At 41.5% G+C, this 119,954-nt stretch overlaps 2 protein-coding genes and 1 long non-coding RNA gene across 3 annotated transcripts; all 3 read left to right on the forward strand.

The window, feature by feature from the left end:
• The first annotated feature begins 660 nt into the window (after positions 1–660).
• Positions 661–67,003, forward strand: IL13RA1 (interleukin 13 receptor subunit alpha 1). Its single transcript, XM_061178927.1, has 11 exons — positions 661–885; positions 7,060–7,199; positions 12,779–12,917; positions 14,762–14,882; positions 35,856–36,043; positions 38,551–38,702; positions 44,456–44,503; positions 44,790–44,922; positions 48,349–48,445; positions 51,268–51,352; positions 64,533–67,003. The coding sequence occupies exons 1-11, from the start codon at positions 807–809 to the stop codon at positions 64,623–64,625; spliced, it is 1,275 nt and encodes a 424-aa protein (XP_061034910.1). The 5' UTR covers positions 661–806; the 3' UTR covers positions 64,626–67,003.
• Positions 67,004–88,931: 21,928 nt separating this feature from the next.
• Positions 88,932–89,840, forward strand: LOC133082318 (uncharacterized). The gene is made up of 3 exons (XR_009698939.1): positions 88,932–88,966; positions 89,214–89,359; positions 89,786–89,840. It is a non-coding gene; the product is annotated as an uncharacterized LOC133082318 (long non-coding RNA).
• ZCCHC12 (zinc finger CCHC-type containing 12) lies at positions 89,839–91,362 on the forward strand. The gene has a single exon (XM_061178863.1). The coding sequence runs from the start codon at positions 89,895–89,897 to the stop codon at positions 91,104–91,106; it is 1,212 nt and encodes a 403-aa protein (XP_061034846.1). The 5' UTR covers positions 89,839–89,894; the 3' UTR covers positions 91,107–91,362.
• The last annotated feature ends 28,592 nt before the right edge of the window (positions 91,363–119,954 follow it).

Here is a 119,954-nt window from a genome sequence, read left to right on the forward strand (position 1 = left end):
ATCCTCATAGCCACCCACTTTCAACGTATTCAATGCGCATCCTTCCCGCTCACCTTCCGTCTCTCAATATATATCTATCAAAAAGAAAGATGAAGAAAGTTCTTGGTGAGCTTTGAAAAATCGAAGTACATAGTATGGCACTGTCCCTCATATTTAGAATTTTTCTTTCTTTCTTTTTTTTCTTCGACTCAACATTATGTCTCACCAGCTTTCAAATATACCTTTCGTCCCGTTGACAAAGCACACTCCCGCCAAGTCCCCTCCTTGGTCTTCCAAGTCCTCCCTGTGAGGTCAGGCCTGGGTTTACTAACCCCAGAGTCAGAATTTAGGAAACAAGGGCTCAGAGGCCAACGATTGGAAGCCTCGTCTCCAGACTCCCAGGCCAAGGCTCCTTCCCCGAGCCCGCCCTGCCCCGGTGCCCGGCAGGGCACAGCCCGGGGCCTGTCCGAGGCTCCGCCAGGCTGCACAGTCCGCACCGGGCCAGGCGGCGCGGGGGCCGCGCCGCAACACGGTTGGGGAAGTTCTGTCTGGCCCGCGATCGGACTCCGGGGGCGCGGTGGCGGCTCGGCTGCCGCGGGGCCAGGTGTCGCGCCGCGGAAGCCGCCGCGGGAGCCGCGGGCGCCGCGCCCCGCCCCTCTGCCCTCGCTGGCCGCCTGGGGTTACCTGCGGCCTGTGGGCTGGGCGGCCCTTCCGGTCTGCGCCGGCCCCCGGCCTCCAGGGCGGCGGAGCCGGGAAGTGGGAGAGGGGGCGAAGGAGGCGGAGACTGCCGCGGCTGCAGCCCGGCCGGGCTCCGAGCGAGGGACTGCATGGAGCGGCCGGCGCGGCTTTGCGGGCTGTGGGCGCTGCTGCTCTGCGCCGGCGGCGGCGGGGTGGCCGCGCCCGCGGGTGAGTGCGGCCCCCGGGGCCCGGGGCGGTGGGGGTCGCGGCCGAGAGGCCAGCAGGGCCGCTCCGGGGCCACCGCGGCGGGGGTGGGCGCCGGGGGCCCCCACGACGCCCCGCGCCCGCGGCCGCCGCCGCCTCCCTCGCCCGGCTAGAGGTGGGGGAACCGGAGCGGCCGGGCTTTCCCGGATCCCGGGCGGCGGGGGCGGCGGGGGCGGCGGCGGGGCCGGAGGACGACGACTTGTCGCCGCACTTCCCTCGGCCGTCGGGAAGCGCCGAGGAGCCTAGCGCCGGGGCCCAGGGCCGAAACGAGTCCGTGGCATCGGAGGGCAGCGGGGTCGGGAGCCAGAATGTCGCTGGTGCCCCCGGGAGGGGATGAGGGGCCGGGAGGCCGCGGGGACGGCGAGCGAGGTCCGGGCGAGGTGGGACGCGCCGGGGCTTCTTGCGCGGCCGGTCCAGCGAGGGGGTGGGAGTCGAAGGGAACCTCTAAAGCTCCTAGTCCCTGTAGGAAAAGGACGTGAGGGTCGCGGCCACCTCTGGCGTCCAAGAAATCCAGTGGGAATCCCGGAGCAGCATCCACGTGGATGCCTTTTTTTCCTTTTCCTTTATTAACCTTTATATTTTGGAATAATTTTCAATTGACAGAAAAGTTGCAAAGATAGTATAGAGAGTTCTCGTATACCCCTCACCCTGGTGCGGCAAGTTAAATTAATCAGCCAGAGTTACTGTGAAAAGTTGAGGGCTAATGAATTCCTCACGGCCAGCTTTTGCCATGAGTGGCCTTCTGGACATTTTTGGTGACGATAGTAGCTCCAAATTCTAGCCCCAAATTCGATAGGTTTTATTGTCACATTGACACAAACACCCACAATTTGTTTATTGCATTTTCAACCAGTGTGTTGTGCTTTGAAACCCAAGTTGAAATGTTGATTAGGAAACCTCGATGGCCTCTATTGATTCAGTCAACAAAACGTATGCACAGTCTCCTCTGTGCCAGGCAGCGTTCTAGGGGCAGAGAGTGGAGCCGTGAGCAAAACAGGTCAAGTCCCTGCCCTTTGGAGTTTATATGCTGTTGGCAGTCAGAGGAAGGGGCCGGGGGGAGTAAAATATAAGGTATGTCAGATGGCGATAAGTACTATGGAGAAAAACACAGCAGGGAAGGGGTTTGCCATTGTAAATAGGGTGGAGTAGGAAGACCTCCACTGAAAACGTGGCATTTGAGTAGAGACTTGAGGGAGGTTTGAAGTTTGACAGTCAATGATTCAAGTGCCTGCCGTGTTTAGTACTGAGCCAGGCTCTGTAGGTTGGCTTAGAACCTTAGAGTATACTACGTAATCGTTGCCCCCAGTTCACTTGGGGGGATCTGATTCCCATAATCATATGGGGCAGCTGCAGTCCAGAGAAGGGAGGGGGTCACCCATCTCATTAGTCTCCTGATTTTCACAGTGCTACTCTAACCCCCTCCCTCCTACAGACTTCCTCCCCCCACGCACCTGGAACAACAAACAGCTGGCCCTCTAGTAATACTGGCAACCCCCAACTTAATCAGTTTTGTCACAGAAGTTCATTAGTAACTTGGTTACTTAGAAATAGAAAAACTTTTTTCCCATTGGAAATATTGATAGAATTGCATGGTGAAATAAAAAAGAAGAAAAACAGTCAGGGGACTTGAGTTTTAGTGGTCTGACATTTCCCAGGTGTGGGACTTCAGGGCTTGTCATTTCCCCTCCCTTGTACAGCAGCTTTCTCATCTGTGACAGGATGTTGAACTCCATAAGTTTTAAGGGCTCTTCCAGCTCTAATCTTTTGAGTGTTTATAAAAGATTAGGTTACCAGCTTAGTTTAGTCTATTTAGATTGGTAGCCCACATTGTGGCATGTCTTAATAACAACTAGCATTTATATAGTGTTTACTCTGCCGGGCAGCGTTCTAAGTTTTCCACTTGAACTATTGCATTTAATTTTTACACAATACCCTCCTGTAGGTGCTGTTATTAGTCCTGTTTTGTATGTGAGGAAGCTGAGGCACAGCAAGGCCCAGAGCTCTCGTAGGTGATAGAGTGAAGGAGCTAAGCTTCCAACCCTGGCAGCCTGGTTCCAGAGGCCATGCCCCTAACCACTGTACTCAGTGCCTCTCTCTGCAGAAGTGAAGGGAGTCCTTGGCTGGGAGAGGAGCTGGGCCCCTCCCAGAGTAGCAGGGCAGGACTGGTGGGCACCCATGCAAGTATGTACAGGCCATTGGTATGAAGTGAATGATCATGTATTGGAGACTTGCTTTATAATTGCCAGACTGTGTAGTCCAAACAATAAGTACTGTAGGCGTTCAGAAGAGGGGAAACTGAGGGCTGGGAGTGTCGTGGAAGAGCTAAAATTTGAGCTAGACTTTTAGGGTGGGTGACATTTGAGTAGGTGGAGGAGCAGTTATTCCCAGTTGGGGGGAATAGCAGCTACAGAGGCCCAGAAGTAAGGGTGAGGGTGCCCTTTTGTGCTCAGCGAGGAGCCCAGCTTGGCAGGAGGGTGCATTGGCAAAATCAGTCCAGGCAGAAGGGCTTCATTTGCCCTTGAAGCTGAGTGGGGCGCAGCGTGAGGGAAATGACACTGGAGGAGAAGCCAGCAGGGAGACTTGACTGAGTGTGGGGAATCACTGGCATACGAAGCTACGCAGGGATCTAGGGTTGGAGGTGGCCACGAGAAAGATGTGTTGTGCACGCCTTCTGTCCAGGCCCGTGCCTTACTGCTGTATGTCTGCCTGGTTCACGGGGCCCAGCAGAGCACATTAGTGTGATTGGGATGATTAAGAGAGGTGTTGCAGGGCTTCCCTGGTGGCGCAGTGGTTAAGAATCCACCTGCCAATGCAGGGAACATGGGTTCGAGCCCTGGTCCGGAAAGATCCCACGTGCCGTGGAGCAACTAAGCCCATGCACCACAACTACTGAGCCTGCACTCTAGAGCCCACGAGCCACAGCTACTGAGCCCATGTGCCACAACTACTGAAGCCCGTGCGCCTAGAGCCTGTGCTCCGCAACAAGAGAAGCCCCCACTCGCTGCAACTAGAGAAAGCCCATGAGCAGCAATGAAGACCCAACGCAGCCAAAAATAAATAAATAAGTAAATAAATTTATTTAAAAAAAGTGTTGCAAAAAACTCTGAAAGAGGTTGATGACTGAGTAGATGTAAAGGAAGGAGATGGATGACTCATGTATAACTCTTGTGATTTCCTTGACTTTTCCCGCAATATGCATGCTTCTGCCAGCTCCTGTGATTGAACAAGAGAGAGCAAAAACTTTTAGTTAAGTAACATGCCTTATTGTTAGAAACAGCATTGATCATGTTAATTCATAATTAGAATGGGATCTTGTGCTAGATTACCACACAGACTCACTTGAGGTTTGAAGTTTAGTTGAGGGAGCTACTTGAGTCCCTCTCTCCTTCCCGCTCCCCTTTCTGGTCAGTGATCAACCCCTAAGAAATGGTTAGAACTAGATGCCTAAGGAAAGCTTATCAGGCAGAGAAGCTTGTTGTGTCTCTAAGGCCATGGACACATATCAATTCCAGAGAAAACCAAAGCAACTGTTTAGACCTATTTCGTCTCTTCAGAAAGAAAGAAAGCAGACAGCACACATTTACATAGCACTTGTTCTGTGCCAGGCATTGTTCTGAGCTTTTTTATCTGTATTAACTCATTTAATCCTCATAATAACCCTTTTTCATTAGTTTACTATTATCATCCTCATGTTATAGATGCAAACACCGATGCAGAGAGAGGTTAAGTAACGTGCCAGCTAGTATGTAGCAGAGCTGACATATGAGCTCAGGCAGTCTGGCTCCAGAGTCCGTGCTCTTAATCACTACACTACGCTGAAATGATGTGTCTTACAGATGAGGAGTTGTTACGGACTTTTACAAGAAGCACAGTCCCCACTTATTTATGCATGTGTCTGGATGTATTATACCCACATACGTACATTCAGATATATTTACACATTTGGAGATTGTATCGCAAGAGGGAGGAGGTATGGGGATATATGTATATGTATAGCTGATTCACTTTGTTATACAGCAGAAACTAACACACCACTGTAAAGCAATTCTACTCCAATAAAGATGTTAAAAAAGTAAAAATTTAAAAAAAAAGTTTCTGTGAGTGTGTGTGCTTTTTAAAGTATAGGAAGTAGAAAAATCTTAAGAGAAATGGAAGGAACCATTAGGGGGGGAAAAAAAAGGATGGCAGATAGCCACAAGTAGCCTAAAATGCAAACCTGTTAGAAGATCTGACTAAGGGATACTTCAGAACAGATGGGGGAAAATGAAATCTGTTTGAGAGATTGGAAATAGGGCCGGCTATTGTTCTATTAAAATACTGAGGTTAAAAAATAGATTTAAAAAGGTCTTAGACTACCTTGAAAATTGGGTATGATTTAAGCAAACCATAAATAGGTAATATTTTTATTGTTAGGGCTTTAATTTTTGTGTGGGAGTGGGAGGTTTGTGGGAAGGCAGAGTGTCAGGAAGTGCTAAGCCAGCTATCCTGGACTTTTGCTGCAGTGTGTTTCTGGAAACTGCACAGTAAGGGAGATAATCCTAAAGTAAATTGTAATTTTCAGTAGGAACAAAGTTTTCATTAGAGACTCTATACCTGATAAACGATTTGTCTTCAAAAATATCATTGACGTGATGTTCGAAAGGCCAAATTGGAATAGCTATACACTCCTGTAATCACTTAAAATCCTAACTTAAAATCACTGTCGCCTGAGCCATTGGTGCTCCTGGCACAGGCTGGGTTTTAATGCAATGCCATAGGAACTCCCTGCTTCCACAAGGACTTGGCCTGCTGTGGGCTGCTCCTCCCCACGGTTGGGCCTTTGGTCTACCTTTCAGAAAGGCTAATGGTAGTTGAGTTAGGAAAGGCGGAATGAATATTGAGAGTTCAGGGCCTGTGCAGGCTGCTGTGTATAAACCTGACTTAGGGGGGAATCCCAACTCTGTAGTGCCTGTGGGGTTGATGTTTTGGGACAAATGGTATTTTTTGTTCAGTTAAAGAGGAAGGTAATGGCATAAATACTGCAGATTATGTAAGAGGCCCAGAGCACTCCAAAGTGTTGGCATAGAGTATAAAATAGAACTACTGATTGATAAATTAATAAAACTGTAGTCCTTAAGTAATTAATAATGATTAAGTTTGCCACTTTAGACAATTTGGGGGGATTTTTTAAAAAATTAGTTTAATAAACTTTATTTTGGAATAAATTTCGACTTACAGAAAAGTTGCAAAGATAGGACAGAGGAGCCCTCATCCAGTTTCCGGAGGACGATTTTGGTAGTCCTGGCCTCAGGAGAAGTTCTCGGGAAAGTTTGAAATGATGTTTCCTTTCCCTCCTCTATATGTACTTCCCTGCATTTGGCAGAAGCATGAAAACTCCTATCCCCAATCCTAAGCTGGGTCCAAGATAATAGAGCCAGTAAATATTTGGTGGAGACAGTGGTGGGTTTTCTCAAAATGAAACACATTTTTTAAGACACTGGTTCACAGTTTCTCCTCTTTTCGTCCCTCTTCAGATTTGTCAAAGCTACAGTTCCAGCTGTTTAGTGTCAGACCTCAGGGGAGCAACAGGGTTGTTAGATCTCTTTCTCAGTACTTCTTTGGAAAAGTTATAAGAACAATTGCCAGGTCACGTTAGCAAGCACGATTAAAGATGAGCCGCTTAAACTCACTCGCAGAACTGCTGGGGTTGAACTGTCTGTATTGAGTGCGCCTGGGCGCGCAGTGTAGGGGACCCCAAATACCCACCGGAGGAAAACTTGGACATTTAAGAATATACTGTCCTCTGTGTTCACACTATAGCAAGTGGTTAAGAATGCGGCCTGGGAGCCACACTTTCTGGGTTTGCATCTCAGCTCTGCCATTGACTGGCCGTGGGATATGGGGCCAGTGACTCAATGTCCCTGTGCCTCAGTCGCCTCATCTTTGCATGAGGCTGAGGGTCCCTGTCTCATAAGGTTGTGAGGATTGAGATTAACATGTGGAGAGTACTTAGAATGCTGCCTGGCTCAATAAATGTGAGCTCTTGATAACTCAGTTTTATGATTCTTGGTCTCTAGGACTTGGAGGAATGGATTAAATTAACCACTGAAAACACTGGCTGCTGTGGATAAATGTATTTCTTGTGCTTGATTTGAACAGAAACTCAGCCACCTGTGACGAATTTGAGCGTGTCTGTTGAAAACCTCTGCACAGTCACATGGACATGGAATCCTCCTGAGGGAGCCAACCCGAATTGTAGTCTAAAGTATTTCAGTCATTTTGGCAACAAACAGGATAAGGTAAGTTTTCTGGAACATATTGCATTGATAAGGTAAAGTGAACACTGTGAGTTGGAGCTAAGAATAAGCCAAATTCTAATCTTACTTCAAAGTGGGATTTTTATTTTTGAGTTGTGTCCAAATTTTTTAACTGGGAAAATTATGGAAACAACTGTTGACAAAATTGAACATTAGAAAATATTTGCCAATCAAATACAATTGAGATTATTACTCTTTTAGGAAATACTAGGCACTCAATAAATAATTAATTATGTTAAAGTTGGTTCCTGTAGGCACCCAGTGAATAATTAATTATGTTAACATTGGTTTCTGTGTTGCTGCCTGAAGCCTTGTATTTATATAACACTTTCCATTTCTCAGGGAATTTTCACATTTACCATCTCACTAATCACATGCACAGACAGATATGCAAGAACTATGTGATGCAAAAGTAAATGGCCATATGGAAAATGAAAAAATAAGATGTCAGTGGCAGGTGGGGTTGACCAGACAGTTCCCTGATGCTTGAGAAAAAATGAGAGAAACTTTCAGCCTTTCCAGTCGGATGTGCGACCAATTTAAGTGAATTTTTGTTAACAAGTTTGGATAATTTCGGATTCTTTATGATAGTCTTATTCAATGGAAGTTCCTTTTGAGCCTTATTGGTTTGTAGCCCTTACTAATTGACAGGTTCCTCAAAGCATCATATCGTCTGTTCAGAACTGTTTTATATCTTTATACAGTCCTTGGGTTCCGCATCTGTGGATTCAGCCAACTGCAGATGGAAAATATTAGGGGAAAAAAATTCCAGAAAATTCCAAAAAGCAAAACTTGAATGCCTCATACTGGCAACTATTTACATATCATTTACGTTGCACTAGGTATTATAAGTAATTTAGAGATGATGTAAAGTATAGGAGAGGATGTGCCTAGGTCATATGCAGACACTACACCATTTTAAATAAAGACTTGAGCATCCATGCATTTTGGTGTCCGTGGTGGGTCCTGGAACCAATGCCCCTCGGGTGTAAGAGGGATGACTGTATCTTCTTTCAGTGTGTGGGTGGGGGAGGTGGAGGATGTTTGGGGTTGAATTTGTCCCGGATTTTGAGAAGGCCAATGAGAAGTTGTTATTAATGACAGTACTTTGGCTCAGTGAACTGTGGAATCACCATGTTCAAGCAGTTTGGTGGCAGGAAGAGTCTGGAGAACTAGTTAGTGCACCATTCAGCTAGCTCAGTGGCCTGGGGTAAATTCCTTAACCTCTCTGAGCCTTCATTTCCTCGTGTGTAAAGTGTGGCTCTACTCACGTCTCTGGCTTGCTGGTCCACCAAAAATAATGTATGGGAAACTTAATGAAGTGAGGATGGAATGGGCTCTTCCTCTAGAGGGAAACTTGCTAATCTGCCTTCCTGCTTTCCTGCAGAGGTGTTAATTATAGTTTAGGTGTTGATTGATAAGGAATTGAGGCTGGTCAGAAATATTTGTGTTTTAAAAGAGGTCCTCCAAATGCAGAAGCCTGTGAAACTCTGGTAGGCCAGTTTCCCTTTTCACACTGTTGGCTTCCTCTTGTTCCTAAGGAGGGGCCTTAGATAGTTGGAGTCTTAGTGGCAACTTTTGGTAGTTCAGCCTTGAGAAATTCCAGGAAAGACCCTTTAGTGCGTCACCTAAGTATCTAACTGAAACCCCCAGGAGAGGTCACCATCTTTCTAACATGTCCTTATTCATTAGCCCGTCAACCACGCTCAAGGATCAGTCAGGTAGACATGCTGATATGCTAGTCTAGAAATGGGGCTAATTCCTCAGTATAGTTACAGAAATTTAGACTTGAAAGTAACTTTAGGAGGCAGTGGAATCAGATTGAATTGGGTTTGAAATTTTGTCTCTTTCCCTTTCAAGTTTTGTGGCCTTAGGCAAGTCATTTAACCTATCTGAGCCTGAGCCTCCATTTCCTTTTTTGTAGAATGCTGGGGGGAAAGGCTAGTAAAAGTACCTACTTCATATGAATGGTGTGTGTTTGTTAAAGGAGATAATGTTTGTGATACAACAAACACCTGGCACAGAGTTAGTGTTCAGTAATTGTTAGCTTTTATTATTAGCTTTATTATTAGCTTTTATTGTTAGCTTTTATTATTATTACTGTTGTTAGATTCAACCATATGAAATTGTTGCCTTTATAGGTCATATTATATGGTTCAACCTAATATTATCGTTTAATCTTGGTCCCTCCGTTTTGCCCCTGAAGAGACCAGATGGAGACCATAAAGGGTGGCCTCTGCCTAAGGCCTGCTCATTTATTCCAGACATTTGACAGCTTTGAAGGCTGCCAATGCAGCAGTTGTGATAAACACAGATTATTCTTTCCAGTCAGTGATGGGGGATTTCCTGTCTGGACCTTTTTGAAGTTTACAATCCTGAGACTGAGAATCAATGGGAGGAGTGGTTTTCCTTCCCTCTTTCTGTCCTTTGGACACAGCATTAATGTCATCAGACCACACCGGGGTGTATATATGCTTTGAAGCATGTTGAAGCAGTGGCATTATGATAGTTTGTACGTGTTACAGGGCTTTTATGACCGTCTAACGGTCCCAAATTGCTAAATGAGGTAAATCCTTGAGGTCATTTTCAATCTTCAGATTGGAGGACCATTAAGATGAGAGATATGGAATCATAGATGATTTTTTTAAAAAAAATATTCAATACAAGACTAGCTTAAGTGGCTGCCCTTCACCATTGTTTTAGCAATGTCTAATCTGGCAATTAGAAGAAGGATCTGGCATCAGATTTTAGATCTCTTTCATCACCAAGAGATAGGCAAGTCTTACTAGGTGAATAAATTAAAAGGATGTTCTGTCTAGGCATCCAAAGAGACTGAAGCTGAAGCTGACTCCCCTTTCCTTCTGAGAAAGGATTAGCAATTGGGAAAGCTGCAATCTAGCCAAATGAACTTTGGACTTGAGGGGGAGGGATCGGTTCAGGACTCTGGCCTTGATTTTTGATAAATTTTCAAAGGAGCCCAGATTCTCTGACAGGTGGAGCATAATGTCATAACAGCAGCTACCAGTGGAATGAGTCACCACAGCCGAAAGTCACGTGGGAGCTATCACATATACTTCATCAAGATCTTCTGGGAGGGATTTAGTTCCTTGTCTGTTACAGAGAGGTGCACTTGACTTGGCGATCATTGACAGTTGGGGTTCCTACTTTATTCATGCCAATTTAATATTATTTGCCTTGAGCTTTGAAAGAGATTTTTTAAAAGTATTTTATCTTTCCCCCTACCATGTCTTTTCTAAGTTATTTTTTTATTCATATGCCCAAAACAAAAGGTTCAGGTTTAGGGCTTCCCTGATGGCACAGTGGTTAAGAGTCCGCCTGCCAGTGCAGGGGCCACGGGTTCAAGCCCTGATCCAGGAAGATCCTACATGCCGCGGAGCAACTAAGCCCCGTGAGCCACAACTACTGAGCCTGCATGCCACAACTACTGAAGCTCGCGTGCCTAGAGCCTGTGCTCCGCAACAAGAGAAGCCACCACAATGAGAAGCCCATGCACCGCAACGAAGACTAGCCCCCGTTTGCCGCAACTAGAGAAAGCCCGCGTGCAGCAATGAAGACCCAACGCAGCCAAAAATAAATAAATTAATAAAGGGTCTGAATCAATAACTGATTAACTTTGAAAATGAAGTTTTTTTTTTTAAAAAAGGTTCAGATTTAGGTGCTAAAGTATGTTTTTACTTTAAGAAATTCCATTTATTAAAAATACTTGTGTAATAAAACTCCTCAGCCCTCTCACTGGAACAATATCTAATATAATAAGAGAACTGGAATTTTTCCATAATGATTCTAATTTATGGCATTTGACCGTACATTTTCCCCCGGGTGTCCTCAGAGGGCAAACGCAGCTTCCACACAAGAATTATCAAGGATTCTTGGGTCAGGGTGGCTCCTTCAGGGGTATATGGGACTTTTGCTTAGTAAAATTGTGTGGTTGGTGAAATTTGCATTCGGAGCTTTCCTGCCACCATTACCAACAATCCTTGTTTCCTCAGCACACATTCATCAATTAAGGGCCAGTTTCCTTACTTCGCCATGAGAGCTATAATGGTGAAACATTCTCGAGAGCCTTCTCTTGGCACAATTGGTATGTTCCATTTCTGTAGGCAGCAACTATATGGAAAGCCAAATGACAAGTAGGTTTCTTGGCAAGGAATCAGGAATTTGTTGTGAAAATGTACTTGACTCAGAATAGCTGGAGGCCCCACTGAGCATAGGCAGGGCTTTGCTGCTGGGACAAAAATAATCAACGTCCATGGAGCTGAATCACCCTCTCTTTTCTCCCTGTCAGAATTTTGTTTGCAGACATTTCTTTTTCTCTTCTTCCAGGGCTGACCAGCTAACTCCTTTTTTAGAGTGCTGTCTTGCCTGGGCCTAAGAGCTGTTCGGTCTGTACAAAGTGTTGTTTTCTTCCCCGTGTCTTTGCTATGGTTCGTTAATTGATGATTTGCTGGCTACCTCGCAGAGGACATCCTTGTGTCCTGGTTTTGAGAGTCTCTCACAGTTGCCCTCATGCTCAGTTGGCAGCAGGCATGTGAAATGGCAGAGTACCCCTTAGGGTGGTAGATAGAGGTAACTCTGACAAAATTTCCCTTCATGGCTATCAGCACGTATATAAAAGGAAATGCTGTCTCCACCTTGATTGAGAAACTATTGCAAAACAGGAAGCTCCTTGGAGCTCTGATTAAAAGCAGCTCCGTTCTTAATTATCCCAACTCTGTCACCTTGGAAAATGTTAATTTCCTCAAGAGCCTTTAATCTCATTATTCTAAATCATAGTAACCAGGCTTGTGATTATTATCCGTAAGCTGTGTATAAGTTGGCTTTCTGTGGTTCCACAAAGCTTATCTACCTTTCAGAATAAGAGCGTGCTATACTCAGTGCATATAATATCAACCCTTATAATTCATATGTGTATGTGAGATAGTCAAAATTGTCAAACAGTGCAGAAAGGTGTTTCCTGAAAAGTCTCTCCTCAGCCCTCAGGCTCCCCTTCTTTACTTCCTCTCCTCAGAGGTGACCAGGATTGCCAGATTCTTAAAGCAGTCCTTTTTACCTTGATCTTGATGTTATACTGCATCTACTTGGAATTGAATTTTGATAAGCTTATTGTGTTTCCTTTGAAATTGCTCTTAGACAGGTGTGTTAGCATGGTAGGCTTGTAGTAAATGTCATGATGTTTATACATTGAAAATGCGGGAAACTCTTTTATCTATACCACGGTTCCTCAATGGTGGCACTACGGACATTTGATGCGGGATAATTTTTTGTTGTTGTGGGAGGGAAGGCTGTCTTGTGCATTATAGGATGTTTGGCAGCATCCTTGGCCTCTACCCAGTATATGCCAGTAGCAGCCCCCTCCCGAGTTATGACAACTAAAAATGTTCTTAGACATTAACAAATGTCCCCCAGGGATGGGAAAACAGAATCACCCGAAGCTGAGAATCACTGAACTGTATACCATTTGATAACTTTCCATTTTCTTTACACAAATGTATTTCTGTGTGTTTGCTACTGCAATGCCTTTTTAAATTTCCTTGTCCTAGAAAATTGCTCCAGAAACTTATCGTTCAAAAGAAGTGCCCCTGAATGAGAGGATTTGTCTGCAAGTGGGGTCCCAGTGTAGCACCAACGAAAGTGAGAAGCCTAGCATTTTGGTGGAAAAGTGCATCTCGCCCCCTGAAGGTAACAGCTAAAAGCATTGTCTCTTGGCATTTAGGGAATAAATCCAAATTATCCATATGCTTATGTTCAGTGTTCATTAATTCATTTAATTTTCAAACATTTGTTGAGTCTAATAAGTGTCAGGCACTGGTACTAGATGCTGACAACACACCAATAACTGTCAGGATATCTCTGCCTTCGAGGTGCTCACAGACAACTTGAATAACAATGCCTGATAGTTATAGAGCACTTAATAATTTGGAAAGTGACACACACACACACACACACACACACACACACACACACACACACGCACACACATACGCCTCTCCCCTAAATTGAGCTTCTCAAGCTTATTCGGTGAAATGAGCAAGGCGTGTATTATTACCCTGATCTATTTTGTGAGGAAGAAGGGAACTGAGTGAGTTGCTGTAGATCTTCAGGTCCCAGGCCAGTGCCTTAAACAAATGAAAATATTGATAGTGTCTTACTCATTATATATAGAGATTAGATTGATATACAGGATATATTTGGGGAAAGATGTTAACAGAGGAAAGTGGGCATGCTGGCCCAGCTCTGACTCAAGACTAGCCCTAGAAAAAGCTGTCAAGTAGTCAGGTTGATCATTCTCCCCCAGCTCCCTTCCCACCCATCACCCAGTGTCCTTCTGGCTCTTATGTTACATGCAGGGAGAAGCATATACGCAGGAAGGGCAGGGCTACCAGAGCCCAGATGTCCAAGTTTAAATCTCAGCTCTGCCAGCTTCTAGTTGTGTGACCTTAGGCAGATCACTTAGCCCCTTCTCTCTTCAGTTTCCTCACCTGTAAAAAGGGATGATGATAGTACCTACCTCCCAGGGATGTTGAAAGGACTACATCAATCAGTACATATGAGGTGCTGAGAATAGTGCCTGGCAGACAGTAAATGCTAGATACATATTATCTATTCATACCATGTTGCCCTTTGGTTGGGCAAGGTCCCATCTCCTACCTCCAAACCTTAGCACTACATGACTTGTTTTCTAGACCATTCTCTCTACCTGTATGCACGGATCAAAAGTATATGAAGTAATATTTGTAAAGTTATAAAATTTAGTACTGCTAGGAGGCTGGGAGCATGGTTTACAGCAAGTTACCTCCCCTATACTCATTTCTTGAGGAGTTTAATAATCTGAAAGAAACTAAATTGTATTATGACGAAAAGGTGGGTGGTGATGGCTCAGCACAGTACGCCTTTAAGGAGCACGAGGGATAACAGGTTTGAATTTTAAACATAGGCATTTAACTTAGAGACGTGATGTCTTAACTTAAAAGGCTTTATCAAGGTAGAGATTTCAGATCATCAAGATTTTAGGGCTCCTAAGGCCATAATCCCCAATAGACAACTACTAAGAGTTACGTTTTACTTACCTTTCCCCAAATTGCCTCAGGAGGAAGGTTTGTTTAATTTTTAAAACAAGGTGTGTCAGTATTGCTCAAAAGACAAGGTAAATTATAACTCAGAACACTTGTTTTTTTTAAAAAGACAGGTAGATATAATGGTTGTTTATGTTTTCACATTCATTTGGGAAATTCCATAGTCATTTCCTATGACTGAAATATTATTTGACCTTCAGACTCTCTCTCCAGTTAGGAATACAGGAGTTAGGGTCTCTCAGTGATAGTAAAGAGAGAAAGTTGTGAACAAATTAGATTTGGGTTTTCTTCCACCTGGGTGCCTTCTGGGTCAAATGGGGTGAGAGGTTAGGGATTAGCTTTCCGGAGAAGCAGCCGGAAGCACGCTTGCCATCCCCCAGCCCCTAGAGTGACTGGCCAGCTCGCAGGGCAAGGAGACAAGGGTCCTAAACTCTTGGCTGCATATTCCAGGCGATCCTGAGTCCGCTGTTACTGAGCTACAATGCATTTGGTATAACCTGAGCTACATGAAGTGCGCTTGGCTCCCTGGAAGGAATACAAATCCTGACACTAACTATACTCTCTACTATTGGTGAGTATGCACAGGAGACTTACTGGAGAGGGACTGACTGTGATTGCGTTGGGAGCCTTTGCACCTAACCTAGTTAAAACAAACCCAAAAACGGAACAGCCTATTCTTTTCTACACATTGCTTCATTGGAAAATGCCATCTGCTTTTGGTGTCTCATTTAAAAAAAAAACAAACTCTTAAAAAATAATTATAGATTCCATATATATATGTGTCAGCATACGGTATTTGTTTTTCTCTTTCTGACTTACTTCACTCTGTATGACAGACTCTAGGTCCATCCACCTCACTACAAATAGCTCAGTTTCGTTTCTTTTTATGGCTCAGTAATATTCCATTGTATGCTAACACATATATATGGAATCTAAAAAAAAAATGGTCATGAAGAACCTAGGGGCAAGACGGGAATAAAGACGCAGACCTACTAGAGAATGGACTTGAGGACACGGGGAGGGGGAGGGGTAAGCTGGGACAAAGTGAGAGAGTGGTAGTGTGTATATGGACATATATACACTACCAGATGTAAAATAGCTAGCTAGTGGGAAGCAGTCGCATAGCACAGGGAGATCAGCTCGGTGCTTTGTGACCACCTAGAGGGGTGGAATAAGGAGGGTGGGAGGGAGATGCAAGAGGGAGGGGATATGGGGATATATGTATACATATAGCTGATTCACTTTGTTGTAAAGCAGAAACTAACCCACCATTGTAAAGCAATTATACTCCAACAAAAATGTTAAAAAAAATTATAGATCCGCAAAATTAGATTGCAAAAATATATACAAAGAGATCTCATCTACCCTTCACCCAGTTTCTTCCAATGGTAACATCTCGTATAACCAGAGTGCAATATCAAAACCAGAAAATTGACATTGGTACAGTCCACTGACCTTATTCAAATTTCACCGGTGTTCTGTCCAGTTATTTGGGGGTGTGTGTGTGTCTGTGTGTGTAGGTCTATGCAGTTTTATCATATGCGTAGATACAGAATAGCTCCATTACCACAAGGATCCCTTGAGTTGCCCTTTTATAGCTACACCCACCTCCCTCCTGCACACCCTCTCCCCACACTCCTCTCCCCCAAGTCTCTAACCTCTGTCATTTCAAGAATGTAACTGGAGGGCTTCCCTGGTGGCGCAGTGGTTGAGAATCTGCCTGCTAATGCAGGGGACACGGGTTCGAGCCCTGGTCTGGGAAGATCCCACACGCCGCGGAGCAGCTAGGCCCGTGAGCCACAACTGCTGAGCCTGCGCGTCTGGAGCCTGTGCTCCGCAACAAGAGAGGCCGCGATAGTGAGAGGCCCGCGCACCGTGATGAAGAGTGGCCCCCGCTTGCTGCAACTAGAGAAAGCCCTCGCACAGAAACGAAGACCCAACACAGCCAAAAATAAGTTAAAAAAAAAAAAAAGAATGTAACTGGAATGTAATCATACAGCATATAACTGTCTGAGGCTGACTTTATCTTTTTTAGCCTCTGCATAATACCCTGGAGATCCATCCAAGCTGTTGTGTGTATCAGTAGTTCATTCCCTTTTCTTGCTGAGTAGTGTTCCATGATATGGATGTATTGGTTTGTTTAACCTTTTATTCATTGAAGGATATCTCGAGTGTTTCCATTTTTTTGCAAGTTTGAATAAAACTACTATAAATATTCATATTCAGGTTTTTATGTGAACATCACTTTTCAGTTCCCTGGAATAAATGCCTTAGAGTGTAATTGCTGGATCATATGGTAATTGCATATCTAGTTTTATAAAAAAAACCTGCCAAACTATTTTCTAGAGTGGCTGTACCGTTTTACATTCCCATCAAAAATGTCTGAGTGATTGGTATCTACCTCTCAAAAGGAAACTTAAATCATTCCCAGGGTTCGAAAGTAGTTTAGTTCCCCACAAAATAACTTACATTTCATGTTTGTGACTATATCTACAAAATTTGTTAAAATTTTCTTTCTTTTCTAAATTAATCTTTCATCATTTCCTTTCTTTAGAGCCTAGAATTATTTTTTTTTAATTTTTGAATTTTATTTTGTTTTTTTAAACAGCAAGTTCTTATTAGTCATCGATTTTATACATATTAGTGTATACATGTCAATCCCAATTGCCCAATTCATCACACCACCACTCCCCACCCCCCGCCGCTTTCCCCCCTTGGTGTCCATACGTTTGCTCCCTACATCTGTGTCTCTATTTCTGCCCTGCAAACCGGTTCATCTGTACCATTTTTCTAGGTTCCACATGTATGCATTAATATACGATATTTGTTTTTCTTTTTCTGGCTTACTTCACTCTGTATGACAGTCTCTAGATCCATCCACGTCTCAACAAATGACCCAATTTCATTCCTTTTTAGGGCTGAGTAATATTCCGTTGTATATATGTACCACATCTTCTTTATCCATTCGTCTGTCGATGGGCATTTAGGTTGCTTCCATGACCTGGCTATTGTAAATAGTGCTGCAATGAACATTGGGGTGAATGTGTATTTTTGAATTATGGTTTTCTCAGGGTATATGCCCAGGAGTGGGATTGCTAGGTCGTATGGTAGTTCGATTTTTAGTTTTTTGAGGAACCTCCATACTATTCTCCATAGTGGCTGTATCAATTTACATTCCCACCAACAGTGCAAGAGGGTTCCCTTTTCTCCACACCCTCTCCAGCATTTGTTGTTTGTAGATTTTCTGATGATGCCCATTCTAATTGGTGTGAGGTGATACCTCATTGTAGTTTTGATTTGCATTTCTCTAATAATTAGTGATGTTGAGCATCTTTTCATGTGCTTCTTGGCCGTCTGTATGTCTTCTTTGGAGAAATGTCTATTTAGGTCTTCTGCCCATTTTTGGATTGGGGTGTTTGTTTCTTTAATATTGAGTTGAATGAGCTGTTTATATATTTTGGAGATTAATCCTTTGTCCGTTGATTCGTTTGCAAATATTTTCTCCCATTCTGAGGGTTGTCTTTTTGTCATGTTTATGGTTTCCTTTGCTGTGCAAAAGCTTTGAAGTTTCATTAGGTCCCATTTGTTTATTTTTGTTTTTATTTCCATTACTCTAGGAGGTGGATCAAAAAAGATCTTGCTGTGATTTATGTCAAAGAGTGTTCTTCCTATGTTTTCCTCTAAGAGTTTTATAGTGTCCAGTCTTACATTTAGGTCTGTAATCCATTTGGAGTTTATTTTTGTGTATGGTGTTAGGGAGTATTCTAATTTCATTCTTTTACATGTAGCTGTCCAGTTTTCCCAGCACCACTTATTGAAGAGACTGTCTTTTCTCCATTGTATATCCTTGCCTCCTTTGTCATAGATTAGTTGACCATAGGTGCATGGGTTTATCTCTGAGCTTTCTATCCTGTTCCATTGATCTATGTTTCTGTTTTTGTGCCAGTACCATATTGTCTTGATTACTGTAGCTTTATAGTATAGTCTGAAGTCAGGGAGTCTGATTGCTCCAGCTCCGTTCTTTTCCCTCAAGACTGCTTTGGCTATTCGGGGTCTTTTGTGTCTCCATACAAATTTTAAGATTTTTTTGTTCTAGTTCCGTAAAAAATGCCATTGGTAATTTGATAGGGATTGCATTGAATCTGTAGATTGCTTTGGGTAGTAGAGTCATTTTCACAATATTGATTCTTCCAATCCAAGAACATGGTATATCTCTCCATCTGTTGGTATCATCTTTAATTTCTTTCATCAGCGTCTTATAGTTTTCTGCATACAGGTCTTTTGTCTCCCTAGGTAGGTTTATTCCTAGATATTTTATTCTTTTTGTTGCAGTGGTAAATGGGAGTGTTTCCTTAATTTCTCTTTCAGATGTTTCATCATTAGTGTATAGGAATGCAAGAGATTTCTGTGCATTAATTTTGTATCCTGCAACTTTACCAAATTCATTGATTAGCTCTAGTAGTTTTCTGGTGGCATTTTTAGGATTCTCTATGTATAGTATCATGTCATCTGCAAACAGTGACAGTTTTACTTCTTCTTTTCCAATTTGTATTCCTTTTATTTCTTTTTCTTCTCTGATTGCCGTGCCTAGGACTTCCAAAACTATGTTGAATAATAGTGGCGAGAGTGGACAACCTTGTCTTGTTCCTGATCTTAGAGGAAATGCTTTCAGTTTTTCACCATTGAGAATTATGTTTGCTGTGGGTTTGTCGTATATGGCCTTTATTATGTTGAGGTAGGTTCCCTCTATGCCCACTTTCTGGAGAGTTTTTATCATAAATGGGTGTTGAATTTTGTCAAAAGCTTTTTCTGTATCTATTGAGATGATCATATGGATTTTATTCCTCAATTTGTTAATATGGTGTATCACATTGATTGATTTGCGTATATTTAAGAATCCTTGCATCCCTGGGATAAATCCCACTTGATCATGGTGTATGATCCTTTTAATGTGTTGTTGGATTCTGCTTGCTAGTATTTTGTTGAGGATTTTTGCGTCTATATTCATCAGTGATATTGGTCTGTAATTTTCTTTTTCTGTAGTATCTTTGTCTGGTTATGGTATCAGGGTGATGGTGGCCTCGTAGAATGAGTTTGGGAGTGTTCCTTCCTCTGCAATTGTTTGGAAGAGTTTGACAAGGATGGGTGTTAGCTCTTCTCTAAATGTTTGATAGAATTCACCTGTGAAGCCATCTGGTCCTGGACTTTTGTTTGTTGGAAGATTTTTAATCACAGTTTCAATTTCATTACTTGTGATTGGTCTGTTCATATTTTCTATTTCTTCCTGGTTCAGTCTTGGAAGGTTATACCTTCCAAGAATTTGTCCATTTCTAAGAATTTGTCCATTTCTTCCAGGTTGTCCATTTTACTGGCATAGAGTTGCTTGTAGTAGTCTCTTAGGATGCTTTGTATTTCTGCGGTGTCTGTTGTAACTTCTCCTTTTTCATTTCCAATTTTATTGATTTGAGTCCTCTCCCTCTTTTTCTTGATGAGTCTTGCTAATGGTTTATCAATTTTGTTTATCCTCTCAAAGCACCAGCTTTTAGTTTTATTGATCTTTGCTATTGTTTTCTTTGTTTCTATTTCATTTATTTCTGCTCTGATCTTGATGATTTCTTTCCTTCTGCTAACTTTGGGTTTTGTTTGTTCTTCTTTCTCTAGTTCCTTTAGGTGTAACGTTAGATTGTTTATTTGAGATTTTTCTTGTTTCTTGAGGTAGGCTTGTATAGCTATAAACTTCCCTCTTAGAACTGCTTTTGCTGCATCCCATAGGTTTTGGATTGTCGTGTTTTCATTGTCATTTGTCTCTAGGTATTTTTTGATTTCCTCTTTGATTTCTTCAGTGATCTCTTGGTTATTTAGTAACGTATTGTTTAACCTCCATGTGTTTGTTTCTTTTACGTTTTTTTCCCTGTAATTCATTTCTTATCTCAGAGCGTTGTGATCAGAAAAGATGCTTGATATGATTTCAGTTTTCTTAAGTTTACTGAGGCTTGATTTGTGACCCAAGATGTGATCTATCCTGGAGAATGTTCCATGCGCACTTGAGAAGAAAGTGTAATCTGCTGGTTTTGGATGGCATGTCCTATAAATATCAATTAAATCTATCTGGTCTATTGTGTCATTTAAAGCTTCTGTTTCCTTTTTTATTTTCATTTTGGATGATCTGTCCATTGGTGTAAGTGAGGTGTTAAAGTCCCCCACTATTATTGTGTTACTGTCGATTTCCTCTTTTATAGCTATTAGCAGTTGCCTTATGTATTGAGGTGCTCCTATGTTGGGTGCATATATATTTATAATTGTTATATCTTCTTCTTGGATTGATCCCTTGATCATTATGTAGTGTCCTTCCTTGTCTCTTGGAACATTCTTTTTTTTAAAGTCTATTATATCTGATATGAGTATTGCTAGTCCAGCTTTCTTTTGATTTCCATTTGCATGGAATATCTTTTTCCATCCCGTCACTTTCAGTCTGTATGTGTCCCTAGGTCTGAAGTGCGTGTCTTGTAGACAGCATACATATGGGTCTTGTTTTTGTATCCATTCAGCAAGCCTGTGTCTTTTGGTTGGAGCATTTAATCCATTCACGTTTAAGGTAATTATCGATATGTATGTTCCTATGACCATTTTCTTAATTGTTTTGGGTTTGTTTTCGTAGGTCCTTTTCTTATCTTGTGTTTCCCACTTAGAGAAGTTCCTTTAGCATTTGTTGTAGAGCTGGTTTGTTGGTGCTGAATTCTCTTAGCTTTTGCTTGTCTGTAAAGCTTTTGATTTCTCCATCAAATCTGAATGAGATCCTTGCCGGGTAGAGTAATGTTGGTTGTAGGTTCTTCCCTTTCATCACTTTAAGTATATCATGCCACTCCCTTCTGGCTTGTAGAGTTTCTGTTGAGAAATCAGCTGTTAACCTTATGGGAGTTCCCTTGTATGTTATTTGTCATTTTTCCCTTGCTGCTTTCAATAATTTTTCTTTGTCTTTAATTTTTACCAAGTTGATTACTATGTGTCTTGGTGTGTTTCTCCTTGGATTTATCCTGTATGGGACTGTCTGCACTTCCTGGACTTGGGTGGCTATTTCCTTTCCCATGTTAGGGAAGTTTTCAACTATAATCTCTTCAAATATTTTCTCGGGTCCTTTCTCTCTCTCTTCTCCTTCTGGGACCCCTATAATGCAAATGTTGTTGTGTTTAATGTTGTCCCAGAGGTCTCTTAGGCTGTCTTCATTTCTTTTCATTCTTTTTTCTTTATTTTGTTCCGCAGCAGTGAGTTCCACCATTCTGTCTTCCAGGTCACTTATCCGTTCTTCTGCCTCAGTTATTCTGCTCTTGATTCCTTCTAGTGTAGTTTTCATTTCAGTTATTGTTCATCTCTACTTGTTTGTTCATCTCTACTTGTTTGTTCTTTAATTCTTCTAGGTCTTTGTTAAACATTTCTTGCATCTTCTCAATCTTTGCCTCTATTCTTTTTCCGAGGTCCTGGATCATCTTCATTATCATTATTCTGAATTCTTTTTCTGGAAGGTTGCCTATCTCCACTTCATTTAGTTGTTTTTCTGGGGTTTTATCTTGTTCCTTCATCTGGTACATAGCCCTCTGCCTTTTCATCTTGTCTATCTTTCTGTGAATGTGGTTTTTGTTCCACAGGCTGCAGGATTGTAGTTCTTCTTGCTTCTGCTGTCTGCCCTCTCTAGAGCCTAGAATTATTAACAACAGAACAAGGAGGAAAGGACCAGGCTAATCAATTCAATTCAGTAAAACTTTAGCACACATTGTGGGTAAAGCACTGAATGGGCAGCAGAGATAAGAAACATGTCTCTTCACTCCTAAAGCTTCAAATGTGGAGGAGACAGCACTGGGCACAATTGGCTATATAGAAATAAGAGTGCATGATGGAGGCTTCCAGAAGTGTAGGCAGACTCTGTGGGAAGCGACGGTGGAGCTTGGGGTGGGACAGTGGAGCTTGGGGTGGTGGCAGAGTGAAGCTGAGAGGCTTTGATGAAGGGGGTGGACTGCCTGGATGGGGAGGAGTCTCCGAGGCTGGAGGTGGCACTGGGCAAGAGTGGTCTGAGGACGGGGGGCATTTAGTCTGTGTGATTCCATGTGGGGAAGCAGGAGATCTAGTGTTGGCAGTCTGCCCTGCACGTGCCCTTGTCCCCCTGTTTATCGCTCCTTCAGACTGTTTCTGAGAGAGTGGGGGGTGGAAGGCCTCGTCCAGGACTTCTGAAGCTATAGGATAAACATGGCCTTTATCCTGGAATGTCCATTTTGCCTGATGACTTGCTGTAAAGTATTTTTGGTATATGAAAACACTCATGGCTATATCATGCAATAGAACGCAAAACAACCACATGAATTTTTCTTTTCAGGATTGAGAAACATTTATTGAATCAAAATCAAATACTTTATTATCTACAAGCCAACATTGAACTTACTTTATTCAAGAATGAACACTCTGTACAAAAAAAGTATGCTTATAGTATAAAAATATCACATGAATTTTTTAACAAAAACCTCCCAAGTTGCCAGGGGGTTAGCATTCACTCTCCTCCCCTGTCCCCAGAGGTGCTCCCAGCCAAATTGAGAAGCACTGGAGGCGAAGCCAGACTGAGATTGTGCAGTTCAATCCCCCCCACCCCTCAGGACAGATCATTCTCACTTGAGGTTTTGTAGTTTCACTTGCCCGCTTATGGTACCTGTTGCTTCTCCTTTACTTAAAGCCCTTCAGTGGCTCCCTGGTGGCTGCAGGATAAAGTCCAAACTCACCAGCGTGACTGACAAAGCCTTTTGTGCTCCAGCTCCTGCCCATCTCTGTAGCGTCAGTCTCGTCTCCCCCATGTACCCCCACCCCTCTTGCACCTACCTCCCAGCCCACACTGAACTTCTTCCAGTTCCTCAAACTCGCTCTTCAAACACTCAAACAGAAGAGTGGCAGCCAAACCGAACGTTCAGCCAGAATAGCGGAAGCACTCTGCGTTCCCTCACAGCCCAAGCCTTGCCCTTTCACCTGGATGCCCCTTATTTGTCCTTCTTAGCTCAGACATCACTTCCCTTCCAGAAAGCCTTCCTTGACCTCTCAAGCCTAGATATGTGCCCAGTCATCATGTACCACGGTACCCTGCACCTTCCTGTGTCATAATACTCAGCACATTGTGTTGCATTTCCTGTTTACTTAGTAGTCACCCTCCCCAGACTGCCATCTCCCTTGAGAGCAAGGGCTGTGTCTTGTTTCCCCCTGTGCCTGATACATGGTAGGTGCTCCATAAATAGGTTTTGAATGTTTGGTAGGATCCAAAGTTAGACAACATTCAGGACTGGGGTGAGGACTTAGAAGGGAGGGATAAACAACTCAAGAGCATTATAGTTCATGAATAAAAACAGAGGAGGATTGAGTACATCTGCCTCCCGAAAGAACTGCTAGTGAAAGGGACCGAGAACTAAGCCTTAAAAGGAGTAGCCTGGCCCTGATTATGTTGTGGTGAAATCTGGAGAAAGCTGTTACTATAGGCTTTTTTTTTTTTTTTTTTTTTACATCTTTATTGGAGTATAATTGCTTTACAATGGTGTGTTAGTTTCTGCTTTATAACAAAGTGAATCAGCTATATGTATACATATATCCCCATATCTCCTCCCTCTTGCGTCTCCCTCCCACCCTCCCTGTCCCCCCCCTCTAGGTTGTCACAGAGCACCGAGCTGATCTCCCTGTGCTATGTGGCTGCTTCCCACTAGCTATCTATTTTACATTTGGTAGTATATATAAGTCCATGCCACTCTCTCACTTCGTCCCAGCTTACTCTTCCCCCTCCCCGTGTTCTCAAGTCCATTCTCTACATCTGCGTCTTTATTCCTGTCTTGCCCCTAGGTTCTTCAGAACCTTTTTTTTTTTAAGATTCCATATATATGTGTTAGCATACGGTATTTGTTTTTCTCTTTCTGCTTACTTCACTCTGTATGACAGTCTCGAGGTCCATCCACCTCACTACAAATAACTCAATTTCGTTTATTTTTATGGCTGAGTAATATTCCATTGTATATATGTGCCACATCTTCTTTATCCATTCATCTATCGATGGACACTTAAGTTGCTTCCATGTCCTGGCTATGGTAAATAGAGCTGCAATGAACATTGTGGTACATGACTCTTTTTGAATTATGGTTTTCTCAGGGTATATGCCCAGTAGTGGGATTGCTGGGTCATATATTAGTTCTATTTTTCATTTTTTGAGGAACCTCCATACTGTTCTCCATAGTGGCTGTATCAATTTACATTCCCACCAACAGTGCAAGAGGGTTCCCTTTTCTCCACACGCTCTCCAGCATTTATTTTCTGTAGACTTTTTGATGATGGCCATTCTGACTGGTGTGAGGTGATACCTCATTGTGGTTTTGATTTGCATTTCTCTAATGATTAGTGACGTTGAGCATTCTTTCATGTGTTTGTTGGCAATCTGTATATCTTCTTTGGAGAAATGTCTGTTTAGGTCTTCTGCCCATTTTTGGATTGGGTTGTTTGTTTTTTTAATATGGAGCTGCATGAGTTGCTTGGAAATTTTGGAGATTAATCCTTTGTCAGTTACTTCATTTGCAAATATTTTCTCCCATTCTGAAGGTTGTCTTTTCATCTTGTTTATGGTTTCCTTTGCTGTGCAAAAGCTTTTAAGCTTCATTAAGTCCCATTTGTTTATTTTTGTTTTTATTTCCATTTCTCTAGGAGGTGGGTCAAAAAGGATCTTGCTGTGATTTATGTCATAGAGTATTCTGCCTATGTTTTCCTCTAAGAGTTTTATACTGTCTGGCCTTACATTTAGGTCTTTAATCCATTTTGAGTTTATTTTTTGTGTATGGTGTTAGGGAGTGTTCTAATTTCATTCTTTTACATGTAGCTGTCCAGTTTTCCCAGCACCACTTATTGAAGAGGCTGTCTTTTCTCCGTTATATATTCTTGCCTCCTTTATCCAAGATAAGGTGACCCTATGTGTGTGCATTTATCTCTGGACTTTCTATCCTGTTCCATTGATCTATTATTTCTGTTTTTGTGCCAATACCATACTGTCTTGATGACTGTAGCTTTGTAGTATAGTCTGAAGTCAGGGAGCCTGATTCCTCCAGCTCCGTCTTTCTCCCTCAAGATTGCTTTGGCTATTCAGGGTCCTTTGTGTTTCCATACAAATTGTAAAATTTTTTGTTCTAGTTCTGTGAAAAATGCCATTGGTAGTTTGATAGGGATTGCATTGAATCTGTAGATTGCTTTGGGCAGTATAGTCATTTTCACAGTGTTGATTCTTCTAATCCAAGAACATGGTATATCTCTGAATCTGTTTGTATCATGTTTAATTTCTTTCATCAGTGTCTTATAGTTTTCTGCATACAGGTCTTTTGTCTCCTTAGGTAGGTTTAGTCCTAGGTATTTTATTCTTTTTGTTGCCGTGGTAAATGGGAGTGTTTCCATAATTTCTCTTTCAGATTTTTCATCATTAGTGTATAGGAATGCAAGAGATTTCTGTGCATTAATTTTATATCCTGCTACTTTACCAAATTCATTGATTAGCTCTAGTAGTTTTCTGGTAGCATCTTTGGGATTCTCTATGTATAGTATCTGTCATCTGCAAACAGTGACAGTTTTACTTCTTCTTTTCTGATTTGGAGTCCTTTTATTTTTTTTTCTTCTCTGGTTGCTGTGACTAAAACTTCCAAAACTATGTTGAATAATAGTGGTGAGAGTGGGCAACCTTGTCTTGTTCCTGATCTTAGTGGAAATGGTTTCAGTTTTTCACCATTGAGTACGATGTTGCCTGTAGGTTTGTCATATATGGCCTTTATTATGTTGAGGTAAGTTCCCTCTATGTCTACTTTCTGGAGAGTTTTTATCATAAATGGGTGTTGAATTTTGTCAAAAGCTTTTTCTGCATCTATTGAGATGATCATATGGTTTTTCTCCTTCAGTTTGTTAATATGGTATATCACGTTGATTGATTTGCGTATATTGAAGAATCCTTGCATTCCTGGGATAAACCCCACTTGATCATGGTGTATGATCCTTTTAATGTGCTGTTGGATTCTGCTTGCTAGTATTTTGTTGAGGATTTTTGCATCTATGTTCATCAGTGATATTGGCCTGTAGTTTTCTTTCTTTGTGACATCTTTGTCTGATTTTGGTATCAGGGTAATGGTGGCCTTGTAGAATGAGTTTGGGAGTGTTCCTCCCTCTGCTATATTTTGGAAGATTTTGAAAAGGATAGGTGTTAGCTCTTCTCTAAATGCTTGTTAGAATTCGCCTGTGAAGCCATCTGGTCCTGGGCTTTTGTTTCTTGGAAGATTTTTAATCACAGGTTCAATTTCAGTGCTTGTGATTGGTCTGTTTATATTTTCTATTTCTTCCTGGTTCAGTCTCGGGAGGTTGTGCTTTTCTAAGAATTTGTCCATTTCTTCCAGGTTGTGCATTTTATTGGCATAGAGTTGCTTGCAGTAATCTCTCATGAACCTTTGTATTTCTGCAGTGTCAGTTGTTACTTCTCCTTTTTCATTTCTAATTCTATTGATTTGAGTCCTCTCCCTTTTTTCTTGATGAGTCTGGCTAATGGTTTATCAATTTTGTTTATCTTCTCAAAGAACCAGCTTTTAGTTTTATTGATCTTTGCTATCGTTTCCTTCATTTCTTTTTCATTTATTTCTGATCTGATCTTTATGGTTTCTTTCCTTCTGCTAACTTGGGGGTTTTTTGTTCTTCTTTCTCTAATTGCTTTAGGTCTAACGTTAGGTTGTTCATTTGAGATATTTCTTGTTTCTTGAGGTAGGATTGTATTGTTATAAACGTCCCTCTTAGAACTGCTTTTGCTGTATCCCATAGGTTTTGGGTCGTCGTGTTTTCATTGTCATTTGTTTCTAGGTATTTTTTGATTTCCTCTTTGATTTCTTCAGTGATCTCTTGGTTATTTAGTAGTGTATTGTTTAGCATTCATGTGTTTGTATTTTTCACAGATTTTTTTCCTGTAGTTGATATCTAGTCTCATAGCACTGTGGTCAGAAAAGATACTTGATACAATTTCAGTTGTCTTAAATTTACCAAGGCTTGATTTGTGACCCAAGATATGATCTATCCTGGAGAATGTTCCATGAGCACTTGAGAAGAAAGTGTATTCTGTTGTTTTTGGATGGAATGTCCTATAAATGTCAATTAAGTCCATCTTGTTTAATGTATCATTTAAAGCTTGTGTTTCCTTATTTATTTTCATTTTGGATGATCTGTCCATTGGTGAAAGTGGGGTGTTAAAGTCCCCTACTATGATTGTGTTACTGTCGATTTCCCCTTTTATGTCTGTTAGCAGTTGCCTTATGTATTGAGGTGCTCCTATGTTGGGTGCATAAATATTTACAATTGTTATATGTTCTTCTTGGATTGATCTCTTGATCATTATGTAATGTCCTTCTTTGTCTCTTATAGTTGTATTTGTTTTAAAGTCTATTTTGTCTGATATGAGAATTGCTACTCCAGCTTTCTTTTGATTTCCATTTGCATGGAATATCTTTTTCCATCCCCTCACTTTCAGTCTGTATGTGTCCCTAGGTCTGAAGTGGGTCTCCTGTAGACAGCATATGTACAGGTCTTGTTTTTGTATCCATTCAGGTAGTCTGTGTCTTTTGGTTGGGTCATTTAATCCATTTAATTTTAAGGTAGTTATCGATATGTGTGTTCCTATTACCATTTTCTTAAATGTTTTGGGTTTGTTTTTGTAGGTCTTTTCCTTCTCTTGTGTTTCCTGCCTAGAGAAGTTCCTTTAGCATTTGTTGTAAAGCTGGTTTGTTGGTGCTGAATTCTCTTAGCTTTTGCTTGTCCGTAAAGGTTTTAATTTCTCCATCGAATCTGAATGAGATCCTTGCCGGGTAGAGTAATGTTGGTTGTAGGTTTTTCTCTTTCATCACTTTAAATATGTCCTGCCACTCCCTTCTGGCTTGCAGAGTTTCTGCTGAAAGATCAGCTGTTAACCTTATGGGGATTCCCTTGTATGTTATTCGTTGTTTTTCCTTTGCTGCTTTTAATATTTTTTCTTTGTATTTAATTTTTGATAGTTTGATTAATATGTGTCTTGGCGTGTTTCTCCTTAGATTTATCCTGTATGGGACTCTCTGTGCTTCCTGAACTTGACTGAGTATTTCCTTTCCCATATTAGGGAAGTTTTCAACTATAATCTCTTCAAATATTGTCTCAGTCCCTTTTTTTTTTCTCTTGTTCTTCTGGGACCCCTATAATTCTAATGTTGGTGTGCTTAATGTTGTCCCAGAAGTCTCTGAGACTGTCCTCAATTCTTTTCATTCTTTTTTCTTTATTCTGCTCTGCGGTAGTTATTTCCACTATTTTATCTTCCAGGTCACTTATCTGTTCTTCTGCCTCAGTTATTCTGCTATTGATTCCTTCTAGAGAATTTTTAATTTCATTTATTGTGTTGTTCATCATTGTTTGTTTGCTCTTTAGTTCTTCTAGGTCCTTGTTAAATGCTTCTTGTATTTTCTCCATTCTATTTCCAAGATTTTGGATCATCTTTACTATCATTACTCTGAATTGTTTTTCAGGTAGACTGCCTATTTCCTCTTCATTTGTTTGGTCTGGTGGATTTTTACCTTGCTCCTTCATCTGCTGTGTATTTCTCTGTCTTCTCATTTTGCTTAACTTACTGTGTTTGGGGTCTCCTTTTCACAGGCTGCAGGTTCGTAGTTCCCGTTGTTTTTGGTGTCTGCCCGCAGTGGGTGAGGTTGGTTCAGTGGGTTGTGTAGGCTTCCTGGTGGAGGGGACTGGTGCCTGTGTTCTGGTGGATGAGGCTGGATCTTGTCTTTCTGGTGAGAGCAGGACCGCATCCGGTGGTGTGTTTTGGGATGTCTGTGACCTTATTATGATTTTAGGCAGCCTCTGTGCTAATGGGTGTGGCTGTGTTCCTGTCTTGCTAGTTGTTTGGCATAGGGTGTCCAGCACTGTAGTTAGCTGGTCGTTGGGTGGAGCTGGGTCTTAGCGTTGAGATGGAGATCTCTGGGAGAGCTTTCGCCATTTGATACAACGTGGGGCCAGGAGGTCTCTGGGGGACCAATGTCCTGGACTTGGCTCTCCCACCTCAGAGGCACAGGCCTGATACCCGGCCGGAGCACCAAGACCCTGTCAGCCACACAGCTCAGAAGAAAAGGGAGAGAAAGAAAGAAAGAAAGAAAGAAAAATAAAATAAAATAAAGTTATTGAAATAAAAAATTTTAAATATATTATTAAAAATATACAAGTAATAAAAAGAAGAAAGAAAGAGAGAAGAGAGCAACCAAACCAAGAAACAAATCCACCAATGATAAGAAGCTTGAAAAACTATACAAAAAAAAAAAAATGGACAGACAGAACCCTAGGACAAATGGTAAAAGCAAAGCTATACAGACAAAATCACACAAAGAAGCATACACACAGACACCCACAAAAGGAGAAAAAGGAAAAAAATATATATATATATTAAAAAGGAAGAGAGCAACCAAATCAATAAACAAATCTACCAATGATAATAAGCTCTAAATACTAAAGTAAGATAAACATAAAACCTGAAACAAATTAGATGCAGATAGCAAACCCCAAGTCTACAGTTGCTCCCAGAGTCCACTGCCTCGATTTGGGATGATTCGTTGTCTATTTAGGTATTCCACAGATGCAGGGTGCATCAAGTTGATTGTGGAGATTTAATCCACTGCTCCTGAGGCTGCTGGGAGAGACTTCCCTTTCTCTTCTTTGTTCGTACAGCTCCTGGGGTTCAGCTTTGGATTTGGACCCGCCTCTGCATGTAGGTCGCCTGAGGGCGTCTATTCTTCGCTCACACAGGATGGGGTTAAAGGAGCAGCTGATTCGGGGGCTCTGGCTCACTCAGGCCGGGGAGAGGGAGGGGTACGGATGCGGGGCGTGCCTGCAGCGGCAGAGGCCGGCGTGACGTTGCACCAGCCTGGGGTATGCCATGTGATCTCACAGGGAAGTTGTCCCTGGATCAAGGGACCCTGGCAGTGGCGGGCTGCACAGGCTTCCGGGAGGGGAGGTGTGGCTAGTGACCTGGGCTTGCACACAGGCTTCTTGGTGGCTGCAGCAGCAGCCTTAGCATCTCATGCCCGTCTCTGGGGTCCGCGCTGATAGCCGCGGCTCGCGCTGTCTCTGGAGCGCATTTAGGCGGTGCTCTGAATCCCCTCTCCTCGCACACCCCAAAACAATGGTCTCTTGCCTCTTAGGCAGTTCCAGAATTTTTCCCGGACTCCCTCCCGGCTAGCTGTGGTGCACTAGCCCCCTTCAGGCTGTGTTCACGCAGCCAACCCCAGTCCTCTCCCTGTGGTCTGACCTCCGAAGCCCGAGCCTCAGTTCCCAGCCCCCGCCCGCCCCGGCGGGTGAGCAGACAAGCCTCTCGGGCTGGTGAGTGCTGGTCGGCACCCATCCTCTGTGCGGGAACCTCTCCGCTTTGCCCTCCGCACCCCTGTTGCTGCGCTCTCCTCCGTGGCTCCGAAGCTTCCCCCCCGCCCACCCGCCATCTCCACCAGTGAAGGGGCTTCCTAGTGTGTGGAAACCTTTCCTCCTTCACAGCTCCCTCCCAGAGGTGCAGGTCCCGTCCCTATTCTTTTGTCTCTCTTTTTTCTTTTGCCCTACCCAGGTACGTGGGGAGTTTCTTGCCTTTTGGGAAGTCTGAGGTCTTCTGCCAGTGTTCAGTAGGTGTTCTGTAGGAGTTGTTCCACATGTAGATGTACTTCTGATGTATTTGTGGGGAGGAAGGTGATCTCCACGGCTTACTCCTCCGCCTTCTTGAAGCTTTCTCTCCAGTATCCCCTCTTGATGAATAAATTACAAAAAACTGGCCCGACCAAGTAGAAAGGCATTCTTCTTCCTCTGGGCTGAAGCGTTCTGGGCTGATGCAGCGTCTTGCCAAAGCTGACAGCAGATGGTGCTCGGGCTGGCTTTCAGCCCTTAGTTCATGCCTTGGTGCAGGGGATAATCTACAACCATGGGAGGTGGCGCAAGAAGCCATCCTCAGAGAGTGGGGGTTCGCTGGCACCTGGGGTGGGGGGGGGGCAGGCATCGGTAATACCACTTCTTGTCATACATGTTCCCAGAGTTGGTCATCAGCGTGGATGGACTCTTACTGTAACATAGACCTGTGCTGGCCAATACAAGGGCCACTAGTCACACATGACTGTTTACGTTTTAATTTAAATTAATTAAAATTAAATCGAATTAAAACTTCAGTTGCTCAGTCTTAGTAGCCAATTTCACATATGGCTAGTGGCTCCTGTATCAGACAGCACAGATCTCAGACGTTTCCATAATCCCAGAAAACGTTGTTGGACAGTACTGGTATAAATTCTGTATCTTTTGCCCTTACTACCCCGCAGCTTATTTGTTTCTGGAGCCACACTGCCCGGGTTCAAATCCTGGCTCTCTTTCTTACTAGCAATGTGATTTGGGGCAAGTCACTTCTCTCTGAGCCTCAGTTTTGTAATCTGTAAAATGGGGGTAGTAATAATAGTGCTACTTCTTAAGGATGTGAGGGCTGTTATATGAAGAGTGTTGGGAGTTGTGCCTAACTGCTAATATTTATAGAGTAAGCACGCAATACATGGTGGCTATATTGTTTTTTATTATTCATCCCCACTTCGTTGCAGATGTAGCCAGTACACATAGCTGGCCTCTTGCCCAACCTCGCATAATTAGCCCCTAGCCCATACCTCTTCCTCCCTGCTCTCCCCTAGAGAGATCCTTTCCAATCAAAACAACAAAAGAAAGACACGTGGCTCATTCATAATCAAGCACTCAGAATTGGTTTAGGTACCAGTTTAAATCTTGTCAAACAAACTGCCGGAGACTGTTTCCCTAATCACCAGTCAGAAAACGCGGAGTCATTTTGAAGCCCCGGGGCAATGACTTGCAGTCCTGCAGGGGTAGTCTGGCACTGAAGGGAGCCTGACCTTAATAGCTACAGACTAGCCATGCCAATGAATTTTCGGGAATTTCTTACCATATTAATCATCTTCAGAGTGGGGAAATAGTCTTTAATTTGTCCATTTCCTCCTTATGTCTACAGTATGATTCTGTGGATTCCAGTGTTTGATTTTTAACAGGAAGCACTTGAATGCCTCCTATCTTAGGTTATCATCTAATCTTTCACAAAATTTCGAAAGTTGTCCATTCAAAACCAATAGGTTTCCTTTCGCTATTTTTTTTCTAAAGAACAACAAAATTTTTTTTTAATTTCATATCTGGGGTTCATGAGCATATATGAAATACTCAGGGTACAAAAATGAAAAAGGAATCTCAAAGGTTACCCATTAGAGGAGTTCCTTTCATTATTGAAAAAAATTTTACTTCCTACATAGTTTTCTTCAGTTATGTAAAAATAATGTCATAAGTTTCTTCAGTTTTTTGTTTTTGGCTGTGGGTGGAAAACATTTCAGACCTGTCTGATCTAAAAACTAGTCATGGCTGTAACTAAGCTTTCAAAAAACTGTTTCATTCATGAACCACAGGGGCCTACAACCACAAGAAAAATCTTATGTACTATCTCTTAAGGGACAAGGTCACTTTCTATATTGAAGCATTTCTTTGCACAGCTTTTGAAGAACTAAATACATTAGATCTGAATTTTTGTTTTCTTTTTCAAAAACGACATTATTTAGAACAGTTCTAGGTTTACAACAAAAGTGAGAGGAAGGTACAGAGATTTTCCATATACCCACTGCCCCCACAATTAATAGCCTCCCCCGTTATCAACATTCCCCACCAATAGTACATTTGTTACAATTGATGAAGCTACACTGATACATCATAATCACCCAAAGTCCATAGTTTACATTAGGGCTCACTCTTGGTGTTCTACATTCATGGGTTTGGACAAATGTATGACATATATCCATCATTATAATATCATACAGAGTATTTTCATTGCCCTAAAAATCTTCTGTGTTCCACCAATTCATCTCTCCCCTACCCCAACCCCTGGCAACCACTGATTTTTTTATTCTCCATGGTTTCACTTTTTCCAGGATGTTGTATAGTTGGAATCATACAGTATGTAGCATTTTCAGATTGGCTTCTTTCACTTAGTAATATGCATTTAAGGTTCCTCTATGTCTTTTCAGAGCTTGATAGCTCATTTCTTTTTAAGGCTAAATAATATTTTGTTGTCTGGATATACCACAGTTTATTTATCCATTTGCCTACTGAAGGACATCTTGGTTGCTTCCAAGCTTTGGCAATGATGAATAAAGCTGCTTTAAACATTTGTATGCAGGTTTTCATGTGCACATAAATTTTCAACTCCTTTAGGTAAATACCAAAGAGCACGATTGCTGATCATATGGTAAGAATATGTTTAGTTTTGTAAGAAACTGCCAAACTGCCTTCCAAAGTGGCTGTACCATTTTGTATTCCCACCAGCAGTGAATGAGAGTTCCTGTTGCTCCACATCCTCGTCAGCATTTGGTGTTGTTGGTGTTCTGGATTATGGGCATTCTAATTGGTGTGTAGTGGTATCTTGTTGCTTTAATTTGCATTTCTCTGATGACATATGATGTGGAACATCTTTTCATATGCTTATTTACCATCCATATATCTTCTTTGGTGGAGTGTCTATGAAGATCTTTGGCCCATTTTTTAGTTGGGTTGTTTGTTTTATTGTTGAGTTTTAAGAGTTCTTTGTATATTTTGGATAACAGTCCTTTATCAGATGTGTCTTTTGCAAATATCTTCTCCCAGTGTGTGCCTTGTTTTCTTATTCTCTTGGTATTATCTTTTGCAGAAGTTTTTAATTTTAATGGAATTTAGCTTATCAATTATTTCTTTTAAAGATCATGCCTTTGATGTTATATTTAAAAAGTCATCACCATACCCAAGGTTGTCTAGCTTTTCTCCTGTGTTATCTCCTAGGAGGTTTATAGTTTTGCATTTTACGTTTAGGTCTGTGATCCATTGTGAGTTTAGTTTTGTGAATAGTGTAAGGTCTGTGACTGGATTCATTTTTTTTGCATGTGGATGTCCAGTTGTTCCAGCACCATTTGTTGAAGAGACTATCTTTGCTCCAATGTCTTGCCTTTGCTCCTTTGTCAAAGATCAATTGACTGTATTTATGGGAAAGATCTGAGTTTTATAAGACTGGATTTTGCAGCACAATCCCCTGGAGAATTGCTGTCAAAATGCTTATTCCTAGGCCCTGGACAAAACCTTCTAAGTAGGGTTCTCTGGGAGAGGGTTTGAGGAATCTGAATTTTTAAAATGAGCACAGATGATTCTGAAGTAAACAGGTGAAGGGTTTGGGACTCTTTACTCTTAGTTCATTTTCTAAATTGTCTTCCTTTTCTGCAGAACCTTTGCACAACCCCCCTTGTGACTGATAATGTAAGGCTTGACTCTGTGTCTTCTGCTGGTTACTATAAAACAGAGTCCTTTGATAGCCTAGACAAAAAAGTGTAATGAGCACATTGTCTGCCTGTGCTGTGCTAGATGATCATTGGGGAAAGGTATATGTAGAGGTTTTTTGAAATGGGAAAGAAGATACCAGCATTTAGAGCCACACAGTGGAGTAAGACACTGAGAAAGCTATTGTGTTCTGGAACATTGATCTGGCACTGGTTGGAGGACACTAATAAAGTCAGAGAGGTCAGTCTGGAGAAGCCATGAAGCCTCAAGTGATTAGGACATGAAACAGGGTGAGGGGAATATCATAGGAGAGAATCCCAGAAGCTTTGCAAAGGAAGAAGTAACAAGATTTGGTGATAGAATATAGGGAAAGTGAGGAGAGGTGATTTCAAAGGCTCTAATCGAGGAGCCCAGAGAAACTGAGTTCTGACTGATGGAAACTGGGATGGTTAGAAGAAAAGGCAGTTTGGCAGGGAAGAGGGGGCATCTGTTTTGGCTGTTGAATTTGAGGTGAATGGAACACTCAAGCGGAGCAGTTAGAAATCTGGGACTAGTGCCAAGGCGAGGAGTCAGGATTAGGAATCCTCGGTGCAGAAATTCTAGTCAAGGGGTGGAAGTGATAAACGGGTGAGTGGATGAGGGAGTAAGAAATAGAGAGGGATATAAGCGGGATGAGGGAGTAAGAAATAGAGAGGGATATAAGCGGGCTGAGGACCGGATGTGAATCCTCTGAGAATAGGAGAAAGGAGAGGAGCAAGCCAAGAAAACAAGGAAGGAGCAGGCAGAGGGACCAGAGGAGAACCATGGGATTGAGCAGATGAGGCATTTTCAGGAAGCATAAAGTTCCTCATCCTGGCCTCATACCATCTCCCACACAGAAGAGGAAAGAGTCAGGACCCTTCTAGTTTCTATAACTATTGAAAGTACCAATTCATGAAAAAGGATCATTCACTTCTTCCTAGAGTATGAAATGGAGCCACATTATAAAATAGCGCTTTAAAAAAATGCTACCCTGCCAGTTTGCAAATATGGCTTTTCATGGACATCTTCAGTCATTTAAAAACAACCAAACAAATAAACTTCTACCTTTGTTTCTTGAATATCTGGTTAAAAATAATGCAGAAGGTTGTCTTATTTTATCTTGCAGGCACAGCAGCCTAGGAAAAATTCTTCAGTGTGAAGACATCTATAGAGAAGGTCAACACATTGGTTGTTCCTTTGCTCTGACTAAGGTGAAGGATTCCAGTTTTGAACAACACAGTGTCCAAGTAATGGTCAAGGACAATGCAGGAAAAATCAGGCCATCCTTCAATATAGTGCCTTTAACTTCTCATGGTACGTTTTAGAAGTCCTCTAAGACAGTGTGGATAAAAGTGTTATTTTTTTTGAACATCAATAGAAATAATAAAAAATGATGATTTTTGGTTTGAAGATCTTCCCAGAAAAAAAGGGACTATATTTATGTATATATTTCTTTGCTCCTTTTTAAAGAAGCAAGCTTGGAAATTCTCATATTTATTGAGCACACATGCCACATGCTTTATCCTTGTTTACTTATGAGTACACTGAGCCTTAGAGCAAGTAGTCAATTGCAGAACCGAGATTAGAACTTGGGCTCTCTGACTCAAGATCTGTTCTCTTTTACTTACACTCCAGAGGATGATGCTGCAGAATAAATGTGACTTAATATGGTTCCTGGATAATCTGCCTCTTAGTTAAAAAAAAGCTTAGACTGGAGGCGGAGTGATCAGGGGTGATATTCAAACTGTCTAACATTCTGGGTTTCAGCCCACTAGAAAGAGTCCTCAACTTAAAAACTTAAGAGACCTGCTTAAGGTCCTAGCTTCTTCACTTTGGACAAGGCATATATACTCTAAGTGCTTCCTCATCTGTAAAAGGGGGTACACAGTTCCTCTTGACCTCAAAGGATTGTTGTAAGGTCCAAATGATGTGAGCTGTATAAAAGCATTTTGTAAATCTCTATAGCAGAGTAGTATAAGCATCATGTTCATTTATTTGTTGTGATATCCCAACAGAGAGCTCAGATTCTGGCTAAGTGGTACACAGAAAATTTATAGGCAAATAATCATGAATTGACAGAGGTTTCCAAGTCTGTGAGTAGAACACTGTTTACCGCCGCTTCAGGCAGCCATGGAAATGAATTCTAGTAGTGCACGCAGGGCAGCTTAGATTGTAGGCCGGGGCAGGGGGTTGGGATGCGGGGGGTGTGCGGAAACTTACCAAATAGGATCATCTGAAGCAAAGCCCTTCTCTGCGCCCCCCCCCCCCGCCGCCCCCTGGCTTGGCAGATTGTCCTCGTTGGACCTTTTAAAGCTCGTTTTGCTGCTCTTCTTCCTAGAGATTAGTGGTGATATAAAGGGAGATCCTGGGCTTCCCTGGTGGCTCAGTGGTTAAGAATCCGCCTGCCAATGCAGGGGACACGGGTTCGAGCCCTGGTCCGGGAAGATCCCACATGCCGCGGGGCAACTAAGCCCGTGAGCCACAACTACCGAGACTGCGCTCTAGAGCCCGCAAGCCACAACTACTGAGCCTGCGTGCCACAACTACTGAAGCCCGCACGCCTAGAGCCTGTACTCTGCAACAAGAGAAGCCACCGCAATGAGAAGCCCGCGCACCGCAACGAAGAGTAGCCCCCGCTCGCCGCAACTAGAGAAAGCCCGTGCGCAGCAAGGAAGACCCAACGCAGCCAAAAATAAATAAATAAATTAATTAATTAATTAAAAAAATAAAATAAAGGGAGATCCTTCTCAGCTAGAAGATGACGTTGTCAAGTTGTTTTCTGTTAATTATCCATTCTCTTTTGTTGCTCGGTCTTAAGCATAGTTGACTCCTGAAAAACTAAATTGCTTAGGCTAATTTTTTTTTTTTTACTTTCTTTTAAATTGTGGTTATAATTATACAACATTAAATATACCATCTTAACCATTTTCAAGTGTACAGTTCAGTAGTGTTAAGTATATTCACATTGTTGTGCAACAGATCTCTAGAACTTTCTCATCTTGTTATACTGAAACTCCATGTCCATGAAACACTAATTCCCCTTCCCCCCGTCCCCCTCCTCCCTCCCCCAGCCCCTGGTAATCACCTTCCTACTTTCTGTTTCCATGACTGACTACTTTAGGTACCTCATATGACTGGAATCATACAGTATTGGTCCTTTTGTGATGGACTTATTTCATTTAGCATAATGTCCTCAAGTTTTATCCATGTTGTAGCATATGACAAAATTATGCTGTTTTTTAATTTTTAATATTTATTTATTTATTGGCTGCGTTGGGTCTTAGTTGCGGCACATGGGCTCATTTGTTGTGACACTCGGGCTCCAGAGCGCGTGGGCTCTGTAGTCGCAGCGTGCAGGCTTAGTTGTCCCACGGAAAACTATGCTAATGTTTTAATTGTGGTCTTTGATTGGCATAAGTGAGTGTCGCCTGGGGAAACCGCTTGTACCTGATGTTCCTCGGTACTCATCACGTAGAGGCATATCTGGACCTAAGCACTTCTCTTCTTTACCCTCCTTGTTGCAGCTAGATGTCCTGATTATACCCCAGCCATGTCCTAACCAGATGCAGATCAGAGTTCGTGTCATCTGGCAGACACCCCAAAGATGTTCCGTAGATACATTTACTAGGCAGTTTAAAATAAGCTCCCTATATTAATCGTGGCTAATCAGAAATTCTAGAACTGTATGTCTGATCATATAAGGCCATTAAAAGCATCAGCCCTATTTTGATTTACTTTGTGACCTTCGTTGTCTCTACCCATATGTGTATCTCATCAAAATAAACTCTGGAAGCTAATTTGTATTCTTCTATTTCTATCAGTGAAACCTGATCCTCCACATATTAAAAATCTCTCCTTCCAAAATGGTGACTTATACGTGCAATGGAAGAATCCACAGAATTTTTATAGCAGATGCTTATCTTATGAAGTAGAAGTCAATAACAGCCAAGCTGAGACACATGATATTTTCTACGTAAGTTTTTTTTTGATAGTTGTTGTTATTTGGATATTTTTCTTTCACTTGAATTTCTTACAGTGTAATAAATTGAAATATCAATGAAATGTAGCTTTTAGATTTGTCATCTGATGATGATGGTGATCATGATGATGATGATGATGATGATGAAACTTCTCTGAAATAGAGTATGGTGAAAGGTTTGACAGTTTATGGTAGCATTGGCTGCAAGATTCCAGCCATTCATTAATTCATTTGTTCAGACATTTTTTATTACGTGCCTACCATGTGCCAGGCACTATTTTATGTGCACATGACACCTGACGAAAAGAATTTTTTCCCACGAAGCTTACCTACTAGAAAACAAGTGTGTAAATGAGCAAGCTAATTTTAGAGAATGAATGTTATGCAGAAAATTAAATGGGGGTGATGGGAAGTCCTGAGGGAATATTAGGTAGGGTAGTCATCCGTAGTGATGACACTTGAGATGAGACCAGAACGATGCGTAGGAGCTAGCCATTTGACGATCTGGGGGCGGAGGGGACAGCATGTACAAAGACTCTGAGGCAGGAATGAACTTGGCATGTGTGAGAAAAAGGAGACTGGTGTGACCAAAATATAGTAGGAAGAGATGTCTGAGCATGAGGCTGGGGTCAGATTATGTAGATACTTGGAGGCTCCAGTACAGCCATTCAGTTTTCTTGGAGTTTGTGGCAACTAAAGTAGTCAGTACTGAGTAGTCAGTATTTTTTGGATTATGTACATTTACGCTATTTGTAATCTAATACAAAACATGCTAATTAGAGGTCACTGTGGGGCACTGGGCATAACAGGATGTGGCATAACCTCAGGGCCTCAGTCGCATTGTTACGCCTTACAGCAGAGGACATGAACTCGGGCCTCAAACATTTTTGTTTGGACCACAAACAAAGTGGGGTTTTGTTTGCTTGTATATTAAATTTGAATTTTTTACCCAGATTTAAAACTGTGGTACCTGACAGTGTAGTTGCCATAATGTGGCGCCTTAGGACCATGGGGACTGCCCCACTCATTTGTGTGCCACCTGCCTGGGCCCTGTGTGCATTTGAGTTTTAGAGGTTAGAAACCAAGTGTATTATATTGGTTTTTAAAGGAGTCCTGAATCTCACATGTGGGCAGATTCCTTGGTCCACTTGCTTTAGCTCATCATGGGAGTTTCAAAAACTAAATTATTTTATTTACTAAAATAAGCCAGTATTAACAGGCTGTAACTCCAAGAGGGAGTGACCAGGTCCACAGCTGAGCAGACCTCTTCTGGACATTTGCAAATGAAGGCGTTTGCTGAAATAGAATAATCATTATTCGTACCAGAAACCGGAGTCCCCAAATAATGCCACAAAGGAAAAGGCAAAGGGCTTCCAAGTGGGGAGGGGGTGAGGCTTGAATTTACAACCAAGTGAGTTATCAGAAAGCCGAATATGCTTGACTATTCCAGCCTTTACTGTTCTCTTCTGTCTGAAATCCTGAGACACGTGCTGCTTGCATTACTCACTTGGTACTGAATTATGTCCTGCTAGTTACCCATGATCTCTACCAAAAAATATAAGCTCCTGTAGGGAGGAGTTACGTGGTGTTTACTTTGTGCTGCTCCTGCTACTAATACCAGCTAACATATATTAAGCAATTACTATGTATTAGCTATTTTAAAAAGCACTTTATTTGAATTGTCTCATTTGGTCCTCACAATAACCCCAAGGATCTAGGTCCTGTTTTTTTTTTTTTTAATAAATTTATTTATTTACTTATTTATTTTTGGCTGCGTTGGGTCTTCGTTGCTGTGCACAGGCTTTCCCTAGTTGCGGCGAGCGGGGGCTACTCTTCATTGCGGTGCATGGGCTTCTCATTGTGGTGGCTTCTCTTGTTGCGGAGCACGGGCTCTAGGCGCGCGGCCTTCAGTAGTTGTGGCACACGGGCTCAGTAGTTGTGGCTTGCGGGTTCTAGAGCGCAGGCCCAGTAGTTGTGGCGCACGGGCTTAGTTGCTCTGTGGCATGTGGGATCTTCCCGGACCAGGGCTCGAACCCGTGTCCCCTGCATTGGCAGGCGGAGTCTTAACCACTGCACCACCAGGGAAGTCCCAAGGTCCTGTTGTTTTGTCTCCATTTTACAGATGAGAAAACTCAGTCTCAGAGGTTACTCGTAAGGTCACATTTCTAATAAGTGATAGAGTCAAGATTTCCGTAAAAGTCTGACCCCCGGGACCACCTCAATACTTCCTGTTAATAGTAACAGCCATCACTTACTGTTTATGATGTGTTACAAATATACTCTTCTATGTACTTCTTATACAGTAGCTCATAACTATCGATGAAATAGGTTCTCTTTTAACCTATATTTTATTGAGCAGCTAAGGCTCAGAGAGGTTAAGTAACTTGCTACAGGCCACATAGCTCATAAGTATGACTTCAGAGGTTGGTCTCCATGTATTAAGCTTTGACCAAGAACACTTGGTATAAGACCATGTGCATAGTCACCACTTGATAAATTCTTGTTGAATTGAGTTACCTTTTTTTTTTTTTGCAAACTTCTGAACTGAAGAGAGCACACTATACTGTGGAATTTATCCATCAAAACCAGAACTATAGTTGATTTGGAGTTAACTCTGTTTATACGCTTGAGTTTAATGTTCTCTCTCTTAGCAGATGTTCACCAGCTGTTTCTTCCCCTAGAATGTCATCAGCTTTTTGTGTGCTCGCTGATTTTGAGCTCTGCTGGTTAGACCCTTTTTGTTTCTTTTTGCAAGACGTTTTTGAGGAATTCTTTTGCCTGGTGTTCTAGTTAAGAGGGGGAAGTAGGCTGGAACATGAACTGGTGCCATCACATGGCGCTGGGTCAGAGGTAGCTCATGACAGGATCATAAAGTAAGAAGTGACTTGTCTTTGACCACCTCCATCCCCGCCAGCTATCTACTTGGTGATCTGTGTCCTTGTTTTCCTTTTCTCACGGAAATATCTGAGCAGTTGGTAAACTACACAAGGAGATTTACATTTGAACAAGAGCCCAGAACTATCAATTTACACAATGATTTGCTGACTTTGGAATATATATATCTGGGAGATGGTCCAGGGGAGGGGAGACATCAGTCTGCAACCTGGTCCCTCAAGTGGTAGCTGGCACTTGTGATTCCCCAGCAGGCCTCTGATTCCGAATGGCCAGCATGGTGTACAGTAGCCCCCGAGTGGCCTTTTCTCTGCCCCTATATGAAATATTGATAAGCTGGCTCTTCATCATTCAGTTGGCCTTTCACTCTTCACAAATGCTGGTAGGAACCATTTAGTGAATGACATTGAATGCCAAAGATCATAGCGTGTGTTCTGGTCTTTGTCCCATGTTTAAACATCTCTTTGATAGAAGTTGACTATTTTTTCCATCTTTATTGAGGTATGATTTACAAGTAAAAATTGTATATATTTAGGTTGTACAATGTGATTATTTTAAGGTGTACAACATGATTTAATATACATATACATTGTGAGATGATTATCACAAACAAGTTAACACATCCGTCACCTCACAAACTGACCTTTTTTGTGTGTGTGATGAGAACACTTAAGATCTCTCTTAGCAAACTTCAGGTATACAATACAGTATTTTTTTATTAATTTTTATTGGAGTATAGTAGATTTACAATGTTGTGTTAGCTTCTGTACAATACAGTATTATTAACTGTAATCATCATGCTGTACATTAGATCCCCAGAATACATAACTGAAAATTTGCACCCTTGACCAACATCTTCCCATTTTCCTCACTCCCCAGCCTCTGGCAATTACCATTCTACTCTCCGCTTCAGTGAATTCGACTTTTTTGGATTCTACATACAAGTGAGATCATACAGTATTTGTCTTTCTCTCTCTGACTTATTTCACTCAGCATAATGCCCTCAAGTTTCATCCATGTTGTCACAAATGGCAGGATTTCCTTGGGGCTGCTAGATTGTATGGTAGTTCTATTTTTAATTTTTTGAGGAACCTCCATACTGTTTTCCAAAGTGATTGCACCAGTTTACATTCCCACCAACAGTGCACGAGGGTTTCCTTTTATCTACACCCTCTCCAGCACTTGTTGTCTCTTATCTTTTTGATGATAGCCATTTAACAAGTATGAGATAATATCTCATTGTGGTTTTGATTTGCATTTCGCTAATGATTAGTGATGTTGAACATCTTTTCATGGACCTGTTGGCCAGAAGTAGACTATTTAACTAAGCAACAGATTTTCATGCGTTGATTTGGAAATATTTACATTTTAAGAACTGGTTATTCTCTTTACATCAGACAGCACGTGACTTAAATTGTGTAGAGGAGAAAATTGCATTTTACTTTCTTTTCTCTAACCCAGTCATTTTTGGTATATTATACTCTCAACAATGGAGCATAATAGTTTTCTTTTTTTAACATTTTATTATATATAGTATACTATAGAAAAATTGCAGAAGTCATTATGTACAGCTCAATGATTTTTCGCAAATGATTTTTCACTTACATAACCAGTACCCTAGAAGCTCAATCATGACTCCTTTTGGTCACTACTTTCCCAAAGAACAATTATTATCCTGACTTCTAATCCCATAGATTAATTTTGTTGCCTCTTTTTAAACTTTATATAAACGTATTATACAGAACTTTTTTGTGTGTCTGTCTTCTCTTGTTCAATGTTATGTTTATGAGATTCACTGATATTGTTGCCTGTGGTTGAAGATGCATCTCATTGCATTCATTCCATCATGTCAATATACCACATTTGATTTATCCATTCTCCCACTGATAGACATTTGAATAGTTTCCAGTTTGGAATTTTATGAATAGAGTTTTTATGAACATTTGCACACTTATTTCTTGGTGCACATGTGTGTACATTTCTGTTGCGCATATATGGGCCATAGGGTTACATATGATTGTCTCTAGTAGATAATAAGTTTTCCCAAATGGTTGTGCCGATTTACACTACTAAAAGCAGAAATTGAGAGTGCTAGATGCTTTACATCGTCACCAACACTTGGTATTGTCCAGTACGTGTGTGTATCGTTATCTTGTGGATTTAATATGCATTTTCCTGATAAGCAATGAAGTTGAGCACTTTTTCCTATGTTTATTGGCAATTTGAATATCCTCTTGTGAAATGTCTGTTCAAGTCTTTTGCCATTTTTCTATTGGGTTGTCTTATCTTTTTCTTATTAATTTATGAGGTATATGTATGTGTGTGTATTATATATAAATATATATTTTATATATATATGCAAGTCCTTTGTCAGAAACTGCAAATATCTTTTCTCACTCTATGCATTACCTTTTAATTTCCTTAATAGGATATCTTTTGATAAACAGAAGCTTTTAATTTTAATATAGATGATTTTATAAAAATTTTTCCTTTATGGTTAATATTTTTTTGGTCCTATTTAAGATATCTTCCTACTTTAAGGTCATGAGGATGTTCTATGTTTTCATCTAAAAGCTTGCTGTATTTATGTATTTATTTATTAATTTATTTTAACTTTCACATTTAGATCTGCAATCCATATGGAATTGACTTTGTAAATAGTGTGAGGTAGGGGTCAAGATTCTTTTTTTTCACATATGGATATGTAATTGACCACTTATTTTTAAAAACCTGCCTTTTTTCACTGCACCTGGTCCTCTGATAATGGCATAAAAGAAAACTTGTTAAGACGGTTAAGTGATATAAAGTGTGGTCTTTAAAACTTTTTGAATTTATTCATTTTTTATATTTTCAAGGTTGAAGAGGCCAAATGTCAGAATTCAGAATTTGAAGGAAACCTAGAGGTCAGTAAATTCAATTTTAGCTATTTGGGCTTAAACTCATAGAGTAATTGGGGGTGGGGCAGGGTGAGCATATCCTAAATTTGAACTGCTTTGAGAAAAACAAACTACTTTGTTCTGTGGATTATTGCCAATTTTCTTTCTCAGGAGTTAAAGTCAGATAATTTGTATTGCAATACAAAGTCTTAATCATATACAAAATTTGGCAGATAATTATATTTAGGATTCAGCAGCAGAGAAAGAGAATAAGCTGGTAATATTCCTTGTGTGCTTTTATTTTATATCTAAGGGTACAATTTGTTTCATGGTCCCTGGTGTTCTTCCTGATACTTTGAACACAGTCAGAATAAGAGTCAAAACAAACAAGTTATGCTATGAGGATGACAAACTCTGGAGTAATTGGAGTCAAGCAATGAGTATAGGTAAGAGAATGGGATTTTATTAAAAGTTAAACCATTGATGCATGGAAACTAAGTTGAAGCAGAAAATTGATTGTGGGAAAGGGCTGTTCTTCATTCTTTCTTTTTTTAAAATTTTATTTATGTTTGGCTGCGTTGGGTCTTCATTGCTGCACGCGGGCTTTCTCTAGTTGTGGCGAGCGGGGCTACTCTTCATTGTGGTGCGCGGGCTTCTCATTGCGGTGGCTTCTTTTGTTGCAGAGCACGGGCTCTAGGCGTGCAGGCTTCAGTAGTTGTGGCACGCGGGCTCAGTAGTTGTGGCTCGTGGGCTCTAGAGCGCAGGCTCAGTAGTTGTGGCGCACGGGCTTAGTTGCTCCGCGGCATGTGGGATCTTCCCGGACCAGGGCTCGAACCCGTGTCCCCTGCATTGGCAGGCAGATTCTTAACCACTGCGCCACCAGGGAAGTCCCTGTTCTTCATTCTTGACGTCAGCCAGAGAATACTTACAATTGAAATGTATTTTCTGTTTAATTATTGTCAAATCACTCAGGGTTAATTTACAATATGCAACTCTTTGAAAATTTGCAGTCCCAATGGTGTTATCCTCTCTTCTGTCCTGTCTGTATCTTTGTTAACAACCTGAACAAAAATATAGAAGGCAGGCATGATTAAATCTGCAGATTGTGCAATGCTCGAGTACTATCCTATGTGCTGGTAACAGAATCAATAGTAGGACAATGACCTTGATGGCATTTTATAGAGATAAACATATATCTAGGTTTGAAGAAAATCAGTTTCATTTATTATTTGAGAGGCTGAGCAAGCTATGTACCAGGGTCAAGTACAGGATTGGAAAGACATGTCCCTTATGGATGTGTGTGCTGTGGGGTGAGGGATAGGGTTTTATTTGACTGTAAGCTCAAAGTGAGTCAACAGTGGTCCCTTAAATATCCCCCAAAGGCATATTGCAGTCATAGGCAGCAGTGATAGTGCAGCATCCAGAACAAGGGAATGCTGCAGGGTGGGGCACAGTGTCCTGGCCACATCAGAAGTATACAGTATTCCATCCTGGGCACCACATTGTAAGAGGTACATTGGCAGACTGGAATCTTTCCTTGAAAGGGTAATCAGGATGTTGAAAAATCTCAAAATTTGGGGAAGAACAGTTAACGAAGTAAGCTTAGGGAGTCATAATTGCTGAATTCTAATATTTGAGGTATCATCAGGTAGAAGAGGGAATAGGCTATCTTTTTTGTGGCTCCATGGGCCAAAACAGGACCAACTTAAGAACTTTCTAACAGCTATCTAACAGTCAGAGAGACAGATTATTGAAGTAGTCAATTCCCTATTAATTGAAAGACTGAACAAGCTATGTGACAGGCAAGGTTGTATTAGTTATCTATTATTGCATAACAAATTACCTCCAAAATTAGTGGCTTACAAAACACATATTTGGACACATTGTAAAGCAACTATACTCCAATAAAAATTAATTAAAAAAAAAAAACAAAAAACAAGAAAACACAACATTGTAAAGCAACCATACTCCAATAGAAATTAATTTTAAAAAACACATATTTGGGACTTCCCTGGTGGTCCAGTGGTTAAGACTCCATGCTTCCAGTGCAGGGAGCGTGGGTTCGATCCCTGGTTGGGGAACTAAGATCCCACATGCTGTGCAGTGCAGCCAAAAAATTTTAAAAAATAATTAAAAACACATATTTACTATCTCACAGTTTCCATGGCTCAAAAATCTGGGCATAGCTTAGCTAGGTACCTCTGGCTCAAGTTCTCATAAGGTTCCAGTCAAGCTGTTGACTGGGACTTCAGTCTCATCTGAAGGCTTGACTGGGGCTGGAGAATCCACTTCCAAAATCACTCATATGGTCATTGGAAAGCCTCATTTCCACTCTGGATGCTGGATGGAGGCTGTAGGAGGTTGCATCATGTGCCCCAAAAAGATATGTTCAAGTTCCAACTCCTGGTACCTGTGAATGTGACCTTATTTGGAAATAGAGTTTTTGCAGATGTAATCAAGTTAAGATGAGGTCATACCAGCTTAGAGCAGGCCCTAAATCCAATGACTAGTATCCTTTTCAGAAGAAGAGAGGATACACAGAAACACAGAGAAGAAGGCCATGTGAAGATGAAGGCAGAGATTGGAGTGATGCAGCTACAATCCAAGGAACACCAAGGATTCCTGGGAGCCACCAGAAGCTAGGAAGAGGCAAGGAGAGAGTCTACTCTAGAGCCTTCAGAGGGAGCATGTCCCTGCTGATACCTTGATTTGGGATTTCTAGCTTCCAGAGCTGTGAGAGAATATATTTCTCCTGTTTTAAGCCAACCAGTGTGTGGTGATTTGTTACAACAGCTCTAGGAAACTAATACAGAGGCCTCTCTCAGTTCCTTACCATTTGGATCTCCGCACAGGGCTACCTCATGACATGGCAGTTGGCTTCCCCAAGTGCGTGGTCCAAACAAGAAAGAGCATATGAGAAAACACCCAATATGAGAACTGCAGCCCTTTATAACCTTATCTCAGAAGTGACATCCCATCACTGTTGCTATTCACACATTTAGTCCAGCCCACCCTTAAGGGGAGAGAATTATACAAGGGTGTGAATATCAGGAGGCAGGGATGATTTAGAGTCATCTTAGAGGCTGCCTAACACAACGTTAGGCCCTGAGATGCTTTCCAGATTTTCATGCCCTGGTGGAAAAGATGAGCATATATTGGGTTGGCCAAAAAGTTTGTTTGGGTTTTCTGTAAGATGTTGTGGAAAAACCTGAACAAACTTTTTGGCCAACCCAATAAATAGACATGCCATTCTAAGTGTTAGGTGTAGCAAGGCAGTTAATGAAAGTCTTTGGAATTGGACAGTGCTGGGTTTGAGGCTTGACTCCATCACTTACTAAACCCTCTGGACAAGCCACTAAACCTCTCTGAGCCTTACACTTCTCATCTGTATAAGTGGGAAATAATATTATCTATCTCTTTAGCATAGATATAAGCATGCAAAATTACCTAGTATGATATCAGACATACAGTAGTTGCTCAATTAAGAATAGTAGTGGTAGTTGTTGTTAGGATTATTTTAGGTGTTCTAATAGTGCTAAGTAACCAATAAGAAAAGATAGTCACTGTTAATGAGATGACATATTTAACAAATATAACATCTTTGTTAATAGTGTCCGAAACCAGTTAGGATATCCTGGTTTCAGATAACCCTTAAGGTGCTTTTTCATCCGTGGAATTTTAGGCACCAGAACAGGACTTTTTTTTTCACTATTAAGATAACAAAAGATAAGAGAATTGAAGAGTTTTGGGAAATATGTTGGTGTAGAGGGCAGAAATATCTGTAATCTCATTAGTCTAACACAACTGTTGCTTGGTTTATTTCTAAAAGGGTTTTATTTCTCATGCGTTTCTCTTTGTTTTTCATTTTCCAGGTCAGAAGGCCAATCCAACATTTTACATAACCACGTTACTCATCATTCCGATCTTCGTTGCGGCTGCAATCATAGTCCTTCTGCTGTACCTGAAAAGGTAAGGCAGCTGCCCAGGCAGGCTTGACAGTTTCTGCTACCCTGGTTGCTATGGTTATTCTTCTTTGTGGGTGTGTTTGATGTTTCCCCAGTGTGTTGGAAGCATTTTGGCTATACCTGGCTTTTTGGTAGTATGGCATGGCAAAGAAATATTATTGTGCCCATTTTCTGGTGAGAAAAGTGTTGGATCCCAGGGCTCTGCTCAGGCAGTGCTCTCTTTGTATATTTTTAGAATTGTTGATAAGACCTATGTTCACTCTACTCTTTCAAATGCCTAATTTGTCAACAGTTGGTTGGTAGCTCATAAGTTTTAGAAATGGAGACCATTACCAATTAAATGACTTGTCTAGTGTGAATGCAAAACAGGTTGCTACTTAATGCTATAGGAAAGAGAACTTCAAGCTGTCTCTAAGTTACAGCACTCATTCCTTGAGAATGTTTTACTTTCTCGATTTCATCATAGGGACTAGTCTGGTGCTATTATTTGCTCTTTCAGTAAATACCTAAAGTTGGAATAAGGTTATTAAGCTGGTTCTAGAATCAACATTTTATCATTATTTCAGTATTCTTTAAAAATACATTTGTTGAGTGCCTATTTCTGTGCCAGGCACTGTTGTTATTGCTGGGGTTGTGGCAATGAACAGAACAAAGTCCCTATCTATGGTTTCACGTAGTGAGTAGTAAAGTTGTGGTGTTGGGCTGGGGAGAAAGGCTAGGAAGTGATATGAGGCTCATCTTACATAGGATGCCAGGGAAGGCCTCTCTGAGAAAGTGACATTTGAGGACAGAATTAAAGGAGCAAACCAGTCAGATATTCAAAGAAAGAGTATTCTAGGCCAAAGGAACAGCAAGTGCAAAGGTCCTGAGGCTGGAATGAACTCCGTGTGTCTTGTTAGAGGAGAGCATGCAAGGGGGAGAACAACGGGAGATGAGGCTGGAGAGGCTGGCAGGGCCAGATCATGTAGGCTGTGGCAAGGAATTGAAATGTTATCCTAAGCATGATGGGGAAACATGAGAGTTTTAATCAGTGGAGGGATGTGATTGGATTTACTGTCGTAAAAGATCATTGTATTGCTGAGTGAAGACTTGACTTGGACAAGAGTGGAGGCCGGTAGACTAGTTAGGAGGTAGTAAGAGGTAGTCTGATGTGGAATATATTTTGAAGGTGGAATTAATAGTGCTTGCTGATGGCTGCTTGTCTTCGAAGGTGTGAGGGAAATTGAGGATTCAAGGGTAACTCTTAGATTTTTGGCTTCAGCAACTGAGTGAATGCTAGAGCCATTTACTGAGATGGAGAAGATTGGGAGGAGAGCTGGCTTTAGGGAAAAGGTGAGGACTTCAGTTTTGAACATGAGAAGTTTGAGATACCTATTAGATATCTAAGTAGAGATGCTAAATAGGTACTTGTATACATGAATCTGGAGTTTAAAGGAGAGGTTTGGGCTGGAGATAGAATTTTGGGAGTCCTTGGCATGTAAATGGATTTAAAGCCTTAAGACTGGAAGAGAGCACTAATAAAGTGAGGGAGATAAAGAGGACAAAAGAGAATGCTGGGACACATCAACATTTAGAGACCTAGGAGATGAGGTAGGTCCACCAAAGGGTACTACTATCAGATGCAAAAATAGAGAGTCCAGACAAAACTTTAATTCTAAAAGATACGTGCACCCCTATGTTCATAGCAGCACTATTCACAATAGCCAAGACATGGAAGCAACCTAAATGTCCATTGACAGATGAATGGATAAAGAAGATGTGGTACATATATACAACGGAATACTACTCAACTATAAAAAAGAATGAAATAATGCCATTTGCAGCAACATGGATGCAACTAGAGATTATCATACTAAGTAAAGTAAGTCAGAGAGAGAAAGACAAATACCATATGATATCACTTATAAGTGGAATCTAAAACGTGACCCAAATGAACATATCTATGAAACAGAAACAGAATCACAGACATAGAGAATAGACTGGAGTGGTTGCCAAGGGGGAGGGAGGTGGGGGAGGGATGGTATGGGAGTTTGGGATTATAAGATGCAAACTATTATATATAGAATGGATAAACAACAAGGTCTTACTGTATAGCACAGGGAACTATATTCAATGTCCTGTGATAAACCATAATGGAAAAGAATGTGAAAAAGAATGTATATATATGTATAACTGAGTCACTTTGCTGTACAGAAGTAATTAACACAACATTGTAAATCAACTATACTTCAATTAAAAATTTTTTTTAATTTAAAAAAAAACAGAGAGGAGACAAGTAAGAAAAAGGAAGAAAAATTAAAGAGAATGCCCCCTGTTCTCAGAAGATTATTTTTTTCAAAATTATAAACAGCAAGCTCCCATCTGATCTGTGATAAGTAAAGCACCATTATTATTTAAATGATAGAGGATAACACACACAGAGCCACACACACAATTATAACTATGTGAGGTGATGGATGTGTTAATTAGCTTGATTGTGATGATCACTTCACAATGTACACATATATTAAAATGTCACTTTGTACACCTCAAATTTATACAATTTTTGTTTGTCAAGTATATCTCAATAAAGCTGGAAAAATTTTTTTTCATTGAAAGGGTATAAGTAGTCTGCTACTGATGGGCCCTCTGCTTTATCCACACTTGATACTTTTAAGAGGTCGATTTCTCAGCTTGTTTTAGAAATTTTTTCACAACTACATTATCACTAAAGATGACTTGTGTACCATGTCTTTTGTCCAAGCCTTCTTTTAATATGGCTGTATTTAAGTGGGACATTTCTATGGAATGGAAGGTTTGATCAAAAATGTCTCTGTTTTCTTAAAGGCTCAAGATTATTATATTCCCTCCAATTCCTGATCCTGGCAAGATTTTTAAAGAAATGTTTGGAGACCAGAATGATGATACCCTGGTAAGTACTGACCCTGTGAAGTTTGAAATTGATTTTTTTGGGGGGGAGGCTATGGGATTTAAAAAAAATTTGGTAAAACATAACATAAAATTTACCATTTTAACCAGTTTTAAGTATACAGTTCAATGGCATTAAGTACATTTACAGTGTTGTGCAACCATCTTCAATATTTCCAGAACTTTTTCATCATCCCAAACAGAAACTGTACCCATTAAGCAATAACTCTCCATTCCCCTCAACCCCTGATAACCTCTATTCTGCTTTCTGTCTCTCTGAATTTGCCTAATCTGGGTACCTCATATATAAATGGAATCCTACAATAGTTGTCCTTTTGTGGCTAGCTTCTTTCACTTAGCATAACATTTTCAAGGTTCATCCATGTTGTAGCATGTGTCAGAATTTCATTTCAAAACTGGTTATTTTAAACTACATTTTATCTAAAAGGTTAAAGAAGAGCTGATTTAAAATGTTGTATCTCAGGCCATGCATACCATTTAAGAAGTTCCCAGAATACTTCGCCTGTCTTGTATCACGGGCCTTCATTCTCTCTCTGGGGTAGGGAACATATTTGATCTAAACCTGCAGGGGGAGGAGCCTCCTTTATGAAACTAAGCCAATAGGCAGGTCTTCTGACTGGAGCAATTTTTAAAACTTAATTTAGGGAAATATAAAGATAAGGTAAACAATTGAAATAGATTGTGTTCATGCTATTGCCTGGAAAGCTGGCCTCCGAAGACATGGAGCTAGAGCAAACCCACCCGAACTGTTCGAGTTAGTTGGCTGCAGACTCTCACGCTAGAATTTGTGGCTGGAAAAGCTAAGACCTTATGGGAACAAAAGAGTTTGAGGCTTCTCTGATAAATACATTCACCCAAATAAAATAATAAAGACACTAAATGAAATAAATATCAATATTATTGTATATATCTTAAATTAGTAATTTCAGGCATAGGGCAGTTAATTCAGGGAAATAGTACAGCATAGTAGATAATAGCCTGCGCTCTGGAGTCAGATTGTCTGTATTCAAATCTCTGCTGTGTCATTTACCATCTATTTGACCTTAGGTAACTTCCTTAACCTTCCTGTTAAAAAGTGTAAAAAGTGGAGGTAATGATAGCACCTGCCTCAGTGTTGTTATGTGGATTAAATTAATTTAATACATAGAAACCACTTAGTATGCCTGGCACATTATAGGTGCTTAGTAAATGTTAGTGCTTAGTATTACTATTGATAATACTTTCCATTTATCTTTAACGCCCAAACGATTCTTGTAATAACGGGTGATACACAGTGGCTAGGGAAGGAAGGCAGGGAGGCTCCCATGCAGTCAGAGGAAGAGTCATCTGGATCACTTTTTCACCAAGTCATGGGCATGGGCAGTGGGTAACTGTGCCAGATAGGGCACCACTAGCCAGGGAGGTCCAGAAGTCAGGTACCTGATGAAGGGCTGGTATACTGTAACTGAGGTGACAGTGTTTCTTCAGCTTTGAGTCACAGTCAACTGCAATGCTTGTAGGAATATAGAATCCTGGGCCCTACCTTCAGAAGTTCGGATTCACCGGCTCTGGGATGGGTCCCAGGAATCTGCATATTTAAAAGGAGCCCAAAGATGATTCCTATCCTGGTAAGATCATTCACGGAGCGCACTTTGAAAATCACTGTTATAGATATTTTCCTTAGGATCACCCGTGTGTCTTCATTTTGCCAGCTACTGAGACAGATGCTGGAGGTTGAGAATTGTGCAAGTATTCTAACAACTCCTCTAACCAGTGATTGGAAGTCTACCACGTGGTACACAGTGTATTAAATGCTCCATCTTCATAACCACCCTGTGGTGTAAGTGCTGTTAGTACCATTTCACAGATGAGGAAATGGAGCCTCAGTGAGATTAAATAACTTTACTGCAGCCACACAGCTAGTAGATAATAAGGTGAGATTTGACCCAGGACTGTCTGATTCTAGACTTTTCTCTTTCTTTCCACTATGCTGCATTGCCTTTTGTAAGATAGAATGTTTGTCCTCAGGAACCTCACTACCTCCTTAGAGTTCTGTGTGATCGAAGTACCGGGTTGGGATAGGGGAGTTCCGAGAAACAGATTTGGAGTCATGTTATGGCTGGCCTTATATGGGAAGGTATTAGGAATATCATTCTTTGTTTTTATAACTTTTTATTTTATACTGGCGTATGGTTGATTAACAATGTTTTGTTAGTTTCAGTTGTACAACAAAGTGATTCAGTTATACATATACATGTATCTATTCTTTTTCAAATTCTTTTCCCATTTAGGTTGTTACATAATATTGAGCAGAGTTCCCTGTGCTATACAGTAGGTCCTTGTTGGTTATCCATTTTAAATATAGCAGTGTATACATGTCAATCCCAAACTCCCTAACTATCCCTCCCCCCCCCCACCCTTCCCCCTGGTAACCATAAGTTTCTTCTCTAAGTCTGTGAGTCTGTTTCTGTTTTGTTAATAAGTTCATTTGTATCATTTTTTTTAGATTCCGCATATAAGCGATATCATACGATATTTGTCTTTGTCTGACTTACTTCACTCAGTATGATGATCTCTAGGTCCATCCACGTTGCTGCAAATGACATTCTTTCCTTCTTTTTAATGGCTGAGTAATATTCCATTGTATATATGTGCCACATCTTCTTTATCCATTCCTCTGTCGATGGACATTTAGGTTGCTTCCATGTCTTGGCTATTGTATACAGTACTGCAATGAACATTGGGGTACCCTTTCAGACCATGTTTTTCTCCAGATATATGCCCAGGAGTGGGATTGCAGGATCATATGGTAGCTCTATTTTTAGTTTTTTTAAGGAACCTCCATACTGTTCTCCATAGCGGCTGCACCAATTTACATTCCCACCAACAGTGTAGGAGGGTTCCCTTCTCTCCACACCTATCATTCTGACAACAACCTGGAGGGAATGGATTAGAGAGGGGAGACGCTAGCACGGTAGCAAACTGGGAACCTAGTCCTGAATTTGCCCCACAGATGTTTTGTTTGGCCAGCGTGGTGTATTTAAAATTTTTCAATTTGGGATCTTAAGCAGGGCATGCACTCTACCAGTTCATCTCAGGCCCTACCATTCCTAATTCCCACTGTGGTTTCACATGTTGACCTAACATGCCAGACCCCTGAAAAGCATTTGAGTTTGCTACCCCTTTTAGCAGAATGAAGACAGTCAAAGTGCCATGACACAAATGTCCAATGTCTGTGAAAACATGTTTGGACTCACTGATATATACAAGACATACAACCAGAGCATTGATGAGATATAAATTTCCAGCTTAATAAATTTCTAAAAAGTGATAATATCCAGTGTTAACAAGTGGGTGGGGAACTGGCACTTTTCATGCAACGCTGGTGGGCCTGTAAAATGGTATGTGTTCTTTCCGGAGGCAACCTGGTAAAATGTAACAAGAATCTTTGATCTTGTAATTACTTCTTTAGGAATCTATTTTAGGGAAATAATCCAACAGTGGTACAAGGATGGTCAATGTAGCATTTGTTTCTAAAATGAAAAATTAGAAACTAAGGAAACATCAACAATCAAGAATAAGTTTTTTAAAAAGTTAGGTTTTCGGGGGCTTCCCTGGTGGCGCAGTGGTTGAGAATCTGCCTGCTAATGCAGGGGACATGGGTTCGAGCCCTGGTCTGGGAAGATCCCACATGCCGCGGAGCAACTGGGCCCGTGAGCCACAACTACTGAGCCTGCGCGTCTGGAGCTTGTGCCCCGCAACAAGAGAGGCCGCGATAGTGAGAGGCCTGCGCACCGCGATGAAGAGTGGCCCCCGCTTGCCACAACTAGAGAAAGCCCTCGCACAGAAACGAAGACCCAACACATCCAAAAATAAATAAATAAATAAATAATAAATTAAAAAAAAAAAGTTAGGTTTTCAAAGCATTTAATGTCCTAGCAAAATACTCACGGTGTAAGTGTAAGAAACATATCATAAATGTGTAGTGTATTACAATCTTAATTTTTATAAAAAATGCATCAGTATATACATAGAACAATGAGTGGAAGGAAATGGGTCAAAATAATCATCTCTGGGCAGGAAGATTGTGGATAATTGATATTATTCTCTCTCTACCTTTCTGAAATTTCCAAATTGCCTGTAATGAGCATGTATTACTTTTATAATAAAAAGAAACGCTGTACAAGTCATTAAGGGAAAAGAGAATATTGTGGTCATCCAGGTCTGTGAGATAATAGGGATTTGAACTTAGGTGGTAGCAGAGGAGATTGATGCAAGAGACATTATTAAAGGAAACTCATTACGACTTGGTGACTCTGTGTGGGCGATGAAAGGTGGCTAGAGTAAAAAATAATTTCAAGGTTTCAAGCCTGGGTGATAGAGTGAATGATGGTAACATTGACAGCAAAATCAGATCAATTATCTTTCTCAGAGATGGGAAAATTGCTTTTTTTCAATTTGCTGTCTAGAGGATAATATGTTGTCCTGATGAGTCAGATAATTCTATAATTTAGTGAGGTGGATACACTGACAAGATGGACCCCTAAAAGCATAAGATGTTTTTGTTTGCGGTGGTTGCAGACCATTAAATAAAATCAGTGTTTAAAACTAAAAGTATAATAAAAATGCCAGACAGGGGAAAGGGTAATAGAACAAATTTCCATGTTTGCTTTTTAACCAAATGAATAATCTACTTTCTCTACATGGCAGCAGTTCTCGAAAATTGAACTGCATATGCAGCAGGAAGACTGTCCTTTTACTTCTAGAATCATCGAATTAGGGAATGAATAATTATGGAGTGAACATTGCCCTAGAGGTCATCTAATGAGGTGTATGTTTATGTGTTTAGTTGTCTTTAACTATAAATTTTCAAAACTCTAGATTCTAGTTCAACTCCTCACTTTAAAGATGGGGACATTGGGGACCATGTAGAAATTTCTCAAGGACTATCGCATAGAGAGAGAATTGCAGAACCTGAAGTAGAAGCCGTTGTAGCCCAAATTTACCAACTTCTAATCCCAAGAAATAATCCATGCCCTTTCTAAACACTTTCTTCTTCCACGCTGCACCATCAGTAGTGGTTGTTTAAAAAAAAAACTTATTTAGGTGTGGCCACCAATAAATTAAATCTTCTGTATCATTTCCCTTAAGGTTTCTACTGTTTTGACAATGTTTTGTTCATCACTGTAGTAACATTTTGGCCAACAGCATTTTTTCCTGTTGCTTTGCTGTTTGCCTTTTCTGTGTGACTAATGGGGCTGCTGGCCATATTTGCGGGGTAGGGGGGCTTTGCGGAGGGAATTGCTTCTCTTCTGCATCTGCATTTCTTTTTCATCCATAAAATATTATCTATTCTTCCTCCGCTTCTTGGAAACCAATTACATTTTCAGTACTGTGCCAGTTTTGAATTCCTGATTGGAAAGCAGCTTTTTAACTTGGAGTTGACTTCCAAATACTGCTGAATTTTTTTTTTAACTTCAGTGTGTATCTTTAAAAGCTAAGATCGCTTTCCTACATAGCCAAAATAGCATGGCCGCACTTTAAAAATTATTAATTCCTTAATATCATCTAATACTCAGTCCATATTTAAATATTTCCAGCTGTCCCAATTGTCAGGAGACAGATAATATCCAGTTGTCCCACCATTAGTGATATGGACCACTGTATTTAAGGTGATAATAGCATGTCCCCTCCTGCCATCTACACGTTTCCTCCCCTTGCCACCTGAAGATAATCTGTGTGGTGGTAATGTTAGCACCCTGTCAACTCTTCAGCTGATGCTTTTTATTGGCCAATTAGTATCCTTGCTTGAATCAATAATCTCATTAGGGGTTGTGAAACGATGATGATTTTTCTCATCTATCATTTAATCTACATTTATAAGCTAACACTTTCCTACAAAGCACTGCTTTCAGTCCTCAACTAGGCTTCTTAGTTGTTCTGAAATTCGGTTTCTGCTAGAAGGGCAGGAAACATGTTTAATTCTTTCCCTTTAATTATCAATTTTTAAAGTGAGGGTTTGAATTGATAGCCACCACAAATGGTACCAAATTAGTCCCCTCCACACCGCATTCAACAAGTTGTTTTTAAGCTGCAGTGATTTTTAAGGCGTGGGGATCTACAATTCATATTGTACAACTTTCTATTGTGACTGTTGCTCTGAAGAAGACGGGGGCACATAATCAGCTGACTTGTACACACAAGGCCAGTGTTTTGCGTGGTGCTTAGGTGCATGAAACCCACTTCACCTCTGTTGGCAATTCACTGTGGGAAATAACCAAATCTTGAAAGTACTCTTAAATTGAAACTTGATGTTCCATTATTCTATGACTTTTGTTTCTTTCTTTTAAAAAAATTATATATACATGCATGTATTTTTCTAGGATGACAAACAGCTAAAAGCCAGTTGTGTTCACCACCCAAACACTGATTTTTTTTTCATCTAGGATGTTTTTCATCTTTGGCCATTATTCTATTGTTTATTACCTTGTTTAAAAAATCGGCGGGGTAAGAATTGAATTATGGACTGTAATTTTGTGGATTTTTTTTTCTACAAGTAATTTTAAAATTAGACTGACATATAATTCACAAAATTGAATAACAGGTCAGAGCCTTTGCCTTTGTCCCTTTTACCTTACATAGACATATTCATAGAAGCAGTGCCCAGGCAAAGGCCCTGATGCTGATGATGGGTGAAAATGAGAGTAATCAAAGTTTCAGGAATGAAAAAAGGCAATTAAAAAATTAATGTTTTCTTAGAAGCCATTTCTGCTGCACTGTTCTGATTGCTTTTTTCCTGTCCAACACAGTTAAGCATTGGGTCTAATGAGCAGAAACCAATGAAAATGTAACATTCAGGGTGCATTTTTTAAATTAAAATAATTTTTCTTTTAAAAGAAATATGTTTATTATAGAGAAATGAGAAATACAGATAACCAAAAGAGAAAAATTAATCTTGTCACCCAGCTATAATCATCTTTAAGGTTATGAGAACAACACAGAGAAATGGAAATACAGTCGTCCCTTGGTATCTGTGGGGGATTGGCTTCAGGACTCCCTCGGATGCCCAAATTCATGGATGTTCAAGTCCCTTATATAAAATGGTGTAGTATTTGCACATAACCTATGCACATCCTCCGGAGGGCTGACTGCACTTTTACTGGTAAATGGAATAATAGTAACAACAATAATAATAACAGTTCATACCTATTGAACTTTTGCTATGTGTTAGACACTTCTCTAAGCACTTCCTTCATTCATTTGTCCCCATCCTGCAACAGGGATTATCTCCACTATACAGATGAAGACAGTGAAGCACCAGAGGGATTATATGTAACTTGTTTGAGGTTACACTGCTGCTACCTTGCAGAGCTGGTATCGAAATCTAACTAACAAGAGTTAGAGCTGCTCAGCACCTGAGTCCTGAAGCCAGGCTTCCTGATCCTGCAGTCCACACTTCTAACAAATTATATAACATGTTTTAATAAAATGCTCATTTTATCTTTATTTGAATTTAACAGATGAAAAGGAAACAGGTGGAACTGAAGGAATTTCTGAACTTTTGACAAACTATAAAATAATTTTTAATGATTATTAAAGACAGCAATTTTTCCATATGTTCTTCCCATTCTCTCCCCATTCTTAAAGTTGTCCAGGATCTGCATTTCCAGTGCATAAGGCCATTATATACTATATTGTCTCCCTATAGCCCTCTTTAGTCTTAATTCTATATGGTATGTATTTGATGCTAACCCCCGATCTTTATGTTGATGTCTCTCCGGTCATTTTGGTTTTTTGAAGCTCCAAAAGTTTCTCAGGAAGGATTCATGGGACCAACATTTCCTGGATTATTTACATATTGATGGAGTTTCCTGAATTAATAATTGAAATTCATTTTAGCTAGATATAAAATCCATGGCTTACATGTTCTTGCCTTGGGGATCTTAAATATGTCATCCATTTTCTTCTGGCATAAAGTGTTGTCAAGGTCTGCTGACAATATAATACTCTTTCTGTATTAAAACACTTGGTCTTTTTTGCCTGGTTGTCAAAAGATTTTTTCCTTCGAAGTCCAATAATTTTACTAGAATATGTCTTGGTATTAGTCATTCTGGGTTGATTTTCCCAGGTATATAGTGTACCTTTTCAGTATGTAGTTTCAAATCTTTTTAAAAATTTTCAGTGAAAATGTCTTCACTTATAGACTTTGTTATTCTGTTCCCTTATTTTCCTTGCCTGTCTTCTATATTTGTCACATCCTTTTGAATAATTTTCATCTATCTTTATTTCTTTTTGATTTAAAAAAAATCCTCCTTTTCATCTTTTGTTTCTCTTAAGGTATTATCTGTTGTGTTTATCTGCCCCTGTGTTTCCTCTAGCTAGTCTTCATTTCTGAAATGATTATTTTCTTTTACTTCTAATTGTTTCTTGGGTTTTACCATGTCATTTCTAAATTGTTCTTATTCTGAATTTTTATATTCTTCGATATCCTGCACAGTTTTTCATATCACATAACTTTTTCTTAATATACTTTTGCTAGTTTTGAAATATTAGATTATAATTTTCATCTGTGTATATTTTGTGGACATCTTTCTGGCATCTTTTAATTCCATAAGAATATTATTCTGTCGCTTATTTTTACATGAAATTAGTTTCCCTAAAGTTTTAGAAGGAGACTTGATTTAGGATAGTTTTTTTTTTTTTTTCTAATTTCATGGCTATAGAGTTCCATCTTCTATTTTTTTTTTAATTTATTTTATTTTTTTATTTATTTATGGCTGTGTTGGGTCTTCGTTTCTGTGCGAGGGCTTTCTCTAGTTGTGGCAAGCGGGGGCCACTCTTCGTCGCAGTGCACGGGCCTCTCACTGTCGCGGCCTCTCTTGTTGCGGAGCACAGGCTCCAGACGCGCAGGCTCAGTAATTGTGGCTCACGGGCCCAGTTGCTCCGTGGCATGTGGGATCTTCCCAGACCAGGGCTCAAACCCGTGTCCCCTGCATTGGCAGGTAGATTCTCAACCACTGCGCCACCAGGGAAGCCCCCATCTTCTATTATTTTTGACAATTTTTCAAAACTATAGTGAATTCCTTTCTGAAATCTGGCTCTGCCTGTTCACCTCGTCTACTTTTATCTGGACTTTCTAGTTTGTGTCTCTTGTCTGTGTCCTAGCCAGTGTGCAGTCTGTTCCTATCAGTTTCTCTTCAGAGTGGGACTTTGCCCAGGAAGGGAGCTTGGGATGGTTTTGAGAGTTCATAGGGCTCAGGTGGCTCTCAGGCTGTTCTGTGGACTCCTTGCATTTGGTCACTCTTTTGGCAGTGCAAACCCCTGCCAGACTCACTTATTGTTCATAAATTAGCTTGCTGAAGTTTGAGTGAGTTGTTTTAGAATTCTCAGATCTATCAGATGCCCTGATGGTTCCCTCTCCATACTTTCCCATAGCTAATACCATTTTGCTCTTGTAGCATCTCTAATTTGTCCCTACCCGCTCATATTTCAGGGTTCATGGGGGCATCACTTTCATCTGGTCTTGTTGCAGATTGTGTCCGTGGATTTTGGCTTTGCTTTCCTACTTATCCTACTTACCTTTCCTACTTGTGGTTTTTATAGTGGCATTTGGGGAAATGCAAAAACTATGCTGCCATCCACTACCTTCCTCATAGGATTTCTCTGTAAACTACAGACCATGGGCCAACTCCTGCCTGCCAGTTGTTTGTGTACAGGCTGCAAGCTGCGAATGGTGTTTACACTTTTAAGTAGTTGAAAAAATATAAAGAAGAAAATAATATGAAATTCAAATTTCAGTGTCCATAAATAAAATTTTGTTGGAACACAGCCGTGCCTATTCATTTATATATTGTCTATGGCTGCTTTCATGCTACAACAGCAGAGACTATATGGCCCTCAAAGCTGAAAATGTTTATTATCTGGCCATCTACAGAAAAAGTTTGCCAACCCTGGTTCTATAATATACTTTTTCTTTTTTTAAAAATAAATAAATTTATTTATTTATTTATTTTTGGCTGTGTTGGGTCTTCGTTGCTGCACGCGGGCTTTCTCTAGTTGCGGCGAGGGGGGCTGCTCTTCCTTGCGGTGCGCGGGCTTCTCATTGCCATGGCTTCTCTTGTTGCAGAGCACGGGCTCTAGGCACGTGGGCTCAGTAGTTGTGGCTCGTGGGCTCTAGAGCTCAGGCTCAGTAGTTGTGGCGCACGGGCTTAGTTGCTCTGCAGCACGTGGGATCTTCCTGGACCAGGGCTCGAACCTGTGTCCCCTGCATTGGCAGGCGGATTCTTAACCACTGCGCCACCAGGGAAGCCCTATATATATATTTTTTAACATCTTTATTGGAGTATAATTGCTTTACAATGGTGTGTTAGTTTCTGCTTTATAACAAAGTGAATCAGTTATACATATACATATGTTCCCATATCTCTTCCCTCTTGCGTCTCCCTCCCACCCTCCCTATCCCACCCATCTTGGTGGTCACAAAGCACCGAGCTGATCTCCCTGTGCTATGCGGCTGCTTCCCACTAGCAATCTGTTTTACGTTTGGTAGTATATATAAGTCCAGAGCATCTTGTTTTAAATTTACATATCAAGTTTTGTATTTTTTCACGTGTTCATTGGCTTGAATTAATTCTTTCGTGAAATTCTTGTTCATTGTCCATTTTTGCCCTGCAATATTCGTCTTTTCCCTGGTGGTTTGTAAAGCTCTTTATACATCAGTTAGTAATCCTTTGGTTTGTCGTCGATGTTTGTCTTTGTATTGTATTTAGGGTGATTAATGATGTACAAAAGTTTTTTTATGCAGTCAAATCTTCCTTTATTTTTTATGTGTAGAAAGCCCTTTCCTACTGCAGATTTATATAATTGTTCCTTAATACATTTTTCCAGGACTTATTTGATTTTATTTTTCACATATAGGTCTTTAACCCCCATAGGGGGTTTATCCGTGTAGGCTGTGAGGTAGGGTTTAACTTTATTTTTCAAATGTTTAGCCAGTTGTCTTAGTGCCATTTACTGAATAAGCCATTATTTTAAGGTTATGTAATTTTTTTCAGATTGTTTTTTATTAGAAGTGTGTGCATCTCCCATTTTTAAAAAATTAGCTCTGTTGATTTGATTTACATACCATAAATTTTACTCTTCACAAGTGTACAGTTAGAAGAGTTATAGCAAATGTATGCAATTTTGTAGCCACCACTCCAATCAAGATATAGAAAGTTTCCATCATCCCCCCCAAAAGTCCCCTCATGCCCTTTTGCAGTACACCCCGTTCCCCGGTCCTGTACCCTTGCAACCACTGATCTCTTTTCTGTCCCTAGAGTTCTGCCTTTTCCAGAATATCATATAAATGGAATCATGCAATACATAGATTTTTGAGTCTAGCTTCTTTCACTTAGCATAATGCATTTAAGACACACCCACGTTGTTGCATGTCATTGCTTTTTCTTGCTTAGCAGTATTCCATGATATGGCTGTAGCACAGTTTATTTAACCATTCACTTGTTCAAGGATATCACAACTATTCCCAGTTTTTGGCTTTTATGAATAAAGCTGCTATAAACATTCATGTAGAGGTCTTTGTGTGGACATGTTTTCATTTCTCTTGGGTCAGTACCTGCGAGTGAGATTTCTGGGTCATGCAGTAAGTATATATTTTGTTTTATAAGAAACTGTCAGGCTGTTTTCCATAGTGGCTGTGCTATTTTACATTTCTACCAATAATATATGAGAAATCCAGTTACTCTGCATCCTTATCAGCACTTGGAATTGTCAGTGTTTTTTATTTTAGCCATTCTACTAGGAGTATCAGGGTTAAATAATTATTTAGAATAATTTGGATATTTTTAAAAATTAATTTTATTTATTTATTTATTTGCTGCGTTGGGTCCTTGTTGCTGCGCGCGGGCTTTCTCTAGTTGCGGTGAGCGGGGGCTACTCTTCGTTGCGGTGCGTGGGCTTCTCATTGCGGTGGCTTCTCTTGTTGCGGAGCACGGGCTCTAGGTGTGCAGGCTTCAGTGGTTGTGGCTCACGGGCTCTACAGAGCACAGGCTCAGTAGAATTTGGATATTTTAAACAGTGTTTTCCAACTTTTCTCTCCATATGTTCTCTAAGACTGGATGCTCCTGACCTGCTGAGTCCATCTCCAGTTGCACAACCTGAGGCAGCTGAATCATCATTGTTGCTTGTTTCTATTTTTCCTTCTTTCCATTTCCTTTTCTAGGCTTATAGAACCAGAAAACAACAGAGCAGAAATGGAGCTTAGAAATAATCTAGTGCAGGGATTGGCAAACTTTTTCTGTAAAGAGCCAGATAGTAAATATTTTTGGTTTCGCAAGCCTTTTGGTCTGTTACAGCAACTCAACTCTGCTGTTGTAGCATGAAAACAGCCGTAGACAATACAGAAACAAATGGGGGTGGTTCTGTTCCAATAAAACTTTATTTACAAAAACAGGCAGCCTGCTGGATTTGGCCCTTAGACCATAGTTTGCAGTCCCCTGGTTTAGTCTAACAACTTTATTTTACAGATGAGGGGACTGAGCTCACATTTCACCCTTTCCTTTGACTTGTAAGGAAGGAAGGCAAGGACCAGGATATTGGCTTTCACCATAAGATACACACTTAAATTGAGTTCAAGATGAGCTTACCTTATATGCATAATTCCCTGTTCTAGCAAATGATGTTACATGAAGCTGTTAATGCAAGGTCTTTCAAAACTTTTAACTGCACTAAGACTTTTGGGACATTTTATATATTGCCATTCACCTTGACGCCTTTTTGAGCCTATTACATCTCTGGAGCAATGGTCAAATTTGAGTGGTAAAAAAATAAAGATAGAAACAGTTGAAGTAAGGAAAGCATGCTGCTCTTTTATTCTTCTTCAAAAGACTTCGTTTCCAATTTTGGAGGTGTCCACATTTGTTTATCTTTTGAGATAGCTATTAAATATCATATAACAGTCCCATGGTTTTTTTACCTTTAACGTTAATTCCTGATTGTTTTGTTTAATTGATTGTTCAAATAGATGAAGATTCTTAGGTCAAAAAAAAAGACTCCAAACAAAACAGGAAAACATATACTCAGGGTTCCATGAACACAAACCTAAAAATAAGCATTGGCTGCGAGTACTCAGGGAAAGAACACTCTTTAGAAAAGTCATCGTGTATGTGTTTTTTCTTCCCTTCCAGCACTGGAAGAAGTACGACATCTGTGAGAAGCAAACCAAAGAGGAAACTGACTCTGTAGTGCTGATAGAAAGCCTGAAGAGAGCCTCTCAGTGATGGGGATAATTTATTTTAACCTTCAATGTGACCTTGTGAAGATTCATTCCGTTTTCCATTTGTTATCTGGGAACTTGTTAAATGGAAACCGAAACTACTGGACCATTTAAAAACAGGCAGCTCATAAGAGCCACAGGTCTTTATGTTGAGTCGTGCACCGAAAAACTAAAAATAATAATGGGCCCTTTGGAGAAAAGAGTGGAGTCATTTTCGTTGAATTATGAAAAGCAGACGTCTTTTGCTAAGGCTTCAAACTAGAGGACAAAAGCAAAAAGTGATGATGGCAGTCGAGTTAATCTTATCAAGAGTTGTGACAACTTCCTGAGGGACCTATGCCTGCTTTGTATTCTTTGTCTCAAATAATACCAACAAATTTTATTTGTAGGAGAACTCATTTTGGGTGCAAATGCTAAAGTCAAACTTGAGTCATAGAGAACATCTAGCAAACAAAATTGATAAAATCTGTTATCTGTTGTTTGGGATCCCACTGAGTAATGGCTATGGCTATTAAAACTCTTTAATAGTCCGGAATCTTCATCCCCTTCAGCAGCATTTTCCTCTGCTTTGAAAGGCCCAGGCATCCATGTTGGCCGTGACTACAGAAAAAGCAGAAGCAGCTTCTTTACTGAGATCTTTCAAAGCCATTTCAGGCTTTTAAGGGCAGTAGAGGCAGAATGACTTATTGGGTATTAGAGTTTGAACGACACAGTCTCTAATGATGCATTGTTTTTTCTTCACCTCCCTACTCAAATCAAGTATTTACTCTGCGTCCAGATTGTGTTAGGCCCCCAGGTGTGAGGCACCAACTCCCTCAAAGAATTCACAGTCTAGTTGGGGCTCCTCAGTTCTTTCTCCCCACCAGTCATTTTCCAGACCTTTCAACACCCCACTTCCCACCTCGATTTCCCCTTTTGCATCTCCCTCATTCCCTTCTGTGTAGTCTTTCACCTCTCATGAGCAATTAGAATATAAATCTGCTCACAGCACCTAGAGGAACAGGGAGTAATTTGCATCTCAGGAAAAGTGTGAGTAGACTGAGAAACAATGACTAATTCTCGCATATTTTGTAGCTTCTGTGTGACTCTGCATTTATTTGAAGCTTTTCAGCATTTACTGTTTCTGTATGCATTTTATAAACAGAAAACAGTTATTATCTTCACCTAGAACTTTGCTATTTGCTTGAGAAAAAAAGAATAGTTGTGTCTTTCTCTTTTCCCTTACTCCCACAAATGGTTATTAGTAAGTTTTGTTTCTTATATTGATAACCAGCCATCCAAGGCTCCAACGTTTGTATTTTTTTTTTTTTTGCATATGTTAAGGCTTCATTCTCACCCATCCCCACAACGTATCCATATATATATACAGTCCCTCTACTTCTACTTCCTCCATATTTTAAGTGTGGAAATGAGAAGTCCCCCTCCAATGTTTCTCTCCACACACACATAGACTCAGATTACTGGTAGGAACTTGAGAACTCTATATCACAAGTTCTCCAAACATTCATCCATTTGTATTAATAAGATAATGCTACTTCCAATTCCTGCTCTTAGGGAAGGGAGATCAGACATCCCTGCTCTTTTCAGGTGTGGGCACAGTGCAGGAGCACTGTGCCCTGGCTTTCCTGAGGAAATAGGGGTTCGTGGCAATGGCAGATGTCAAGGTGTTTCCTCCCCCTGCTTTTATATTTGAGGTCAGACTGAGGCTGGGAGACGGGCCTGGATGTGCTATTCTGTCCTACTCTTCTCTAGAAAGAATATTTGGTTTTCCTGTGTAGGGATGAGATGATTTCCTAGCCAGCTCTTATACTTCCGCGAAACAAAACACCTAAATGCCTCACCCAAAGCCATTTTTCCTGTCATCCTATTTAGATGGCAGTGCGGGGAGGGGATGCTTTGATATTCTGATTACCCAGAGAACTGACGCCTACAGTCCTGCAGCCTGGGAGTGGGCTGGGAGCGGGGGTGTTTCCATCTTGCTCTTTTAGTGGTAAAATAGTTGAGGGAAAAGTGGGCAGTGAATTATGGGAGTACCTATGGCTGTTTTATAACTGCTGAAAACTGATCCCCAGGTCTTGAGAGCTCTTGGAGACTTTAACACATCAGTGGAATTCCCACTACCTGTAGGAAACTAGTAGGTTCATGTGCTATTTTATGTCTAACCCTTATGGATTTGTTTTCTCCACATATCTAAGTAAAGCCACTGTAAGGATGGTCATTCCTATCCTTTCATTCAGATAAGTGTGTTCTTCATCCCGCACTGAAGGGATACGTGAAACAATGTTAACATTTTTGGTAATGCCTTCAAATGAGGATCATTTTGTTTAACTTCTTACAGAAAAGCTTGAGTAAAATAAATATTAATTGTCTTTTTGTATGTCACCCAAATGTTTTCCTTTGTCTTATTTTGGGGAAAGTGTTGTGAGGAGTGGGTGGCAGAAGAAATTGGAGGTAAAAGAATATAAGTTGGGAAAAAATTCCAAGACAGCTATTTTATCTTACAACCATGTATCATAAGCTTCCCTGCTATTCTCGGCATGCCTGTGTTTTCTGATAAAGCCCTGCACTTGGTTTAGTATTAGTACAGCCTTTGCAAACAGTACCTAAAGGGACATAAGTATTTGCTAAATCGTGGTTCTGACAATTAAGGGAAATGGAGAACTGGTCCTTTCTAATTTTAAGCTTCAAATAGAGTGCAATGTACTTAAGGAGACTGTCATGGTATATACACGATGAGGGACCTCTAGTTATGAATTAATCACATAAACAGGTTAGATTTGAGACTAAGAAAATCAGTTTTCAATAGCTTCCCTCTTAAGAGATGGTAACGTAGTTTCATGTTTTCTGTAACTACAGCAAAATGGTTTGAATGTCACGGAGGGTTTTTCTCATTTGTATTAAGTTCTAGGAGTGCGTCTTTAGCCCAACATTTGTTAATTACCCTGCATCTTTCCAGGATCCAAGCCCTAGGGTATGGGTAGGGGGTGCTGATCTTGGTCAGGTTACTTCTGTAGCTATCTAAAATGATCCAAGAAGATTCTGGAAATCCATCTCCGGGTAAGTATACTTTTGTTCTGTTTTGAATAAGAAATCACCTTTTGGTCCTCAACACATCAACACGCTGAGTATTATGACAGAAAACATTTAACTGAGGACCCTTGAGATTGTATATCTGTATGAGATCTATGGAAAACAAATTCCTGTAGCCACAAACATGTTCACCTCATCTCAGGGCAGAGGAGCCAGAATGACCTGAGACCATTTGCTTTCCAGGGTAATTTACCATTTTGTCATTTCCAAGAAGTCCTGCTCTTTTACAAGCACAGCTTTGTGCTCACGTGAGTAGCATATCATGCTACTAGAATATTAGTAGTTTTAGAAGAAAGTAAGGGGACAAGAACACTTATTTCAGAGACTCTGTTTTCTTTTAAACCCTAATGATTAGATCAAGCAACAAAGTTCTTTGTAAATACCGTAGCGAAATCTTGGCATGCTTTTACTTTAAGAAAAGGAGCAGTTTTGCTGACATTTGGATGTGCTAGATATTTTTGACATCAATTCCCAAGGTGATTTCTTCCTGAAGATTCTTTGGCCTTTAGCCATCTTTTCTAATGGTCACACTTTTAGTTTACCATTAGCAACAGGAAAATACTTCACTGCTAGTTTTCAACATTTATTAGGTAGACCATTATATAAAAAAGAGAAAATTAATAGTTACTGAGTAGCTACTGTGTGCCAAGTTACATGTGTTATTTCACTAAATCCCCATATGAGTCCCATGAGATAGGTTGATTATTATCTTCATGTTACAGATGAAGAAACCAAGACATAAAATGATTGAGTGTATGTGTGCAAGATCACACAGATCGTGACTGAGAGAACCGGAAAACAAGTCAGCCTGGCTTTAGAGCCTGTATGATATAGCCAGTGATGTACTTATTTGTCCTAAGGAGGCTAAAGAAGAAACATCTTATTTCAAATTATTGCCAAATTTCTTATCAACGGACAGACTGAGAATTTAAATCATTTAATTGCAAAGTGAGCTTTATACAGTGTCTTAAGATTCATTCGTGCGTCCATTCCTCTATGAGCCAGGCAATGTGCTAGGCACTAGGAATTTAGAAGTGAATAAGATTTGTCTTGGTATCAGGTGGTTAGTCAGGGAGAGGCTACTTTGTACAGGGAAAGAAACCTGGATTAGAATGTAGGAGTTCCAAATGACCTTGGGCAGGTATCTCTTCCTATCTGCATCTGCTTCCCCATCTATAAAATGAAGATGTTAGACAGTGATATATCATCCCATCCAAGGCTCATAACAGTGGCCATAAGTCGTAGAGCTCATCTAGAAGTGAGGATCTTTGCTACGTGCACTAGCAATGCCACGGGCAGGTCCCCTCCTCTCTCTGGGCCTCAGGGTTCTCAACTGTAAAATGAGACTGGACTAGATTAGCTCTATTCTGACATCCTGCAAAAATTAAGATGATGACTTTTGTTGTACATATCAAGAAAATATGTTTATGGTCACCTCTTATTCTTGCTATAGGAGGTAGTTAGCTATTAGCAGTAACTGCCAAAAATAACCAAAGTCAGCCCTTTAATACAACAGTAAGAACAAAGGAACTGATACATTGGAAGAGCCTTGTGGTTCACCCAAATCAGAATTTTCACAAGGGCCCAGCCATGGCTGTGCCTAACAAATATTTCTTAACATGCTTTGCAGATCTTAGGTCATTTTGCCTAGAAATGCAAAAATGGACTTTGTATAATACAGATTGCTTGTATAATGACTACATCTGATGCATTCTCTAAAATCCATTTGAATTTAATACTTGCAAATTTGGTCATTGAATTTAACTTTTTGGGTTTCATTTGATCAAAATAAAACATGTACATAATTTTAAAAGTCAAAGAGTACCACAGGGCTTATAAAAAACAGTCCCCTGCCCCGCCCCTCCTTACCCCAGATTCCTCCTCCCAGAAGAGATCCTCACACCCTAATCCCTGGAACCTGTGAAAATGTTACTTTACATGGCAAAAAGGACTTTGCAAATGTGATTAAGATGACAGAATTTAAAATGGGGAGATTATCCTGGATTATGTGGGTGGGTCGGATCTAATCATCTGAGCCCCTAAAAGCAGAGAAATTTCTCTGGCTGGAAACAGAAGAGGAGGAGAGATTCAAAACACAGAAAGGACCCAAAGTGCTGTTGCTGGCTTGAGGATGGAAGAGGCCATGTAGAAAGTGTCAGAGGGAACCGCGTCCTGCCTGCAACCTGAATGAGCCTGAAAACAGACTCTCTCCCAGCGCCTCCAGATAGGAGCCCAGGCTGGCCGATCTGTCATGACTTCAGCCTTGTGGGACCCTGAGCAGAGAATTCAGTCATGCTGGGCTGCACTTCTGACCTGCAGAAGTATGAGCTAATAAATTTGTGTTGTTTAAAACTGCTTTTAACATTTTTAGCTGTTTCTTTTGACATATAACTCTTTACTTTGGAATAATACCCTAATACTTAATGCTATTTCTTATTTTTATTTAGGTTTAGAAATTATTTCTAAATTTCTGCTATGGAAGATGAGGAACTAGCTTCCATATATGCGTCCCAACACATACACACACACCACGTGCACTCATAATTCTCTTCCACAAATACAACACATTTTGGTTTAAATAGTCAATATTTGCATTATACCATATAATTATTGCTCACAGTTGATCCATGTAGAGTGCCATTAACTGTACTTCCTTTATTTTGTTTTTCCCAAATTGTCTCTTTTGGTTTGATTTGGATTTTTTCTTCCAGTTTTATTGACATATAATTGACAGACAGCACGTATAAGTGTAAGGTGTACAACATAATGATTTGATGTCCATACATCATGAAATGATGACCACAGTAAGTTTAGCGAACATCCATAATCTCACATAGATACAAAATTAAAGAAATAGGAAAAAACCACAATTTTTTTCTTGGGGTAAGAACTCTTAGGATCTACTCTCTTAACAATTTTCACGTATAACATACAGCCATGTTAATTATATTTATCATGTTGTACATTACATCCCTAGTACTTGTTTTATCTCATAACTGCCAGTTTGTACTTTTTGACCGCCTTCATCCAATTCCCACTCCCCCCACCCCCTGCCTCTGGTAACCACAAATCTGATCTCTTTTTCCATGAGTTTATTTGGTTTTGAATTATAATTGACCTATGTTAGTTCCTGTTACGCAACATAGTGCTTCGGTATTTCTATACATTTCAAACTGATCACCACGATAAGTCTAGTTACAATATGTGACCATACAAAGATATCACATAGCTAGTGACTATATTCCCCACACTGTACATTTGGTTCGATTTGTTTCGCTATGCACCTGCCATGACTTCAGTCTCAAACTTTCTATCAGAACCATTAAACTCCACTCAGTATGGTCAAGCATATTAGGTAATCTAGTCATACTCGATTCTACGAGTTCCATTTCTTTTTCTTGGAGACAGCCCTAGTGGAGTTTGCTGCCCTCTTGATCCATTCTGGAATGGTTGCCCTCTAGGCCCGCTTCCCAGCTGTCATCCTGGGAATTCCCTTTGCTTCTCTTCTGTGTTAGATTCTGTTTCCTAGCTCTCAGCTTGTCCACTTTCTTGCTTTACACCCTAGTTTTGCTGGACCACATCCTGCACTAACTTCCTTAGAAAGATTGCATGGGAGGTAATTTTAATAAAACCCTTCTGTGTCTGAATATATCTTCATACATCATTAACATTTTCACCAAGTGAAGAATTCCTAATTAGAAACAATTTCCTTTTAGAATTTTGAAAACATTATTCCAATATGTTCTTGCTGCTAGTGTTGCTTTTGAAAAGTCTGATCCTGTATTGATTTCTTATTTTTTTTTTGTATGTAACTTTTTTTTCTGCAAGCTTTAAAAGTTCTCTTTTGATCTCTAGTGTTTTAAAATTTAACAGTGATATGCCTTCTTCTGCGTCTTCTTCCATTTACTGGGCTGGGCTTTTGTGAGCCCTTTCAATCAAAAAACTCACCTTTCATTTTTGAGACGTTTCTCACATACTATCTTCTTTTTTGTTTTCTCTATTTCTAGAACTCCTATTAGTTGGATATTGGATGTCCTGGACTGATTCTTTAATTTTCATGTCTTTCTCTCATGTTTCAATTAATTGTCTTTTGGTTCTACTTTTTTGGAGGTTTCCTTAACTTGATCTGTCTGAGCCTCAGTTCTCATCTGTAAAATGGTGATAAAAGGACCTACCTCATAGGATTATTCTGAGATGTTGATGAAATAAACCATGTGAAGTGAACTTCAAAAAATGATGGCTGTGATTGTATGTACTGTTATTCTGGCACCAGTTCCTTTTTCCTTCTTATGTGAAAATGACAATCCTAGTGGCAGCAATATATCTTGCTTTTACAGCATCTTATTATACTATTAACCTTCATTGTACTGAGTTTGTAATGGTATGACATTTTCTAATTGCACTGTTTTAGAAAAAAATATGGTATAAGTCTAGTTAGCAATATTAGAATCTTAGAATGTTAGAATTCAAATCTTAACTCTTTTATTTATGTTTCTAAAAATGTTTAAAATCAAAAGTAGTTTTTTTCTTTCTTTCCTTTTCTGTTTTTCTTTTTTCTTTTTTTACTTTTCAAGTTGGCAGGGAAAAACCGCACAGATCCACCTTCTCCCCTCACCCCTGGGTTAGATTAAAAACTGGAAAAATAATGCTGGATAGCTGCTCCTTGACAGTAAAATAGGTAGTCTGGAGGCCAGCTAACCATTTTCTCAGGATGGGAGCGCAGTGCACTAAGGAGGCTAACAGATAATCGACAAAACTCAGCCCCAAGAGGAGATTTGGATTAGCTGTGACCTTCACAGCCGAGAGCTTCTCTGCCTGCACGTAGGGGCCCCGAGGAGACCAGAACTAGAATTACAGAGGAAGAAAGCCTGTAAGTCAGGGACAATCTAACTTTGCTTTCTCTATTTATTTATTCATTTTTTTCAACCAGGAGTGATATTAAAACTATGTGACATGGGCACCAACCAATCAGATCTGATGCCAGCTGTAATTTCTTGGTAGGGTCATACTAGTATGTACCAATCCTGGATTCAACAGATTTTTTTTTTAAGGTTTTTAAAATAACATTTATTTCTTAAAAGTTAACATGTGCATAATAGGAAACCAAAAAACACAAGAAGCAAAAAACAAAGTCATCCATCATCACAAGCAGTTTGCCATTTGATGTGTGCTTCTAGGTCTCGTTTGTGTATTTATACAACTAAGCATCCATTTTTATGTAATTAAGATCATACAGTTATGTATCATGCTTTTTCACACATCATGAATATTTACCATTTCAAAGTCCCAAAGCTATGAGTATTTTGATAACCAAGAATACACTACACCAACTCAATATGGAAGAAAAAAATGTAATCCTGTCTTTCTTGGTGAAAAAAATTTCACAGAAGACAAAAATGGCAACAGGCTTCTAGATAAAATTATTGTCAGAGTTATGATTAAAATACTACATTCTCTTAATATTCCATTAAAAATGAGACATGAAGCAGCAGAGTACACAAAGTATAATGCTTCTAAGAGGATTCATTATCCGATCTAAACTATTAAAGTATTAGCAAGGAGGCATGTTTCCATTGAATTACTTAACAATGTATTCCTATAGTACAGCCAAGAGATGCATACACATTAATGGTTATCATCAAAATATAAATATGAACACATCCACATACATCCCTCCCTTTATACTTCCTTCTGCCCCTCTGCTGCCAACCTAATGAACAAGTCCTGACGTACATTTCTCAGAGATGATTTAACAATTCCGTGTCCAAGATGCTGCTTTTTTATCAACTATAACAAAGATATTTACAAATTGGATAATTCACTAGCTCTACTTTTTATCATACATTGTCACCTCAGGACATCTAAAAAGCCTAGATGTTGCAAAATAATGAATGAACCTTGTCCATAATAAACATAGGTACTTTACAAAAAATGCACATATAGACCTGTGGTTATAACCTAAAACTGACTTTTAGATATGGAGATATTAGCCAAGAGCCCTCCCCTTCACCCTTCCTCTTACCCCTCCTCCAGCATTTCAGCTAAGTACAGGACTACATCTAGCTCCAAGAGGTGGATTAACATAGACACTCCCAGAAGACACTCCTAAAAACCAACAAAAGGGCATTTATTAAGGGATTATTTTACTACCTCTACTTTTAATATACTTTGGGCATTAGGACTTGCTTATTCTTTAATACACAGTAACATTAACTAAAATGCACAAATAGAACAATGGTTAGACAATCTGAACTTGTCTAAAGACTCATGGGTGCAGAACCCTTCTCTCTGCACTTCCTTCCCTGCCCCCTCCCCCCTCCACCCAGTGAACAGTCAGCTTACTCTCCAAGACTCAAGTTTAACAATTCCACCCTCAACAGATATTTTTTGAGAACGTACCACGCCCCCGGCACTGCACGATGCTGGGCAAGTCAGTTCCTTTCTCTTAGTTTCGGTTTTCTCTCCTGTGAAAAGGAGTAGGTGATCTACAGGAGCCCCTTCAGGTCTAACCTCCACAATCAATAAAATGATAACGTTTGATTGTTTTTAGAACAAAAGTGGAAGCAGATATAGAAAAACAGCAGCTGACCCAAGACTTGTAGATTTGAAAATGTAGACAAAAACAGAAAATGACTCTATGAGTTATTGTTTGACTTGAGAATTGGACTAAGAATGAATTCTAAATGTCTTATCTCCATGATGTTTCCAAAGGCACTAGAGGGGAGACAAAGCTAGCTCTACCCAAAAGGTGAGTTTGTCTTACAGCTTTGACATTCCAGCTGCATCCCACTAGCCCTCACCAGCATGCATATGCAAGATACCTTCCCTCTTTTGAGTCTACTACTTTCTTCCAGCATTCTCTCTCCAGCTGCTACCGCCCCCAAATGCTCTCTTTCAGTGGCTGGCAGTGGCTTGTCCACTCTGGCAAGAGTCCATGTTCCAGGCCTTTCCCAACTTCCTCTCTTTCCAGACTCGCCCTGCCTCATTTCCTCTTCCTTTTGGCCTCTGCCTCATTTTAAGACATTTGATCAGTTCATCTTCGCTAATGTGGTCAAGGAAGTCCAAGATGTTTGTGGATAATTATTCCTGGATAAGATTCATATTACAAGGAGCCTCCCCAAAACCATGCTACCACTTCCATGGTAGATTTTTGAAAATCTTTTATTATAGAAAAGTTCAAACATAAAAGTAGAGAGATTGGTACAATAAATGACCGACCATGTACCCATCATCCGGCTTCAACAATTATCAACATGGAAAATATTGTTTCACCTATACCTCCACCCATTCCCTACCCCCCACAAAATGAATTATTTTAAAGTAAAACCCAAACATTATATAATTTCATCTGTAACCATATCAGTATACATCTCTAAAAACTACGGATGCTTTTTATTTAAAAAATAACTGCAATACCATTATTACACTTAAAAGTTAACAATAATTGCTTAATATTACCAAATATCTAGTCAGTGTTCACATTTTCCCAATTGTCTCATAATTTTTTCTCTATAATTTGTTCAAATCAGGATCCAGCCAGGCTCATGGTGGATTTTTGAATATTGATGCTTCGTGATATGTAGGGGCAAGGATTTGGGAACAAACAATTGTTGGCCCTCAAAACCATACCATGTTGGCATCTAGTAATGAATATGGCCCTGTCACCACAAAGTAGCTTTTTTTTCCTTTCCAGATTGCTGTGACTAAACATAAGTTTAGTGTCCAGTTGGACTCTGGAAATTCTTTATAAGAACAGTATGACATCTGTGAAAGAAGTGAAAACTCAAGTTTGGCCTTGAAATTAGAAAGCTCTTACACAACCAGCACATAGGTTTCCTTGGAAAAAAAACCCCTGCACGCTTGCATGAGCACACACACACACACACACACACATGCAACCAAATGCCAACTTGTAATATGTCTAGGGAATGGTTTTGCATATGGCAGTACAAAGCATACGTGTGTTGTATCATTTTTTCCCTCAAGATAAGGACCAATATAAGCACATTGGAAATGTGATATTGAAAGAGCATTTCAGCATGGATTAAGACCAAAATGGTGCAACCCCTTCATGATATTTTTAAGTGCACTGAAAATCTGAAAGCAGGGTAGAAAAACAGGCTTATGGGTCTGAATATTAGGCCAAGAAAAGTTATGCGTGGTTAAGTATGTGCTTCTTAAACCTGCTGAGTGTACACTTAGTCATTCAGCTTTCAGTAAGTTGCTGCTTTGAATACCATTGGGAAATATTGATATACACCATGTCTATCACCAGCAGGATATAGTAGATATATTGGAGTGAAAAAAAAGCTGATTAAATTGAACTGTGGAATCTGGGAGCAGCATTCCTGCTGCCAGGGTCTGCTCCATTCCACTTTTTAAATTCATTCATTCAAGAAGCCTTGAAATGAGTATAGATTATGTGCAAGATGCAGTGGTGGATTCAAAGAATAGCACATGCTTTCTGTCTTAATGTTTCTTATAGTCTGGGGCAGGGATGGAAAATTTGTTTAATCTTGTGGACCTGTTCTGCCTGGAGAACTGTTTCGAGAAGGATTTTGAGATTGAATTTGGGCCCAGTAGCAAGACAGCTAGGATCGAATAGTGATGTCTCTTACTGTGTGCCGGTGGGAGATGAGTTGAAGCATTTGTGCCACACAGTTGCCACCCTGGGCTAAGGGATGGAGGGAGATCTTCATCTATATAAATAATGAATAATCTGCAAGGCAGAATGTTAAAAATTAGAGCTATAAAAAGAGGTCCAAATAAAGTGCTGTAGACAGGCAGGGGAAAGAGTGATAGAAAAATTTCTTAAAGAAGGTGCTAGTTGATCTGCATGTTGAAGTGTGAGTAGAATCTGATGAGATTAACAAAAGGGGGCATTCTTATCCTTGGAGGAGTTTGAGTGAAGGCACAGATCATGGTGCCAGGCTGGGTTGTGGGGGAAGATAATGGAGACAAGCAGATGTGTTAGGAGCTCAGTCGAGAGGTGCTGAGGATCTCCTGTGCCAGGCAAATTGGAGAGGAGGGTGCAGATCCGAAATATTTTAGAGGTGGGCTCACCAGGAATGGATGGAAGATGTTTAAGATGATAGAGAGAAGTGGAGGCTTGAGTGGGGGGTCGGGGATGGGGGGGATGAGAAGTAAGAATTCTGTTCTGGACATGTTGACGTGGATTGTTGGAGGGAACCATCGGGTCATGATTTCCATCAGGGTGGAGGGCACTCAGGGACGGCAGTGAGAGGAGAACGACTTCAAGAGTTGGGGTCGCGAGAGCCAGGCGCCGGGGAAAGACCAATGGGGGAGGGGCGGGCACTCGCAGAAGAAGACGCATTGCAAGCCTTCACGGCACAGGGTGAGGAAACCCCAAATCTAAGCTTGCTCTGGGGCAGTCACGGGACTGCCAGCGAGACGGAGCGCTCACCAGTACCTTCCAGCTCAAGACTAACGCTCTGCTGCCATCTGGGGGCAGCATGTAGAATCTGTAACGGCAGCTTTGCGAAAGCCGCTTAGTGACAGCGGACATATTTTGGAGCCAGCAAGAAAGACCTCGCCTCTCAAAAGTCTTTTACAGTTCTTCCTGGAATTCTTTTTTTGGCGGCCACGCCCTGCGACTTGCGGGATCTTAGCTCCCCGACCAGGGATTGAACCCGGGGCCATGGCAGTGAAAGCACCGAGTCCTAACCACTGGACCACCAGGGAATTCACCCTCGAATTCTTTTTAGCTAGCTTGATTTCTCGGTCCCCAATGAAGAAACCATGGGGGCATGTGTTCTGTAGCATCCTTTCTTTCCAGAAGGGTTTGACCTTGACCACAGACTGCTTCCAGTCTGGCATCCCAGCACTGAATTGAGATCTTTCCTGCTGCTCCTGCTATCCTGCAGCTACTGACCAAAGTTCTGGCCTGGACCACAACTCCTTGCTGGACCCACCAAATCCCTGGCTTTGATTGAGTCACTGGCTGGCTCTGACTTTTGATACTGCTGTAGAATATCTTACTTTTTGCCTGCAGGGGCACCACTTACTCGTTGATGTTTTCTTTTGCTAACCTCCTTTTCTGTAATGGAACTGGACCTTCATCTTTTCGTTCATTCGTTCAACAAACATTTATTGAGTGGCTATAGTGTGCTAGGTACTGAGGATACATTGAGGAGCAAAAACAGATGGGACCCCTCAAAAAGTTGTATTGCAGTCTAACTGTAAAGACAGAAAAACAATCATACTAAATGTGATCATTGCTATGAAGGAAAGGTTCATGATGCAGTGAGAGCAGGTAACAAGGGAATCCGACCTAGTCTTGAAGGGTAGTAAAAACTTTTCTAAGGATGTGACATTTAAGCTGAAATTTGAAGGATTAGTCAGAATTAGCTAGGAGTTAACTATTCTAAAAAATATGAAACCCACAAGGCCGGGCAAAGAAGGAGCCATCCACCTGGTTCCTCTGTCTTCTAGACTCATAGTGCAGTAGGGAGACTCCAAGCTTTACACAGACAATCCCCAGGAGAATCTTTAATCCTGAGTTGGCATGTCAATTAAAGTGAAAAGTGTATGTCTAAAATCAAAATAATAATTACAACAACAACAATCAGAAAATCAGGAAACATAGAAATAGAGATAAAAAATAACTACAAGGACTTCTCTGGTGGTGCAGTGGTTAAGAATCCACCTGCCAATGCAGGGGACACAAGTTCGAGCCCTGGTCCCGGAAGATCCCACATGTCGCGGAGCAACTAAACCCGTGCGCCACAACTACCGAGACTGCGCTCTAGAGCCCGTGAGCCACAACTACTGAGCCCTCCTGCCACAACTACTGAAGCCCACGCGCCTAGAGCCCGTGCTCTGCAACAAGAGAAGCCACTGCAATGAGAAGCCCACACACCGCAATGAAGAGTAGCCCCTGCTCGCCGCAACTAGAGAGAAAGCCCGTGCACAGCAACGAAGACCCAACGCAGCCAAAAATAAACTAAATAAATAAATTAATTAATTTTAAAAAATAACTACAAATTAGACTGCCCCTTTTGGAAAAGAATAGATATAAGTAGATAAAGAAATATTAATTTTCCTGAACTCTTGAAATACTAGATTTTGATTTCTTTCATTTTTATTTTTTTAAGAATTAAACCAATTTTTATTTTTATTTATTTATTTTTTTTAATTTTTATTTATTTATTTATGGCTGTGTTGGGTCTTTGTTTCCGCGCGAGGGCTTTCTCTAGTTGCGGCAAGCGGGGGCCACTCTTCATCGCGGTGCACGGGCCTCTCTTGTTGCGGAGCACAGGCTCCAGATGCGCAGACTCAGCAATTGTGGCTCACGGGCCTAGTTGCTCCGCGGCATGTGGGATCCTCCCAGACCAGGGCTCGAACCCGTGTCCCCTGCATTGGCAGGCAGACTCTCAACCACTGTGCCACCAGGGAAGCCCTTAAACCAATTTTTAAGATCTCCGTATACACTCACTTGAACTAGAATATAATGTCTTAAATGTTCTAACATATTGGACCTGAACCAAATTAAGATATCAAAATCTATCTGAACTTCAGATGCCTCATTGTTAAAATAGGAATAATAAGAGCTGCATCCTGCGGGGGCGGGGGGGAGGGGTTGGAGACATAATGAGTTAATACATGCAAAGCACTTAAACCAGTACCTGGCCCAGTAAGCACATAATACATGTTAGTATTATTATTTCAGGGCTGACCTGTTTATAGAGCATGTCAGGGGAAATAGTTTCAGGCTAACGGAACACTGAAGCTGCTTCAACACCAGGCCACGGAAGAGGCTGGCTACTCCAGCTACACAAAGAGCCAACTCTGACACTAGCAATGGTAAGAGAAAAAAACAATCAAGCCCAGTATATTAATCCTGTGGATTAATGGTTATGTTCAACCCCATGGCAACATGATGCAGTGGGAAGTGCAAGGACTTTGGACTTAGATGGACCTGTTTTCAAAACATGACCTTATCTCTTCCAAGCTGTACAACTTTAGGCTTCTTACTTAACCTCTCTGAGTGTCAGTTTCTATTGAATGTAGCAATTCACAGGATAGGTTTGAGGATTAAGGGAGTTGGCATACGTCTAACACCTGACTACTCCTTTGGGCTGAGGAAGCAGAACCAGTCTGAAAGAGTGAAACGTCAGAAATGTAGATTTTTTAAATGAAATTTTAATATTTTCATGTATCTACGAAAAATGGAAAGTAGGACAATAGCAGACATACAACAGGGATTCAGAATTAATTTCTTCACCTTATTAAGAGCTTTAGGAAGAAATAATAACAAATGATAGTTACTGAGCACTTGTGTGTCAAAAACCATTGTCAAGACCTTACAAGGGTTAGCTCTGTAATCCTCACAATAACATTTAAGCTAGATGCGATTATAAACCGCCTCTACAGATGTGGAAACTGAGGCACAGGAGGAGTCAGAAACTGAGAACTAAGTGGCAGATGCAGAATTTGAACCTAGTTGCTTTGGCTGCAGAGCCTGGATACTTCACCACTATTACCCCATCTTTAGTGCTTTGTTCAGGATCCCAAGGGGTAGTACTTCTTAGGAAAGTCAAATCCTCTTCTTTCTTCCTCTACCCTACTCCCTCTCCACCTCTACACCCTCTCTTAATCTCACGGACACTTAATACAGCAACTCTTTTCTTTACATATCTGGAATAAATAACCTGGCTCAGTCCAACATTTTAACAATTTAGTGTAGTCCACATAAACTCATGTGAATGAGTTTAATTTTATTGTTTTATTCAAAATAGGGCATTTATACAGAAATGTGCATAAAGCACGTATATACATTTTAAAAAATAGAAAAAAAAACACCCATGTAACCACCAGTCAAGGTCAGGAGTAGAACATTGGGGAAGCCCTCTGGAGGTCTCTTTTCAATCAAAACTTCTCCCTCACCTGCAGGGTAACCACTATCTTGACTTTAATTTATTTAATATTTATATATTTACTATTTCCTTGCTTTCTTTTAGTTTTATCATCTCTGAATGCATGTCTGAACAATATAGTCTCACCTGTGTTTGAGCTTTACATAAATGGATCCATACCATAAGTATTCTTTTTTTAAAACAGCTTTATTGTGATACAGTGCACATCCATAAAATTCATCCTTTTAAGGTGTACAATTCCGTGTTTTTTTAAAAATACATTCAGAGTTGTACAATCATCATCACAATCATTTTAGAACATTTTCATCTCCTCAAAAAGAAACCCTGGGGACTTCCCTGGTGGTCCAGTGGTTAAAACTCCGTGCTTCCACTGCAGGGGGCACGGGTTCGATTCCTGGTCTGGGAACTAAGATCCTGCATGCCGCGTGGTGCAGCCAAAAAAAAAAAAAACAACGAAAGAAACCCTGTACCCATTAGCAGTCACCCCCTTTTTCCTCCTTCCCCTACTCCCAGCAACCATTACTCTACTTTCGGTCTCTCTGGATTTGCCTATTCTGAACATTTCCTATAAATGAAATCATACAATATGTGGCCTTTTGTGACTGGCTTCTTTCATGTGGCATAATGTTCCCAATGTTATAGCGTGTATCAGGACTCCATTCCTTTTAACTATCCATCAGTTGATGGACATTTGGGTTGTTTCCATTTTTTGGCTATTACTAATAATGCTGTTATGAACATTCGTGTACAAGTTTGTATGTTGATATATGGTTTCATTTCTCTCGGGTATTCACCTAGGAGCGGAATTTTTGCATGGTATGGTAATTCTGCATTTAACATTTTGAGGAAATTCCAGACTGTTTTCCAAAGTGGCTGTATTATTTTATATTCCCACCAGCAATATTTGAGAATTTGAATTTCTCCATATCCTTCCCAACACTGGTTATACAGACATCTTAGTAGGTATAAAGTGGTATCTCATTGTGGTTTTGATTTGCATTTTCCTGATGGTTAATGATGTTGAGCATCTTTTCATGTGTTTATTGGCCATTTCTATATCTTGCCTGGAGAAAGGTCTACTCGGATCTTTTGCCCAATTTTTAATAGGGTTATTTGTCTTTTTATTATTGAGTTATAAAAGTACTTTATGTATTCTAGATACAGATATATGATTTGCACATATTTTCTCTCATCCTATGGATTGTCTTTTCCCTTTCCTGACAGTCTCCTTTTTTTTTTTTTTTTTTTTTTAATAAATTTATTTATTTATTTTTGGCTGTGTTGGGTCTTTGTTGCTGTGCGCGGGCTTTCTGTAGTTGCGGTGAGTGGGGGCTACTCTTCATTGCGGTGTGCAGGCTTCTCATTGTCGTGGCTTCTCTTGTTGTGGAGCACGGGCTCTAGGAGTGCAGGCTTCAGTAGCTGTGGCACGTGGTTTCAGCAGTTGTGGCTTGCGGGCTCTAAAGCTCAGGCTCAGTAGTTGTGGTGCACAGGCTTAGTTGCTCCACGCATGTGGGATCTTCCCGGGCCAGGGCTCGAACCCGTGTCCCTTGCATTGGCAGGCGAATTCTTAACCACTGCGCCACCAGGGAAGCCCCGACAGTCTCCTTTGATGCACAAAATATTTAAACTTCGATGAAGTCTAACTTATCTATGTTTTCTAATTTACCTATGTTGCTTGTGCTTTGGTGTCACAGAAGTCTTTGCCTAACTCAAGGTCACAAATTTTTACTTCTGTGATTTCTTCTAAGAGTTTTATCATTTTAGCTCTTATATTTAGGTCTATGGTCTATTTTGTGTTAATTCTTGTGCATGGTACGAGATAGGAAGCCCACCTTCATTATTTTGTATGTGGATATACAGTTGTCCCTGTGTCATTTGTTGCATAAACTATTCTTCTCCCCCACTGAATGGTCTTGCTATCCTTGTCAAAAATCAATTGACCATAAATGTATGGGTTTATTTCTGGCCGCTCAATTCTGTTCTATTCTGATCTGTATATCTATTCTCATGCCAATACCAGGCAGTCTTGACTCTGTAGCTTTTTATAACTTTTGAAATTGGGAAGTGTGAATCTTCAAACTTTATTCTTCTTTTTCAAGATTGTTTTGGCTATTCTGGGTCCCCTGCATTTCCACATGAATTTTACAATCAGTTTGTCAACTTCTACCAAGACGCCAACTGGAACTATGATAGGAATTACACTGAATTCATGGCTCAATCTGTATATCGCCACTTTAGCAATATTATGTCTTCCAGTTCATGAAGATGAAATATCTTTCCATTTCTTTAGATCTTTAATTTCTTTCAACAATGTTTTGTGGTTTTCCTTGTAGGAGTCTTGCACTTCTAAAATTTGTTCATAAATATTTTATTTTTTGACGCTATCGTAAATTAAATTGCATTCTTAATTTCATTTTTGGATTGTTCATTGCTAGTGTATAGAAATACAATTGATTTTTGTATCTTGATCTTACAATCATGCTGAACTAATTTATTCATCCTAGAAGTTTTTTCGTGGTTTCTGTAGGATTTTCTATACGCAAAATCATGTCCTCTACAAATAGAGATTGTTTTACTTCTTTTGTTCCCAATCCAATGCTGTTTATTTCTTTTTTCTTGCCTAATTTCCCTGGCTAGAACTCCAATACAGTGCTGAATAGAAGTGTCAAGAGAGGACATTCTTGACTTGTCTTTATTGCTATGTCATTAATTTATATTCTTATCTTTATCATTTCATGTTTTCCTAATTTTGCTGGGCATATCTTTTTTGCTTTCTTAAATCTTGAAATGGCTACTTAACTCATGAACTTTTTTGGCCTTTCATCATTGCTGAAAGATACTTTTCCTTCTAAGCACTGCTTTAGCTACATCCCACAAGTTTTGATATATTTTCATTATTGTTCAACTACAAATGTTTTAAATTCTACTATCATTCTTCTTTGACCCATCAGTTATTTCAGAGTGTGTACCTTAATTTCCAAACATACAGAGATTTTCCAGTTATCTTTTTTATTTATCGATTTATAACTTATTTGCATTATGATCAGATTTCAATTTTTTGAAATTATTGAGACTTGCTTTCTGGCCTAGTACATGGTCAAATTTTATAAATGTTCTGTGTGTGTATTCTATAGTTGTTGGTGGGCAGTGTTCTATACATTGGCTATTAGCTCAAATTATTAACTGTATTGTTCAAATATTCTATATCCTCAGAGACATTTTTTCTCTCCTTGATCAACTACTGAGAAAGGTGTGGTAAGACCTCCCATTCTGTATATTTGTCTATTTGTCTTTTTAGTAAGTTAACTTTGCCTTTATGTAGTTTGAGGTTTTGTTATAAGTGCATAATCATTCCTGGTGAATTGAACCTTTTATCATTATAAAATAACCCTCTATATCTCTAATAATGCTTTTTGCTTTTAAGTGTATTTTGTCTGATACAAACACAGGTATACAAGTTTTCTATCACTTAATTGTTATTTGCATGATTTATCTCTCTCCATCTTTTTATTGTCAACCTATCTGTATCCTTATATTTTGGATTAGTCTCTCTTAAACAGCATATGGGTGTATTTATTAATCCCATTTGACAATATTTTTTAACGTGAGCATTTAGCCCACAAACATTTAATAAAATTATTAGTATATTTGGGTTTCAAGCTATCGTTTTATTTTGTGCTTGTATTGTTTCCACTTATGTTTTTTTTTTCCACCTATGTTTTTTTAACCTCTTCTTTCTTGACTTAAAAAATTGACTCAGAATTTTTTTATTCAATTATTTTCCCTCTCTACTAGTTTGGAAATTTATATTCTGTTGCTATTATTTTAATAGTTACATCCTATTAATTCCTACATACGTAATTACCTTATCAAAGTATAAATTTAATAAATACCTAAATCACTTTCGATACGATACAAGGCCCTTAGAAAAGTTGAACTCCATTTATGCCCCTCTGACGTCTTTTCTTATTGTACGGTACTTTAAGTTTATTTTTTAAAAACAGAATAGACGTTTTTATGATTCCTTCTGTCGTCAATGTTCACTTACATTGTCCACATACTATCACTTTCCTTGCTCTTCATTCTTTCCTGCACTTAGCTCTTCTAAAATCATTTTCTTCCTGAAGTACATCCTTTAGAATTTCCATTAGTGCAATCTGCTGGTGACAAACTCTCCTAGTTTTTGTTTGCTTAAAAATATCCTTATTTCACCCTCTTGTTGAAGATTTTCATGAAAGATGCTGCCCTCAGGGTCCCAGTTTATTATGGTCAGGGTCTCCTGGAAGCATCCCCATCCCAGCTTTGACTTCTGATGAGCCAAAGCCCTAGTGTGAAGTGCCTGCATGCCCTCAGCTCCTTTGATGAAAGAACGATGTCTATCTCAACAAAGTTGCTGGAGGTGCTTAAATGAGATAACAGAGGGAAAATTCCTGGCACAGAGGAGGAAGGCAGCCGAAGGTAGCTAATACTGTTTCAACTGAAAGCTTTAGCTCCTAACCTACAGGTTTTTAAGCTTTCTGTTTTTGCAATTGGAAAATAAAATGTGGCCTCCTTAGAGCCACCAGAGCTAAATCTTTGCAATTGAAAGTGTCCCCCGACACCCGGCAACATGAGACCAGGGATGCTCACTATCCAACATTCTTCCCCTAGCCCTACATGGAGTGACCCTGTCTTTGTTCTAATGACCCCACCCAGGCACCTGATACACAATCCATTTCCTTCCAACATTTTGTCAGAGCTCTGAGATCTAGTCTTTGTCTTTTATGATGCCACCATGTCCAACTGCAGATCACCTGATTTGGTGATAAAGCTATTTAAATTCAGAACAAGGGTGTGCTGAGAGGCTAGGGTCAGATTTCACAGCACTGGTGAACCGAAGGAGGAGTCTGAAGGTAACCCATGAGCTAGCTACCGCCAGCATCACCCTTGACTCTGCCGGGTGACCAACCTGCCTTCTCTCTACCTCCACCACCCTCCACCATCTGCCACCACCCCCCCACTGTTCCGTCCAAGAGAGAAAGGCCACACTCCTGAGATGGAGGGGGCTTCATCTCCAAATTGGGATTGTCTACTCCAAGGCATTCTAAGTATTGGGGTTGGAAATAAGAAAGCAGAAAGGAGCAGGTGACGTACATTAGCAGGCTAAAGAGGAACCCAACAGCAGCCGAAGGACATCAGATCATTCACTTGCTTCCAAATGCCAGCAGTCAAGGGACTTCCCTGGCGGTCCAGTGGTAAAGAATCCGCCTTCCAATGCAGGGGTCTCGGGTTCGATCCCTAGTTGGGGAACTAAGATCCCACATGCCGCGGGGCAGCAAAGCCCACGCGCCACAACTACAGAGCCCACGTGCCCTGGAGCCCGCATGCCACAACTAGAGAGAAGCCCGCGGGCCACAGTGAAAGATCCCGCATGCGGCAACTAAGACCCGACGCAGCCAAAAATAAAATAATAATAAAGAAAAAAAGCACCAAATGTCAGCAGTCAAGAACAAGCAGCAGCAACAACTTTGCACTTGTGCAGTGCATGCTGCCACCACCCTGACCCCCAAAAGCCCCACAGGGACCTCCTAGTCACACTCTACATGAAGGAAAGGAGACATGTTTTCCCAGAACCAGAAGTAAGGGAAAATAGAGTGTTGTGAGCTGAAATGCATCCCCCCAAAATTCATATGTGGGAGCCCTAGCCCCCAATACCTCTCCTGTATTTGGAGATAGGGACTTTAAAAAGGTGATTAAGTTAAAATGAGGCTGATAGGGTGGGTCTTAATCCAAACTGACTGGGGTCCTTATAAGAAGAGGAAATTTGAACATCAGGGACTCGAGCACACAGAGGGATGACCCTGTGAAGAGGTAACAAGAGAGCGGCCATCTGCAAGCCAAGGAGAGAGGCGGCAGGAGAAACCAATCCCTGTGGGCACCTTGATCTTGGTCTTCCAGCCTCCAGAACTGTGAGAAAATAAATAAATTTCTGATGTTTAAGCCACCAAGTCTGTGATACTTTGTTATGGCAGCCCCAGCACCCTAATACATGGAGCCACTGGCTTCACCGCCGATTCACTCCGGACTGCCCTGCATGCCATTTCCATGGAGTTACTCCTCTGAGGCCAGTGGTGCCAAATCCAGCAAAGGACAGGTCCCCTCAACCTGTCCTTAGCTCACAGAAGAGCAGCCTAGCAACCTGTCTTCAAGTTGAGAAATGGAAGAGTTGTATCAGTAGCAGAGAGCTGTGTGTAATCAAATTGTGTTTCGTTTCTTGCACTTCGTCCTCGAGTACAAATGGAAGGAGGAAAATATGAATGAAGAAAGATTGTAGGGGAATGGCTTTTAACCACTATTTAAATATCTACAGGACTTCCCTGGTGGTCCAGTGGGTAAGACTCTGTGCTCCCAATGCAGGGGACCCGGGGTTTGATTCCTGGTCGGGGAACTAGAGCCCGCATGCCGCAACTAAGAGTCCGCCTGCTGCAACTGAGACCTGGCGCAACCAAAATAAATAAATAAATATTTTAAAAATATCTACAAAGCTATGGACTCGGCAAAATACAGAGTCTGTGTTAGTTGCCTATGGCTGCTGTAATTAATCACCACAAATTTGGTGGTTTAAAAAAAGAGAAATTTATTCTTTCATAGTTCTGGAGGCCAGAAGTTCAACATCAGTGTCTCTGGGCAGAGCTCTACGCTCTTCCTTGCCTCTTCCAGTTTTTGGTGGCTGCCAGCATTCCTTTGCTTGTGACCACACCACCCCAATGTCCGCCTCAGTCTTCACGTCACATTCTCCTACTCTGTGTGCATCGGCTCTCTCTCTTCCTCTCTCTCTTATAAGAACACTTGTGGTCAGTTTTGGGGCCCGCTCAGATGATCCCGGATAATCTCCACCACATCAAGATTCTTACTTTAACCGCATCTGCAAAAACTCTTTTACTTTATAAGGTAACATTTACAGGTTCCAGGGATTAGGACTTGATATGTTTGGGTGGACATTATTCAGCCTCCTACAGAGTCCAAAATCTTTGCATACAATTTCAGGAAGATCATGGACTACAGGAGGAACATCTGCCCTGGCGTTGCATTTCACCATAGGTATGCTGTGAACAGATACGCTGGAGGCAGGTCTATTATCCACCATCCTCTTGACACCTCAGAATCAACTACAGTGCTGGTTAAAAATACAAAATCCCACCCCCAGCTCTAGCCCTCGTCAGTCAGAATCTCCCAGAGGCCGGGGGCCCAGAATCTGCATTTCCAACAAGCTCCCCAAAATGATTGAGGCAGCCAGCCTTGCACGCATACTTTAGTGAGTATTGGTTAAGAGCCTGAGTGCCCAAGTCCCCTCACTGTTAAATGGACGTGGTACTGCCACCTCCTTCACAGTAAAAAAAAAAAAAAAAAGTCTGTGCGAGCTGTTTGCACAAAGAAAGCGCTAACGCTCTTTTCTTTTCTCCACTCCCCCTCTACGAAGGTGAAGAACTTTTATTGCTTATTTGATTTCCATTCCGCCTCATGTTTAATGCACCTGGCTTCAAGGCCCAGGGTTGAGGCGAGGAAGAGAGGGAGAGGCGAAGACTCGAAAACTCCTCCAGTCCCCGCAACCAAGCTGCACTTGACGTCCCGGGGACCTGCTGGTCACCGGCCGCGGGCGCACATTTGCATCCTGCCCTAGGCGGCGCGGGGAGTCCGCCCCCGCGCTCCGTTGATTGGCCCCGTCTGCCAGCTCGTCACGCTCTTTTGTCTCGGGGGGCAGAGGATAAAAGCAGCCGCGGCTGCCGTGGGAACCGTGCTGCCTCGACTCGGCTACCACTCGCTGGGTGGCCGTGCGAAGCAGCTCCGTCGGGCGGTCCTGGGTCGCTCAGCGGCCGAGGAGGCGCCCGTCCTCTCCCCCTGCAGGGCCGCGGAGACTGAAGGCGGAATCACAGCTGTCAACGCCGGAGCGTCCGCTGCCCACCAGCCGAACACAGGTAAAGGAAGGGGGCGCGATTGCCCCGCGAGGAGAGAGGAGGGGGAAGCCGCACCAGGACTGGGCGGCTCCCCGTTTGGGAAATCGAGGACTGTGCGGCAGGGGGAGGAGCACTCCCGCGGCCCGGCTGCGCTGAGGGAGGAGGTGGGGTTCCACTGGCTGCTGCCGAATGGGTAGGATTTGCCTGGATTGAGAGGGGGGGCGTTTTCGGGGGGAAGTGGCAAGGGGCGCGTTAGTATTGGGGGAGAATCGCAAAGTGTCTGCCTTGAACGCCTTTGCATCTCCTCATCCCTTCCTGGGGGAGGAATACGTGGGTGTGAGCGTCCAACTCCTATTCCCTTTCTCCGTGGCAGGCGACCAAAGCCGAATCCGAACTTGAATTCTGTGCGGCTGATTGCAGAGCTGGTAGGGCACGATTTCCCCGGGGAAATGTAATGGGGGGGGGGGCTTGCTTTGGCTTGTATTCAGAGGTGGGAGAAGGAATTTTCCGTCTGGGTACTACGGAGGCCGCCGGAGGAGGGGGGAGGGGAGGGGAGGGGGAGGGGGAGGGGAGGGGGCGGAGGAGGGGGAGGGGGCGGGGGCGGGGTGGGAGGGAGCGGGATGAGGGATGCGGCTGCTTCTGACCCTTCCCTCCCTGCCCTGCCCTCTGCAGCGGCGCAGTCTTGACTCCCTAAGGCCCCGGATCGGCGACCCCCGGTGGACAGCGATCGACCGTACCCGAGGCGAGGTTTCTCACGGACGCCACCGGTTGCAGAAGCTGGAAGTGAAATAAAGGCGCGCGCTTGCTCCTGAGCTCCTGTAAGAATCTGAAAAATAATGGGGCGGGGGAGAGGGGACTTTAAGAAAGGGGTGTGGTTGAGACCGGAGACCAAGAGGTTAATGAGATCTTATTTATTCCCACAAATCTGTGACCGCTGTGCTCTATTTTGAGAGCCCAATATCAGCTCCATACACTATTACACTTAGAATTAGAAGCAACAGTTGCCGTCCCTCTTGAAGGACTGGCGGGAGGGGATGGATGAGGCTGTAAAAAGCACCCTGCTAACACGGAGACACCGGCTGGCTCCGTGAGGTTGTAATTGCCAGTCTTCTGGAGGATATTTTTAGGGCAGTGGGCAGATATAAAATGTACTGCAGGATATTCAGGAAGGGAGAGAATACAGCTGCAGCCGGTCCCGTGTTAACTCCTCCTCCCGCTTTTTGTTTTGTTTTCTTTTTTTACAGTTCCTACTGAGATAAGAGGAAGGCAGAGCACCCCAGCACGCCTGCAGATTAGGCTCTTCTAAAAAGCCTGAGCATCTTGTTACATTCAGAAACCCGGTCATCGTCCGTCATGGCTAGCATCATTGCGCGCGTGGGTAACAGCCGGCGGCAGAACGCACCCTTGCCGCCTTGGGCCCATTCTATGCTAAGGTCCCTGGAGAGAAGTCTTGGTCCTTTAATGGCCAACATGGCAGAGAGAAACATGAAGTTGTTCTCGGGGAGGGTGGTGCCAGCCCAGGGGGAAGAAACCTTTGAAAACTGGCTGACCCAAGTCAATGGGGTCCTACCAGATTGGAATATGTCTGAGGAGGAAAAGCTCAAGCGCTTGATGAAAACCCTGAGGGGCCCCGCGCGGGAGGTCATGCGTTTGCTGCAGGCGGCCAACCCCAATCTAAGTGTGGCAGATTTCTTGCACGCCATGAAATTGGTGTTTGGGGAGTCTGAAAGCAGTGTGACCGCTCATGGTAGATTTTTTAACACCCTGCAGGCACAAGGGGAGAAAGCCTCCCTTTACGTGATCCGTTTAGAGGTGCAGCTCCAGAATGCTATTCAGGCAGGGATCATAGCTCAGAAAGATGCAAACCAGAGTCGCCTGCACCAGCTCCTTTTAGGGGCTGAGCTGAATGGGGACCTGCGCTTCAGGCTGAAGAATCTTCTCAGGATGTATGCAAATGAGCAGGAGCGTCTCCCCAGTTTCCTGGAGTTAATCAGAATGATAAGGGAGGAAGAGGATTGGGATGACACTTTTATTAAACGGAAGCGGGCCAAGAGATCTGAGTCAATGGTGGAGAGGGCAACTAGCCCAGTGGCATTTGGGGGCTCCCCACCCATAGTGATCGGTAATGCCGACTGCAACGTGATAGAGATAGATGATACCCCCGATGATGACTCAGATGAGGATGTGATCCTGGTGGAGTCTCAGGACCCTCCACTTTCATTCTCGAGTTCTCCTCCCCCCAGACGCAGGGCCAGACCTCGGAATCGAGTGCTAGTCATTGATTCCCCCAACAATTCCCGGGCTCAATCTCCTTGTACCAGCGGGGGTTCTGGGTATAAGAATGATGGTCCTGGGGATATGCGTAGAACCAGGAAGCGAAAATACACAATCCGCTGTTCGTACTGTGGAGAGGAGGGCCACTCAAAGGAAACCTGTGACAATGAGAGCAACAAGGCCCAGATGTTTGAGAACCTGATTATCACCCTGCAGGAGCTGACACATACCGAGGAGGAGGGGTCAAGAGAGGCCCCTGGCGAACCCAGTGACCCTTCTGAGCCACAGTGAGGTGCTAGTCCCCAGCTTTAAATGAACCCTAACCTATATACAGAGTGCAGCAATGGGAGAAATGGCGGGTGGTGGTTCTAACTGCATGAATTAATCCACAAGGTGGCTTTCTTTTGGGGTGGAAGACAAAGGGTCTTGAATATTAGCACAGTGGAGGGAGATGGCCTGACCTCCGTCCTTGCTTCCAATCCCCTGCTGCCCAAGGTCTACCTTCTGTGTGTGCCCCTTTCCTTGATGGCTTTATTCTCTTTGTGAAACTGGTATAATTCATTGTTAAATATTAAAACAATAAAGGGAAGTACAAAAAGTACAAGTAACCCCAAACCCTCCAACCCTTATATAACCATTGTCAACCCTGTGATGAATGTCCTTCTAGATAGTTCCCTATACCTATGTACCCAGATAGATATATGTATAGATAAAAGTGATCAAATATAAGTGCTGTTCTAAAGTGTATTTTTTCACCAAATAATATATGTTGTAGGCTTCTTTCTATGTCAATAAATATATATCAGCATCTATCTTAATGTCTCTGATATTATTTTAGGAAGAAGTAAAGGAAAAAGGAATAAGAAAAATACAGTAAAAAGCTATAAACGGTGGGGTTATACCCTGAGGTGGAGTTTTTATTAACTTCCCTTTGCAGATGAGGAAAAAGGAAGAAGAAATGGGCTGACATATTCCCCAAAGGTAAATGGACAGAGCCCCTTTACCACAACTGACCTGTCCCTTAGGTCACAGAGCCAAACTATGGCACCCACTAGCTGACAACACGCTAATGCTTTCTTCTCTAATGTATCCAGAAGATTCTGACAGCGGGGGAGTCTGGTGCTGAAGTAATAGCCCAAAATGAGGATCCCAGGGGCTCTGTTTCTGACCGCTTTGGGGAGGGGCAGCTCTCCCTCCTCTGGGTGGATTTCTGAGATCGCTGCTGCCGCTGCTTCACCACATCCTGGTCACAACCGGGAATCTCTCCTGGGGGCTGACATGGCCCTCTCCCCACTCCCCAGTTAAGGAAAGGGAGCCCAGCACCAGGAGGCTCAGCTCCTGACAGCGCCCTGAGGACACGGGCAGCCCGAGGACTCCAAGCCCAACCCCACTCAACCCAGGAACTGAGAATAGCTGGGGAGGAGCGAAAAGCAATCCAGTTGCCAGGACGCATGAAGGAACACGGGGATCAGAAAGCCTGGAAGCCCTCCACACTATTTTAGTGGAGTGGTGGGCATTCATGGCCTGGAGAGGCGGGACGGGGTTGGGGGGCGCGGAGAACCTTCCCAGGAACCTGCCCTGTCCCCTCTCCTGATCTCATATTGGAGGGTGGTAAAAGAGGACGTATCTGACCTCAGACCCTGAGGGTCCCTATGCTTTTTGTAGGTGTGTATGTTCCTACCTCTGTGAGCAGGACAGGGCTGGGGTGGGTGGTGGAGGGGGATGACTGCTTTTAAGCCAGGGGATGGAGCGAAACAAACGCGCACACCTGGGGACCTGAAGCAGCTGTCCTGCAGGAAATCGGTGCTCCATAGAGCCGAGAGGACAGCGCACGCAGCAGCGGGAGATGGTGTGTCAGGGGCTAAGCACAGAGTAAGAGGAGAGCGGCTGAGGGCCCGATGCCCAGGGACACTCACATGGAGACTGACAGGGGCAGGAAGCCCGGTGGGAGTCACAGATTCCAGGGTTTCATACAGAACTCTGGGCTGTGTGTACCAGGAATGGCACAGGTTGAGGCACCCAGGGAGAGACAGTGGGCTTCTAATTATGTTAGCAGTTGAGGGGGGAGGGAGGGGGAGATGCCAGGCGCTGTAAGAAGCCAGTACAGCCTTCCCTGGGCTGCCACGCCTTGAACCTGCCTTGAAAGACACCCCCCCCCCGCCCCCCACACACACCGCCACACACTCTCTCTCTCGGTGCAGGGGGGTGGAGGCTCAGCCTCCCTAGCTCTGCCATTACTCCTCCCCCACCCCTAGCATCCCAGGTTTGCCTTAAGCCTCAGCCTCCTTAACCCTCCTGGCCAGAGGGAGACTGGGAGGGCCTCTCTGCCTCGGACCCTTTAGCTGAGAACCGGCCAGGAGTGCAGACTCCAGAGGCCTTCTCCTTGCATCCATCCATGGCACCTCTGGGACCTTGGTAGCCACCCCCATCTCTCCAGAGCCAAAGAGGACCCCCCCATCACCTTCAGGCAAGAGGCAGCTCCACTCAGGCCCCCAAAGCCACAGGGACCACCACCATTTCCCAACTCACATAGATTTTTAACCCTTAATTCCTCATACCTCTCCCTTTCTGCTCGTCTTTTCTTAATTTTACTTTATAAACACTTGTTGAATATTTGCCCAAAGACCCACTTTATGTTGCCATAATTTCTTTCTGGCACCAGGTAGAAGAGAAACCTGAAATGATAGATAAATACATTCTGCCCATTTCACTACCCTCCTTTTCACTGGAGTTAGCTTGGGAGTTCAGTATAGACCACTGCTTTGAAAATTTGTTCTGTGATTCATCCCCCTTTTCTTCCCTCCTCCATCCTCCTCTCTATTGTATGAATTTGAGATTGTCTAAGTTTTTATTTCGCCAACCTGATGTAATCTGACATTTCTTTTTTCACTTTGTGTGACACTGGCTTTTCCTTTACTCAAGAAATATGTATTCTCCCTAATTAGGAGACATGAAACCAAGACCTGGGCATTCAGATCAGACTAATGGGGTTAGCCTAAAAAAGGTTTCATTTCAAACTATAGGCTTCTTTTCTTCCTTTCTGCCTTCATTTCTCATTGGTCGCTAAGAGATGAAAATCACCCTTTTGTCTTGTCAGAAGAAACTGGCCTCCGAGTACCCTTCTGCGTTATGTCTCTCTCCTTCCTGGCACTCTTTTCCCTTGGTTTCCATGATACCCCTCTCTCATGGTTCCCCCCTCCCTGACCTTCTTGGTGCCCAGTTCTCAGTCTCCTTTGCTGAATCTTCTTCTTCTTCCTGATCCTTCCATAATAGTAATCAAAATCAAAATCATTACAATTGTGATTTATTAAGAGCTTATTGAGTGCCAGGCACCCTATACCAAGTCCTTTAAACGCATTAGCTCCTTTAATCCTCATATCAACTCCATAAAATAGGTATTACTATTAGCACATGTTTCAGATGAGGAAACACTTTGCAAAGTTAAGAAACTTGCCTAGGGGCATGCAGCTAGTTAGTGGTGGAGCCAGAGGTCACTCTCCCAGGTGAGAAGGCTATGCTTCTTACACGTCTTAGCTCTCCTGTGTTCACAGCACCCTACGATGTAGGTGTTATTATCTGCATATGAAGTATGAGGAAACTGATGTTTGTAAATTCAGGATAATAAGACCTGTCTTCCTCAAGTGCCCAGTGTATGAGTGATTAGCATAGGGCTGGTCCATTGTAGGCTCTCAAGAAATGGTAGCTATGATTACTCGGCTAGAATGCATTATTCTGCTACAGAAGGAAGGACGGGGAAAATTCAATGCAGTCCATGCTACGCAGGCAGTGCTTATTCAGTGTTAATCTGACACCATGACAGTTGGGCTCCAGGAGCTAGGCCGAACCTGGCCCCTGACAGGCACAAGAGTGGATTCAGAAATGCCTGAGTGTTTAGTGATGGTGATGATGGTGGTAATGATGATGATGATGATGATGATGATGATGATGATGATGATGACGATTGATGATGGGATGATAAGGGAACACTTACTGAATGCCGAGGTGGATTTCTCCTAGTTTTGCGTGTCCCCAGAGGAGGTCTCCTTCCCCCACATGTCAGAGGCACTCCTATCCTTTCAGATAGGTCAAGACCAGCCAAGTCTTCCCCCACTCAAACAACTCCCCTGAGCAGCAGATGGGAGCTAGGGGTCAGGGGAGCTGATCTCAGAGGGTCACACAGGCTCCCCAGTGTGTGGCTGGAAGGAGACATGACTGAGGTCTGAGGAGTCCTTTACGATCCAGATAACCCCCCAATCCTGTCACTACCAGGGATCTCAGGGACAGGATAAAAGGGGGCAGAGGGAGTGAGGCTGGGTCTCCCACCGCATCCTGACAGGGTGTATGGATCTCCAGCTGCAGCATCTCATCTCAGATCAGAGGTCACAGTTTATCATGGCCTCTCACAACTGCTCTCTCAGATATGTACCACGCTCACCATCCCCACTTTACAGACCAGGACGTTGACGCACACATGGTTATAGGACCTTGCCTAAGATCAGACAGCTAGTAAAAGTTGGAGCTGGAACTGAACATCAGATTTGCCCCTCCCCAGAGACTGTAGTTTTTACCATTGTGTTGTAAAGTCATTCCTAAGGTAACAGGTACAAGACATCTGATCATTCTATTGGCTGCATCCTGGGTATGGATTTCTGAATTGTCATACTCACAACCTAAGCATAGTAGGATGGCCTTGGTCTCATTTCTTTTACTGAACAAGGCAGAAAAAATTATCATTTTAGGAAACTTCCATCTCAGAGCCTGAAACCATCTTCTCCTCATATTTATTTTTGTATCCAATTTCGGGGATAAGATACTAAAAATAACAAATTGTTGGTAAGGACATGGGCAAGAGTCTCTCTCCCACACTGCTGGCAGGACTGAGAATTGACACATTCTTTCTACAAGGCCAAGGGGAAAATGTATCAAAGGTTGAATGTGAAAACCCTGAAACCAGCAGTTTAACTCCCCGAAATTGAGGCTAAGAAAGTAACTGAACAAGTGTAAAAATTCTTATGAACAAAGATGTTTATTCTAGCTTTTTAATTTTTTTGTAATAGTGGAACACTGGAAACAACTTGAAAGACCACGAGTAAAGTTTGGCTGAATAAATTAGGCTCCACACTTGGAATGGAATGCTATGCTTTTAAAACTCTGGGAGTGCTTTCAGATCATTGGGCCTAACAAGACAAATGAAGAGTGGCCCCTCTAGAAAAGGGCTTAGAAGACCACCAGTCCACCAGGGCTTCTGTGTTATCTGTGACTCCCAACGTGCTGTGTCTATCAGCGCGGTCCTCCCCTTCATCTGGCAAAACTCTTGTCAAATTTCTAGTATCATCGCCCCTGGCACTCCCTCGGGACAGCTTTCTCTGACTCCACTAAAGGTCATTCCTTACAGCTTAGGTAGTACTTTTCATTGTAACTTCTTGTCTAATTATCTGTCCTCCCCAGGAGGCTTATAACCCCTGTGCAGAGCACAGGGAGTTTTCAATACCTTGGTACAGAATCCAGGCACACTCTCACCTCACGTATTTGCCCTGGCTATTGTAACTCTTCCTCTAGATATCCCTGTGCCTTGACTCCCCACCATGTTCAAGTATTTGCTCAGATGGCACCTCCTCCTGAACAGCCCATTTAAAACTGCACACCTGCACCCCCCAAAATAAAATACTTAGGAATAAACCTGACCAAGGAGGTGAAAGACATACGTTGAGAACTATAAAACATTAATAAAGGAAACTGAAGATGATTCAAAGAAATGGAAAGATATCCCATGCTCTTGGACTGGAAGAATGAATATTGTTAAAATGGCCATACTACCCAAAGCAATCTACAGATTTAATGCAATCCCTATAAAATTACCCATGACATTCTTCACAGAAGTAGAACAAATAATCCTAAAATTTATATGGAACCACAAAAGACCCAGAATTGCCAAAGCAATCCTGAAGAAGAAGAACAAAGCAGGAGGCATAACCCTCCCAGACGTCAGACAATACTACAAAGCTACAGTAATCGAAACACTGTGGTACTGGCACAAAAACAGACATATGGATCAATGGAACAGAATAGAGAGCTCAGAAATAAACCCACACACCTACAGTCAATTAACCTTTTGACAAAGGGGGCAAGAATATACGATGGAGAAAAGACAGTCTCTTCAGCAAGTGGTGTTGGGAAAGCTGGACAGCTGCATGTAAACCAATGAAGCTAGAACACGCCCTCTCATCATACACAAAAATACACTCAAAATGGCTTAAAGACAGCATAAGACATGACACCATAAAACTCCTAGAAGAGATCATAGGCAAAACATTCTCTGACATAAATCGTACCAATGTTTTCTTAGGTCACCCTCCCAAGGCAATAGAAATAAAAACAAAAATAAACAAATGGGACCTAATCAAACTTACAAGCTCTGCACAGCAAAGGAAACCATAAGCAAAACAAAAAGACAACCTACAGAATGGGAAAAAATATTTGCAAATGATGTGACTGACAAGGGCTTAATTTCCAAAGTATACAAACAGCTCATACAACTCAACAAAAACAAAAAAACAAACAAAAAATGGGCAGAAGACCTAAATAGACATTTCTCCAAAGAAAAAATACAAATGGCCAATAGGCACATGAAAAGATGCTCAACATCACTAATTATTAGAGAAATGCAAACGAAAACTACAATGAGGTACCACCTCACACCACTCAGAATGGTCATCATTAAAAACTCTACAAATAACAAATGCTGGAGAGAGTGTGGCGAAAAGGGAACCCTCCTACATTGTTGGTGGGAATGTAAGTTGGTACAGCCACTATGGAAAACAGTATGAAGCTTCCTCAGAAAACTAAAAATAGAATTACCATATGATCCAGCAATCCCACTCCTGGGCATATATCCAGACAAAACTCTAATCCAATAGCCAAGACATGGAAACAACCTAAATGTCCATCGACATGATGATGAATGGATAAAGAAGCTGTGGTATATATATACAGTGAAATATTACTCAGTCATAAAAAAGAATGAAATATTGCCATTTGAAACAACAGGGATGCAACTAGAGATTATCATACTAAGTGAAGTAAGTCAGAAAGAGAAAGACAAATACCATATGATATCACTTATATGTGGAATCTAAATATGACACAAATGAACCCATCTATGAAAAAGAAAGAGACGCATGGACATAGAGAACAGACTGGTGGTTGCCAAGGGGGAGGGGTTTGGGGAGGGATGGAGTGGGAGGTTGGGGTTAGCAGATGTAAGCTATTGTATATGGAATGGATCAACAACAAGATCCTACTGTATAGCACAGAGAACTATATTTAGTATCCTATGATAAACCATAATGGAAAAGAATATATAAAAAAGAATTGTATATAACTGAATCACTTTGCTGTACAGCAGAAATTAACACAACACTGTAAATCAACTATACTTCAATTTAAAAAAAATAAATAGAACTGCACACCTGGACCAGCATTCTCATTTCCCTTTCCCTGCTCTGTTTGCCCATCACATGCCTCTCTTCTAGCATACTACATAATTTACTGATTTATTATGTTAATTGTTTATTCCTGCCTCTCCTCACTAGACTATAAACATTTTAGTCTGCTTAGTTCACTGGTGTATCCTCAGCTCCTAGAACACTGCCTGGAACATAAGCCAGATCTCAATAAATGTTTGTGGCTGGAATGAATAAAGTGCCTGTCACACAGTAGGCACTCAGCGAATGGCAGCCTTTATTATTGCTCCTTTCCTGGAACAAATTTTACTGGAGGGGAGTCAGTCAAGGAGAGAACAGTGTACACTGCTGAACCACCATCCATCTAGTTGAGATCAGAAACCTGGGAGACTTCCTAGATCAATTGCTTGCTTCTCACTCTCCCAGGCTGTCACTTATTAGCTGGACCATTCACTCCTAGCATGGCAGAAAGTGAGAGATGGGTTTCTTTGTGGCTACATACATGTCACATCATCAGACCTTAGGTTTAGGTGTTTCAAAGTCCCAATCACTCCATGTGCATTTGTAAATATTAAAGATAACTGCCCTGTAAAATATGAATGTTTTGGGTAGTGTTTGCTCTTTCCCTTTTATTAAAGGATAATTAAGAACAATAATTATGTGGTGCAGCCACTATGGAAAACAGTATGGATGTTCCTTAAAAAACTAAAAATAGAGCTACCATATGATCCAGCAATCCCACTCCTGGGCATGTATCCAGAAAAGAGGAAAACTTTAATTCAAAAAGATACATGCACCCCAATGTTTATAGTAGTACTGTTTACAATAGTCAAGACATGGAAACAACCCAAGTGCCCATTAACAGATGATTGATTTAAGAAGATGTGGTATATATATATACACATACAATGGGATATTACTCAGCCATAAAAAAGAATGAAATATTGCCATTTGCAGCAACATGGATGGACCTAGAGAATATCATATGAAGTGAAGTCAGACAAAGAGAAATACTACACGATATCACTTATATGTGGAATCTAAAAAATAGTACAAATAGTACTTATTTACAAAATGGAAACAGACTCACCGACATAAAAAACAAACTTATGGTTACCAAAGGGGAAAGGGAGGGGGAAGGAATAAATTAGGAATATGGGATCAACAGATACAAACTACTATACATAAAGTAGATAAGCAACAAGGATTTACTGTGTAACACAGGGAACTATATTCAACATCTTGTGATAACCTATAATGGAAAATAATCTGAAAAATATATATATAACTGAGTCACTTTGCTGTACACTTGAAACTAACACAATATTGTAAATCAACTATACTTCAATAAAAATATGTAAGACTTGCATGCATAATAAATAACCTAAGATGTAAAAAAAGAGTAAAATAATGAATATTATTTTCGTTCGCTATGTGTTGAACATGTCAATAATATAGTAAGAATTATTAACCCCATTTTAGAGGCAATAAATGGGTCTCAGTAAGAGACAGCAACAGGATTAAGGTGTTATATGCCAGTAAACAGATCGTAAGTCTGGCACCAAAGCCTATGAACTTTCCATCATATATCTGAAGTAGAAGTGTTGACATTAATGAGAAAAACTGTATCACAGTGGAAGATCAGTTATTGGGGCAGGGGTACCAGGAAGATATGAACATCTGATCAATTTCCTGTTCATCAAGCACAGGTTAAAGCTGTTTGAAAATCTGTAAGTAAAAGAACTTAAATTTTACTAGAGGGAACATGATGGAGGTTGATTTTAAATATCCTGAATGGACCAAGATCTAATTTAGCTCAGGGAAACATAATTGAAAATAGAATGTCTTTAGTATCACTGATCTCTGAAACTCAAGAAATGACACATAAACTTTTTCCTTCTCTGTCTACCAGAATGCTTGGTAAAACTATTTTATTCACTAAATAATTTTAGAGTTGTTATAAAAGTAGAGTATTTAGAATGTCACAAAACTATACAAAAGATTTTACATGGTTAATATTTAAATAGCCATAAAAGTATACAGGAAGAAAAAATAAACCATAGGTGAATACTGAACATTGTGGCATCTTTCTTTTAAATCCTTTTTCTAACTTTGTGAGTGTAGATATATGCACAATTTATTGAGTAAATTTTGTTCTTTTTCTGTTAATAAGTGCAATAATTTCAAAAGTAGAAAATAAAGATTGGCAAAAAGAGAAGGGGGTGGTAAAGCCCGAGCAAATATAAAAACATACCCCCCCCAAAAATACAAGAAATAAACACTGTGCTGTTACTGGCTGACAAATAATGATCATTAATTGTAGTAAGTATGATTATTTTCACAGACAAAGCAAAAGAATTGGCGGAAACGTTTCTGAAAATAAAATGAGGGACATTAATGTAAAATCTGAAAGGCTTAGGAAAAGAAAATGATAAAACTCTTTTTACCGTTAGAAGATACGAACGAAAGGAGAGAACTGAAGCTCAGCTAGAGGATGGTGGGTGAGCGTGGTGGATGTAGAGGAAGACATTACCATAAAATCACCCAGGCCCCAGCCACATCACAGGCTGGACCTCACAATTACAATGCAGGGATCCTCTGCCCCACTTGGCTTACTATTAAGTGCAGTAGCTCATTGGAGTAAAACAAGAGTGGTGAGAGCCACGGCAGGGGTGAGCCAGGGGACAGAACACAGAGGAGGGCCCTATAATCCGCGGGGTCAGGCTTCTCACAGGGGGTCATGTGTAGGCTGTAGGACTAGTATCCTCAGCAACTGGGGGCTCAAAGGGATCAGAGCGCTAACCAATGTGAAACCTACGTACCTTACCATTGTGGTCAGAGAGCCCCAAGCTGGAGGCCCAAGAGGCGGGAGGAGCACATTTTTCCAAGTTGAAGGTCTTGAGCTGTGGTGCTGAGGTCTCAGGGGCACTGGATGCCAGTGGGGACTTCAAAACCGTCAAGTGCTGGCTCCCCAAATATCACCAATGCACCTGTTGATATGACAATGCTGAATTTATCGCTTACCTCTGTAAGGGAGAACCCTCACCTCACAGAGCTTTGCCAGTGTTTCAGGGAGGAAAGAAAGGGCAGAATTTATTGAGAAATGAAAGCATGGTTTAAGGCAGAGGGTCTTTCAACTCTGGGGCTTGATTAGGATTGGGTAAGGATCATGATACCAACAGTCTGGGACTGAGGGAAGCTGCAAGGGGAGGATTTTGAGGAGAGGGACTTCAAGAATTTCAGAGAGCAAACTGTTGCTGCTTTCCGTTGAAGAGTTGATGGATCTTTGGGGACGTTGCTGTAGTGAAGAAACTATTTGCCTGGACAGAGGAGTCCTGGAAAAGTAATGCCAACGAAGACAGTGGACTGGCAAGACACATTTATGTACATAGCACGGCGTGGTTTCGTTTCTCAGTGTCCAGGCTGCGTGTGGGGATGGACTGTTTTCTCATATACAAAACACTTTTATGAATAATTCACCTTAGGTATGCGTTTATTTGGTAGTGTCAAAATCCTTTCGTTTCTCTGAATCCCGAGGGAAGATAATATCTACTCTTATCCTGAGAAACAAACTAAATAGCTAGCTTTAACAGTCTGGTAAACCCTTTGGGTGGATTATTTTATTTAATCCTCACAAACACCTTGTGAAGTTGGTACTATTATTATCCCTATTTTATAAGAGGAGGAAACTGAGGCTCAGGGAGGTAATAATTAGCTCACATCGATGCGGCTACAAATGCATTTTTTCGGAACGTCAACAAAAACCATCTTCAACAAAGCTGCCTTATTCTGTTCCGTTTTTGCAGAAGGGAACTGGCATCCAGGTTCGAGATAATTATTTGACCATTCTGTCCTGTTTGGGGTCCTTCTCCCTTTGGGGAGAAAGGAGGAAGGGGTGGAGGCCGCCTCTACCTACTCCACTTTGGATCTGGGTCAGCTCCCCTCGGCATCGCCGCTTCGCCCTGGGCCAGCGGCGCGGCCATTTCCGCCGCAGATGCCTAAGCCTCTGCTTGGGCTGCCCCGCGGACCGGAAGCCAGTCGCCAGTCCACGCATGCTCCGACCAGCTGGTGACCACAGCGCCGGTTTTGCCCGCTTCCGGCTACCAGGGGGCGCCACGACACAATCGCGCGTGCGGGGAGGGGTGGCGGCCACGTGGTCAGGGAGCCGAGCGCTGGGGCTTAGGGGACCGCGGCTTGGAACTCGGGACGGCTGCAAGCCTGCTCAGGCTGCTTGCCTTCCTCCATCGCCTTCTTTCGCTGTGCGCGGACCACACGGTGGGACTGTAGCGGCGAAAGCGACTGAGGTCTGGGCGCAGTTATCTGTAACCTCCTGGCGACCCTGACAAGAAGACGCGTGAGTTTCCCGGGCACCAGGAGGCCCTGGGAGGAGACACCTCACCCTGACTTTGTGGCAGTTTTTGCCCATTCCGCAACGCAAAGAAGGAGGGACTCGGTCCCAGCCTTTCCCCTAGCTCGGAGAGGTGCTGTTCCATCCCCTGGCACCTCCCCCATCGCCCTTAGATAGATGTGCTTTCCTTTGGAGTATCCCAGGGGGCGGGTCTGGAGGGGTGGAGTTAGTATCTATCAGCTGTTCTGGCAGGACATCCTTGCCTAGTAAGCACTGACCAAATTGCCAAAAAAACCCCCAAACACACAAACAAAAACCACTAACATTTTCACAGATATGCTGTAATAGAACAATTCACCTGGTTGTGAACAAGGCTTGAGAGTTGCAAGAAGTGAATTTGTTACCTGACTACAGTTTATTGCTTGGAGTAGGGGCCTGGCACACTCACACTTAAACTGGCAGACCACGGATTGTCCAGATTACACACTGGGATCACCCAACCGGAAACGCATTGTACACCTCATCACGCAATATTCAGAGAGGCTGACTTTGATGTTTCTGTCAGCACAACCCCAAACCCCAACCGACAAAAATGCCTCAGAAACTTCATTTACCACAATTCTTACCAGGTCTTATCATGGAGGAAAAAAGTTAATTTAGAGAGAAACTAAATAATGTAATTGAGGGATTTTTTTAAAAAAAGAGCCTTATACTTTGCATACCATTAAATTCACTCATTTTACGTGTACACTTGTTTTTACTAAACTTACGGAGTTGTGTAACCATCACCAGAATCCAGTTTTAGAGCATTTTTATCACCCCTCCCCAAATTCCCAAAAGACTATTTGTAGTTAATCTCTCCTCCTACCTCTAGTCCTAAGCAACCATGTAACCGCCCTCTGTCTCTATAGTTACTTTTTCTGAACAGTTCATGTGAATGGAATCATACAATATGTGGTCTTTTGTGAATGGCTTCTTTCACTTAGCATGATGTTTTCCAGGTTCATCCATGCTGTAGCATGTATCAGTACCTCATTGCTTTTTATGGCAGAATAACATTCCATGGAATGGGTATACTGCATTTGTTTATCCATCTATCGGTTGATGGACATTTATTTCCACTTTTTGGTTATCATGGGTAATCCTGTTGTGAACATTTGTGAGGACATATGTTTTCAATTCTCTTGATTTCACTGCCCTGCTCAGGTGCTGCCGTAGTGCCCTTAGCAGACCTCTGTCATAACACTTAACACACTGCCCTATAAGCTTGGGTTCATTCTCTGTCTCTGCACTGGAAAGGGCAAGGACCATGTTCACTTGTTCCCTGGTCTAGGAGTGGGACTTCTGGGTCATAAGGTGACTGCATGTTGAACTTCTTTAGGAATTTCCAGACTGTTTTCTAAAGTGGCTGCACCATTTAATATTCCCGTCGGTAAATGTATGAAGGTTCCAATTTCTCCACATACTCACCAACACTTGTTTTGTCTTTTTGTTTGGCATCTCATTGTGATGTTAATTTGCCTGACTGAGTGGTATTTAGCTAGTTTCACTTCACTTTAATGAATACCTATTTTAATATTTTAATCTAGGAACTGAAATGAATAATACATGGTCCCTCCTTGCAAGGAGCTCATATATAGTTCCTTCAGGGAGACAGGTAGAGAAACAGATAATTACAGTACAGTGTGTTAAGTGTTCTGATGGAGCTGAGCAAGGGATGCTATGGGGAGCAGAGACGAGGGACACCTAACCTAGTCTGGGGGAGGGAGGATGGAGGAAAGTATTCTTTTCTAAATTGAAGTATAGTTGATTTACAATATTATGTTAGTTTCAGGTGTATAGCAAGGTGATTCAGTTATATATTTTTCAAATTCTTTTCCAATATAGGTTATTACAAGATATTGAATATAGTTCCCTGTTCTATACAGTAAGTCCTTGTTGTTTATCTATTTTATAGGTAGTAGTATGTATCTGTTAATCCCAAACTCCTAATTTATCCCTCCCCCCCTTTCCCCTTTGGTAACCATAAGTTTGTTTTCTACGTCTGTGAGTCTGTTTCTGTTTTGTATCATTTGTATCATTTTTTTTAAATTTCATATATGTGATATCATGTAATATTTGTCTTTCCCTGTTTGACTTACTTCACTTAGTATGGTATTCTCTAGGTCCATCCATGTTGCTGCAAATGGCAATGTTTCATTCTTTCTTATGGCTGAGTAATATTGCATTGTGTATATGTACCACGTCTTCTTTATCCATTCGTCTGTTGATGGGCATTTAGGTTGCTTCCATGACCTGGCTATTGTAAATAGTGCTGCAATGAACATTGGGGTGCATGTGTCTTTCTGAAATATGGTTTTCTCTGGGTATATGCCCAGGAGTGGGATTGCTGGGTCATATGGTAATTCTATTTTTAGTTTTTTAAGGAACCTCCATACTGTTCTCCATAGTGGCTGCACCAATTTACATTCCCACCAACAGTGCAAGAGGGTTCCCTTTTCTCTACACCCTCTCCAGCATTTATTATTTGTAGATTTTTTGATGATGGCCATTCTGACCGGTGTGAGGTGATACCTCTTTGTAGTTTTGATTTGTGTTTCTCTGATAATTAGCGATGTGGAGCAGCTTTTCATGTGCCTGTTGGCCATCTGTATGTCTTCTTTGGAGAAATGTCTATTTAGGTCTTCTGCCCATTTTTTTGATTGGGTTGTTTGTTTTTTTGATACTGAGTTGTATGAGCTGCTTGTGTATTTTGGAAATTAAGCCTTTGTTTGCAAATATTTTCTCCCAGTCCGTAGATTGTCTTTTTTGTTTTGTTATGGTTTCCTTTGCTGTGCAAAAGCTTGTAAGTTTGGTTAGATCCCATTTGTTTGTTTTTGCTTTTATTTCTTTTGCCTTGGGAGACTGAATTAAGAAAACATTGCTATGATTTATGTCAGAAAATGTTTTGCCTATGTTCTCTTCTAGGAGCTTATGGTGTCATATCTTATATTTAAGACTTTAAGCCATTTTGAGTTTGTTTTTGTGTACAGGAAAGTATTAAAAAAGCCTTTTCTAGAAGGCGCTTTAATGTGCCTTGGTTTTCTTTTGTGTATTTTTATCAAAATTACACATGTACATAGTTTTAAAAAGTCAAATACTTCTACAAGGTTGGCTATTTTTAAAAAGAGGAGTCCCCAGCTCTCCTTCCCATTCCCTGCTTCCCCCAAACCAATCAGTTTCTGTTCTTTTAACTCTTTGGATATTTACCTCTATATCTTTAAATAGCAAGCATATTTCTATTTTAGAAGAAAAATTATCAGCCCCAACACAGGCCGAACAATCACCATCCTCACTTGCAGTGATTTCTCAATTGGTCAGCCCCATTTAATTAATTAATTAATTTATTTATTTGTTTATTTATTTTTGGCTGCGTTGGGTCTTCATTGCTGCATGCGGGCTTTCTCCAGTTGCAGCGAGCGGGGGCTGTTCTTCGTTGCAGTGCACGGGCTTCTCATTGCGGTGGCTTCTCTTGTTGTGGAGCACGGGCTCTAGGTGCGCGGGCTTCAGCAGTTGTGGCTCGCGGGCTCTAGAGCACAGGCTCAGTAGTTGTGACGCACGGGCTTAGTTGTTCCATGGCATGTGGGGTCTTCCCGGACCAGGGCTCAAACCCGTGTCCCCTGCATTGGCAGGCGGATTCTGAACCACTGCGCCACCAGGGAAGTCCCAGCCCCATTTAATATTAACACATGGTTAATCGTGAAAGCCACAGTCACAGTGCAACCTACCTTACCATTTAAATGAAAGAAGACAGGCATTACCAACAGTTAGGTAACAGAATAACTCAAGTAAGACAAGATATACATTTTAAAGGAGCAGCCAAGGAGTTGTTTTCCTCATTGGTATTTTCGTACCATATAACTTCAATAAGCCAGAATCCAATTACAACTGTCAATTAGGAAGAATGTTATTTTCATTCAAACTTTCAAAGAAAAAGCCAAATCACAGACAAGCAGCATAGTATAGGACAGAGGTTGGCACACTATGACCTGGCAGCTAAGAATGTTTTTTCAGATGAACATTTACAATCAGTTTGATGATAGGGAACACTAAGTTTCAACCACAATAAAACAAAATATTATTCTTCAATTCCATTTTTTCATTAGTAGACCTGTATTACAAAACCGTATAATCAATTATTATTATATTTTGGGTTTCATCGGTAAAGAATTTATGGAAATTTTTTTCTGTCATTATATAAGTACCTACATAATATCCTCGATTTTGCTTCTTGGCCCATATAGCCTAAAATGTTTACTATCTGACCTTCACAGAAAAAGTTTGCCGACTCCTGGTTTAACAGAAGAAACCGAGAAATTGCCATGTACTTGCTGGGTGACCTTGGGAAGTCACTTTACTTCTCTGGCCTTGATTTTTATTATCTATAAAGTGAAGATAAAGGGTGGTGGGTGGATGAGATAAGCTCGAGGGTGAAAGCCCCCCATCTCCTAAGTTTTTTATTAATTACTTAATTACGCAAATATTTGATCTACTCCTGTGTACCGAGAGCTGTTAAAGGCATTGAGGATACATTGGGAAACAAAATTCCTGTCCTGAAAAAAGGATACTGTTCTAAATGAAAAGAGACTTAGCTTGCAATGTGTGGTCTGAGATTGGATCTTAATTTGAACAGACTAGCTTTATAGGACATTTTGGGGAAAAGTAAGTGGGTATGAATATGGATGGGTCTTAGATGAGATGAAAACTTCTTAACGTGGAATGGTGGAGGTCGTTAATTGAGAAAAAGCATTATGCACATGCATTACCTCATTTTGGTAGAAAGTACATATACATATTATATATACTTAGAAAAAGATCTGGAAGGATGTATACTAAGCTGTTAATAGTGGTAATTTCTGGGTGGTAGAAATGTAATGTTTCTATTAATTTTTGTTTTCTAATTTTCCACAATGAACAAACATACACTGCTTTTGTAAAAATAAGAGATTCTTTCTAATTTAAAAAGTAATCTCTCTCTTCATGGAGCTTACATGCTAGTGCCTCTTATAAGTATTAATATTGCCAAATCTGTCACTTTTTTTCTAGGGGAACACAAGTAAGAATGGAGGGTGCTCTTCCCCCCGCCCCACCCCGAAGGTAACAAAGGATCAAGGCTTTCTCCGTGAAATAGCTGCAGAATGTAAACTGAGGCTGCTGGCATTTCCCTTAGAGTTTTACTGGTAAGTAGAGCTTTCGTATACTCAAGGCTTTAGGATGGGGTGGGATTTTTGTAGGGTGGCTGGCATTAAAAAAGGAGGACTAGAGAGGCAGACGTTGGCAGTGTCCAGCTAAGCAGCGTGTCTAATCTGATAGCGGAGACAGGTTTATCTCCTCCATTGATGGACACATCAGGCTACAAAAGCCTGATGTGATCAAGCATTTGAATCATGTAACTACTACTCCTCTTATTCTTATTTTAGGCCAGGGGTCTATAAACCCTGACGTCTATTGTTGTAAATAAAGTCTTATTGGAACACAGCCATACTTCTTTGTTTACTTATTGTCTATCATTGCTTTTGCCCCGCAATGGCAGAGTTGAGTAATTGTGGCAGATGTGAGTATATGACCCACAAAATCAAAAAAATTTACCATCTGGCCCTTTAAAAGGAAAAGTTTGTGGATCCTTGTTCTAGGCTCACCAGAAAACTATCTTAGTAGGCAAGCCTGTGGGGAGAGAATGCCCACTTTACAGTTAAATTAATAAATTGATGTTGTAATTTATAAACTTCATTCTCTTCTGAGCTTTATTAGCATGTGTCAGTATTCCCAATTTCAGATGACTCTAAGTTACTTACAAGATTGGAATTCTTTTTTTTAATTGAAATATAGTTGACATGCAATATTATGTTAGTTTCAGTTGTACCGTAGAGTGATTTGGCATTTGCATACATTATGAAATGATCACCATGATAAGTCTAGTAACTATCTGTCCGCATACAAAGTTATTACATGTTATGGGCCATATTCCTTATGCTGTATATTACATCTCTGTGACTTATTTATTTTATAACCGGAAGCTTGTTCCTCTTTATTCCCTTCTCCTATTTTGCTCCCACCACCCTCCTGCCCTTTGGTAACTACCTGTTTGTTTTCTGTATCTGTGAGTCTGTTTTCGTTTTGTTTATTAGATTCTACATGTAAGTGAGATCATACAGTATTTGTCTTTCTCTGTCAGACTTATTTCACTTAGCATAATATTCTCTAGGTCCATCCACGTTGCTGCAAATGGCAGAACTTCATTCTTTTTTATGGCTGAGTAATACTCCAGTGTGTGTGTGTGTGTGTGTGTGTGTGTGTGTGTGTGTGTCTGTGTCTGTGTCTGTGTCTGTGTGTGTATACACCACATCTTCTTTATCCATTCATCTGTCGATGGACACTTAGATTGCTTCCATATCTTGGCTATTGTACATGCTGCAATGAACATGGGCGTGCATATATCTTTTCAAATTAGAGTTTTTGTTTTCTTCACATAAATACTGAGAAGTGAAATTGCTGGATCATATGGCAGTTCTATTTTTAATTTTTTAGGCACCTCCATACTGTTTCCATAGTGGCTGCACCAGTTTACAATCCCACTCAACAGCACAAGAGGGTTCCCTTTTCTCCACAAAATGGACAAAAGTATGATGAAAAACAGTATACATGTTTATAGTCTCAAAGTATCTCCCCACAAAATGCTTATTCGTTACGAAGGACAAAATAGTAACTTCACTGGGGAGAAACCTGGCAGACACCACATTAACCAAATGATCAGAGTTAAGATCAATAGTTGCGGAACAAACTGATACCATGTGCCTCTTGGTAGGATGCATTGAGAAGGACACAACATCACATCTGTAGTATTCTTGCCAAAACAAATAATCTAAATTGAGTCACGAGGAACCATCAGACAAACCCAAAATTGAAACCAGTCAGTATTTTTCAAAAGTGTCATGGTAATGAAAGACCAAAAAAAAAACAAAGAGACTAGTGAACTATGCCAGATTAAAGGAGCTGAAGGAGACAGGTGTGATCCTAGACTAGAAAAAGGACATTGTTGGGGCAATTGGAGAAAATCAAATAGTCTGTTGATTAGGTTATAGTGTTGTATGAATGTTAATTTCCTGATTTATAATATTGTACTGTGGTTATGGAAGATGTTAACATTTGGAGAATCTGAGTGAAGGGTATATGAGAATTCTTTGTGCTATTTTGCCACTTTTTTCATTGTCTGTACTTCCAAAATGAAAAGTTGAAAATGAAGCATGAGGGACTTCCCTGGTGGTCCAGTGGCTAAGACTCCGTGCTCCCAATGCAGGGGGCCCGGGTTTGATCCCTGGTCAGGGAACTAGATCCCGCATGCCACAACTAAGAGTTCGCATGCCTCAACTACAGATCCCACACGCAGCAATGAAGATGCCACATGCCACAACTAAGACCCGGCACAGCCAAATAAATAAATAGTAAATAAATTAAAAAAAAAGAAAATGAAACATGAGTTATTTACCTCACCCCCAAATATCCCTAGGTGATCTGACTGCCGTGTGCAGCGTGGCTTACAGAGGGGCCAGAGTATAAGTGGGGGGACCAGTCAGGAGACTGTGGCACTAGACCAGGGGAGAGATGATGGTGGCTCAGACTAGGGGGATGGCAGTGGAAATTGAGGGGGGTGGATGGATTCAGCACGCATTTTGGCGTCTCCATAGGAAGGACATTGCACAGGAGGGAATAGAAGGGAGACCAGCCTCATTTGAAAAGGATGTTCTCTGCACATTACCTTCAGATAAAATATAGAACAGAATAGACCCTGCATGTCTATATGGGCTTTTTCATTGGTTTTGTGGATTCTAAATCCTCTAGCATGGAAGCTGGACCATTTATCATGGAGATTGTATTTTATCTTTTTTTTTCCTCTATAGTTTTTAATAGTGTTCCTCTCACCCAAGGAAAAACAAGGAAAGGATCTTTCTTTGGTTACCTGCTGTGTCTACCTCTGCCAAGGAGTTTTCTCTTGAGAATCCCTCTCTGCTCTTTTTAAGAAAGAGTTTGAATTCTGTGTTGTCACTCAAATTGTGACCTTTACAGGGTCCTGTTGGTCAACTTGGGTTTCCACATGATGTGCCCTTCCCTACATTTACGCTCAATAAAAATTTGTCTGTTTTTCAAGGCTCAGCTTAAGAACCACCTCCTCCAAGTTGTCTTCCTGGATTTACTCAGCCTAAAGTAATCCTTTTTCCTAGGTAAGTCATAGCTCTTAGTTTATTCCTTTTATTTAGCCCCCATTCACTCTTTCACAGTTATACTCATTGCTTTGTACTTATTTGTTTATTTTGTTTGTTTGTTTGTTTTGGCTGAGTGGCATGTGGGATCTTAGTTCCGCGACCAGGGATTGAACCTGTGCCTCCTGTAGTAGAATCGTGGAGTCTTAACCACTGGACCACCAGGGAAGCCCCTGTACTTATTTGTATTCATGACTTACCTCCTCTACCAGATTTTAAATTCCTTGAGGGAAGGGTACTTAGGTTGTTCAACTTTAAATATTTTCTTTCTCATCATCAGATGCAAAAGAAGTTCAACAGTAAAATAAGTTGATAAGTTCCCCCATGTACCTTGAATCTAATCTTTAGTTTCTCTTGTTTCTAGTAAGGACTTTTCCTGTGAAATGCTGGAGTCACTCCTTTGTCTCCAGCGATCTCCTTTGTAACTTAAAGCCTGTTTTCTATGATTTTCTTTGCCATTGCTTTAATGGAGCTGCTTCCACCAGGGGGAGCTCCTTACTATAGCTAGGTCAATTTTTTTTTCTTTAGAGGCAAAAGAAAGGAGACTTCATCAGGCAAAATATCAAAGCAATGGGAAAACAAATAGTAGGAAGTAGGAACTGCACATAACATCTCTTGGGACTTGACTTGGTCTCAGCACCAGTTGGCCCAAATGCCATTTCACTTGTTATATTGGGTTTTGGTATGATTCTGGCCCATGTGTGAAGATTTCCCTCTTCCCAATCTTTTATTTCTTCTACAGATATATACTGAGCATATGCTTTGTGTCAGATATTGTTATAGATGCTGAGGCTTCATCTGTGAACAAGACTGACTAAGTCTCTGACCTCATGGAGCTTATTTCATATGTGGGCAACAGATAATAAGTAAGTTAGATAGATAATAATATGTAGTATATTAGGTAGGGATAAGTGCTAAAAAGAACAAATAATGCAAGGCCTTGAAGGCCATTGTAAGAACTTTGATTTTTACTATGAGTGAGATGGGAAGCAGTGGGGGATTTTGAGTAAGAATGATGTGATCTGACATGTTTTAAAAGGATCACTCTTGTTTTTTGGATAATACATTATGTTTAAGGGGATAAGCTTGAGCCAGGCTGGTAACAGTGGAATTTGGGAGAAGTTGTTGGATTTGGGGGTATATCTTGAAGGTAGAGCCAATTGGATTTGCTAACAGATCAGATGTGGGATGTGAATGAGGAATCAAGGAAAACAGGGTCACCATGTTACATAACACCAATAGCATTGCATAAAATGTGGCTCGTGCCCTCTGGAGTTGTATAACACAGTGTTTCTGTTCGAGACGATGCCAAGGTTTTCATCCTGAGCAGCTGGAAGGATGGAGTTGCCACTAACTGCAGTGATAAAGACTGTGGGTAGACAAGGTTGGGAGTATATCGGAAGTTGACTTTGGGATATGTTGAATTTCAGATGCCAGTTAGACATCTAAGTGGAGATGAGGAGTGAGCTGTGGGATGTATGAGCCTGGCACTCACAGGCGTGGTTAGGGCTGGAGATAAACATTCTTGAGTCATAGGCATCTAGATAGTATTTAAAGCTGTGAGATGGATGAAATCACTGGGAGTGAGGAGAGTTAAGAGAAGGGGACCATGGACCCCGCCCTGGGGCAACTCCCACAGCCAGAGGTTAGGCAGACAATGAGAAACGCGCAAAGGGGACTGACAAGGAGTGGCCAGGAAGATGGAAGGAAAACCAGAAGAGAATGGTGCCCCGGAAGCCGCGTGAAGAAGGTGCTTCCGGGAAGAGGGGATGATCAGCTGTGAGAAGTGCTTCTGGTTGGCCAAGCAAGATGAGGACCGAGAATATTCGGTGGACTCTAGCAACATAGAGACCAGTAGTGGCCTGGATAAAAGCCTTTTCAGTGGACAAAAGCTTGATTGGAGTGGGTTCAAGGGAGAAAGGGAAGAGAAAAATTGTACACGGGGAATATAGACAAATCTTTTGAAGAGTTTTGCTGTCACGAAGAGGAGGGAGATGAGGCAGTAACTGGAATGGTGTGTGGGAGAGGGGGTCAAAAGAAGGTATCAGAATGGGAGAAATAGAGCCCAGAGGTAAACCCATGCACCTACGGTCAATTAATCTACAACAAAGGGGGCAAGAATATACGATGGGGAAGAGACAGAGTCTTCAGCAAGCGGCGCTGGGGAAGCTGGGCAGCCGCGTGTAAACCAATGAAGCTAGAACACGCCCTCACGCCATCCACGAAAATACACTCAGAATGAGAGAAATAATGGAACATTTGCCCCAGGAGTACTCACTGGTCGTGGGAGTTCGCTAGTCCGTAGTCACATGCGTTTCTGGGCATAGTAGCCAGTAGTCCTCAGAGAAGCTAGATATTGAGGGAGGGGAAGTTGCCAGTAGGTTTGACTGGAACAAACTCTAAGGAAACCCGTGGGCAGCCTTTAATAAAACTGGACTCAGACCCCCTGCGGTTAGGGACAGGGAGAGTATCTCCATGTGTGGAAATGGTTGGGGCCATGAGCTCTAGCCATCCCCCTTGTCCACTGGGTGATTCCAGCCTCCTTTGCCAACCTTGAAGGATCTGGCCTCAGTTACACTGCAGACAGCCTGTAGATCCGCTTCCAGAAACATTATTATCTCTTATTATCTAGAGAAGGGAGAGGAAAAGAAATTTCTATAGATACTGTGAGCGTGACAAAACCCTAGGTAGAGTTTGAACCAAGTGGGAAAAGTGACATAAAAATTCAGGTCACAGTTCCACTAATGACGTCCCTGTTCCTTGGCAAGAAGTGGCCTCAGCAGCAGAAGCCATTGTCGAGCCAGGCTTGCTTCTTAACTCTGTGTTTTAGTAGTGATGGCTTTGAAAACACATACAGGTTTTACTGGTCTCCATGTCCTGTTTTTATTTGAACTTGTTTCCGATTCTCATGTCTTCAAGGCCCAGCTCAAGTGTCACTTGTTCTGCAGAGCCTTCTGTGAGCCCCGTCTCAGGCGAAATGAACCATTTCCTTCCCTGAGTTTCTGCACCACTTTTTCTCTTTCTCTCTTCTCGCACATGTTACGCTGAGTTGTGTGTGGTTGTAAACAGAAAAGGCGGCAGAGTGTAGTGGATAAGAGCACGGGCTCTGGAGCTAGGCTGCTTGGGTTTAAATAGTGCTTCTTGCAAATTGCTTAATCTCCTTGTGCCTCAGTTTCTCACCTGTCTCATCTCAATGTAATAATAATAGTAGTAGTAGTGCCCTCATAGGGATTTTGTAAAGAGGAAAGAATATGTGTGAAGTACTTAGAACAGTGCCCAGCCCAGTGCCCAGTAAGTGCTCAATAAGCTTTTGTTATTTGTCTCTCTTCTCCTTGAGGAATAAGATGATGCCCTTATGTTAGCACTGGGCTTGGCACAGAGTGCTAGGTGCTTAATACATTTTTGTGTGACTAAACCAGGTTCATGTTTAACGGTTTCATACGTGTATAGCCCTTTCATCAGCTCACTTATTTATTGCTGTGTACTGCTCCACGTAGCGGTTAAGAATGAAGGTTCTAGAGCCTGATGGCCTAGTTTGTGTCGTTGCTTAGCCACTTATTAGCTTCTTAACCCCTCATTGCCTCAGCTTCCTCATCTGGAAAATGAGAAAAAATATTGGAAGTTAAACACAGTTACTGAACATTCGGATATTAACTATATTTATTATTAATCTTATCGTTAATTAAATGATTTAATAAACACGTACCATGTTCCGTGGACTGTGCTAGACAATAGAGATGCAGAGGGGAGTACGGCTTGCTTCCTGCTCTAAGAAAACCTCTCAGCTAGTGAAGGCAACAAGTCAGTATGTATAGAGCCTGGCGGAGGAAGGGAGCAATGAGGGGAAATGGGAGGGCAGTAAGGTTTTCTGGAGCAGGTACATCCTAAGCTTTGCATCTGTGGGTTGAGGATCCTGGAATAAGAATGCCAAATGGGTATCAAAATCCCTTTTGTGGTTCATCAGAAATGAGTTTTATAACAGATTTCTCCCATCAATTTCTTTAACAAGACCCCTTAACGAGAGGCTCCACCGTGTATTTGGAAACCCAGAGAAACCATTCTGGGCCAACAACAACGTATCATCAGGCCAACCTAAGTGTACCAAAAATGGTTTTGAACAGTTTTCCTTGAGCAAAACTCCTCTTTCCTTTTGTAGTTAAGCCAGAGAGCCCTCGCAGGCAGAAGACTGCATTCCAGTTGCCTCTGTCCTGCCCTCTCCCTCCCTCCCAGTGAATTTTCTGAAAAGGTTGGCATTTATCTTCCCTTCCTCACCTCAACAATCAGGTGAGAGGGAAAGCAGAGAGCAGCGTGTTTTCTAAGAAAAGACCAGGACCCCTTTCTAACTCACACTTGTAATAGGGACCTCTCTGAGATGGTGGGATGGGGCTATATTTACATTCTTGAGATCAAGGTCAGAGTATGGGTAGATGAAAACCTTTGTCTTTTGTCTCTTAGAAAACCAATAAAGCCAGTGAAGCTTGTCTATATTCCCCAAGTAGTTCATAAGAACAATAGAATTCAGAGTTCCTGGTGTTCCTCTGGAGCTGATTTTGGCAAGTGATAAGCAGCTTGTAAAAGGGCTTATTATTGAGTAGAGTTTTGGCTGCCTGACTTTTAAGGTTGGTTATTTATTTTGCATGTTGTATAACAGGAGCATTGGGCAATGCTCAGAAGAGGCCTTCTGGGTCAGAGAGTAAGGACTTCTCTGACCATCCTCTCCTGCCAGAAGATTCCGGGTGCGGAGCACGGGCCCAGGCCGTGGCTTTTGTGCAGCCCCTAACCACCAGCAGGCCTTCTCTTAGGGGTTGAATACATGAACATTTCCATCCAGTCCCAGCCCGAGAAAAATATATGTGTGTAATTTCTCAAACTTACACTGATAATGTGACCTGCCTTTGAAAGACGTGGGGGTTTTTTGGGGTTTTTTCTTTAATTAATTAATGTATTTATTTATTTATTTTTGGCTGTGTTGGGTCTTCGTTTCTGTGCGAGGGCTTTCTCTAGTTGTGGCAAGCGGGGGCCACTCTTCATCGTGGTGTGCGGGCCTCTCACTATCGTGGCCTCTCTTGTTGCGGAGCACAGGCTCCAGACGCGCAGGCTCAGTAGCTGTGGCTCACGGGCCCAGTTGCTCCGCGGCATGTGGGATCTTCCCAGACCAGGGCTCGAACCCGTGTCCCCTGCATTGGCAGGCAGATTCTCAACCACTGCGCCACCAGGGAAGCCCGAAAGACGTGTTTTTAAAGACACGTTTTGGTCATGTACAAGTAGTCATATACGGGGTTCTTGTCATCTGAGTAGGTAGGTGCTCTGAAAGGTAGGGCTTTCAGCAGCTTGTGAAGAGTGCCCAGCCAGAAGCATCCCCAGCCCTTTCAGTTCAAGCTTTAAAGCGATGTGCCTCCTACCTCATGCTGGCCTTACTGGCTCTCCAAGAGAGATCCAGGCATTTTAGAGACAGTGAGTGAGGGAAGCTCCTCTTTTTTCCTATTCCAAACTTTAAAAGTGAATTGAGCCAGGGCCCTCACGAAACTGAGATGGTCTCGACAGAGAGAAACTTACTGGTGGCTCTTTTTTCACTTTTCTCTTGTTTGATTTTTATGGGAACCTGAATTTATGAGGAACTTCTGTTTATAGAGGCTATAAGCCAGCATTTGTGTCCAGTGATGTTAGTAAAATGGGAAACAGCAGGAGGTTATAGGTGCCTGGGAAGAGATTTCATGAGCCATTGAATGAGTTTTGGATGCTTTATGATATTTTGAAGACACATGTCTTGGGAAAGGTGGCCTTTACACTTGAAGTTACTGTTTTAGGATGAACCATCCTCCCTCAGAGACAATGTTTTGTTGAAGAAAGTCTTGGAAAACATGTGAGATCCAATCATCCTCATAGAGTTTGTGAGTGTGACTAGGTTAAACTTAGTGCACTAAAGTCTCTGACATTGGGGATAGACCGCTACTTTGGCTCCTGTATTAGTCAGGATAGGCTAGACTCTGACGCAGTAACAAATAAACAACACAGGATTATTTGTTGCTCACGTAAATAAGGTTTGATGCAGACTGGTTGGCTCTCTTTAATCTTGTAGCAATGCCATCTGGCACACGTGACCTCCAAGGGCACCATGGCAGAGGAAAAGACAGCTGGAAGCCCGTATGCCTTAGTTGCCTCATCCCAGCCCTGACACACATCACTTCACTTATTTCAGTGGCAAGAACTAATCACTTCGCCCCAATCTAACTGCAAGGGGTACGTAGAAGCATACCTGGTGTATTTGGTGGCTGTTAACAGTCTCTGCTACATCCCCTGGGTACCAACTGACCCTTAACTTCCCACCCCACTCTCAGGGAATGTATGAGTGATGCTGATTTTCTAATTCTGTAACAGACCTGACTGTGAACACCAAACCAGCTCTCCAACCTGACAGACAGCACTTGTTTTATCTAAGGAAAGGGGACAGGACGGGCAGTGCTCACCTGTTTGACAGGTACAGTCCTTTTCCTTGCCCTCCCTCGTCGCTCACCATGAAGCACACATTCTCACTTCTGCTCTGTCCTGAGAGTCACACTCATATGAACATAAGAATTGCCCCCAGGTCAGGCACCTTTGTCACTCTAGTCCCAGGTTCTAGGTGTGACTGGAGCTGCGGGAGTGTTTGATGAGAAAGTGCAAGAGTTGTGTTTATGAAGTTCTCACAAGGTTGGGGCAGGCTGTCCGCGTCTCTAGTGGTCCAAATGCCCCAGGGTTGAGTCACCGTAAATTAATTTACGGCAAACCCTCTGACAAGATTGAGGGAGCAGAATTCCCCAAGTGTCCAGGAGTATCACTGAGATAGGGAACTCACTCCCCTCCCAAAGCCAAGTTCTCCACAGTTAAGGTGGTCCTTCTCCCAGGAGGAGGATGACCAGTGGAGCCATTTCCAGATTTCTCACTAGAAGTGAGGACCAAATTCCCAGAACGGACCTGAGAGTAAAAAAGTGGTTGCCTTCTCCTGTCCTGACTTAGCGTGTTTAGCTGAACCATAACCACTAGAGTATACTAGAGTGTGTGTGTGTGTGTGTGTGTGTGTGTGTGTAAAAATCGATCCTGTGGTACTTGGTGACTTTGGTTGCCCAGCCCTTGCAACAATTTTCTTCTGTTGTTGTTATTTTCCCTTGGAATCACAGGCGTGAGCAAACTAAGGAAATAATAATTTACTCTTACTGCCTTTAGTGTCTTCCGGAGGAAGGGGGTGGCTGGAATCAGTGTAGACCAATCCAAGGAGTGCACATCTGCCAGAATTGCAGCTCAGCTTCCTTGCCTCTGGCATGTGTATCTTTCTGCAGGGTAGGCCCTAGACCAGATGTAAGTAAGTTAGCCGCAGGGTGACTGCTTGGCTGGTTAGCTGGTTGGCTTAGAAGGGTGTGAAGGGGCAGCAACATAAGGAGGTAGGGGTTAGGCAAGGCTGTATCTGAAAGAGGGGCAGGATGATTAGTTTTTCCTTTCTCTCCTTTGGCTTCATTGCGATACTCTGTGTGGGTCTTGTTAGCTTGAATCTGGATGGGACTCACCCAAATAGACAGTTCTGAGATACAACTCACATCCCCTTACCTTCTAGAATCACTGCCAAACTCATTATGGTTAAAAGATTTCTAAGACTCAGGTACAGCATTCACTTTGGTTGGAGTTTGCCATTTAAATTTATTTCACACATATAAGCATTATGTCCTTTATGATGTGTTTTTAATTGTTTATCAGTTATTCCAGATTGAACCACTTTAAAAAATTTCTTTGTGTTTTCTTTATGGGAAAACATCGTTCGATGGTTGCTGTTTACATTCCCCCCTTTCTTTCCCAGAAACAAAATTTTAATTCTTCACTTTGACGTTTTCATGTCTTCCTCTTCCTATTTCATACTCCTGCTGTTGATTGACACTTTCCTCACTAAGTTTCCTCCTACTTCCCAACATCAAAACCTAAGCTTTTTTCTCTTTTCCATATCTTTAATTTGAGATGTTGTGTATGATTTCTAGTGAAACTGTTAAGTGATCGAAGATATTTAATTTTGAGCCAGTTAGAATCTCTCAGACTTCTGTGATCTTTCCAAGGACTTCAAAGTAATTCACCTTAAAAACTAAAATATGTCATTGTAGTACTTCATTTATCATCTCCAAATATCTGGGAACTAGGTAGGGGCAAGTTTTATCCCTTCTATCTTAAGAATGGTCAAATCAGGTTTCAGAGATGAACCTCATCTTCATCCTGCTGGTTGTTTGATGTCCAGGCCAAAGTAATCAAATGCTGACCTGTGGATTCTGCATTATTACCTCCATCCTGGGCTAAAAATGACACTGGGACAGGCTGAAGGAGACTGCTCTGCATCGTGTGGGTGTTAATGGTCTGGCAGAGGCAGGGCTCTGGGGTCATATGTCCCCAGAAGGCAGGGACCCCAGCATCTAGGCAATCCTCCTTTTATATCTTGTGCGTAGCTGAGCCTCTGGGGCCTGACCCAGCTCTCCCAGCAGGACCCTGTGGTAATCCTCGTCTACAGAGGATGTGGACACAGTGGGGTTTTAGCTGTCAATAATATTATAGACAGTAGAAAATTTCAGATGTTGCTTCTTAAAGTAACAAGTGATGGCTGAGGATGCGAGAGAGAATGGCCTTCTCTGCAGTTTATCAAATGAAGTATTGACTATGAAAATGGTTTCTAAATTGTAAAAACATGGAACACGTGATGGCTATTGGTACTACATTATAAATTGCATGTGTTGCTTTTCTCCCAGGATTTTAAAGAAAGACCTCAAAGATCTCAAGTATTACCATAGTTAAGAAACTTCAAAATTCACTTTATTTACCTTACTTCTGATTAGTGCATTTTTGTTTTGCTGGAAGGTAGAGCCCATGGCTTAGTTATTTTTTCTCCAGCTTCACTGAGGTGTAACTGGTATGTAAAAAACTGTAAATAATTAATATATATAATTTGGTGAGTTTGGACACATGAATGGACCTAGAAGACATTATGCTAAGTGAACTAAGTCAGTCACAGAAGGACAAGTAC

Source organism: Eubalaena glacialis, chromosome X, assembly GCF_028564815.1.
Source record: "Eubalaena glacialis isolate mEubGla1 chromosome X, mEubGla1.1.hap2.+ XY, whole genome shotgun sequence".
In the NCBI taxonomy this organism is placed as follows: domain Eukaryota; kingdom Metazoa; phylum Chordata; class Mammalia; order Artiodactyla; family Balaenidae; genus Eubalaena; species Eubalaena glacialis.

Bases quoted from the DNA above. Each gene is read 5' to 3' on its own strand.
- IL13RA1 (XM_061178927.1), top strand. From the start codon at position 807: ATGGAGCGGCCGGCGCGGCTTTGCGGGCTGTGGGCGCTGCTGCTCTGC. The intron at 14,883-35,855 runs GTGAGTATGCAC...TTTATCTTGCAG, and splicing joins AACTATACTCTCTACTATTG to GCACAGCAGCCTAGGAAAAA. The intron at 36,044-38,550 runs GTACGTTTTAGA...TATTTCTATCAG, and splicing joins AGTGCCTTTAACTTCTCATG to TGAAACCTGATCCTCCACAT.
- ZCCHC12 (XM_061178863.1), top strand. From the start codon at position 89,895: ATGGCTAGCATCATTGCGCGCGTGGGTAACAGCCGGCGGCAGAACGCA.